Below are 144,179 nucleotides of genomic sequence, written 5' to 3'. Positions count from 1 at the left end.
TTTTCGTCGAGTTGGCCCGTCGTAGGACGCCGCACATGGGCGCGCCCCTGACGTGCGGCTACGCGCCTGTTCCAGTCGCGCCGGCTTGTATACGTACAGTCTATTTTAATTTAAAGCTCTCAGCGTTGCATTTTTGTGCCGTATGCTCTGAGAGAAATAGAATCTTATTTTTAAATTATATCTCGCTCGTGTGATTTTAATGTTGCAGCTTTATTTCTTTAACTTTAGACGACGCGTGGTGTTAGAGCCACTCCACAGACGAGTTGTAGGCCTATAGAAGAGTTCGGCATATAACGAACGTGCAGCTAAGCGCCATTGTGCGAAACCATGGTAACGTTCTTGTGTTAGCTGCCCGGTGTATTTCGGGCGGTCGCACACGCCTAGCCGGTCCATAAAGTCGCCACCAAATTTTGCTTTCTGTGGTAACGACAGAAATTCTTGCATTTTGAAACGTACCGCTATCATTGCGAAATATATTCTTGTTGAGCAGCAAAAAAAAAATTGGAACGTGATGTCACGAGAAAATCAGTTCTGTTCTAGCGAGAGCAATTCTTAGGTATGATGTCTTGTCGCGACAGATCTATTTTTTTCTCGGCAAGATATCGCGCTTACAGCAGCTATTCTCGTCGTATTTTGGGACGTCTCCTGTCGTAATTTTCATTCGGGTGTCGAACACGAAATGGTTTTTACGTTGCTTAGCTGCAGAACGTGACGTCACGAACATGCGGCGACGTTTTTCTAACCAGACGAGAGGGCTGTCCCCAGTTGCAGGACTTTCGTGAGCGATCACGTGACCGTGATCGGTGCACATAGGATGAGTTCGAACGGCATCTGTTTTCTACCAACATAGGGATACTCTTATCTTTTTCACAAGCTTTCCGCCGTAAATTATTGCCTAAAGTGATGAGTAGCGAAAAATAAGCGGCGAGCCCGTGCATGCATTCCTTACGCTTTTTGTTTGTGAAGGATGTTTCGTCATCAGCCAGCGCCTGTCTGAACCGCTTCTGGGAATACGGACCTCGGGCCCGCGCCCTTCAAGGCTACCTTTTTGTTACTCCGCGTTGCGGCGCCCCGTTTGCCTAGAAGTCGTCGTTAGATCTGCGCCATCCGCGGGTCTCCAGTTTGCACACCTTTTGCGGTTATTCCTGCGGTGTCAAGTCGTAGCCTGCAGGCCGTTCGACGTCGTTACGTTTCGGTCGCCGTGTGTACAGGTTCAACACGTATTTTTTTTTTTTTTTTAGTGAGACCTACATACTTGTCCGATGCTTTTGCCGGAAGCAGCTCGCAGGGGCCCATAAGCTGTGTCCAGCAATAACGCAATGCTGCCAGTTGGAGCGGAACTCACTTCACGATCTTCGGTTATCTCGTGCAACCAGTTTTCGGAAGTCGTCAGATGTGGTGCCCCCTGTTAGTTGACATCGGCTAAAAGTTGCACACTGACGGTAACGATCGACGGCCACTAGGTGCATCTGTCCACGAGTACCGTGGCATTTCGGTCTCTTCTAGAGTCTGGGCCAGAGTGCCAGTCTTGGTTACGGGAACTGTGAAGGGGGCCTCGTGACGAAGTCACTTTACGTTCAAATCGCTTGGTCGCGAACGATGAACCCCGTGGTAACTCCAAAGCTTCGCGCTGCTGCAAGGGCACATGTTGGCATGCACCTTTGTCTTGTATCCTCCACGGTTAAGAAGACCCTCCACCCCTCCCCATCGCAAAGTTGGTTTTCATTGCACTGAAGCGCGCGTTTGTTCATGAGTCCCAGACTCGTGAGACGCAGCTGTAGTTCCACGCAGTGTAACTTTACTGGCGGACAACTCTGTGGCGATGAAGGGAAAGCTACGATGGCACAGCGCGCACAAGCAAGAGTGCTCCTGAACAAAGTCCGACAATCTCATCCGCGTTAGCTTAAGCTGTGGGGGAGAAACGTAATCATCTTATTTACAACATGAAAGTGAGGAAAAATATACCACTGACTGTAAAATTTGAGTTATCTCTTGCTTGTATCCTCATTTCTGCTTTCTTCTTTTTTTTTCTTCCGCGTTCGGGCAAATGCGGAACTGTCGCACGAGGTAGCTACGCTGATTCAGTATACGTCCGAAGGGATCAAGAGCGCTGTGAAACGCCGCCGGAATACTTGGCGCAGTAGTAGGTGCAGAAGCTCCGCTCCCGCGGCTTTCCCTTCTTCAGCACAGAAAGTTGTCCGCGAGCGTCGCTGCCGAGTGCGCCGTAAAAGGTTAGCCTCCGGTCCAAGCTTGCTTGCGTAGCAGCCTGACGACGACTATGTGCCGTGTTTTCCGCTGGTGTCTTTGGTGTTACCGAACCGGCTTACGGTGACGTGTGGGCTTCATAGCCCGACGCATATTCTTTTTTTTTTTGTCGTAAAATCTGTGTGATTGTGCGTTTGGCTTATAGGGAGACTGGCGAGTGTCAGAAGTGCACGCAACCTTGCAAAGGTACCGTACGAGAGGATCTTTAGAGATGTGAGAACATGCGTGTCGGTTTTGTACGTCCAGACTTGTCGGTTTAAGACATGGTGGGGCACAAGCTGTGAATTGTGATGTCAGTGATTTGTATGTACAGCGTAGAAGACAACGGGAACGTGTAGATTACTCTGTGTATTGACAAGGGCTGTGCCCGTTTCACAATTGGACAGTGCTTTTTCAGCGGCATTTGGTTTGTTCCGTCAGATCTCCTTGACATATCTTTTCAGCCGTCCTTTCAAATGGGACGGAGGCGAAGTGTGTGAGCGTAATGTGATAGCGTCGTTCTCGCTGTCCTGCTCTTGCAACACGATCACGGCAAAGACTTAGATACAGCCTTTGTCGAAAGAAGCGAAGCCGTGTACGCACAACTAGGGCCGATACTGACACGTCTAGTTGACGCTCGGTTGCATCTGCACTGCTCAAAAGCTCTGGAGAGAAAGGCGAACTCTCTACCCTCCAGAACATCCTATCGCCAGAAGTTCCACAGGCGCAACACGGCACATTAAGGAATCGACAACATCTATGCTCCCGCCGGCTTCGTTTCTTTTGACGAACGCTGTGCACATATCGTTTTCTGGTGATCAAAGAGATGTCGGAATTAGTCGCTACCGCAAACTGTTCGCGTCAGTGGTATCAAATAGAACAACTCGCCTCTGGCGTTCACACAACTCGCCACTGGAAAGCCGTGACAAGACGTTGTCAGATGTTCTAAATATGAAAAAGCACCATGTTTGCCGAACAATCGTCGTAAGCGCATGTTCCAAGAATTTCTACCCAATCGGCTAATCGTTATCTCGCCACTTACGTACCACCAGGTTGGTTAGGCGTTCGTTGTTGAATCCCTTTATTGTAGTGACTGTTGCTTTTAACCGGGACGTACTACGGTAAAGCCTCCTTATAACGGAAACACGATGAAACGGTAACATGGTTAAGAAAATGCGGTGGTTGACTGCAATACCACAGCTGCACCGAAAACACGCTCTAAGCGCATGATTGGTCATTGCTACTAATTTTTCTGCGACTGAGGCCTACCGTGTGACCAAAGTCATGGAGGTCCAGCCTCGCAGGTTATGTATGGTCTCGTGACGTCGCTGCGTGTTTTTTCGTTTGCTCTCTTTTATTTCTCAAACAGGGAAATCGTTTACGTTCCTCGTTGCTCTCCCTCTGCCTTGCGCACACTACGGTGCATGTGCACGAGCAACCGCGAGGCAGTGGAAGTGGCTAGCGAGGCGTAAACGGCGATTTCAAGTGAAACCGTCTGAACAGCGCCGCATGTTCTGTGTGCGCTGTGTGCGACCATGTGGCGCTGCGGTGGTACCACGTGCGCAACAGCACGCTGTGTGTATGCCGACGTGGCAGGGAGAGCGCAATGTTGCGGCTCGACGATGGGCCAGCGATTGTACAAAAACTTGAGACGGGCCCTTATGTAGGCTGGTCTGAATAAAAATGTGCACCTGCAGATGAAAGCGGCTCGTTGTGTTACTTTGTCGAATAGCTGCATATATTTCGGGAGTCCGGCGCCTACTCGTTAAAACATGCCTGCTGGACTTGTAGGGAAAGAATGTTGCACTTTCCCCCACATCCAAGGCAACTGGAGCCGCCTCACGACTGAAATAGCAGCTACGCTTCAACAAAGCACTTTGGCAGTTCCTGCGATAAGGAGTTGGTTCAGAAACGCCCCTCCTCTTCAGGGTCTTCGAGCGAATGGTGAAAGTACCTGATAGGTAACCATTGCTGAGGAATCCACGATTAGCTTTACTGGAGACATTAGCCTTCCGTGCAGACTCAGAGCCGGAATATCCAAAGGGTCAAACGACCGCCAAGACGAAATCTCGAGGGAGATGGAACGCCTACTACTTGACATGGCGTATCGTTGTACATGCAGTAGACAGGTCTGTTTGCGATACCTTGTGGCGCTATGCAAAACAGCAACGCGCCAGGAACGTTCACGCTACTTTTAAAAGAAATGTACGGTAACAAAATTTGTTGCAAAACAGCGCTTGTCCTGTGCTTCTGTGTCTATCTTCGGTCCCGTCTTGGAATTGCGCCTACCAGTATTCAGTTTTTCAATGAAGCTTTGCGAACCTCGCCGAGTTTAGTGACCGTGGGTTGTGCGGCTCACTAGCCGAATGGGCCAACCAACCACAGCGGAGTACGTGCGCCGCTGGGTTCCTTGCACCATAGCCAGATGGCGCTGCCACAGCGGCGGCGCCGGCTGTGCGAGGGAGCGAAAACAAAAAAGACCAGAAAGCTCGCGTTCGCGCTGTTGCACGGTAATATGGAAGTAAACGCAACTTCTCGATAGAATAGATTCGAATTGCGCTACGTACGTATGCGCATGCCGCCTCTGAAACCATAATGCTTTCGAAACGTCCGTCGTACTGTCTAGTAGTCCACAACTCCGCATAACAAAAATTGGAGGACGCTTCAGCTTCGCCTTCAAGATTGGAGCGCGACAGCGTTCCCGTCGACCCGCCAAGGGGTGTAAGACAATGGGCTACGGCGCAGCGACTACGCGCCCCGCATCGGACGCGGTGAGCGTCGAGCAACGCAGCGTTCGGCGCGACAACGAAATGTGCGCCTGAGCAAGCGACGCACGCCTGAGCCTCAGAAACAGCTCGTTTCTAAGGCAACACCGCGTTCACTAGAGGCGCTTTTGTACCGCTTTGAATTGAAGCATCGAACTCGTGGCTTAGTGAAATAAAGAGAAAAAAAACTCGTGGCTAAGTGGTAACGTCTCCGTCTCACACTCCGGAGACCCTGGTTCGATTCCCACCCAGCCCATCTTGTTTTTTATTCATGAAGTGCCTGCTGGGATTTATCGCTCACGGCAACGCCACCGACGCCGACGACACTGACTTTTCTGCGACACGAGCTCCTTAACGCTGTCGCGTTGAAAGGCGCGTTATATGTGTGCGCCCGCGCGCATGTGTGTGCGTGTTCTCGTGTTTGGACTATTTATGCCCTCGCAAAAAGCTTCGCTGTATACAGGTTCCAACTCGCATTTTCTTCCCACCTGGTCGATGTACGAGTACGAGAGGTGAGTGGAATAATACTTTGAGCCTCAGTGAAATCGATTAAGGTACAGGCCTTTTTTTATCCTTTAAATTTTCAACATAATTTTCCTCCAACGCGACGTTTTCGGCAGCGGTGATTCAATTATCCCCGTGGAAATTAACTCGCAAGATTGTGAGCCTCTCCACGGCAGCGATATGAGAAGCCGTGGTCCAGCTTAGAAAAAGCGTGTTGGGGAAAAATGGGGAGAGAGGGCTACAGATCTGATGAATATTGAGAAGTGGGGAACAAGTTACACATAGTTTTCTACAAATATCACTGGCACTATGACGACGGGATCGTTCAGCTGATAGGAATGGTGGAATTGGTACACGGATTCGTCTAGATATTTGTACTTGTATTTGTGCATTGTCGACTATAACCTTCAAAAGGTGGTCTCGGTGACGATCCGCACTGCCAGCGACCTCGTAGCGGAGGAGACCGCCATCGCCTTGGCCATCACCTCTAGTCTGACCAACGAGTACGTCACAATTATTACTGACTCTCAGGCACCTTGCCGTAGCTACGCGAGAGGCAGAATATCTTCAATCGCCCACCGACTCCTCAAAACAAGCCTCCCAATTCCCGGACGTTGAAATAGTGTGGACTCCAGGACACGAGTCCCTCTGTGGAAAGCGGCGTGCGCACGCTGTAGCCCGAGCTCATGCCTTGCGAGCGCCACAAGAGAGGGATACGGCCGCATCTATGGAGCCCGTACCTTTGCAATACAACGCCATACTACAACACCACAGATTGAACAGACGACACACCTCCACACAAGACCCTCTCACGTGAAGACGCCTTAACATGGCGACAACTACAAACCAATACATACCCCCATTTAAGCAGACTATACACGCGATACACCCTACACTATGTTCATAGAAATGTCCCCTTTGTAACGATTACGCCTCCCTATATCACACCACATGGGCGTGCCCCAACGTGAAGGCCACCCCGCAAATAGCCAACCCCACACCCGAGCAGTGGGAGGCCGTGCTAGCTAGTTCGGACGCTCGTAAACAGCAGCAACTGGTGCGGCGGGCCCGGGAGACAGCAAGAGCCGCAGGAGCCCTGGACTAGGGGCGCCTCCCGCACAAGCAGAAAGACACCTGCTTGTCCTTTCCTTTTTTTAAAAAAATAAATACTTCTCCTCCTCCTCCTCCTCCTCCTCCTTCGAACTTGTTGCTTCAGAAGACCTTACAGCGTTATTACTCATTGTCGTTCTAAATTTTCAGACAGTCTTCTAAACATAGTAACGCAACTTAGGTCTCAGCGCACATACATAATTACTGCGAACTGTTGAGTTTATAACGCAGTATAACGCAGTATAACGCAGTTCGAAAATAATCCCATTTGCAATGTCACAAAGCCGTTTGTGACAGAAGGGTGAAGTTTAGGCAAATCCGTGTATTGCCCAACATTCTCATGTTCGCTGAGTTGCCATACTTCAAGCTTCCGTAGACACTAGTTCCTCGTAATTCTTGTGGGAAATAAACTATATGGCGCAAGCGGCCCCAATTCGCAAATATTAAAATAAAATACGGGCTTTTGAAGGGATACTAAACAGAAAAACGATCTGATCTACATTAGTCAATTACCCTTCCACCACACCAGAACGGCCACTGTCACCGCGAGAAGGCGCTTGATCAGCCAGAAAAGACACGAAAGACTACGGGTGGCGACGCCGCTCCGAAATTCCCGCACCAGCGCGCCGTGACGTTACGCACTTTGATGTCGTCTGCTAGAGTTTGCGTTTATCAGTAAAAGTTTATCACACCGTATTATAAAACACCCGAACAAGGTAAGTTTCGAGAACCTTTACTGAACCACAATGGCCGAACTAAGAAAAAAAAAAATCACCGCCCAAGCACTCCGTACAGATAGATGGTTAACCAGCGAAGCTGTAACATGCGGCCCCGGTGTTTATCACTGTACTAATCCCGACGGTTCATTAAATGACGGCTTGGTAGGCTGCCGGATCCTCGGTACGCAGTTGCTGCTTGCGCTCGAGCCTGCACGAGCCTGCTCTTGTTCCCGGGCTGCAGCATCGGCACGGCGAGAAGAGCTCGTTCCCGGTTCTGCTCGCGGCGTTGCTGATCGAAAGTTGCCTGCTCCTCGAGAGTATGTATGACGCGTGGCCTACCCATTTCGGAGCCGGAGAAACTGCTGCATGCGTGCTTGGCTGCGGCGGAGAGCAACGACGTTACTTCTGGCGCAGCCAATCGCGCGCCTATTTTTTTTTTCGTACATGCGCATGGGGTTGCGCAGGAGTTTTCGGCGTACAGGTGACAGACGGACGGACGAATCGGCTAGTCATATACAGCTTCGCTGTAATAACAGTCCTCGATGTTACATTGGCGCACCGACCCTAAAGTTTCACTGCGAAATTCCAAAAACGAAACTTTGGCCTTCATTTTATATTCTAACAAGCAGCATATTACCGTGAAATCAACGAAGGTAGTGTTCTTCAGGAATACTTTATCAATCTACACTGATTTAGTGTCTCACTTGAGTGTTTAAACTCTCTACTGGAGAGTACCACAGCTACACGCCTCGGGACGGCGCTTTCTTCCATGCATTATGAAGTCCAGGCCCGTTAAATTTGTGAATACGATCGTGAAAAATGCTGCCTTGAAAATTTGTCACGTATGTGGTTGTTTGAATCCGAATTATCACGCTACACCTGTGCTTGCAGAGGTGCTTCTGCTTTTCTCTCTAGCTCTCTCTCTCTCTCTTTTTCAATGGGCTCAAGTAAATGTCGGACATCGCTCACATCAAAGCAGAATACATCTAAACTGAAAGACTACTGCTGCACTTGTATGTTCATTTCGGGGTCTCAATGCCTCGATTACCTGCAAAAAAAAAAAAGAAAAGAAAGCTGCGCTCGTACTGGAAAGAATGAAATAAAAGAAATACATGCAGGGACAACGAAAAGGAGGCGACGTCGGCTCTTCGTGAGCGTGCGCGCTTCATAAGTAGGACGAGTAACGGGCACTTGAGACCATTTTCTCCCACTCGATTACCTGCCTTCGCTCCAATAACAATTCCCACTGCAGAGGGCATGCTGTGTTCGTTTTTTTTTTCTTTCTCATTTATATTATTCTCAGCTGTAGCTCTGGGCCTTTGTTTTTACTCTATTACCTGCTCTGCCATCTGCGACTAAACGCCCGTGCGACGAAAAGGGAACACTCGCGTAAAAGATGCCTTCGAAGACGTGCTTTCACGGAGAGAAAATTTTCCAAATTGAACCCAATTTTCCTCGGGGGCCCGCCGCCGTTCAGCCTGTGCTCCATATATCCTCGCCTCAATGGGTTTAGTGTCTTCTGTAACGTTAGGCACGACCGAACGGGCATCGACGCCATTTTCACGAATCGTTGAGAATCCCGGCCGTCCGTCGACGTTAACCCACTCAGTGCGACGCATGCCCAGCGCGAGGTCGAAGCGACGTACAGCTTAGGACACTGGCAAACATCTCGTCGTCGATCGTGACACTGAACTGGTGTACACAGAGGCGAGAGCCACCTCTGGAAAGACTGGCGCTGCAGTCGGCGCGACATGGCATGGAGGAAGAAAAAAAAAAATTAGGAAAGAGCATTGTGTAACACAATTGAAGCCGAACGTATATCGTCCCAGCACGTGATCGTCACATCAGAGCGCGCGGTAGGAATGAGCGCCCGCCCCCTGTGCAGGCATATAGCTACGGCAGCGCAGGCGTACAAGTGCGCTTCGATTAAAAACTACATGGAACGAAGCGCTCCCGGCTAATGCGCCGAGTCCCAGAGCGCAGACTTTCCAGGATGCATCAACCACCAGTTATCGATACTCTTTCCACGTTAACATCAAAGTGGCGCTCAGTCGTGGGCGAGGCGCGCCAGTTCTGCCACGAACTGCTATGGGGCTTATTTGAAGGCGCTTCTTTTTGATGCGGGCGGACGGTTAGTCACATGATATTTTCCAATTTTCAAATAAGTATCAGCCGCGAAAAATAAACGGGCAAAAAGTTATTGGCTGAAAGCATGGCAGCTTTAAGTTTCTTTCAATTTCCTACAAATACTTCATTGACAGCTAGGCATTCAGAGCAATTATTAAAAAATAGCTAGTTCCAATTAATTTTTAAATTGAATGGCATCAACAAAAATATTACTGGCGGCTACTCTACTCAACTGTGAATTGGTTATCTTCGCGTAGAATGACCTGTCTCTTTAAAAAAAAAAAAAGTGTTGCGTGATAGCCGGGACATAATGTATAGCTTTGTAGGACCTTTCATTCGCAGTTTGGCCAAATGCTTATGATACACCTTTCTTTTGCTTGAGGTGGTTCAACATTTGGTATTTTAATATACTCGATTCAGCTAATTTTAGCCCCTTCATGTTTTTTTCTTTTGCATGTTAGCAAAGTAACGTGGCATTGTGGTCAGTTTACCATGTTTCAAGAACTTATGGGAAAGAGTCACAACTTTCTGTTTTCATCGTTCAGTATAGACAACGTCAAAGCACCCACCTGCCCGACGTGTCGGCAGCGTGGCATTTGAATTGAACGTCAAACCTCAAGTCTACTTACACAATTGTCAAGTTCGGTTTTTGTGTATATCCACCATTAGACCGCAGGTAAGGAGGCAGTTGCTGTGGCAAGCTTCTTGCTTTCCAGGATCGGTGACTCGTTTTGCACGTCCCTCCTGGGGAGTAGTCAACTCTGAGGCCAAAACTACTTCTATAACTTATGTAACCAGCGAAATGACGCAACGCCACCTTAGAAATTTGAGCGATTTCATTTTCCGCGTGCATTTACCGTGCTCCTGTGTGAGGCAGTTGACGGCCGTAAGCCTGCGTAAACGACGTGGCGTAGTCGCTGCGACGTAGCCGTTGGCATCGACGTTGTCGGTGCTTTCCACCAACTGCCTTACTTTATTTATTTATGACATACTGCGGGGGTCACAAATCGGTCCTTGCAGAAATGACACTCAAGCGTACAAAGCAAATAAGAAACAAGGTAAGCAATACAAAAGTACGCAAATATAAAAATATAAGTACTATGCAATAAATGTAAATAAATATGCATAACAGAGAACATATGAGCAACGTACTTCATTAGGAGGGTTTTAATACATAACGGGTCTGGAGTTCCATTCAGACACTGGTCTAGGGAAAAGAGGAAAATTGGTATATATTTGTCCTGGCGAGAGCTTAATGCATATGTGTGATCGTGACATGTACGCCTTGTGGACAAAGTAGTCACGTATACCGAGGGGTTTAAGGATAATTCACGATTGATTTGTTGCTATAGGAAATTCAGGCGAAGCACCTGCCCCCTTGTTTCGAGGAGGGGAATGTCGTTTGCCATCATTAGATGTGGGGGGGGGGGGGGAGGAATCGGTGCGCTTGGACTTGGAACAAATAAAACGAACAGCCTTTCTTTGAATTCTCTCCGTGATTTTAATGTTACGTTTAGTGTGTGGATCCAATGTAATACAAGCGTACTCTAGTTTAGGTCTGATGAGAGTCAAATAACTTAATAATTATGCTGGCAGGTGAATTTCCCAGTCTGTGTTTTAAGAAGTAATGTTTACGGAAGGCAGAGCAACAAATATTGCCGATATGTAAATTCCAGGAAAGGTTATTAGAAGATGTTACGCCTAGGTATTTATAATTTTCAACTTCCTTTAATGGTGAAACGGCCAAACTGTATTCGTAGTTTAATGTGCTTTTCTTGCGAGTAAAATGAAGGTAGTAGTAATGAATAATATCTCATCGTCACCACAACTTATGCATGCAAGTGTGCCCCAGAGGTCGGTTTTGGAACCCTTGCTTATTTATTTATATGTTTCCGACCTTCCGCGTGCCCTACACTTTAGAGACAGGCTGATGTATTCATGTGACACCGCTTTAATAATTACAGGAGATAATATCAAGCAAATAGAGTCTAAAGTAAACTTAGATGTGGAAAGCATCTCCGAATGGTTCTCAGCAAACAAACTTTCCGTAAATGTTTTGAAAACAAGATATACTATATTTCACTCCCGTAGTAAACATGCACACCTTAAACCTGTGCGCATTAGCACTGACAATTCTGTACTATAATATACACCTTTTAAGTATCTTGGCACAGTTTTTGATAGGCAGCTGCACTGGCAAGAGAGAAGTGGTTTAACGATTGGAAAATGTAGAGGTCGTCCGGAAAATGGAGCATCTGGCCTGCTACTATGCGTAAGGGAAGGGGAAGAGGGGAAGGAAAAGGGTCACAATGGGGGATGATAATGGGAGGGACGAGGTGAAGGACACATTGCATAAATGTTATCACAACCGTGAGTCCAGGCCCGTGTCGCCTAAGGCCCGTGTCGCACTCCTCATGATGTCCGGTCTGGAAAATGGCGCTACAGTTCGCAGGCCATTGCTGTGGGCGCGCCTTGCTGCAGCATCGGCCATCTCATTACCATTGAGCCTACAGTGTACCGGGATCCATTGGAACACTATGCGATGGTGTTTTTCTTGAGCGCGTGAAAGTAGCTCAGTGATCTGCAGTGCCAGAACCTGATATGCGGTGTGGCGCAGGAAGCATCCCAAAATTTGCAGCGCGGGTTTTGAGTTCGTAAAAATGCACCGCTCTTGAGGTCTTTCCCCGCAGATGTGGCGAATCGCTTCCCTAATAGCCTGCACTGGCAAAATCATTCATTAGCGGTGGGGGCGAAGATGGCTTCAGGGTGCTGTAAACTGATACATGCTCATGACTTCTTTGACAAAAATACATTACGCATATTATATTTCTCCTTTATTCATAGCCACCTCTCATACTTTCTCGAGTCCTGGGGATGCACTTATAGTAGTTACCTCGAACCAATCTGAGAAATACAGAAACGGTCATTAAGAATCATAACACATTCTAAGCGGGCCCAGCAAACCACTATTCGACAACCTGCAGATACTAACCTTCGATTCACTGCGCCTGCAAAAAACAGCGACTGTTGTAAACATAATACTGAGATATAACCACCCCTTCCATATATCCTTCTTTTATACATCATGTCGAACTACTAGAAATGTGACACTTGGCAACTTCAACATCCCGCCCACACACAACGTATATGGAGAAAGGCGGCTCTCTTTTATCGGGACCAAAATATGGAACACCCTTCCACACCACATAAAATATGCTCGAACGTTTGCTCCTGCAGCAAGGCAGTTCTTCGTGCGCCTGCATTCTTTATCTTAAATATATTGTGCCTGTTGTGTGCATCCGATTTTACCATATAATGTGAACATGTAAGATGTTATCTTGAATTGATACAATTGCTCCTTGTTATGCATTCTTTTTCTTTTACATTTGTACTCATGTAAATTTCCCCCTCCCCGCTGTTTTATGTTGGTATTTAATATTGACGCGTGTATTCTATGCAGACGACGACGACGACGACGATGGGAGCACTAACGGACTCCGCCTAGTGGGTCAGAGCGAGATTGGGTGATGATGAAGAAGACGTGTCTCTGCTCTATTTGTTTTTGAACAGATTGTCCGGTTGTTCGTGAAGAACGTCTTCCTGTGTTCTGTCCGCGTTGTACCGCGACACTGGGGGAGCTGCAGGCCAGCGATGTTGACTTGGGAGCTGTTCTTGTGCAGCGGCAAGACGACACAGAAAGAGTGCTTGCCTATGCAAGTAGAACACGCTCACGTACAGAGGCTAATTACTCCACAACTGAGAAAGACTGCCTCGCCGTGGTATGGCCGCTTATGACATTTCGCCCATATTTGTATGGCCGCCACTTCACAGTTATCAGCGACCACCATTCACTATGTTGGTTGACAAACCTTAAAGATCCTTCCGGACGACTGGCGCGTTGGAGCCTAAGGCTGCAAGAGTTTGGCATGACTGTCACGTACAAGTCGGGGAAACGACATACGGGTGCTGACTGCTTGTCTCGATCGCCGATAGAGTCATCTGCTCCGCCCGAAGAAGAAGACTCAGCATTTCTTTGTGTTATGGACACATCCGCCATCGCGCAACAACAACGGAACGACCCTGACTTGCTTGAACTAATCAATTACTTGGAGGGAAGATCTGCGAAACCACCTAGAGTTTTCGCAAGAGGACTATTGTCGTTTTGTTTACGGGCCAAGGTACTTTACAAAAAAAACTTTCCTTCGACCGGGTCCCCCTATCTGCTTGTCATTCCTGCAGCTCTTCGTACGGAAGTACTTCAAGCTTGCCACAACGAGGTGACTTCTGGTCACTTAGGCTACACGCGAACATTGGCCAGAGTGCAGAAAAGGTACTACTGGCCGAGACTTACCACCGCCGTGAAACATCACGTTCGCACTTGTCTCGACTGCCAGAGGCGCAAGCCGCCCCCGACGAAACCAGCGGGCCTTCTACAACCCATCCAGGTCCCTCGAAGACCGTTTGATCAAATCGGAATGGATATTTTGGGCCCACTTCCTACTTCTACTGCAGGGAATCGCTGGGTTATAGTAGCGACCGACTACCTCACACGTTACGCTGAAACAAAGGCAATCCAGTGCAGCACAGCAGTCGAGGTAGCGCGCTTTTTCATTGAGCACATTGTGTTGCGACACGGCGCACCAACCGTCGTAATAACAGACCGAGGAACCGCATTCACGGCTGCGCTTTTAGATCACGTCTTGCTGCTAAGTGGAACGGCGCATCGGAAATCAACCGCCTACCATCCACAAACCAACGGATTAACAGAACGCCTAAACAAAACAATTGAAGACATGCTCTCCATGTACGTGGATGTTGATCATAAAAATTGGGACGACATCCTACCGTATATCACCTTTGCATATAACACGGCGAAACAAGAGACGACGCGCATGACTCCGTTCTCACTTGTTCACGGACGGGATGTACGAACGATGCTGGATGCGATGCTTTCACACGACTTTGACGACGCTGATACGGACGCCGATGTGTTTACGCAACGCGCAGATGAAGCTCGTAGCTCGCGCGCTTGCAGATCTGCCAGCAGCAAGACTACGACGCAGGCCGCTACGATCTTCACCGTAGAATAGTTACCTATGAAGTCGGCGACAGAGTATGGGTTTGGACACCTGTACGGAAACGAGGCCTCTGCGAGAAACTGTTAAGGCGATACTCCGGACCATATCGGGTATTGCGGCGCCTCAGTGATGTAACCTAAGAGGTCGTTCCCGATAATCCGAACTGTACGCGGCGCCGCGCACACCGTCCTGAACTTGTGCACGTTGTCCGCATGAAGCCGTATGTGAGCGAATAACTATGCTAGCGGCCTTTACTTCCGCAACTGACATTTCTTGTCTAGCATTGGGACGACGCCCTCGTAGGGAGGGACAAATGACGCGTGTATTCTATGCAGACGACGACGACAATGGGAGCACTAACGGACTCCGCCTAGTGGGTCAGAGCGAGATTGGGTGATGACGAAGAAGACGTGTCCCTGCTCTGTTTGTTTTTAAACAGATTGTCCGGTTGTTCGTGAAGAACGTCTTCCTGTGTTCTGTCCGCGTTGTACCGCGACAATATATAATGAAGTGGCTGCATTATTGTGATTTATTTTCTGGACCCATGACACCTATTACTAGCCTATGGCTACGGGTCCGAACAGTGTTGGACATGTTCCTATAGTGTTTTTCAAGGATTAATAAACAATTTGAATATTATTTATCTTTATTTATTTAATAAATACTATGGACACGTGGTCCAAGCAGGGAGGGCGAAATATGGTGCATACAATGAGAATAAGATTGACAAAACCAATAAAAATAATAAAATTACAAGATTATGATGTTGATTCAATTATACAATTCCATTTGGTTACAGTTCGAGAATAAAAAATAAAACTTATATGTGGTCGTTCTTGCAAAGTAAGGGGTTAACGCATTATGTCTGCGGTGGCGTGTAGTTCTAGTTGATAACTGCAATAAATATTTAGATGGTTCAAGGGATAAATTGTTAGTGTGAAGTAGTTTAAGGAATTCGTCTCTGTTTTTTTTCTTCTAGACTCAAGTGGTTGAATGTTGTTAATTTTCATAAGTTCGGTGGGGGAATCAGATCTTGAAAGTTTGCTGAATATAAATGTGACCGCTTTTCTCTGAATTCTCTCAAGACTATTGATATTAGTTTTTGTGTACAGATCCCAAACTATGCATGCATATTCCAGCTTAGGTCTAATTAGGGAGAGGTAGCATAACATTCTGACGTTAGAAGGGGCTTTCTTAAGTTTTTGTCTCAAAAGGCATAGTTTTCTCAAGGCTGAAGCGCAAGTGTTAGTTATGCGATCGTTTCATGATAGTGTATTGTTAAGGGTCCCTTCTAAGTATTTATAACTGGTGACTTGACGAATAGGTGATGAATCTAACTTATAGGTATAAAGAAGGGGTGATTTATTATGTGTCATTCGCAGTGACATGCCTTTATCTTCATTTAGTGTCACTCCCCAGCAGCTGCACCACGCAAGAATATTATTTAAACTACAACATAAACTAACTTGGCCACGGATAGAAACAATACCTTTGAAGAATACACAATTTTGGCAAATAATAAAATTTGTACACCACTTTCAACGATGTTAACAATATCATTAATATATAGAACAAAAAGAAGACGACCGATGACACTGCCTTGGGGAACACCCGACGTGACCGGAAGGCTGCCTGATTTTCCGCCATTTATCTCAACTAACTGTTTCCGGTTAGATAAATAAGCAGAAACCCAAGAGATAAACATCTGAGTGATTCCGGCATTCTCAAATTTTAGAATTAATTTATCATGCGGGACCGTACCGAATTCCTTACGGAAGTCAAGGAAAATTACGTCTGTCTGTCCGTTCTTGTCAAGGGTTGATGCAAAGGAATGAAGTACAGTGACCAGCTGTGTGACAGTCGAATACCCTCTTCTGAATCCGTGCTGAAAGTTAGTTAAAATGGAATGCTTTTCTAGATATTTGGCTGTGCTTCTTGCTATGATATGTTCGATGAGTTTGCAGCATGATGACGTTAAAAAAGTAGGACGGTAATTTTCAACAAGTAGACGCTCTCCTTTTTTATGAATTGGTGCAATTAGGGCTGTCCTCCAATCACTCGGTAATTCAGGTGACATTAATGAAGCTCGGAATATTATAACAAGGAACTTTGATAAGGCTACAGTATATCTACGGAGAAACAAGTTAGGAATGTTTTTCAGGCCCACTTGAACATTTTGATTTTAGGTTCAACACCATTAAGAGTATGCCCGCATATGATATAAAATTTACATCAAACGGTTGGTACACTGTGTAGTTACGTGAAGAATCACTGGAATTCGAGAAGACACTGTGAAAAAATATATTAAAGTGATCAGCAATTTGAATTGAAGGCAGACTGTTTTGTCTTTGTTCAAGGCCATGCTCGACCTGTTACACCATGATTGCATATTGTGTAAGCTTAGATCAAGTCCAGTCTGGTCATGCCCTGAAGATATTTTCCAAAATAAGACGCAGCCGTCCGCAAACAATATAATTTGTATACCTGGTGTAACTACGATGGCAATGTCATTTATGTAGAGTAGAAACGGCAAAGGCCCCAGGAAGCTACTCTGGGGTACACCGAATGTTACAGGAAGACAGCTGGAGTTGTTACCTTCAATCGAGACAAATTGCACGTGATCCGAAAGGTAAGCTGCTATCCAAGAAACTATAATGTTAGAAAGATTATTATCTCTAAGTTCTTGAATCTGTTTATAATGAACTACTCTGTCGAACGCCTTACTAAATTCTAAAAAATAGCGTCAACTTGATCTATGGTTTTTGCGAATGTATTACGTACAGTTAACAGTTGTGTCGTTGTATAAAAGCCTTTTCTAAAGCTATGCTGACAATATGTTAACATAGTATTTCTTTCTAAAATTCTGGGGATATGTTTGGCGATGATATGCTCAATTAGTTTGTAGCATGACCAAGTTGATGACATTGGGAGATAATTTTCTACCGACAAGGGATTGCCCGTTTTAAATATTAGTGCAACTCGAGCTATCCTCCAATAGTTGGGTTTTGAGCGGAATACAAAGAAGCTCTAAACGCAATAAAAAAGAAATCTACCAATAACCTCGGCATAACGCTTAAGAAACACACCTGGACGTTCATCTGGGCCACACGATTTCTTTGTATTCAAGTTTAAGAACATTGACGCAATGCCATTGTATGAAATGAAGTTCACTTCACGGCGCATCCTCGATTGCGGGCATGTGCCATGTGTAATGCTTAGCATCATCATTGTCATGTACTCCTCCTTGTGCTGCCAACGTCGTTTTCACGAGCACAACGGAGAATTGCAAGAAAACACACCGTCATATTGTCAAGAGCAATTTCTATGCGATGCACATAATGTAATTCTTGTTCACCACAGTATTTATTTCTGTGCATGTTTACATTTTCACGTTAAATGAATACATTGTTATGAGAAGCGCGATCGTGAACACAAACGTTAAAATACCAATGCGCACCCTTAATACAATCCATAAACGAGTAGAATGTTTTATCTGGTAATATTGTCACCTACACTGAAGCGGCTATTGTTCAAGGAAAACGTTGGAACATCATCTACAAAAATAACGGCTCCCCCCAACCGCCCAAAGTGGACGAATAGCGAAAGAAAGCTGTCTCTTTATAAACGAGTACCGAATGATGCACGCCCAGTTGCGCATACCGAGAGGTGAAACAATTGTATGCTCGGCAAGACATCAAGCAGCCAGCGGGAGAATGACGTGAAAGATGTAAAGAACTTTAGTAAAAAAATTGGGGAGGACTCTTTTAAGAGTAGAACGCGATAGCATGACCCGCCGTGGTTGCTCAGCGGATATATGGTGTTGGGCTGCTGAGCACGAGGTCGCGGGATCGAATCCCGGCCACGGCGGCCGCATTTCGATGGGGGCGAAATGCGAAAACACCCGTGTGCTTAGATTTAGGTGCACGTTAAAGAACCCCAGGTGGTCAAAATTTCCGGAGTCCTCCACTACGGCGTGCCTCATAATCAGAAAGTGGTTTTGGCACGTAAAACCCCAAATATTATTATTATTTAACGCGATAGCATTCAAAGATTTCTGACTGCTCACGCTTCCCGGCAACTGCAGCTTATGTAACCGTAATATTTACCGGGAAACGCTGGCGGCGAACGCTATGCACGAAGGCGAGCTTTATGGTAGAAACGCGGCCTTTTGCGTGGGCCAATCCCGGAGATAGTGCACAGGCGCGCGAAAAAAATTCATTATTTTCAGGTTTCTGTTATTGTTTCGCACTTTTAATATTTCAATCTGAGAAGATTTAACGTAAAATGCATGCGCTACTGTTATTTTGTTTTTGACATTTGTTTGTGGGCTGTCATTCTCAAAATTCCCAGGAATAACTGTAAAGAATGTAAGACAAGGTATGAGCAACTTTAGGGATAGAGTGGCGTAGCAATATAACCCGCATATACTGCATGCCACAGAGCAAGGCGTGACATATACCTAAATATACACGGCAATTTTCGCTCACAGGACGTCGACGCTGGCTACGACGCCGACATCGGATTTTCTGCGACACGAGACCCTTAAAACTATCGCGTTAATAGCACTTCCACAACTAGTGGAATCGAATGCTAGTACGTCGAGTGATTAGAACGACAGAAAGCTGAGCTAGTTGGTAAGGATTCATTATGCAAAAAAGAAGTGAGGCGTGCAGACAGGACACAAGAGTAGAGAAGTGGACAACACGAACACGGCGTTCGTGTTGTCCACTTCTCTACTCTTGTGTCCTGTCTGCACGCCTCACTTCTTTTTTGCATAACGTCGAGTGGTGGTCATCTCAAGGCACAGCAGGCACTAAGCAACACCTTGTATTCTCTAGAGTCTAGAGGCCGTAGGGCTCTTCGCATTCAGAGTGCTGACGTCACTAACTGTAGGCGGCGGCGCGCTTGTGAGGGTTGCGTCTGGACGCCACTCAAGCGCGGGTGGATGCAACTTGAGTCACGTCACTGGTCGTCATTTAGGAACGCGATTTAGGTCGTCATTTAGAAATACGCTGCCTTTCTCCGAATAAAGAAAAACACGTGTCCGAAGAAAGCTGCATTAATGATATTGTCACGTAGTACTGACGGTGCATAATACAGCGGCAAATCTGTGAATGACGATACTTTTATTGGGCGAACTTGTGCCCACAAAAGCAAATGAGCACAGCGATAACGGCGAGCACGGTCGGCGATCGTCGAAAATCATCATGCCGGTCAAGCGCGTCGGCTTTTATACGTGAGTCATCGAAGGTCCCAGAGTAATCGCTGATGCCCGCGTGTCTTCTAGAAAGTTCTACACAATTCGCGTCGCACATGCAATCAGATTGCACAAGCTTCGGTGACAACAGGCAGTAGATAGGACCGTCGGTAACATTTGAGAAACTTCCGATACATGCGGGCGCATCCCGCGCTGAGCGATAACATTTGTTAAACGGTGAAAAGCGGTCATCCGAAAAAGATAAATAAGTACACGTGTCAGTATGACAGTAGTATATGAATAAAATATAAGCACCTAGCGGGAAGACGTTGTAGTCAAAGCGCGCTATATCTTACGACGGAGGAAAAGTAGTGCGGCAGTACTCGGGCTCGTCAATTATAGTGTCTTGCCGCCACACGTGCATGGTACGTCGGTCCCCTCAGTGTGCTGTGTTTGACAAATTGTGGAGTCACGGTGCATGCTGTAGTGATGGGTCATTGAATTCGTCATGCCGAACAAGTGCTGCGTCCCTCAGTGCCGTGGAAATTACGATTTGAAGTGGAAGGCGCGTGTCTTCAGATTTCCTCAAGACGAGAAGATGCGCAGAAAATGGACGGGCACAATTCCACGGGACAGCTTCGCTCCTTCACAGTATCCCAGGGTGAGTTAACCTGTAGAATTTTCTTAATGCTTATCAGAACGATTAAACTTCGGCAGAGACAGTTAAGACTGAGCACTTACGTGTGAGAATGCGAAAACATTATAGTCCCTTTGGTGAAATGTTTCCTTCCGTGGGTTCCTTGTCCGCGCAAGCTCTCGCCTGTCTTCTAACTGCGCCTTCGTAATCGCAAATCAAAACACGACAAGCGTTTCAAAGCGTTAATTTGCCCGCGAGGAGTTAGTTCATGAATCGAAGGACCGGCTCAGCCGCGTTCAATTGGACATTAGACCGAGCATTTTCTCACGTGTTCTTACTCTTTCAGCAGTTGGCCATTTTCGGTACCATTGCTTGATCGCGCCAAATCGCCTGCCTCAGGAGACATATAATGCATTCGCATTAGCAGTACGCATTGTTCCAGCTTCAAATCTGCTGGGGTTCTTTTTTAGTTTTGCGGGCTGCACTTCACACCTGAAGGTATAATTCAAAAGGCTTCGCACGTTGACGAAGGAACAGGACACGCGGTGCCCGCACCATTGCCCAGTCCGCGCATTCGTCCTGGAGTTGTTCCGTCGAAATTTTCGGACTGCCCAGCTTATTAATGCGAAATGCGAAAGCATTCATAAGCTAGACAGCTGGGCCCCATTACGTGAAAATTCGGCACTGTCGTCGGCGGCGTGACCGAAAAATGGTACCAGAGTCCTTCCAAGCCCTTCAGTGTTTTTTTCTGGTCACGAAACTGCCGCCTCAGTTTCACATAGAGCCAGCGCCCGTCGCTAGAGGCGTAACAGTGCATGAGAGGGCATGCCAACGTTACGTTGGGGCATGCGAACGCCGCTACCACCCTGGTTGTGTGTGGGGCAGCCTCGGTGGACTAGCTTTCTAGAGCTCCGCAACTGCCGCTGTACTTTCACGTAACTGCTTTTAACATTCCACACCCATCAATAACTGCCTGCGTGCGTCTTCTGCCATGAAATGAGCGCCCGAGAAAAAATATTTATAGTCGCTCAAAGCATGCAGCTTGCCGAGGTCTGGCACCAAAAGAAGAAATTATGGGATATTGCGCGCCAATTCTCACCACTTCATTGCCTTTTCGATCTTCCCATACAACTTGTACTCAGTTGTATATATATGCATCTCCCTCAGCAGCTCCACGAAATAGTCCTCTATCCCTTCGCGCTTAAGAATATCCCATAATAATTCCCTGTCTACATTGTCATAGGCTCCTTTAATATCTAGAACTGCTATCGATAAAGATCTATTCTGAACTACCGAAATCTCTATGCACTGGGTTAGTGCAGACATATTACCAACAATCGCCATCGCGCATGACCACCCCATCAATACGTATCTTGAAGTCGACACTTTAAGGATGCATATCAGGCACTTCGCCCGACTTCCATCGCATCATCTCGCCTCCCTTCCTGCCGCTCGACCTCGTTCAGCGTTTAGCAAGATTATTGCCGCCAACCATGGAACTTTACCGTCAAACTTCACGCCTGCAGCACGACCATCTCAACCGCTGTGGTGCCTCCATCCACTCCAGGCTCTTCTTGCTATTCCCGGTATCAAAAGGAAAACGGAGATGTCAACTTTCGCCCTCAAACAAACCGTGCTTTCAGTGCTACATGAACAGCACAGAGGACGCATCCACGTTTACACAGATAGTTCTGTATCCTCTAATAGTTCAGCTGGAGCAGTGGTGATTCCCGCAGAGTGCGTCACCCTCAAGTTCAAGACATCTCACATTACGTCATCGACGGCTGCAGAACTCGCAGCTATCCGTGCTGCTCTGGAGTTTATAGTTCACAAATCATCACATTCATGGTCCATCTTATGTGACTCAAAGGCAGCTCTTCAGTGTCTGATGGCCCCTTTCAACCATGGACCAAATGAGCAACTAGTCGCAGACATCCGACTGCTCCACCATCACGCAATCAACAAGGGACACAACATCATCTACCAGTGGATACCGGGTCACTGTGGAATTTCAGGAAATGACAGTGCGGATGACGCTGCCCGGTCGGCTCATGATGGTGCCCAGATTATACCCATACCGCTGTCAAGAACATATGCAGCCACAAGTCTTCGCTCCCTCGCCCGCGAGCTTACGCAGAATCTGTGGAACACCAGTGATTTCACGAACGCACGTCTCCACAAATTGTATCCACGTCTGCAACTCCGCCTACCACCAGGGTTGCCACGAGCGGAAGCAACACTTCTGTGCCGCCTGTGGCTCGGCGTGGCATTCACAAACTCCTATTCATTCCGCATTGGAATGGCCGACAGCCCTACTTGTGACACCTGCGGCTGCGAGGAGACGATTCAACACCTCCTATGTGACTGTCCCCGTTACGCAGTGCGAAGAAAAGTGCTCGTGACCGCTCTCGCAAAACTGGACAATCGCCCCTTTACAGAGGAAAAAGCTTTAGGACATTGGTCCAGACGGGCTTCGGCACTCAAGGCCTTAAGGGCTTTGTTGAAGTTTTTAAGGACATGCGAACTGTGCGACCGCCTTTGAACGTTGTAGCGCGTAGTTTCGCGTTACTGTGTGAATTTTCTCTTATTTTTTCCATTTTTTCCCTCTTCTTCTTTCTCCTTTTATTCCATTTACCCCTTCCCCCAGCACAGGGTAGCCAGCCGGTACTTTCACTGGCTAACCTCCCTGTCTTTCCTCTCCTTTGTCTCCTCCTCTCCTTACCCTGTAAACATCTGTCTGGCCTGAACCCATTCTGCAGTTCTCCCAGTACATTATTTTTCTCCACCCACTTCGACAGTTCCAATTTTATGGCTTGCAGTCCCGGTTAACTTGGACCAAGATAAAAAAAAAACACCAATAGCTCTACAGAAATCGTACCAACGGCATAGTAGCGGCAGTTGTGTGTACAGCCGCCCTGATTTTTAATAATATAGCGCGAGCGTCGACTGAACTGCTGGTGAGCGCCTTATAACGGCGATAAGCGTGCAACAAGAGCGTGCAACAAGGCGAGTGCAACAAGGCAACAAGGCTCGTGCGCGAACTCTCGCCTTGTTGCACGCTTATCGCCGTTATAAGGCGCTCACCAGCAGTTCAGTCGACGCTCGCGCTATATTATTAAAAATCAGGGCGGCTGTACTTACAGCTGGAATTTTTTATCACGAAGTATTAATTATTTGCTTTTACTTATCAATGTTTAAAATTATTCCTTGAATCGCAAACATGTAAATTACAAAATTGCAGAGCTCCTTAAATAGCCTCCGAATCAAGCATTTATATCGCGCTGAAGTGTGCCTGGTTGCTTTTTCCAAGAAAAAAACAAAAGCCCAGGAAATACGCGAAATATGAAATAGAAGCGCGCCGCTACTCAAGCGCCTCCAAGCAACCTTTGAAAGAAGTACGGCTGCTTTCGTTCATCGCCGCATCGTACAAGGCTTCGTCATGTAGGATGGCTCGAGAGGTTTCGCGACCTGACTAGCGTGGTGCGATAATCGTCAGCATCTACGGACGCGAGAATGTTGTTCTGGATCATGAGGCACGCGGGACAGCTTTAACCTTCGTGTATCACGAAACAAATTTAGCTACAGAAGAAATCCAACCAATGCTAAAAAAAAAAAAAACTGCGCAATAGAGCACGAAAAAAAATAAAAGAAAAGGCAGCTCTCTGAAGAACAGAAAAGACCTACTCAAAAGTTTACTTCAGTAAAAAATAAACCAAAAGCACGTAAGGCGTCTCATCAGCCTCCTACAAAGGAACATCCAAAGGTGTAACTGGTTTAGCCTTTACCCTTTCTGTTTTTTGAACTCCGGAAAAGAGGCAAAACAAAGCAGTTTTTTGCCTATTTCTATCTTTGTCGCAAACTTTTTTTATGTAAGGTTAGGGTGACATCATGAAGGTGCGTTAAACAGTCACGTTTTACACCAGTTCTGAGCGGTTATACTCCACTGCCACTTATAGCACGTGCTCAAACAGACCACCGTCGGAATAAATACAGTACTTGCTTCTTTCCAACACTTGTACTGTTGCAGCTTTGACCAACGACGTTGGAATCTCGCGGCAGACTGCTTATTTTTGCCTTAAAGGCACGGTAGTTTCGCTACTATGCAGGCAATCTTTCACGTAGCCCCACAAGACGACCAGCGCTGTCATGTCCGACGACCTTGCAGGCCAGGGTACAGGTCCGTGCTGGCCAATCCACTGTCCAGGAAAAAGCTCGTCGAGCCACGCTCGAGACTGACTACTGCTATGCGCAGAAGCACCATCGTGTTGAAACCAGATGTTCCGAAGGTGCGCAAGGGGAACGTTGCAACAGACGTCATTCACGGGGCCCTCGAGGATGCCGTTGACGTACTGTTGCGTCGTCAGTGCGTTGTCAAAAAAGATGGGTCCGAAGATGTTGCCATCAAAAGTACCGCACCACAGATTAAACGACCACTGGTATTGATGTCGTGGTTGTGTCAGCAAGTGGGGATTGCTAACACTCCAGTAGTGCGCGTTGCGAAGATTCACTTGTGCGTTTCTGGAGAAATTAGCCTCATCCAAAATAAGAAAGGCGCGAGTGAGAAAGCCCGGTTCTTCTTCACATTTCGTAAAAATTCAATTGGCAAAGTTAAGTCTGTTTTCAAAATCTCGGTCTTCAAGTTTTTGATGATGTCCATGGTACGAGTGCATATGATTTTATTTTTTGAAATGATCATGACCTTTTCAAACACTGATGACCTTGAGGTACCGGCCTCCGCACTGGCGTCGCGCACATTACCGCGAGGGTTAGCAGCAAAGAATGCGAAAACATCCCTTTCCGCTTCTTGAACTTACGTCGCAGTCCTGTGTTGCTTTCTTGTGAAAGTACCCGTTTCGCAAAGGAATTCGTACGTTCTAAGTATTGTTGACGGACTAGGGCGTCCTCCACAATGCCACATCTGGAATAGCTTGGCTGCCTTCCTCTTGTCGGCGTGTGCCGCCCCCAGACCCAGGATCATTTTAGCATTCCGATCATTCGTAAAGGGCATGACTGTAAAGGGCATGATTTGAAGATTAGGTCACTTGCGTGGTACCGTTCAGATTTCCCGTTATTATCTACGCATTGACAACAACATATGCTGGCCGTACAGATCCGCCAAAACGCATTAGATGGACATAGCCTGCGCAAGGTTTGTTTCTATTGCTAAAGGGAGCACAAGGACGTACGTTCTGGGCGCGCCTATCTACAGAACAAGACGAGTGCGCAAAATTACTGTCCCACGGTTACCCGGCTTCGAAATCCAGTTTCCGCATTGCCATGTTACCATGACCACGACACTTATTCTCCCTGTCAACTGCTATAAGGTCCTTTTCGTCACACAGATCGAACACTATAGAACCGTTGTAATCGGTGTATCCGTCTAAATCATCCATGCGCGCGTTCATACCTTCTACTAAGCCAGTTTCTTCTGCCAGAGCGGTACCTAACGGTACCGGGCTCCGCAATCGCCTCGACCTTATCTCTCTCCTCTTTTTTTTCTTTCTTTATGTCTCCCTCCTCTTCCCCAAGGCGCTCAGTCGTGCTCTCTAAAGGGCTGCAGAAAATAGCGCCGCTTCCTCTTCACAGTCACTCTCTCTGGCACGTCAGTGGCAGCCCTTTCGTGACCATCACTTACGTACCCGCCACCTTTCCAGTGTGGTGGTTTCGGCTCAGATGTTCTCGCTTCGGAGCCAGCGCCGTTCGCGGTGCTCGCATCGAAGCGTTCACCATTGCTTTGCGCAAACAGCACCGGAAATGCTATATTGGCCAAACCGGGCGCTGTCTGAATGAACGCTTGCTAGAGCATCGCAGGAATGCTACTTCACTAAGTGCCGCTGGTCATTTAGCCGACCACATTCGCCGTTGCTCGCACAAGCCAGCATGCAAGGCGTTTTGCGAACGAACACGTGTGTTGCGCAAATATAGCAATCAGAAAAACCGAGAAATTTTTGAAGCGTTTTGTATCTCCAATGAAAACGATTACTGTGTCAGTGCTCCTTCTGTTGTACTCGGGAAAAAATAACTTTATTTTCTCAGGGCAAACGGGTGTGTAGAATCAGCTAGGTAGGGCGGGAGATGAGCAAGATTGTACTGAGTGATGTAGAAAAGAGAGGGAATTTTTTTTTCTTTTTTTCTTATTTTGGTTTGACACCTCTGATGACTGTTGCCTAGACCAAGGAAATATTTTTGAGTGGTCCTGCGCACTAGCAGCCCCCCATTCCCTCCCCCTGTGTACATAAAGCCCTGTTCTCCATGAATAAAATTCAGCCCGGCGTTCGTGTTGTCTTTCTCTTCTCATCCGTGTTCAATTGTGCGCTGGAACGATGTTTCATAATGCTCCCCAGATATCTTGCTCCCCCGGAACAGCGTAGCCAACTGGAGATAATCTCTGGTTAACCTTCATGTCTTTCCTTGGTCTCTCTCTAAGTAACGACAGGCTTTGAAGCACCGCCGACGAATATCATTAGGCGGCGCTCATTCTGGCAGCCATTTTCTTCCTAACGCTTTTCCTGCCGCAGTAACTTGCACGTTGCTGCGAGCAAACTTGAGGGCGGGCTGAAGACTCACTATAGTGAGCATGTAATGTTTTTGTGCGCGTTTCTTTTTGTCTTTTCATTGTGCGAAAGATTTCCTGCGGTCGGCGCCACCGCAACACAACGCGGCAGGCGTCGCCGTAGAGATGAGAACGGACACAATCGGCAAGTACGGTTCACAATTTCGGCAACGAATTTCGCGTTCGGCCTCAACAGTACAGTACTAAGCCGCTTTTGGGTTCACATCTGATTGTCTCGCCCCATGCCTGAAACTTATATTTGACCCATGCGGTGCAGCAGCAGCCGTTGACGGTCGGATGCTGTATACGCGGACGCGCCGCTTCTGGAGGTTAGGAGGAACATGGCGACCAACGGAGGCAATTGTCGCTGTTTAAGAAAAGAGAAGAAAATCTAGGGACTTTAACCGAGCCGACTGAGCTAAGGTGACGGCGTGTCCACTTACCTTCGTCGTTTTATTGCGACGGACGCTCGATGCGCATAAACGCCGTCAGCTCCGCCGTGGCCGCCGTTGTCGTGCTGTTCCGCTAGACGGCGCATGCGCGGCTCACGTAAGAGGCGATTGGAGGATTGGTGGAAGAAAAGTAGGGAAACGACATAAAACGGAGACATACAAAAGCACAGTTCGCAATAGGAGATCAGAAAATTTGGTTGTAGGAGCTCACAGTCTTTTTTTTTTATTGTTTAACCTACGTAGGACATTAGGCAGTATAATAGCAAGAGCTTCGTGGCGCAACCCACCGCCCCGTTCCAAAGGGAACGCTCATAGCATCCATCCATCCATCCGTGAGGGCCGCCAGAGACGCGGAGTGCATTTGGCTGCAAGGATGTCGAAACAAAGTCGACGTCGTGTCGAGGCCGCCACACTCGGTAACCTCGTTGGCAGAGCCAGGCCGGCGTTCTGCCAAAGCAAAACAAGCGGGTGCATGCGCCGCGCCTACCCTGGCGATCGGCTGTGACAAATCGACCACAATGGCATTTTGCGTATAATGCCGACTTAAACGGTGTGATGGAGACGCTTTACAACCGCGCTGCCCCGGGCACCTCCACATTCAATCGCGTGGTGACGCGCCCAGTTCTCGCCGGACTCCGTTGCAACTGTTGTTAATATTGGTAACGCATGACGCTGGTGCGGCACAGGAAGCTGCTCTTTCAGCGGTTGTTGCCGATTGGTGAGAGCTTCAGAGCACATGTAAATGTCGCCAATGAATCCTTCGGAGTTCCTTACGCATTTCCCAATTGCACTGTAAAATAATTTAAACACTATAAAGTGAAAAAGGGTGTAAATGTGTCTATAACTCACACCCTTAAGGTGTTATCTATATAACGGACACCCTAAGGGTGTGAGTTATAGACGCATTTACACCCTTTTTCACTTTTTAGGGTGTAAATTATTTTACAGTGTGGTGCAAGTACCGCCAATCGTGCGCATACTTGAAGGCAGGGTGAGAAGGCAGAGTAGTGTATCTTGAAGCGCAGCTTTCTTTTACACACTGATACAGGGACGAAATAACGTACTTTTATAAGCGAACCTCTGTCTTTAACGCGGAAGGTCGCCTTATCAAGGAAATTTTCGCTGCTTACACGCGGTACGGCTCAGTACCGTTTTACACGTTTTCAGTAAGCACAATGCATCAAAGCGCACGGCAGTGCTTTTTTAAATTGAAACCGACAAAACGTTAAAGAAATACTCCATCTGGTAAAGTTCCGTCTCTGCAAACTATAAAATCGTTTCTTTAACAACTAAAATTATTAATAAGGCATCATTGTGTTTACTTAAGTTGTGTGCTCTTGAAGAGCTGCGCATGAAGTTACTATCCCTTTAGGTCCATAAAGGATATCTATCTATAAGCACGTCCCCTTCCGCAATAGACGGACCTTCAACGAAAAGGAGATACCACTATGTCATGTGCCAACCCGCGTGAATGCCTTTCCGGTGGATTCCAAAGGCCTCTAGAGCGGCCGTGTTTCAGGGTGTCCGTTTCTAACCGCTGTCAACAGAGCGCACCGACGACAAAACGCCGCGCTCCCCCATCTCGTGAAAATTGTGCCACAAGATATATAGTCTTGTGTCGACCTGACATCCTGTGCTGTTTCAGCATGCTCGACTGTCGTGAACATTTAGTCAGCCCAGGTCGACTGTCGGATATATCTAACGATTGTGAGCTTTATTTAATCTTAGTTTACTCGCGCGATTTATGACGCATGAGCATATATAGCAGCAAGCAGTCTAAACGTGACGAAATTATCAACACGGTGCTGTAGCAAGTGCAGTTGCGTCTCGATGACAAGTTGAACAAGGCACGCTGAACTTGAAACCAATCAGAAAGAGGCATCAGACTTATATAAAGGAGACTGCAAGAGGCCCTTGCTGCGAATGGCGTCCCCTCGGAAGATCCAGACAGCTGCGGAACAAGAAATAAATGAATGATGCCATGCCAAAGCAGCTCGTCGTCAGGGATTGACGGCTACAACAGGTGCGTGTGACGTTGGAATGTCGGCGCTGTTGTAACGCGGGTATTAGGCGACACGATATCTACGTCGATAATTCGGTGGACACGTCGATCACACGTACACCAGAGAAATTGTCAACATGGAAGGCGTTAAGTCTTAATTTATCATTCGCGCACAAATGTGTGGAATCTGCAAGGATACGAAAATATGGGCATGTCGCAATCTGCAATTAAGGAGACCTGCACGTTGTACATGCAATGTGTTTCGTTTCAACGAACCGTTGTTCAAAACTAAAGGAAGCTGCGCTTACATGGACAGACATCGGGGGCATGCTTGTGGCACTGTACGTCTTCCCCAACCCTCAGAGGGACCGGCGATCCTTTCGCTCTATGCGCCTGCTGATCACCCAGCAGAACGGAGGAAGTGAGCGATGCCGGCCCGGTCTGTTCTTGGGCATCTGGCGCGCCCAGACACCGAGAAGATCTCGCGCAATGCAGGCGGTCGACACCCTCGTTTGTCTTTGTGTGTGCTGTCTGCTTCGCAACGCTGTCCTCGGGAGCTCGCGCGCTGCGCCGCATGTACGATGCGCTTCATGCCGCGTGTAGCTCCCCCTCTCCCGCGCGGGGTTCTATATACCGAGTTGGAAAAGCTCTTTTCTGTAGCCAGGAGCAGGCAACGGCTGCTCCTTGTGAGTGTGCAGCTAAGCGAGCGCTGGGCGAAAATTAGGAGCGGTACGAAGTCGTTTCTGCAACGACCTAAAAGAGGCGTATACATTGATAGACTCGGCGATACGAATTGTGGAAGAAACTGAGCCTTCATAGGCTTTCATGACTGCGTCACTTCCTTAATTATAACTTAATGTGGAGTTTTCATAGCGTACTTAAAGGGATGTCTAGATTTCTCAGGAAATTAGATTTTGCAGCTATTCAGCTATATATTATTTGTATACACCTCACCAAAAAGTGCGTTCACCTTCTGATTCATTGCTACCAGCGGGCAGAATTGGTGGCGAGATTTATATTTAGGTCATGAGCCAGTCTTTTTTTCTTTAATTATGGGGTTGTACGTGCCAAAACCACTTTCTGGTTATGAGGCACGCCGTAGTGGGGACTCCGGAAATTTGGACCACCTGGGGTTCTTTAACGTGCACCTAAATCTAAGCACACGGGTGTTTTCGCATTTCGCCCCCATCGAAATGCGGCCGCCGTGGCCGAGATTCGATCCCGCGACCTCGTACTCAGCAGCCCAACACCATAGCCACTGAGCAACCACGGCGGGTCATGAGCCAGTTGGTAAGGCGTAATGTACGGGGTGCTTCAGCGAACGTTTTCAAAATTTCTTAGAGGTTGCCTGTGGCAGATAGCTCAATTCTAGTCTATGAGCCGGTCTACTCGAAGCGGCGGGCACTGCTTGCACAAGAAATTGAAATGCAAAATCGACTAATTAACAATAGTTCACCAATTAACCTTTTAGCTAATTGTCTTATGGCCCATATTGCAATTCACAAATTCTAGCAGTGGACTTCGCAAGGCGGATCCACTTGAAACGAATTCTCAGGATGACACCAGTTTCGAGATATAAATTCCCGATCTTTGAGGAAAAATGTATTGACGTTCCAGTTACTTATGTGCTTCAGGGCATGAAACGACGTTTTGTTAGCAAATTAACTGGAACATCAATGCATTTCTCTGCAAAGTTCGGAAATTTATATCTCGAAACTGGTGCCATATTTAAAATTCGTTCTAAGTGGATCCGCCTTGCGAACACCACGGCTTTAATTTGTAAATTGCAACATGGGTCATAATGTAATTAGCTAAAACTTAATTAGTGTTTTATTAATTATTAGATTTTGCATCTCATTTTATTTGTGCAGGTATTGTCCGTCGCCTCGAGTAGACCAGCTCATGAACTAGAATTGTGATATCCGTCACAGGCAACTTTTAAAGATTTTTGAAAGCGTTCGTTGAAACACCCTATAGTATATGCAGCATACAAGGACCAGGATGAAATGAGCAGACACGACACCAACGCTGGCGTCGTGTCTGCTTTTTTTGTCGAGTTTCTTGCGCACCTTGCAGTTAACATTATCATTATGCGTGAGATTGTCCCGGTGAAATTTGTCGTAATTTCAGCGGGAAAAATTTATTCACAAGCGAGCTAAACACCTGAAAGCGAGCCTTTCACAAGCCACAAGTCAAGGAACCATAAAGTTACGCGTGCGAAAAATATTAAGTGCGTTGCAGTTATTCCCCTTCCACACACGCACGCGCACACACACGCGCACGCACACACAGACACACACACACACACACACACGCGCACGCACACACACAGAATCACTTTTTGCCACAGCATGGCCTCCGGTGGCGTCTACGGGTTGTGTGACCCATGCCCACGAAATACCCCTGTCCCATATGCACTCTGTCCAAACCATGGTATGTCGTATGGATGGTGCCAGTGTGCAGACAATCGCAAACATCTCCACTTTCCGACGGACACGGTCATCCGGCCACATCGGCTGCCTCGTCCGCAACGACTGCCGCTTCCCACGGCGACCCCATGCGACCCGCTCAATAGAGCGTTTCGACACCGCGTTTCCTATCAATACTCGCAACTGTATACCAGCCTGTCAGGAGTTTCGAAAGATACACGGCGACGTCGCAGCTACCGCGCGCCTGGCTGCATGTGACCGCAAGTCACGCGTTCAATCTCGAGAAAATCGGTCGCGCCGCGTCGTTTTACAGCTCGACGACCAAACCCAAGGAAGGCTCGCAACGCACACGCTTTATAGCTCCCAGTTTGTGTCTTGCAACGTTGGCTTTACGACCTTGTATATCGCGGCGACCCGTCCTCGACACGGATGCCGCCCTCCTGAACTCTTCTTCCGCTTAGCCTCACGTTATACAACCCGAAATAAACCTCAGCGAAAGGCAAGACATGCAGATGCGCGTACCTGTACGTATGAAGAAATGTGCGCGCAACGTGTTTTGTTCATCTTCTTGCATCAGCGTCGTTTGCATTGCGATACATATTTATCTGTGCAAACAGGCCCCAAAGCAATATTCTCGTACCTTCCGCGTCGCTGCAAATGAACTCTGTATACCGCGCCTTGTCCCGATCATGTGCCGCTTATAACAGCTTCTGCTAAAAGAGAACCGCCCGTTAGGATTATCATCGTCGTCCGGCACCATCCCCGATTCGCGTGCGTGGTTCCATTTTCAGGAGCAGTCACGAATAGATTGCTTTTGTTGAGTTTTATCGGGTCTATGCTGGTGGCAAGTTGCTTGTGCCACTCAAGCACAATTACCAGTTAACTCGGAGCGTTGCGTTGGCACAAGACCTTGTAAAACAAACCTGCGCGCTCTGAGTTGTGACGTCACGAAACACCCCAACTACTGCATCGTATCCCACCCCAGTCCCTCGTCCATTTCTTCTTTTCTTGGTGATGAATTTCAATGGGATCGGCAGCACTACTTGATGACTTCACTGGAATAGCGGGTAGCGTTGTGCTATGGATAGGAAAGTTGTTCAGGTGCACGCACGAGCCCCTTCCGTTGTTTCAACGTTGTGTGCTGTTTCGATAACAAAAGAAAGCAAAAAAAAAAGCCTAAGCAGTATTAGGCGAGGAGGTCAGCAATAGAAATTGAATAGAGTGTAGGTTCGGGCGAGTTTCAACTACGTAATGGCTCGTAAAATAAACTACCCCTCGAATGTTTCACAACCTTTTTATTATGTAGCTGTAGTGGCGCCCTCTCGCGAGTGACGTCACGGCCAGGGCGCCGCTCACTTCGGCTCGCTCGGCTACCACGCGCGCTCGTTCCCTTCTTGCATGCGTGGGGTATTGGTGGCTCGAGCCGCGCTTATTGAAGGATATTATTGGCTTCTCTCTGCCGTTATGGCTGAACCGCAGTTTCTTCTTCAAAACCGCGTCAGTCGAGAAAATTCGCGGCTTGGATATCGCACGCTATGTAGCATCGAAGGGGCCTATACTGATTTTTTCAATGCATATATGCGCCTTGTCCTTCCATAAATTTTGCTTAAAAAGAACGTGTGCAAATTCAACACGCGAAGTTGTGTATGGCGCTCCGTTAAACATTTAAAATTTCCTTTGTACTTAGCTATGAGAAACATTGCATTTTACATGAAAAAAAAATCTTGCTGTATGGTGCCAACGTTATAAATCCGTGTTAGGACACTGCCAAGCGAAGCTTTCATCATGATTCTTACTCTGGTGAGCTGTTAAAGTCAAATATAGCCACTTTATTAATGCGTAAAAGGAAGAGTTAGGCGCGTTTTGTATGAAAAAGTGTGCAACTATACTTTCACTGTTCTCTGAAACAGGCACACAGGAAACACGTTGCTCATGGCTGTTAACACGATGGCGCGTCATGTATACTATGTATATACTTAACGAGTGCCATAACAGCAATCACCTGAAAGAAAAGTTTCGAAATTAAGATCGAGAACCAATCAATTGGCGTTGCATATATCCTATCAATGTAACCTTCATAGTGGCCCTCAGTAGCCTTTATCGACAATATGGCATACTCCCAACTCCAAGGTCCCGTTCCACCCTGCTTCTGCAATCACGAAATGTATTTCTCATTCAGTTTGTGGTCCACCCTTCACTAAGTAACGTGTTTCAACTTTCAGCTGCTTTGTTTCCTTGGTATGAAGTTGCTTTTTCATGACGAACGTCCTTAAGGACTACAGTGTAATTGTATCAGGGCCAGTTTCTTTGTAGTTACGATAACTCTCGCCTACTCTAACGTCCAGGCAGGAAAGCGTTGATTGCTATCGGTGGCCAGTCAATGCCTTTTAAACGTTCTGTGTGCGATTATTTGAAGTATGCACTTATTACGAGGCGGCTGATCGGAAAACTCTGCTGATCGGGAAGTGCGCTTATACTATTTATGTTCTGCCATGGTTCAACGACCGCTATTTCTGCGTTTTCTTTCCCCTGCACACTATATACCGAAATCACAAACCTCTCCCGTTTCTGCAGGCTTCGCGGGCTATCGGCTTTAGCCTTTCAAGCCACTATACTGTCAGGACGATAAGCCGTTCCAGCTGCTGCAACAAAAATAGGTACTTCCAGGCAGTCAGAAACGGAAAATACCTGCAGTGAGGCGACATCCGAATAAGCTACTATCATGAAAAAAGTCAGAACAAGCAGTGATTACCAGTTTGTACAGTCGCCATCATGCTTGTCAGGGCTGACAGTGTGCTCAGTGACAGTGTGTTCAAGCATCTTTTGCTTCGAATCCCAACCTATAGCACATGTCGGCTAGGCATGGGCTATAGGTTGCCTATAGGTTATTAGAGTTGTACTCGGGGTTGTAGGGAGGACATGGCTCTTCGTCAGGAACTAGAAGTACAGGATTTATTTACAGTATTTACATTAAAACATGAGACACATTTCAACAGTCTAGCATCACTCCCAAATGGAGCACGAAGCTCACACCACGAAGCGCACAGCACACGAGGATCAAGCTCCAAACACCAAGCACACAACTCTAAAAAACACTCTGTCCTCCCTAGATCCCTAGGGGAGGGAAAACTGCTGTTCAACCTTCTTCCAATCGGACCGTCCACAGTCATTGGGGCGTAGTTGACCCGCCTTTGAGGGTGAGGGCTCACATACGCACTTTGGACTCCTAGAACCCACCGAGTTGAGCGGGCCCTCCTAGCCAGGTTGTCAAGCTTGACCCCAGCCGGCGCCTCTTAATTCCAGAGCTGATTTCTCCGGTAGTCGCCACGAGTGTCAGCAGACTGACAAATCCTGGGGCACGAGGAAAAGCACCGCAAAACACCCTTTGTTAGAAAAGCTCTCTTGCTGCAAATAGACCATGAGGGCCGCGGCAAATCAGCCAAACGTGGCCAGCCCTGCTGCCGTCGCCGACTCTCCGAAGGAGGCGCATGGTGGATTAACGCTGCCGTGGTCTCCAGTTCTCCGAAGGAAGTGCATGGTCGGTTAGCGCTGCCGTCGTCGCCGGTTCCCTGAAGGACGCCACCCGGCCCGCGGGTCGATCGAAACAACTGCAGCGGGCAGAGCAGCGCCCTTGCAGGCCGATCGTAACAAGTTGTGCCTTTTCGGCACACCTAGTGTCGTCGGACGGGGACAGCCAGAGTTGAACGGAGGTCAGTGAAATAAAAGGAATTATGTAATGGAGTACACAAGAACGAAAGAGGCCGAAATTTCAAATATAAAGATCATCATCATAATTTATTTTCCCTCAAAGACCCCGATGGGGCATTACATAATGGGGGGGGGGGGGGTGGCAGCAGGAAACGTTACAGTGCATGACATAAATGACAACAGTGAACAAGAAAAAAAGTCCGAATTAAAAGACGTACTATAACAAGAACCGCATACAGAAAAGCTATTGTTAAAGGGCGACGGGGGCGAGATTTCTCTCCCGACGCTCATTGACTGGTGTTTCAATAAAGCGGTCCCTTCCTTCCCGAGGGACAGACAAAAAGCCCAGCTGAACATTTAGGTGATAAAAAGGGCTCTAAGAATATCTTTGAATTTTGAGGAATTTCTTTCACTGACAATATACTCAGGAAGTTTGTTCCAGTCTTCAATAGTGCATGGTATAAAAGATTGATTAAAGGATTTGTTAGATCCGTGGAGTCGTAACCTACAAGAATTAAAAAGGCGGCGGGAAGTACGATTAGTAGGCTGCAGGATAACACCATGAATATACGAAAAATTATAGTATATTTTGTTGAAAAGAGAGACTAGTGATCCTGCGGCGTACTGCTAAAGATGGAAGACTAAGGGATGATATTATATTGGTAATATTAATATTCCTGTCATATATAGAAGTGATAAACCGTGAGGCTCGGCTCTGAATTACTTATAACGCGTTGATTAACTAAGCTTGATGGGGGCTCCAGATAGAGGATGCATACTCAAGTCTTGGACTGGAAGACGTGGAATCGGCGATGGGTAGAGTGAAAACAAAATACATTATACTGATGGGCGACTTCAATGCCCAGGTAGGCAAGAAGCAGGCTGGAGACTAGGCAGTAGGGGAATATGGCATAGGCACTAGGAATAGCAGGGGAGAGTTATTAGTAGAGTTTGCGGAACAGAATAATATGCGGATAATGAATACCTTCTTCCGCAAGCGGGATAGCCGAAAGTGGACGTGGAGGAGCCCGAACGGCGAGACTAGAAATGAAATAGACTTCATACTCTGCGCTAACCCTGGCATCATACAAGATGTGGACGTGCTCAGCAAGGTGCGCTGCAGTGACCATATGATGGTAAGAACTCGAATTAGTCTAGACCTGAGGAGGGAACGGAAGAAACTGGTACATAAGAAGCCGATCAATGAGTTAGCGGTAAGAGGGAAAATAGAGGAATTCCAGATCAAGCTACAGAACAGGTATTCGGCTTTAACTCAGGAAGAGGACCTTAGTGTTGAAGCAATGAACAACAATCTTGTGGGCATCATTAGGGAGTGTGCTATAGAAGTTGGTGGTAACTCCGTTAGACAGGATACCAGTAAGCTATCGCAGGAGGCGAAAAATCTGATCAAGAAACGCCAATGTATGAAAGCCTCTAACCCTACAGCTAGAACAGAACTGGCAGAACTTTCCAAGTTAATCAACAAGCGTAAGACAGCTGACATAAGGAAGTATAATATGGATAAAATTGAACATGCTCTCAGGAACGGAGGAAGCCTAAAAGCAGTGAAGAAGAAACTAGCAATAGGCAAGAATCAGATGTATGCGTTAAGAGACAAAGCTGGCAATATCATTACTAATATGGATGAGATAGTTCAAGTGGCTGAGGAGATCTATAGAGATTTATACAGCACCAGTGGCACCCACGACGATAATGGAAGAGAAATTAGTCCAGAGGAATTCGAAATCCCAAAGGTAACGCCGGAAGAAGTAAAGAAAGCCTTGGGAGATATGCAAAGGGGGAAGGCAGCTGGGGAGGATCAGGTAACAACAGATTTGTTGAAGGATGGTGGACAGATTGTTCTAGAGAAACTGGCCACCCTATATACGCAATGCCTCATGACTTCGAGCGTACCGGAATCTTGGAAAAACGCTAACATAATCCTAATCCATAAGAAAGGGGACGATGAAGAGTTGCAAAATTATAGACCGATCAGCTTACTGTCCGTTGCCAACAAAGTATTTACTAAGGTAATTGCAAATAGAATCAGGAACACCTTAGACTTCAGTCAACCAAAGGACCAGGCAGGATTCCGTAAAGGCTACTCAACAACAGACCGTATTCACACTATCAATCAGGTGATAGAGAAATGTGCGGAATATAACCAACCCTTACATATAGCTTTCATTGATTACGAGAAAGCGCTTGATTCAGTCGAAAATTCAGCAGTCATGGAGGCATTGCGGAATCAGGGTATAGACGTACCGTATGTAAAAATACTGAACGATATCTATAGCGGCTCCGTAGTCCACCGATATCTATCGAGGCAGCCACCGTAGTCCTCCATAAAGAAAGCAACAAAATCGCAATAAAGAAAGGCGTCAGGCAGGGAGATACGATCTCTCCAATGCTATTCACAGCGTGTTTACAGGAGGTATTCAGAGACTTGGATTGGGAAGAATTCGGGATAAGAGTTAATGGAGAATACCTTAGTAACTTGAGATTCGCTGATATTGCCTTGCTTAGCAACTCAGGGGACCAACTGCAATGCATGCTCACTGACCAGGAGTGGCAAAGCCGAAGGGTTGGTCTAAAAATTAATCTGCAGAAAACTAAAGTAATGTTTAATAGTCTCGGAAGAGAACAGCACTTTACGATAGGTAGTGAGGCACTGGAAGTTGTAAGGGAATACATCTGCTTAGGAGAGGTAGTGACTGCGGATCCGGATCATGAGACTTAAATAATCAGAAGAATAAGAATGGGCTGGGGTGCGTTTGGCAGGCATTCTCAGATCATCAACAGCAGGTTGCCATTATCCCTCAAGAGAAAAGTACATAACAGCTGTGTCTTACCAGTACTCAGGTACGGAGCAGAAACCTGGAGGCTTACGAAATGGGTTCTACTTAAATTGAGGACGACGCAACGAGCTATGGAAAGAAGAATGATAGGTGTAACGTTAAGAAATAAGAAAAGAGGAGATTGGGTGAGGGAAAAAACGCGAGTTTCTGATATCTTAGTTGAAATCAAGAAAAAGAAACGGGGGGGGGGGGGGCATGGGCTGGACAAGTAATGAGGAGGGAAGATAACCGATGGCCATTAAGGGTTACGGACTGGATTCCAAGGGAAGGGAAGCGTAGCAGAGGGCGGCAGAAAGTTAGGTGGGCGGATGAGATTAAGAAGTTTGCAGGGACAACATGGCCACAATTAGTACATGACCGGGGTAGTTGGAGAAGTATGGGAAAGGCCTTTGCCCTGCAGTGGGCGTATTCAGGCTGATGATGATGATGATGATGATGACTCAAGTCTTGTGCAGATAGAAGTTTCGTAGGCTAGCTGTCGAATGAAAGGGACAGGAAGAGTGAGGGATCGTCTGATGAAGCCGAGGGTCTTGTAGGTACCAGGAGCGAGCTTGAGTATGTGCTCTGACCAGGATAAGTTGTTAGGATCATCCAGGATCAAGATAATCTGTTAACCACTGCGCCTGTACGACTCTGTAGTCACGTCAGCCCCGGTCACGACGACCCGGGTGAGCGAGACTCTCGGAAGCTTTCACCACTGAGCTTTCGAGTGCAGGCCAGCGCAAGCTTGCGAAGGTTCAGCGTGTGCTAGACGCTGCATCCGACGCCGAGCGCATTCCAGAGGCGGTCAGTTTCGTCTCGAGCATCCAAATACACCTGACAAAGACTCGTGCCAGGAAATAAAAGCTCCCGATGAAGAAGAAGTGGAAGAATCCCGCCAAATGCCGGATCATAAAGAAATTAAGATTTTCTTTTTCATGTGAGAAAGGCAGAGGGGTAGGACCGAGAAGCTTGGTCTTCAGCCGCCAGGTTACCTTGAACACCAAGTAACTGTCTGGCTGCCCTTAAGGGTGAAAGCAGTGGTAATGGTCACAATAAAAATTAACACACGGCATAAGTATACACAGTCGATCAATTAAAAGTGATGCGTGGCAAAAGTGCCGGGAGATCTCTCGCAGCGTACACGTTGATGCCTCATCAGATCATGGAAGTTATGTAAGGGTCAGTGCTTGAGAAGGAGACCACATGTGAATGCCATGTGCTCATAGCTATTCTTTTGTCGTGGTCTAGACTCCAGCGGAAGTACTCGCACTATCAAAATCCTCCGCCCGCTCTCCATCCAAGGCTTTGTTGCTTGGCCCAGAGTTAGAGGACATATTTACTGCTAGAAAGGTGAAAACAGAAGCAAGAGACAGGAACGTCAGTGCTATTGATCAGATCAGCTTGTGAGGCAGATTGAACAACGCCATATGAGCGGTCTTCTGCGGTTTAGACCGCATTTCCTGCTAGGCCGATCGTGCACTGGACGGTGACTGCATGCGTACGGGACAACGTAATTAGTTTTGAATGTTTACTGTCATCGACCTCCAAGGCCTCTGCCGACCATGTGTTGTGCTCAGTACGATACGCACGAGCGACACAAGCAGCATGTAGCGTGTGGTGGCGGGTGACTGCTACTCGCGTGTGCACACCCTGTTAATGCACAGCGCAGCGTGAAGGAAAAGGGTCGACGCATGCGCAGTTGCTTGGTCGGGGGCAAGGTTACGTTTTAGTTACGTGCCCTGCCTGGCCTGCTTTCGACGCGTGTGACCAAGGCCCCTCGTAGGTCGTGCGTTTTGATTGCATAGGCATGGCCTTACCATCCCGGATCTCGGTAGGTTAAGGAGTGAGCCATAAAACTACACATCCATGACACTGGCGAGACGACGGCAGTGAATTTTCACATCAATACCCGTTGTGAACTCTTGAATGGCTGAATATAACGTACGACGTTGAGTGTGACCGATACCAGCCGCATGGTGAAAAAAGAACCACCACCACGCCCAAGGATTCGATCCTGGAATAGGGATATTCACAAGGACGTCAATACTGGCGGCTCTCCGTGAAACGCACACACGCTGCTTCCATATTGGGGGCGAGCTCCACTACTGGAAAAGCTGGCGCCACCGTCGGTGTGACGTGGCATCAGTGATCACGTGGACACAGAGGCCGCGTCGGCTACTTCGGAAGCGCCGAAGCGAGCTAAAAACGAAAGTTTAAAGTCTCACCTGCGCCGCGGTTCTGATTAAGTGGTGAGGCTTTACCGCCTTGGGTAAACATTTGACATGTTTGACAACATGTCAAATGACATTTGACATGTTGACATGTTTGACAACATTTGAAAGTACTATAATAGGTAATGGCTGCCTTTGGAGGCGTGCAGCATGGTAGGCTACTGCTCGGTGCCGCAGTGCCGGACGCACGCAACGGAGCCCTGTGTCAGCCTTATTCACACGTAGCCGCAGGGCAAAGGGCTGCGTGAAGCTTGGCTGGCGAAACCGGCAGACAGCCATCGGCTACAACTAGGGTATGCAACCAGCATAGACGTGAGGAAGATTTATGCTACGGCGTCGGGACTGCGCGATGTTCGGTGATTAGCAGAAAACGCGCACTGAGACGCTCGCCCGCGCCCGCTGCCCGGCTAATGTCATCACGCTTTATTAGGTCTATGAACTTCTTGATACTAGATTCTGGCAAGTTCACTGGGATGGAAAGGAAGCGGTAAGAAGCGCATTAAAAAAAGGCATGGCATATGGTCATGTTTTGGATTACGAAAAAGAAGCAGAGGGAAATCGCGCGCGGAGGAAACCGATAAACATACAGTGGGACGCAGCTTGAGAAATAGTATTGAAATGTCCACGAATTCAGAAGACAAAAGAAAAAAAAGAGTGAGTCGTCGCGACGGCACACCACAGTCCGCGTCGAAGTCTCTATAATGAAATTATTTTTGAACAGTTCTGATAGGATTCACGCAACTATAGTTGATAGTGTGCTGTCAAATGCGGATATGCTGCCGCCTAAAGCTCACGGCACGGTGCGAAAACGTGCTCACAGCGAAAGCAAAACATTGTGCGTGGACATGCATGCAGACGCGCAGTCGGTGGCTGCGAACCCATGCGATCGCTGCATTGAGGCTTCACTCTGTTATGCCCCATTTGGTTATACAGACACCCCACTATAACAACATATTTCACATAGCTTACTCTCAGCGTTTGCCTACCTTTCACGTAAGAAGCCGGTTCGGGAGACTCCGTCGCGGCGACCGCACGCAGTGGCGTTCACTGTAGGTATTCGGTAAAGAGATAGCGTCTGTAAACGATTCCGTGCTTTCAGTTTGCCAAAGATTATTATATCGACAGTCAAAAACTTCCTTCGTTTTGAGATTACCTACATAAATGTCCAGCAGGGTTGCCGCTTGGCGTTTTTATTGAGCGCCGTAAGCGAAACCCATGAGCAGCGCGCCGCGTGATCCCTCATACTACGCAAGGGAGGCGTTTCCGACAGATGGCGACTCCGTAACTCCTCGCCCCCCAATAGGCGGCAGATTATCGAGACATCGACCAACTGTTTCGAGGTCTTTAGGCATGTGTGTCGCATATTCTGCTCGGCCAGAGGATTTGCAGAAGTAACGTGAACAAGTCGATCGGAGGGTCGCAGAGGTCGCTGAAGGATAAAGATCAAATTTAATTGTGCACAGCCAGCAGCCGTTCCTGTTAAGGCACATGGTTGATGGATAAGGATCAGTGTTTCCTGTGTTGGTGAATTGTTGCTTATGTTAGCGTGCCGTGAGATAGATCATTGTAACGCATACAGCAGAGACTTCGGGTTATTTTGGTAGTCCCTCCAAAGAACGCATGATAAAGACCTAGAGAACGCTGCCGAGAAGGCCACTGTGCGATATATATGTGATTTTTTTTGTACTTCACATAACGAACGTGCAGGCAGTGCCTTCATGTTCTCCAAATCATGAAATCTAGCAAATGCTACAGTAAGGCAGTCGTGTACGATAAATAAATAAATCAATCATCATCATTATCATCATAATCCTGGTTACGCCCACTGCAGGGCAAAGGCCTCTCCCATACTTCTCCAACTACCCCGGTCATGTACTAAATAAATAACTAAATAAATCAATAGTGAGCGTGAGAGTTATTTCTCTTCTCATCGAGCTATGTCGACAATCGCTTCTAAATCGCACCCACCAGGTGTGACATTTAGTTATAGCGTTATACTGACGAGCATGAGGACGGGAGTTCGTTTCCAGACGGTCGGCGACCACATTCCGATGCGCGCGCACGCGTGGGCGTATCTTCAGTAAAACATCAGGTCGACATTGTCCCTATGTACCGGAGAGATCGAGTGAAGAGCGCTTCTCCTCATGAGGTCTCCTCTTCCAGAGAAGCCAGCTTTGACGGGAACGTGTTAAAGGGCTGCGCACACGCGCAGGCCCGACAAATCTACCACACAGGCTACTTACTGCCTTTACATCTACAGGCTCACCCCAGGCTGCTCAACATGCCTTAAACGGCTACTAAAGAAAAATATTAAGTCGCGCCAGATTTTAAAGTAAGGCTTCTGTAGTAACGGATTCGCCATTCGGAGCAGGGCTTTCGCAAGCGCGAGAAGACGACGAAAATGGAAAATTGGTGTGGCGCCACCTATTTCGTGGAATGGTATGTCTCGTGTGATGTCAGACATCACACGAGATGACAGACAGATGATGACAGACAGCAGCATAGACGGAGTTCACGTGGGAATTACGTTAACTCGTCCGTTTTGGCGCGGGCGATCCCCATCGAGTAGCAACAATGGGACCTTCGGTAGCCTTTTTCGAATATTGCTGTAGTAACAGCAGCAGCCAGCACTGCAACACAGTAATCCCCACTACTCGCTCACTGTCTTCTACTATCGCGTTGATGACCGGAGGCCTCTGTCAGCACGGCTCGTAATTTTATCAAGGAAGCGGTATAGATGGGAACCGCCTTCTCCATTCTGTGTGTATCTGCGGGGAAAAAACAAGAAAGGAAAATACGGCAGATCTGACGCGCTTTTTGGTATCAACATTAAGCGATGCTTGCTCGAAACGTTCCATATACGAGGGATGTTCTCAAAGTAAGTTTCGTCATTTATTTTCATACGCAAGCAAGCTTGATTAACAACATAAAAAAAGATGACATTATGATCTATACACCTTGCACTATTTTCACACGTAGTCGCCACCGACATTGAGACATTTGTCGTAGCGTGCAATCAGTTTGAAGAAACCACTCTGGTAAAACTCAGTGCCCTGGGATGCAAGGAATCGTCGCTCAGCCTTCTACACATAAGCACACTTTTGGAAGTGGCGTCCCTGCAGTGCGGTTTTCCATCCAGGGAACAGGTGCCCATTCATGCCGGATAACAGCACGTACTTCCATTGGCGACCATGTTCTCGGCCCACGTCTGTCTGCCATTGCGATTTGTACTCGGAATAACCTCGAGCACGCCGGTCCGCTGCTGCTCTCTCTTCTTCGGCGCTGTGCGCATGCGTCATTCCTCCTGCGCTGATGCTCCTTCCGTCGTTGAACCAGCAATGTGGAACCAGCAACGTGGCGCAGACTCTAACGGCAATTATTTGTTTCGCTTGTCGCGCGCAAGATCGCTTGCATGGGGTTTGTACATTATAATGCACTTCTGCGCGAACGTCTAGTTACAACGAACTTCTGATGTAGCGAACATATTTTGTTCAACGAAGGTGTTTGTTATAACCGGGGTGGACTGTGTAGCATACGTAAGAGCCGAGTTACGTGGTAAACTCTACATGCGCAAAGCTTAGCGTTGGATTTCTGCGCCGATATTCAACAATGACACATAACAAAGAGCAATTACCTTGTGAACTAAAAAAAAAAAAAGATTACTGCGAATGCGGAATGTCGCGAGCGAGACAACTAAGCGCTCCTTCGGCAGAATCCGCAGATCGAGACTTGGCGGCGAGTTTCGCCCCACATCGACGGTCGATGCGGTTTGGCTTCGTTCGAACAACAAAATCTGTCCACTCGTCAGTTCCTATGAACCCATAAACAGCGAACAGATGGCCAAGAAGGGCCACATCAAGTTTATTAAAGCGAAACTCGTAAGCGCACAACCATTAACCGTACCTTGATGCTGGAGTGACTAAGTAGCGACATGTTTGTACAGCGCAAAAGACGAGGACTGAAGGAAGAACACAAGATAGGCGCTGTGTTACGTTCTTCCTTCAGTCCTCGTCTTTTGCGCTGTGCAAACATGTCGGTATTGAATCACCAACTCCATCTTATCTCATTAAGTAGGTTGTACGAGGTGTACTACTACATTTATAGACTCTTTGTGATTATTTACATGCGTAGAGAGTCAAGTGCACCGTCTAAAAGGGCACATGTGGCAAGCGATACTGAAACATGCGATCCAACTTACTCTGGGATGATGACAAGTTAATCACGCCTTCTCAGTGTGCAGTATACACTCGACGTTTCTGCGAAGGCTGCAGGTAGCACTACTCTGGTACTTTAGCTGGGTTACTCGGAGGCGAACATTATTTGCACGAGAAATCGAAATGCATAGTCGACTAGTTTCTAAAATTCATTAAGTTTTAACTAATTACCTTACGGCACACATAGGTCGAAAATTGTCGCCGGTGAGACTGACTGGCATGACTGCCTTCGATGTCCTGTCTTTGTGCGCGTATAAGTCTCTAAAGAATCATGTACAACCAACTCTCCCAAAACGTAACGCTTCCGAGCACTTCGAAATTATTCCGTGGATGACACCATTTTGTAGATATGCGCCACAATACTTGCGGTAAGAATGTGCTGTCATTCCACTTTTTTTTTTTTTTTAATCCGAGCGCCGGTTTATGCAGTGAAGCACAAGAGTAACGACTGCCAATGTATTTTTTCACCAAATTCGGGAATGAATATATCGAAACTCATGTAATCTTCAGGATTCTTTCCAAGCAGATCACCTTGCGAACTCCCCGGCTAGAATATCTGAATTGCTATATATGCCGTGCAGTAATTAGATAAACAAAGTTAGTGAATTTGAGTTATTGGTTACTTACGCATTTAGAGTTCTACGTGCAAATAATATCAGTCTCTTTGAGTAATCCAGCTGAAGGACACTAGAATTGTGCCATCTGCCAAAGGTGATCGTCAAAACAATGTTCGGTGGTCTTCGCAGAAACACCGATCGCGGTGCAAATGTTCAACGACGCGTCCGTTCCTTGGTGACCCACTCCCGACACTGGCTGCAATCAAGAGACTTATCACCCACAAAAACGCCGACGTGGACGCCGACGATCGAGCGAGCGGCGTACAACTACTACCCGTTGCGAGACACCGTGTGAACGAGCATACGGCCAAACCAAAGGCCGGCCTTCTCTCCTCGTGGCTCACGTTGCGGCGGCCTCACATGCCCGAAGATAGAGCACTATCGCGTTCGGGCGTCCTGCCCGTGGTGTACGCTTTCGTACAACGTAAAGAACGGTTCACGTGTGTGTCAGCCTATTCGGAAATTGGCACGGCAGCCATTAGCTTGGCGAACAACTGCCTAACGTGAACGTTAAAGGTTGCAAAGTTTTCTGCCGGTACAAATTTTGTACTGGCTTCCATCCTGCACTTGTTCAGCCCGCAACACTGTGGCGTGACGCGAGCAAGCAGCAAGGCGAAAATGCAAATCAACTTCACATCTACGTGTTCTCGTCCACAAAGTTCACAATGCAACTTTCTTTCATTGGCATTAGTAGCATTGCGCAATGTTGAGTTCTCCAGTTTTGCCAACTGCCACTTCAACAACAGATCGCCCGCGCCTCCTGTCAGTCGGTCGCTGGATGGCGGGGCTGTCCAAAAAGAACATTATAAAATTCAGTTTAGGGCCTCTAGTTGGTACCGAAACAATTGTCCAACTTCACAACAAATGTCTTGGTAAAAGACGTAAAGGCAGATGGGGCTTAGGTGGTTTAACACTGCAACGCGTCGTGATTACGGCAGCGGCAGTCTCTGTTGACCTTGCGCGCAACAAAGCACAGACGTTTCGTGTGCGGCAGCACTTGCGACGTCCAAACGAAAGCAGGTGGACAGTGGTAACAGAGCCTGTCTCGGCTATCGTCAGCACGCATCGTATACGTATTGGCACAAAGGCCAGCTCGCATATGCACACACACACACACACACACACACACACACACACAACACACAATTCTTGCTGTAAATTATTCACTAATTTTATTCAAGAATAATCGCTACTCAAGAGTACAAACAAGCTGTGATAGACATTCTCTGCCACCCTGGAAAAAAAAAAAAAAAAGACTGGGCAGCGATTCGATGGACACTGGCTTCACCAGCAGCGTGGCTAGGATAAATGTCGTTGCCATATGGTTTCTCTCTCATCTGCAGTTACAAAACACAGAACCACCTCACACAAAGAGAAACAGTTCCATCCACCATCATAAAAGTCAAATGCCATGTCCCCATTTGGAAAGCACTTGAGCAAAGCCTCTCCGACTCTGTGCTGCCACATGCACCAAAAGGGGTGCTCAGGACAGCTGTCTGGACATCTTGGCTTGTGTCTGGGCCCTACACTTAAAAATTTTACACCCTTCCCGGCATGCTGTGCTACGATCGTCATCTTCAGCATCCACTCCCTGACATAACCACAGGCCTTCAGGTGCTAATTAAGGTTTCTTGAAAATATTTAGCACATTTCTTTGCACTTAAGTGCCATAAGCACACATTCATCAATACAAGAAGATGAAATTTTGAATTTCTCAATCATTGCCAAAAAGAGACACTCTGCCTCAATCCTGAGAAATATTTCTGACAAATAAAGAATATATTTTGAATGCTATTTATTTGGAAGACTAGTAATTTAGTCAGCTGGCCTGAGAACACATATTGAAGGCAATGACACTTCAACAGGATCCTACAACTTGAGCCATAAGCTAGCAAGACATCCTCATGCACTCTCTTAACACTCTGCACATATTAAAAAAACTTTTAGAACAGCCATCTTCAAATTTTCCCAATATACCTTAAACTAGACGAATTTCTTTGGTGCTTTTGAATCTGAGGTGTAAGCTTGGCATGCAGAATTGAAGCTGTGCTGCCAAAAGGTCACAGCATCACCATACATGTACAAGTCTTACCAATAGGTGGAAACCATAGAGGGAGCAATACATGCATGAGCAATGACAATGCTGCTTGGAATATGTAAAGCTTCCAATAGTGTAGAGTATTAACTTTGCAATATCCCAAACGTGCTTACAAATGGAGGCAGGGCATAAAGCACTACTTGAGACTTGTCAAGGAGTCACAGCCTTGAATCTGCTCACTAGGCTGACTCTGACAACACTGACAATATATCACTGACCTACAGCTATGATAAAGCTTCATGAAGTCCAATACAAAAATGGCGGTGGGCTATGATCTGCACTGGATGGTTACGGTTTCGCAGGTTATTAATATCTCTGGCTGACTCCCACAAGAAGAAGAAAAAAAAAGATGAAGATAACTGACAGTCAATTTGAGCAGCTTAAGAGATAAGGCATCTATTATGAAACTATGAGCACTGATGCAACAACTATCACTAACAGCTAGCAGGTCATGGAAGGTTTACAACAGGGGCGGTATTCTGGGCGATCATTTTTGGAGCTAGTTTCACTTTGGCGAGACTCGGAACTCTTTTTTTTAATTATGGGGTTTTACGTGCCAAAACCACTTTCCGATTATGAGGCACGCTGTAGTGGAGGACTCCGGAAATTTCGACCACCTGGGGTTCTTTAACGTGCGCCCAAATCTAAGTACACGGGTGTTTTCGCATTTCGCCTCCATCGAAATGCGGCCACCATGGCTGGGATTCCCGCGACCTGAGACTCGGAACTGGATGCATATACAGCCGACAGCGCTCTTGGCACTGTGCGAAGATAGCGAGTTTGTCACAGCGCCAGAAGCACTGTCAACCGTATACGAGGACATGTCTAGTTCTGGGTCTTGCCAAAGTGAAACTATCTCTTAGAGTGATTGCCCGAGAATACTGCTTCAGGATGCTTTGCTTCATGAAGCAACTGGCAAGCATTCTACCACAGAAAGATGAACTGTGGTTTGTGCTGTCTTTGCTTTATATGGTTCTACACAATTGACAGGATTTGCGATTCAGTTATTTCAGGTTTCACAATTCAGCAGCACACATTACATCACGCACAAGGAAACCACAGACAATCCACATGGTGAGCATTTAAGGGCTGCTGAATTGCTTGACACTTGTTCTACAGTTTGAAACAGTGATACCTGAAAGCAGATTTGCACTGCTAACATGGTTCCTCCAATGTAATACAGCCTTTGTCAAAAATTTAAAAGCCACAGCGCAGGTGGCGACATTAGAGCTGTTGCTTGGCTACATGACTGGAATGTAAAGAGCTCCTTGGACTCTTGAAGCTGTGGGGAACGAGGGCAGAATTTGTTTTCAGTCTATGGAAATTTGCTCTCCATTATGGACCCTGTCATAATCCCAGTGTTCTGGTTTATAACTGCTGTGATTATTCATTTTCGCAACTGATCCCATATCTCAAGCTAAGTAAGGATAAAGTATTTCTGTGGACAGTAATGGTGCAAGTGAATCTCTGCAGTGACTGTTTCTCGCCACAAGGAATTCCTACAAAAATGGCTTGCTGACATGGAACACCATCCTGTGCAGATCAGGCATAATGCACAATGGCCAAAGGGAGGTGACGAGCATGTGTCAGCCTACAGAAACACTACTTGGCAAAATAGTTCACCTGGCTGTGAGCATTGGGTCCTTAGGACTAATCTGTGAGCAATAAGAGCAGTGCATGCGTGTGCACAGTTCGAAAGCTTGTTATCCTATGGCTGACCTGGGGTTGAATTTTGATTCCCATCCCTGAGGACACAATTCCGAAGGAGTGCGGCATTGTGGGCTGAAGCAATGGAAGTGGATAAGCCCACTCATTTCAGACTAGAAACGTGGATGCATGGGCTGTCAGAAAGTGACGGCAGCCACACATTCTAGGGCCTCCATGATTGTTAAACCGAGCAGTGCCTTGCCACCCCACTTAGGCAACTTCTGCCTAAACCTGGGCGTTAGAACAAGGCATCAGCGGGTTTGCAACATTTGCACAGCAGCTACAGCCTTAGAAGTTATTGTATGACAGTTCTGTTTCCTTGAAAGCAAGTCCTTTGTAAAACTCAGACATGTCCCTAAGTTAGGAAGCATTTCGTGAGATTAATTCGAGGCAGCCACCTACGCAACTAATATCAACAGGTCGAAGCTAGCACTAACAGATGGTGCCAGTAAGTATGGCAACAAAAGCACTCTGACAGTGTGTTTGTGCTTTCTATAAAACCTGAATGGGTCCTCCTGTTCCTGCTGCCCAAGCCAGTCAGATCACTCTTAACGAATATTTTTTCCATGGGGATTTGAACCAAGACTATGAAGCCGGCTGTGTGCACACACTAGGTGGGGATGGCTGATGGTGAAGAGAATGACATGACAAATGTCCAGCTTCAGTGGGAAAACATTTTGCCGGGGCACGAGAGCACATGCCGTCGTCAAAAGTTGTGGGGTACAGGACCACAAAAAGGACAATGCACTGTAGACAGAGTGCACTGATGCTACCACCAACACCACACTATGGACCCTGCACTATTCGTTTCCCTTCTGCAATGCATCAAGTCGATGCCTCTTCGAAGAAACTTTGGACTTATTTTTTCTCGCATACTTGTTCTGTGCAGCCAAGGTACGACTGTTGTACGTTAGTCCTTGTCCTGCATAGTACAGCATTTGATGATAAAGGGCAAAACACAAATTATTTGTCCCTTGCCACTTTCATCACACACTAAACGCAAACTGCCCACAAAGAACAAAGAGAAAGGGTGCAAAGACACAAACAAAAAGGACTGAATGCATGCATATAAAGTAAGAGTTCATTCTAGACGACCAGATTTCTATACATAGAAAATGATACTATAATAATAATCTGCTCAATATTTTATAAAAGATATAGGCAAGTACAAAAGAAAACAAAGCAAATTAACAAGGTGTATCAGACATGCGCCAGCGCATCCCGTATAGGCTATAACAATTCTCCCAGACTACAGGGCTGAAGTGCCCGGGCATGCCTTACAGAGACGGCGTAAAGCCTAATCAGTCACAGTGCACAGATCAAACTCTTGGACAGGACCCTGAAATTAATTGCTATATAACATTTCCAAATCAATAATACCTTTCATTTTTATCTCTCTTCTGACGCTCTCACTAGCTCCAAAAGTAAAAAAAAGCCATAGCAGAACATCTTGTAAAAGCTCGACATAACTCCTTTCTTTCTTGTCAGCGACCATCTCTCTTCTATCTTGACTAATGTAGTGCAGTCATAAGAACAAGCTAGAGTACCAAGCAATAAAAAAGGCCACTAACAAAGACGTGCATCAAGCACGTGGAACAATCTTTGTGCCATCAAGCCATGTTGCATATACTAGTATTGTGTGGCCCAGAGTTGACACAATCTTTGATAATACAGAAACTGATTCTTTAACAGTGGCTGTGATCTACGAAGTTAAATCCGGTTAACCGGCACTCTCACAAATGTTGGACAGCAAGATGCTGACTTGATGCACAAAAATTCCACACATGCTTGCAGCTTTATACATAAAATGATCAATACGTGCACATAAATAAAGCACACGTGAAAAAAAAAAAAAAAAACCTCTGAGAAAGTGCCCCAAGTGGACACAGCTATGCCATGGCTAAAAGCCATTCTTGGCTATAAAGAAGATTTCAGGGTCCTCATAAAACTACATGTTGAACACCTGAAGAGTGCGTGACATAGACAAGGAAGAATTCGAGAAATACACTGAGACCCCAAAAAAAAGTCTATCTTTGTTTACTAGCACCGGTGTATGTAGTGTAGGAAAAGCTGCCTACATACTTACGGAGGAGACACTGAGAGCAGCCATTGCATGCGGTCCCGGGCGCCTGACTAGACAGCGTTTACAAAATGAACTCTCACAGTGGCCTTTCCTGCAGTGTGGCTATGAAAGATGGTCTGTCCCAAACATTCCTTTGGTGCCCATAGGAAGCATAACAGTGCTGCCACTATCGAAGGTGCACAATCCCGACATGAAAGCAAACATGGTGACCAATTTTTTATGCCATGTCGTGTTGATGCACAGCCTATATTTATAAAAGGCACACCAAAGGCAAATATGAAGTTGTATAGCTAGAGCAATGGATCACACTTCTGAAGACCTCTCAGCATTCATCATTCGTCATGTGCCCAAGAGGTGACATAGTTGCTGAAAAAACAGTATCACATTTGAAGGCAGTATGTCTCTTTCTGAATTTAATTATGGGTTTTCAATGTCCTAAGGCAACATAGTGGCCTAATACAGGAGACACAATGGAGGGTTCTGAATTAATCTGAACCAACTGGGAACATCTATTTGTAAAACCTTAGTACCAAGCTGGAATCAATGCATTACCTTTAGGAAACATATTTCGGAATGCATTTTTTGAAAAGGACCTAATATGAAAAGAGATATTATAATGAGTGCAATGTTTACTTTCCCCATTCCCCTGCTCAACTCATCAGTTTCTTTCAACTGAAATGGTGCTAATAGCAATGCCCTGCATGTTGCTCCTCAACCCCCACTTTATTTTTTGCTCCACAATGTGCTTTATTAACTCTGCAAGTTACGCATCTAACAAAGATGTCAGAGTAATAAAGGGGCGGCAACAGAATGGGTCAGACAGATGCACAGGTGTGCAGTGATGAGCAGTGGTTGAACAAGGAGTGTCACTGAAGCAAGCATTTCGACAAAGGGACTTGTCTTTGTCAGGGCAGCAACAGTTGCTGCCCCAACAAACACAGTCCCTTAGTCGGTTGGCTCCAGCGGCACTCCTTGTTCAACTACTGCTCATCACTTCAAGCCTCCATCTTCCTGTAAGTTTCGTCTTGTCAGGAGAGAGCAGGTGACATTATCAGACTGTAGGTTCTCTGCTGCATGCAGTGGAAGAAATTTGGCTTGCATATCTGCGGTGGCACTGTCTACAGACTGGAAACTTTTTCTTATTGCATTCTAAAAGCATTTCAGTGCATCTTTAACATGCACACAAAGCTTGGTACACGAGTTTCTGCACTACACCCTCACGGGAATATGAACATTGGCGAGAGGAGTTTGCAACCTCGTGGTGGATCCTCCTTCAATTTGAGCTGCTCCAAGAAGCAGGGGAAAGCACTACACCATTAATTTGCCAATGTAGGGCACTGTCCTTGTGCTGCACTGTCAATTTTGGAGGTCATGCTCTGCTGGGTGTTGCTGTCCTTGGCGAATCAACCACAGGGTGCCACACTGATAAACAGGACCTACCGGTTGGTCTGAAAAGGCTCCAATAGAGCTCTGCAGTAACACTAAATTCGGCAAGCTGAATTTTATTTGATGTTCAAATACAATGAAATTAGCTTTTTTGATAGCTCTTAACAAAGTGCTTCCAGGATAGTTAGTGTTGGTTGAAACTTGGCTGCTTAAATGGACATACTAGCTGTCTTTAATGTGGTGACATTCAGCCTCACCTGTATTTACATCACCTTCTGATTTACCGAAGCTCCATTAAAGGCAACAATAATGCTTTTGTCATTTTTGACCACCAATTACCCTTTTATCTTGACAAAACTTCTCCCTTTCATCATTATCAGCCTATTTTAATTCCACTACAGGCCGAACCTCTCTTTTAGTGATCTGCCATTACTCTTGTTCTACTTCAGCCGTCCTTGCCTAAACATTCTGGCTTTTCGTGTCCTTTGAAAGCAATGGCTATAAGTACTGTATAGTGAACTGTTAAAAAACATAAGCATGCAGCTCACAGATTTAGGGTGTGCTTGCTGTGGGTGCCAATGGAAGCAATGTCGATGCACTGAGTTCATGGGAAGAAATCAATGTTGCTAACTGCACACTGTCTGCTGTAAAAGCGGGAACTTCTAGACCTGACAGAGGAAAATTCAGACACATGCTTTGTGTTCATGAGCTCACTGAACAATTGACTGCATTATATACTGTTGCTGCTTCCTTGATAACACCCTGGGGAACTGATAAGCGCTAGCTCTCCAGTTCACTATTCCTGCCCGATTGAACAATGGTCAGTGCTGCAATTCACTGGGGCAAAATTGCGAAGTAGGCAAGCAAACCTGGCTGTTTGATTGCACTACCATATTTCCTCACGTAATGAATTCCCTCTTGCTATAAGTAATAAAAAAACACTCTCTTCCCTCCCTCACATAAAGATCACTATCCACGTGTTTGCCATTTCAAGCAATCATCTGTCCCAGTAGTTGTGTGATATTTCGTAATGTGTTAGCTGTAACAGGCCATGTAAATTATACTGCACTGAGCACTGTGGTAACCTGACAAACAGGACCTAGGTGGTAGCACCATGACATCATTTGCAGGGTATAATATTTTATTTTTTTTTGCTGCTTGTCTCAATGATGCACTTTTACAATTTTGCCATCACTTTGGTAGCATAATGGCTTAGCATGCAAGTAATACCAATGGCTTTATTCTGAAGGAATGGCGACCATTCCACATGGTGTTTGGTCACTGACGCTGTCTATGCGCCTGCTGTAGGATACCTCAAACTGCTGACAGCAGAGGAGCTGCAACAGGTACTCCATGGACCAAAGATGGGCAAACTTCTTTTTGAGTAAGCAAGGAATCTCCTAAAATAAAGCTGTGCTGTGTCACTAAAAATGATCAGAATCATGTGTTGACTACAGCAAGTGGAGTCAAGATGGCTTTAATTACTGAGCCTTAGCACCGTATTTGGAAATGTGTCTTAACTTGAAGCTTGTGTTTCACTTGGTCGAAATAACGCCAGACACAAACACATGAAAAGAAATGCAATGAGCATCTTGGGCACGTTCATGCCAGGCGTCATCTAGATCGAGCCAAGCATGGGTTTCATGGGCGCATTTTTGAATACGCAGCTTACTGGACTTCTTGCATGACGCTGGGTTGCATTCGTAGTTCATCATCATCAGCCTGGTTACGCCCACTGCAGGGCAAAGGCCTCTCCCGTACTTCTCCAACTACCCCGGTCATGTACAAATTGTGGCCATGTCGTGCCTGCAAACTTCTTAATCTCATCCGCCCACCTAACTTTCTGCCACCCCCTGCTACGCTTCCCTTCCCTTGGAATCCACTCCGTAACCCTTAATGACCATCGGTTATCTTCCCTCCTCATTACATGTCCTGCCCATGCCGATTTCTTTTTCTTGACTTCAATTAAGATGTCATTACCTCGCGTTTGTTCCCTCACCCAATCTGCTCTTTTCTTAACCCTTAACGTTACACCTATCATTCTTCTTTCCATAGCTCGTTGCGTCGTCCTCAATTTAAGCAGAACCCTTTTCGTAAGCCTCCAGGTTTCTGCCCCATACGCGAGTACTGGTAAGACACAGCTGGTCATACACTTTTCTCTTCGTAATTATAAGTTCTTTATTCTAGTATTTCTTTTGTATGTAAGGCAGCCCTCCTTGAGAAAAGAAATTCTGGTGGAACCAATGTCACAATGACTGTCAATGTCTAGCTGCAGAAGAGAAGGGCAAATCATAGCTGATGGCTTCTCAAGCCACTCTTTTTAACATATGCTGAGGAGTTGTTTTACCTGACCAAGGGCCAAGAGATGGTAGCACCCTTTCCCCCAGGCATTTGGACATGTCCCTGAAGTTACTGACATGAAATTACAAATGAACTCTGTCAAAAGTTTCTCGCACATAAAAGGGTGACATTTACCAGGTACAAAACGCTTACAAGGCATTTTAATTTGATACTAAAATTGGTGATGAAATGTGGGCTTGGTGTTATCGAAATAATTGAGTCGTCATGACACTTGGCAAAAATCCACTGATGTCGTTTATCAAAAAGGATTAGTATTATGGTGTTGCCTATAAAAAAATAAACAAGAGTGCTGTTCAAGGTTGTTCTAGCTGTGCTGGCATGTAGTGTCTGCAGCAGTCATAAGAACAGACCCAGCCACTGTATTGTGACGTCACGAGGCATCCATCCCTTAGGTGTTAACTGAAACTGACTTGCAGAAACCAGTATTCTGCAGTAAGTTATCTAGGTGGATTTAGACTTGGCAGTATTTGTTCAACGGTGAAGAGTGCTTAAACTCTGGATAATAAAAAAGAAAAGAAGAAAGTAGTAGTATATGTCATGTCAGTACTCTTTTAACCCCACAACACCCAGAGTATAATTTCTGATACACTCATGGGCACTTCCAAATTACGACTTAGCCCTTTTAGCAGTGGCATAGCCAGATATTTAATTTGGTAGGGGGCGGTCCACCGACAACTACCTCTCCTTCCCCTCCTCCCTCCCCCTCTCTCCCTCCCATGTGCGTGTGTGTGTGCGTGCGTGCGCGTGTGTGTGTGTGCGCGCGTGTGTGTGCGCGTGTGTGCGCGCGTATATATATATATATCTACTTTAATTTCCATTAATTTATCGTTTCTTTATTTCATTTATTAAGCACAAGTAATTTCCCCTATATTGTCCTTGGTGTCAGTGTTTGTTGGCTTCTTATGATATATATATATATATATATATATATATATATATATATATATATATATATATATATATATATATATATATATATATATATATATATATATATATATATATATATATGGAAGAATGCAAACATTATACTACGTAATCTACAAAAAGGGCGATGTTAAAGAACTGAAAAATTAGGTCCATTAGCTTACTCCCAGTATTACATAAAATATTTACCGAAATAATCTCCAATATAATAAGGGCAACATTGTTGGACTTTAGTCAACTAAAGGAGCATGCTGGCTTCAGGAAAGGATACTCTACGATGGATCACATCCATGTCATTAATCTAGTTTAGAAGCCTTTGTGAAACTTATTGCATCCATTGTTCGCAGTAAAATGAAGGCCAGTAGCTCTGAGATTTCAAAGTGTTGTGTCTCCTGACATCCATTTATTCTGAAAACTGCAGAGACGTTTAGTTAGGATGGGCTCTCCTCAGCAAGCGACACGTGTTAAGACAGGGCAGGTGAGCCAAAGCTAGGTGTCTGGTCACGGCTGTCTGATGTTGGGCGATCGAAGGCAATGGAACGGTACTATTATAGACATATGAAACCCGATAAACTTAAGTTCTAGGTATGGCGACATGAGAGAGAGAGAGAGAGAAGTGGTTCGCTGTGAAAAGGGAAGATTGGCGCTTACTTCTGCAGCCCTTGAGGAAGCACGGCTCAGTGCCACACGAATCACCTCCTCCCCCTTCGGACTTTCCCTTTCATCCCTGTTGCTCTTTCGGAGCCCACCTCCTGAAACTTTCTGTTCGTCGTGATGTCCAACAACGTTATTGCAAAGAGTGAGTGACAAATGTATGAAGCATAAAATAAACAAAAAAGGTCTGTTTCACCCGAAAGGCGAAGCATCAATTGCAGTAGCAAATTAAGCAACGTAAGCGCAGGAGCAGCAGCGATCAAATTGACCTTTGTACTGTCTCTCATTTCAATGTGAACTAAATGTCGAAAGCACAGCACATACAGAGCTACCAGCACTGGGCGCACACTTTGTTCACATCGCAGATGGCTTGCAAGATACGGTGACCCCGTGGCCACGCCATTAACAGCCGCCACCGGACTAGAACCCCCCCCACTCTTTCCCTCGCACCCCCCTGTGCCTCATGTGAAAAAGACAACACCCTTTTCCCTACCTCAAGCGTGTGCAAGATATTGAGCTGCAATTGTCGACAAACTCTCGCAGGTCAGTTGTCAGCTCGTGTCGACATAGTAAAAGTCAGTTTTATACGCCAGATTTTGACAAAAATAGCTGCTAATTTCGTCCGCTGTAGCCGATAGTTCGTTGTAGCGCGGTCCATTAAAATTGAACTTCATCGCATTAACAAAATAGGCAGACCAAACTAAGGTTGAAATATGGTCCGTTACAGCTGAAAGTCTGTTATATGCGGGTCCATTGTAATGAGCGCAGACTATATTCAATTCTTGCGTACAGCTAATGTGTAATGTATATTCATTCATTCATAAACATGCGAGTATAATTGGTTTGAGTTCTTCAACACCAATTATTTTGTAAACTGGTTCAAGAAACCCTGTCCACAAATCTCTTTTGTCGCATATTAGCGTGCCCATATGTTTGCTAAAAACAGCCTTTTGTAATAAATGCAACCTCCCAATTTCACATAATATTTGTGGTAAAAAAAAAGCATTATGCGAGTAAAAATACAGTGTGAACTAAAGGCATCAGGAGCTCTACAATGTAAAATATGAAGAGTAGGCTGTTGAGAACAAAGCAGAACAGGCAACAAAACGATGAAAGATTGGATGAGTTAGCACACTTGCATATTGAAGGGGAGTTTGGACAAGTGAAAGAGAGAAGCTTAAGACAAGCTCATCTTGTTTGGTTTTTCAGTATTTCTTGTTTCATCTGTTCGCAGTCTCTTCAGAGAGACAATATGCACAACAGAAGAAAATTTGGGAGAACATAGGGGAGTGTGACAAGAGCCCACAGCTACCTATTCTGCAAAACCAAATAAAATTGGGTTCCATTTCAAAGAACAAAGCAGGCAGTCAGAGCCACTGCAAGTAACATTAGGCATCAACCCTAAGAACTCAAGTTAAAAAATTATAATTAAAAAACAAGAACATGGTGTTCGAGAGTGGTGCCGTCCAGCAATAAGGAACCTGTTATATTAAGGACAGTCCTCACAACTTGCCATCAAAAACTTCAACTTCTTTTACTTCATTAAGGGACAGAAAAATGTACAGCATAGAGAATATGACCGGACAGTAGATGGATGGGTGAAGGGCGATCGTGTCGATATGGTTTTAGCCTGGCTTGTGCGCTGATGTTTTTGATAAGAGTGTTCTCCCAAATGAAGCAAACTGAATTGGTGTTACAAAGTACATGTTCGAAACTGTACAATTTCGGTGGGTTGATTTCGGCATGACGTAGCGAGATCAGGATCAGTAGTGCATTGATGACTAATATACAGATGTCTAACTTCACTCTATGTGACTGGAATTTCTATTGATATTATGACTAAAACTATAAACATGCATGGTTATCAGTAAAATATGAAAATACATTGTTTTGTGTTTCATGTAGGCAAAAAAAAAAAAATTCTTGCATATATAGGGAAAGAAAAAGATATATATTCAAGTTCTAGATCCACAAGATTCTTAGGCGGTGAAGGGGGTTCTGTAAGTGTTTACCTAGAGTACTGTCCGTTTTGCCTGCTGCTGAAGCACTCATTGGCTGGGCTAGGATATGAGCAACAACAAGGCAGGCACCCCCTCCTTGCTCATACTGCTCCGCCAATCAGAAGTGGCCAAAATGAACAGCCCTATAGGTGGACAATAACACCATACCCCACCTTGTCTAACAGTGTTACACTAGAAGCACTTTCTATCTATGTGCAAGCCAGTGGAGACTTGCTGCGCAAATCATCTACATTATGCATAACCTCATCTTAATACGTGAAAGCAAAAACTGTTTGTGCAATGCCACAATAAGAACTAGACCAGACAATTGAAAACAGTAGAAAAGCAACCCATAAAATCTGGGGCAACCTCTCCCTTTGCCTGGAGAACATCAGACCCGACATTGGTAACTGCTCATGACCACTTCCTTACAACCACACTGCAGGAAAACTATAAGACACTGCTTGCATGACCCTCGGACAAACGCTAGCTTGAATCTTTGGCGACGGTGGTCAGGAGCCAATGGTCGCCCTACGGCAATTGAAAAGCCACTTTATCACCCTGGCATTCTTCTCCACGATGGACGTCTCGGCTGGACCGTGGTCAATGAGGTCTCGGTTGCGCAGGCCCGCACAGCCTTCGACCCCACCGCAGCCACCGCCCACTGAAGACGAGTCACTGCCGGCCAGACTACAGGACCGGCCCAATGAGTCTGCAGAACTGATGCTGTCAAAGTAGCGCGACGAGCCTGACCCTGATGATGGTGAGAGGACGCTGTGCCACGTGCTTGCATCCAAGCCTAGGGTGTCGAAGAAGCGGTCGGGGAGTGACCGCTGCATGTCCCGGGCTCCTGTCCCCAAATCCGGTTGGCTGCGGTGTGCCACATCGGACTTGGAACGTAGCACGGGTCGCCTGGAAGAGGCAGCTGCCTCTGCTCTGAGACCGCAGTTTCGGCTCGGCAGGTCGAGGGGCCGGAATGAAAGGCTCCGGCCCACAACCGTTTCCGATGAAGGTCGGGGCTTGCGATAGTAGCGGTCTCTGCTGTAAACCGGACACTGCTCACCGTACAGATCACCGGCTGTTCGAAGCTCCGTGCTGGCACGCCGTGTTCGGGATGGTGAGAGATCTGGCAGGCTCTTATGAACCACAGCCAGACCGGATGACTGAGTAAGGGATGGTGGAGTGTCACCAGCAATGAGTCGCCTTAGCTGGTGCTGTACATCTTGGTCGGTCCTGAAACAAATATTCTTCTCTCAATGTTTATGTCTCGTCACCATAGCGATCGCACAACTAGCTCAAAGCTGGGCATACAATTCTTCCACTGCACTCTCCCATAACCTTATCTTGTGCCGACCACAGCAATGCTACACAGCTGTGAATCTAGCACTCACACGATCAATTGTTGTTTCTGAACATGTTTACCTGCTTTTATTGGTTCTGCTACTTGATTAGACCTCCAATGGTTTTATCCACTACGCATGCCACAAATATCACCCAGTTCCTCGTTAGTTTATCTAAAACATCCTCTCACTTATAGAGATGTCTCAAGTAAATGAGACATCTCTGCTGCTTGACCACTCGGACCAATAAGAACCCTCAGAAAGTGACTTGATATTTTAGTCGAATGAATGAGGAAATGGGGAAGACTAGCGATGTGCAGAGCATGTAACACCACTAGAGGTTTAATAAAGTAACTATATACACCATGACACTTTAAGATGGCTGGCCGATTCGAGTGGTCCAGCCGGTACGTCTGCTGGACTTGCTTTACTTGACTATTCAGTGACTGTTCTCGCCTTTCAAGTTGTCAGTTCACCAGGCTGATGTGCATGAAGAAAACAATACTATTTTACATGCATTGAGGTAATGAATCTGCAAGAAGCCTGAGGAAGAAACACCCTAGTCTTGCTGACTCTAAGATACTGTGCAATGATCTACTGGTTCACACAAGGCTAAAAACCAGTCTGTTTCTACACAGCAACAATGCTTCCTGAAGCATAGGTAATTCTCCAGACTAGTGGTTGTGAGAATGAGTATTTCTCATTGAAGTGGATGAACAATGAATATTTTAAGTTGCCCCGCAAAGCTATTTTAGGCTCTAATACTCCTTCCTCATTGAAGGCGCGGAAGTGTGAGCTATGTAAAGGCTGTAGAGAAAGATGTGCTATAATAAAGAATGGGAGCTTGTAGAGAAAAGAGAAGGAGGAGGAGGTTCAGCCTCTCTCATTTTTAAAAACGCGAGAGCAGTAGCAGTAGTTGCCCCTAAGACGACAAGTCAACTTGTTGAAATGTTGGCTTTGGCAGCATCCCTTACTGGTCAATAATGATCATTCCCATCTTGTATGCCTGGCCATGAGAAGAGTATAGGGTTGCTGCATTGTGTCAGTACTAACTTATGGGGGGGCTGATACTTGGGAAGACAAAAAAGGAACATCAGAGGAAGCTCAGCACTGTGCAATAATGGAATGCATATGATAGGAGTAATGTTGAGAGGTTGAGAAGATCAAAGCGGCATAGATAAGGAGTGTGGATAAGCTGATATTCCATAGTAGGCCATATATCGCACAGGACAGGTAGCCTGACACAGGACAAGTATGCCAGAATGAGTTCTGGAGGAAAAATGCAGCTGGGGGCAGCAGTGGATTGGAAGGAGCAATGAGTTATGACAGGCATAAATAGATCCAGCCGATGAAGAAAGAGGCAGAACTAAATATGCATTAGGAGAGTCCTCTTTAATGCAACCAACCTAAATATGCTGATGACATTCGGCCATAAATGTATCAAAAACATCAAATTCTCAAAGTGAATATGAGTCAAATAACATGAGTCATTTGATTCACATTTGGAATTGCGGATATACGCAAACCATCACTACTCAAAAACTGCCACTGAACTCAGTAGCATCTTGATGTGTAATGCAGTGTAGCAGCAGTGCAGGATGCTGCACCAGAGGCAGCAGCTGTCGACTTTGGCTGCTTAATAGTTAATATCTGTGCCACAGAAAAAAACAGTACTGGTGCCATATTGCCACCGTAGAACAGAATGCTAAGTCTCCATCAGATAATAGTGCCTTGCTCTGTACTAGCCAGTGCCGGCACTATCGTTGCCCTAGCTGAAAGGACAGAAGAGTTTCACTGAATCAGTTTACACTGGTAAAGCACTCTGAAAACAACATGCATTTCCTTGTTGGGGGAAAAAAATTGAAGGCCATAGTTGCCATTGTCAACTTCATGTCTAACACTTGTGCATTTCATGGCACTATTTTTGGATATCTTGCCTGCTTGTCCCAAAAGCTCATAGAGAGGGCCTTTGTGTACTTTTAGGTGCAATGCGATCATTCTTCATTCATAAACAATAATTTAGCCTCGAACACATGCTATTGAAATCCATGACATAACCACAGGGAGCAATCCCCAGCCCCTATGAATTGACAAGCTCTACACTGTGCATCCTCTTACAGAATGCTTGCAGCGCTTTAAATAGAGAGAAAGAAAAAAGAATGATAGACAACACTAACTTTCTTCTTTGCTATTTAAAGTGATTTAATAAATTACACAGGACTTCCATCAACACAATTCATGTGTATAGAATTTATCGAATATAAGTTAACACTGTGTGCAAGGGTTCTCTCAAGTTGCAGGGGACAAGGCGAGCAGTATCTTCCGTACGGCCCACTATAGGCTGAACTTAGCCTTGACTTTGTTTCCAACATATTTCGATGATGGCCAGCTTGATAACCTGCCAACATGGAAAGAACCTAAGAGCAAAATTTAGCCAAGCTAATTGGCAGTAGAAGGTTATAAACTTACAAAGGCACCACTGCTGCCAAGAAGCCAGCTTCTGTAAATGCGAACAGCCCTAGAACACATGAGTGGTCTCCTCTTCTTCTGCGGCCGTGGTGGTGCACGAGTGCCAGTGCAGCTGAGAGCATGCATCCCTTGTGTGCCCCATTTTAGAGTAACCTGCCCCATTTGCAAAAAGTTGGCATGTCATCATGTGTGTGGTCTTCCCCCTTCATTTAGTACTGGAGGTTGTGTAATCAGAGTGTTAGAGAGGCGTTGAAGCCAGGGGCAGACTAAGCACTTGCTCCTCACTGCTTGTCACCAGAGCATAGTCCAAGTGTGGGCTACACTGTCAGCCACAGGGGCAGAAGCGGACACGAAAGCGTGACTGGCTTTGCTTTGTAGTGCTGATGCAAAGATATCGTCGACACAGAATGAAACCACATCTTTCGTCGCCGACTTTCAAATTCAACAAAATGAATTTTTTTCTCATTCAAGTTTGCCTTCTTTAGCTGCCTGATAATTCGGAAAATTTTGCAGCCCCTCCTGTGTAAGAAGAATGTATCAGAAACTGTACTCATTTTCATAAAAAGTCTAATTTCAATACAGCAAAATTGTGATATAACAAAGCAAATTGCCGATTTTGTCAACTTCATCACATTGAGGAAGGACTGGGAATTCAGCGTACACATGGTTTAATTGACAACTGGCAACAAAAGCAAACTTGCCATGTCAACAGAAATGCACACTACATACTCTGTATCATACATAACAGGCAATGCAATGACGACTAGATTTCTCTTGCCACAACCCAAACATAGGGCACCACATGTGAGAAGAATGATATACTGATTCATGCAATTTCATGCAACACTGGGTGCTATAATGTAAAAATATTCCACACTTTTCTATTCCAATTCTGCATTCAGCCCTCCGTGATTGTTCAAAACTTTTTTTGACCGCCTCCACTTCCCCTGTTGGTCACGCGACATCACGAAAACCGCGATAGGTCCCCATCTGATATGACGTGTGCACACTGATTATGCATGATTGGACCGAACAAAAGAAAAATAGTTATTTCTGATTCGACGCCTTTTCGCAATTAGCCCTTGGCTATTAGTCAAAAGTTTGCGAGCTGCACCCACTTCACCTGCCTGTCACAGGATGTCAGAAAACTGCAAAAACTCACCACGTCAAAGTGACATGTACGCGTTAAAGATGCATTAATATGCCAAACAAAACTGAATTTTCTTCTGAATAACCACAGGCTGCCCCATTCCAAAAGGAATAAAAGATGGCTGCCGCCGATCGCTTAGGCACTGGCTAGTCGCACCTGCCGGAGAGGATGGGTTGATTTGCGTATAAATTTTTTTGCGTGGCCTTGTAACCTTTTCCAGCACTTTTGGCACATTTATGATCTTGTTCTGCCAACTCTTCTTTACTGAGGATATTTTTTAGCATCATTCTTAAGCTTCCATTGCATGCCGCAGCAATTTTCGACGAGCCACTGCAAGCTAAGTAAGGGAAAGTGGACCAATTGCAAATACTGGCACCGCCTTCTTCACCTGGTTATCAATTTTCAGTGAAGTGGCTCGGCCTCATCGAATCCTTCTCCACTTGAGTGTGCTCCTCACCTCTTGTCAGCCAATTAGATAAGACAAGCCGCTCAGTGTAGGCAACATTGGTAATTTTTCAAGCAAACAAAAGTGATCTCCTATGAACGAGAAGAGCGTTTGATTGGTCTGTTCAGACAACCCGATGCTTGCGTCGTTGGTTACGCGAATTTGACATCAGGAGATTGGAATAAAAACATATTGGAATAGCTTTACGTAATAAGGCCCATTGTCTCATACCTTTCAGTCATAAAATATGATGTAATTGTACATGGAAGGCATTGCAGATCTGAATGTAATTACCACTGAAGGAGCACAGTGGAACGTTTCGGCGAACACAAAAGCCACGGCGTACCACTGTCTCTTGTGATGAAAACAGATGTTGTATGCTGAAAACACAAATGTGCACAAATAATTTGTCATTTGAGGCAAACTTACATAGACAAGTTGTAGTTGTACTAATACATATATGAAATAGTTATATAGAAAGTATTGCATATCACAAACTGGGGACTGTGTAACGCATGGAGCGAGACTTATATGGCCGCATTACTTCTATAGCTTCCGCAAAGCTGCCTGCTAAGTATGAAACAAAGTATAGTTTCACAGAAGCTTCAAACTGCGTTAGTACAGCACGTTGGGAAAGTCTGTTTCCATTTGTGATGAATGTTCAGAGCGTGAAAAAAGACGTTCTTAATATACTTTCAGTTCAGAATCAGTCCTCGTATCGTCTTCTATATCATGTTTGCGTCTTTTTTACATGCTCTGAATATTTGTCATCACAGAGGTTTGTTTGCCAGGTCTTGACTCTCTCACCTAGTTGGACGAAGCAGCCGCCTCGCCTGCGTCTCGGACAAGGCACGCGCACGCATGGGCGGAGACGGGGCTCGCCGGAGCTTCAGGGAGGGTGCTCGTGCAAGCAGAGCTGCTGGCGGAGAGGCCCTGAGCCGCTCAACAAGTTCGTAGGCTGAGGGCGACCGCGCCAGCAAAGGTGGCTCGAATGTGGCGCCCTCGGAACGACGGCTGCGCAGCCCCTGACGACTGTCCAGCACTCGTTCCGACTTGACGTACTGTGCCTTAGTCTCCTCCAGGCGTTCCACTGCACTACGTCGCTGCTCGCCTGCGGCCCCCATGGCAAACATCAAGCTCTTCGCATTGAGTGACATTAAGCTCAAGGCTAGCAGTGGCTGATCAGTGCAAGAAAGGCAACCACAATGAAAAAAGAGAAAGCCATTTAGCCCCTCAGTATATTGAGAAATACTGTGCTGAATCTGTATGTAGTGCAGACAAATGGCAGCAATAATTTTAATATTTGAATTTTAAATTTAATATTTAAGAAGACATTTCTTTTTTCAGTGAAGTTGCTTTTATTTTTCTGTGGTGTGGTATTTTAACCCCCCTCCATGCCATGCTACTATCCCAAGTTCTTATCAAGAATGGCCAGGTTATTTTGAGAGACTTCAGTTGCCAAGATATTTTACCTCCTCAGAAAGAAGAAATTCGCATATGTTTGCACTGTCCCATGGATTGTGTGCTGCCATCTGTCAAAAGCACGACTAAGCACCGAGACAAAACTAGACTCATCCAGAAGAACTTCACTTTGGCCTAGTTGGTATTTACTGCATATCATATTTACTGCATATCATATTGACTGCATATCATATTGACTGCATATCATATTGACCGCAAATAAGACGGGGACAGAGGGAGAGAACACATAAACAGCACGGGCGGTAACTTTCAACTGTTTTATTCACAGCAGCGCGTGGGCATATATAGGCAAATAGAACATGCGCAGATCGCAGCAAACAAGAATACACATCAGCTTAGCGTGGCAACCAATTATCAAAAAAATCTATTTCCGGTTGAAACAACCTAATGGAGGTATCGCTAACACAGTCTTGGCCTTTCTTTTTTATGTGATAAGCCTCCATCAGTTCACATGCAGTCTGGTCATGGCTTCTCCCCAGAATCTTTATCTCCTCAAAAAGAGGTACACAGCGACAGGCATTGCAGTGCGCAGGTAAGTGCGCCAATTCATCTTTCGTTAACTTTTGTTCATGTTCCCTGGCTCGATTATTTAGGCACCGTCCAGTCTGCCCTATGTAGGACTTGCCACACGCCAGGGGGATTTCGTACACAACTCCTACATTGCATTTTGCATACGGCTTGGTGTGGTTCTTGCCACAACCTTGCCTTCCTTTAGGATCAAGGGAGGTGCGGGGGCAGAGCCGCACCAGCTGAAACGGGGCTGAAAAGACAAGGGGGACTCCAAACCTGCCTGCCACCTTCCTTAGGTTGTGAGCGACCCTGTGAATATACGGCACCATTTCAGGTCTTACGGCCATAGTAGTCGTCCTCACCCTTGCTTTGCCCCTAGATCCTTTTACCTTCTGCAGGAGGGTTTCCACCACTGGCATTACCATTGAGTCAGGGAACCCTGCCGTCTTAAGACGGGAAATCTGATTGTCAAAGGCAAGCTGCATCTTGTGCACACACGATTTGCGGAGAGCCGATTCTAAGCAGAGCATCGCTACTCCTCGTTTAACAATCTTTGACTGGGAGGAATTGCATGGCACCAAGCCCTAAAAAACAGTTGAAAGCTACCGCCCGTGCTGTTTATGTGTTCTCTCCCTCTGTCCCCGTCTTATTTGCGGTCAATATGATATGTAGACTTATCCAGTTGCAAGAAAATGCAAAGCACTTCTCACAAGCTGAACTCATCCCTGGCCGTTTTTACAGAAACTGTTGACGAAAACAGCTCTCAGGGGTTTAAATAGCCAAGGCACAGAAGGATCTAAATAGCTCTGCATATAGCACAACAGCCATAGGCTGCATTCTTGAGCCAAGGAATGCAGAGGCAAGTGCACCACTGTCTAGCTCAAAGAGAATTTGTGTAGATGTGCAGACCACTCATTTCTGTGACATCCCAGTGGAGGGGAAGGAGCCTCTCGGACTATGTTCTGGGGAATGCAGGCACAGACAGTAGGAGCAATGCAGTTTCGTGCACAGAACTTGCATTAAACTGTTAGCTTTCCACCGAGTATAGAAATGATGGTGTGCATTTGGCCGCTTAGGTAGATATGTATCTGAGCCTATGAATTGCTCTGAAATCGCAGATAACAGATGTATGCTCTATTAAACAAAATAATAATCACTACATTTCTGATGCTTGTTATGCAAGGCAGTGTGCACAACGTCTCGCACTATTCTATGCCACATCTGCATTTGCTATTATAGTGAACTACTACACTGGACGCGGTGCTGGACAGTGCGCCGAATGCAAGACGAAATGAGGACTACATAATTGTACCACACCAAGTTGGGTAGCATCTGGAGGCCCTATGCACGGAGCTTTCGTGAAAAGCAGAGTGAATGAAGGCTGCCTCGCCTACGGTCACGGTGGTGGGGACTTTCACGGCTACCTCGCGTGCCGCGCCTAGTAACGCCGGAGCTCGGGCAGGGACGCTTCGCGGCGTCCTCCCGACGTTAAGATCTGCGTGCGTTCGCAGCCCCCGGCAGCACCTAATGCTTTTCTGGTCCGTTCTGTGCGGCGCAAAAGCGCGCAGGACGGCCTAAGGCACGCCTCGTTAGCTTCGTTCCTAAAGGACGCCGCGCGGCCTAGTTCGCAATGTACGGCAGACGATCGACATATATGTGCGCCTAGCCGGCGCGCTCGACGCACGCAAAAGGACGCGGTACAATCGCTCCGGAGCTCCGCTGGTGTAAAAGGTTACGCGTGTTCCGTGCTCAGACGCTTTTTTTTCCCGGCCCATTCCGATACTACGAGGGCTTATTTGCCGTGACTGGTGAGTTAGTACGCCTATATAATCGGTATTTCCCTCCCCCCTTGAAAAAAAGGAAAAGAAATGCAAGCCGTTACCGAACTCGTTGATCTCTAGTGCGTGATTGCTCGCAAGACAGATAGCGAAGAACTTTTCTTTTGCAGCGCACAATACACACACTCATCTTTCGCTGTTTTACGACTCCCCCCTTTTGTTTCTTTGTAGCTTCCCCTCTTTCTCCATTATTCTTTTCTCGCCTCAACATGTGCCGTTCTAGCAGAGAGAAGGCGTACGAGATGAAGCGAGCGACGCAGCCGTCGCTTCGCTCCGGTCCAGCGCTCCCGCCAGCCCCGAGGAGAGAGAGGAAACAGCGCGTTGCCGGACGCTCGTCGGCACTCCGGGAAACGTCAAGCGAGGCAGAGATACGGGTTAAAAAAAATAGTCGTAATACTAATAATAATAATAAAGAAAAACCATGGCACCGCCACTACGCCATTTGCACAATGAGGAGCGAGAGCCAGCGTGTCTGCTGCCGGCGCGCCAATCGCGTGCCGTGAAGCGAGCAAACGCGAGCGCAGCGCAGAAGCGCCACAACGCGCGCGCCGGAGCCTCCTCACTCACTTATAACAACAATGGAGCAAAAAGAAGATAGAGGCAGAGAGCTAGAGAGGAAAAATAAAAAATAAAAAAGAGCCCCACCGCGGCGCGCGAATCCAGCTGCCCGCGCCGAATTCGCGACTCTTTTGAGTCCAGCAACTCAAAAGAACGGAGGCCGTGACTAGCCGTGACGATTGTATTTTTTGCTGAACTCGCAGGGACTCCCCTCAGCGGCGACCGGCTAATCGTATTCACGCTGGAACACTGCGGATGACACCTGCTATGCATCTCCGACGCGTGGATTCTACGCATGAGAAACAGTGGGATTGGGATTAAGTACAATTACATATGATGCTCCTTTTTTTTTACCCTGAAACTACCGCGTCACGGATTGGTGCAAAGAAAAACTGCGTAGTGCTTGGGTCGTGGTACTAATCCCTAGCGTATCACCCTTTCGCCTGCTCAAGACTTAAAAGGCAAGGCCAGAAAATTCTCTTCTATGTGTAGACAAGAATAATGATGGCAGAGCTATGCTGCGTTATTTTGTTTAACATTACTAGGCAGTGCAAATGAAAAAAAAATTAATTCTGGGATTTTGCATGTACAAACTACGTTCCAATTATCAGGCATGCTATAGTGGTGGACTCCAGATTGATTTTGACCACGTGGGTTTCTTTAATGTGCACCCAATGCACATTAAAGGTACACGGGTGCTTTTGCATTTTGCCCCGATCAAAATTCAGCCGCGACTTGAGCCTGTGAACTTGTGTTTAACAGCACAAGGCCATAGCCATAATGAAACCATGGCGATTACTAAGCAGCACAAATGCATTGCTGCATTTACGGCTAAAAACCTCACTGTCAACAACAATGCACAAGGCTCATGGGTGCTTCTCAAAGAGGAATTTGCATTCTGACTGCCCACTTGCGATTGAGTAGCAACACCTTTTAAAATGCCATGGCTTGAGCACACTCAGCTCTAGTGACAACTGCGTCGAGATGTAAAATAATGTCACTGCAATCAACCCGACCAATGTCTCATATGCTCTGAAGATTGAAGTGCCGTTCCCTGACATTGCCAGTGTCCTCCACACTTTTTCAATCTCTCAACATTTATTTCGCAAACCAACTGGCAGTCAGTACTTCAATGCACTCACTGGCCCAATTTTGAGCTCTTACCAACAAAGGTGAGCCTCTACACCCATGAAAAAGCATAGCACGAACAGGGCAGAGACATAAGGAAGGACGACGACACATGGTTGTTGCCCTTTCTGTCTCCATATCATTTGTACTTTTCTTTGCTGTGACAGCTCACCAGCTTGCCCTGTTGACAATTCTTTCTGAGGGACACTGGCCTCAATCGGATACTTTAAATAACTTGCATGTTACATGCCGCAGTATGTTTCGTGTATGGTGTCTAAAGTGCTGTATATGTATATCAGTATACTTATTCCCATTTGGAGTGGCAGACTAGGCATGCTGTCAGGAAAACATCTCCAAGCTTCATCCCTTTCTCTTTTTTTTTGTTCTACACCCATCCATTTTGGAACCCTCTTTGTGCTACCAGCTAATGACAGCTACAACAGATGGTGAGACTACTGAAGAAAGAGAGGGTGAATGTTGCTACTTCCAAAAAACAGAGCCTGCAATTAACGTTCACTCTTTCCATATTTTCCTAACTTGAACTGGCATCCCCACAAGTACTAGTATACACTGACCGACAGCACATCACTATTCAACAGCTCCGCAGTATCAAGAATTTTCCTCCAGCATATACGAAGAACTGCACTGGATCACAGTTGTCACAAGAAAGGTGGTCGAAATGATGAATGGAATTAGTATTCGCACTCAATTATGCTGCTCTGGGCTACTCCTTCAGATATCAAATTTCAGCAGCTACTTACAAAGCACTACAATGCAATTGCAACATTTACTTGTTTACTTCCAAAGCTTACAGCTTACTACAGATGTAGCATGTTCATTCACATATGAGTGATGCTGAGGGGTTGGAGGGCCTGGATTAACTTTGACCACCTGAGGTCCTTTAATATGCACCTATATCTAATGCCATAAGTAGTTTTGCTTTCTGCCCTCACTGAATGTGGTCGTCGTGGTAGAAAATTAAGCCTGTAACACTTTGTTCGGCTGCAGGACAAATATGCCACAGAGCCTTTCGTACCAATTTTACTAGCTTATTACTTCTCAAACCCCAGTGCACAGTACTAGTACGCTCCTATGATTAGTAGTATATTGACAAAGCACTCCTATGAAGAATACCACTAGCAAATGTTCACCTGTAAAGCACAATTAGTTTACTGCCACAGCCCTTGCATGCCTATTTTTTGAAAGGCCTAGTATGCAAGCAGTATTCTTATATGTTTACATCTAAAGGAGTATTTTGCAACTAGACATTCAAATGAACTTCCTGAAAGGAAGTGCTAAGCTAGCCTAGGCAGCTGGATTATTCTTTTCAAACTTTCTCAGCATTGACTCGTTTGAGAAATTGAGCTACAAAGTGGCAAAAATAGCAACTGAAGGCCGCACCACACTTTTTCGACCTCTTTACAACAACTATTCATTCGCAAACTAATTGGTACATTTCTATTGAAAACTGAGCAGCGTGGCATTAGTGGTGCATGCTATCAGATAGCAAAAATTTAACTGTTAAGCCTTTTTTTCTCAGGCACATATAGGCTGGTCTGACTTTGCACCAATGCAGAGACTAACAGCTTGAAATAAGTGTTGGCTGTCTAAGTATGCAACATTACAAGGTTTTAGCATGTCTGTAAATGTCTTGCCCTTTGCAACATATCAGGTTACCAAAGATGTGGACAGAAGTAGCAACATTGGTAGAGACATCTTGCAATGCCTCATCCACCTACAACATGTCAGAAATGTTTTTGTCCGCATGAGTGTTCATGCCTAGAGAACAGTTAAAAAACAATGCCTGTTAATGATTATGCCACTGCCAACACTTTACACCAGGAGCTTAGTAGGATATGGTTGGTCGCAACAAAAATAGCTCTGTGTCCCTGATTAAACAGTGCGCCACAAGACGGTGCAACCAGTGTTGCTATTGCTGTTCGTCTCTCCTGTTACTAGGTATTCAGCAAGGTGCACTATCTTTATGGACAAGCTAAAGCTCAATAACTTGCTTTAAAGAGGCCCTGCAGCACTCCTGAGAAAACTTCTTCGGTGGCACCAATAGCATCACCATGATGTAGCAATATCGTGCACTTCGTGCGATGAACGTGACGTCGATGTGTGGCACTATGATCATAGGTAAGAAATGTAATGTGCGATTTATGTTTGCACAATATTGCGAGTACTGCGAAAAAAAAAAAAACCAACATTATGTTTTACAATCATAGTAATAATTGCCTAATAATTACATAACCATGAGCAAGGTGTTGTAACTATGGGAACACTGCATCAACATGCTGAGCACATGATGCGGCAACATACACCTCGCTGAAGCTGGACTGTGCCACCATATCGTGGAGGGGGTAGCAGCGCCATCAACAAGCTGAGCAACCATGGACCGCTGACTTCTGCTGCGCAACATCAACACCCTGCTGCTATTGTATGCTGCAGTTTCACATCATGGGAGAGTGAAATGTGGCATCCAGAGCTACAAATATTCTAGTCAAGGTAACTCTAACTTTGCTTGTATTTTGAATTTCCTGTGACAAATAACTTGAGTTTGTGTGCCTTAGTTATCATGCAGAAATTTCAGTTTTGGCTCCCAGAAGGTGCACGCGTCATGATGTGAAAGGTGGTCATTACATGGGGGCAGAATATTGCACTGTTTTGGCACTCGCTTCAGCTCGCATGCCATCAGGCTGTGCAACCAGTGGCAGCGTAGCAGACGACCAAGATAGTTGGAGCAAGTGCCAAAATCTCAATATTCTGCTGCCACCTTCCTCATCACAACACATACATCTTCTGGGAAATGAAACAAACTGGTTTGTAGAGAAAGTAAAGTGTTTAGGGCACCTGAGGATTACCGGTATTCTTTGCAAGGCTTTGAGTAGAGGAACTACACTTAACACAAATAATGAAAAATCGGAAATTTCATGTCAGTGCTCCTTTAAAAGCACTAGTGTGTGGTCAGTCTCGATTGCTCACCAGGAGTCTGCTGCTCAGCTGCTACATGGCTGCGTGGCCTGGGTGGCCGTGGGTGTGCCCCAGTACCAAGTTCAGCTTGCGCAGAGAGTCGCCGCTCGCGTGGCTGCAGCGGTGTTGGGCAGCAGGCATGCACCGAAGCTGCCATCACTGACCACGACGCACGCGCGCCCGCTGCCGCCCTGCTAGCCAAGGGAGGTTCCTGGGTCCTGTGTTGATAGAGGAACAGAAGGTGCAGAAAGTGCTAAATGAAACTAAGTCTAGTTATTTGAAACCATTTTCAATAAAAAGCATGTCAAAATTGACGAAGCAGTTCCAAGTTTCAAGGTTGCTGCTCATTTCTTGTGCACGGCCTACTGCAGTCTAAAGAATGACGAGGCTTCAAGGCATGACCTAGTAGCCATGTGCGACAGTGGTTCTAAAGGCCATCACAGTGCCCTTGATCCCATGTAAACATTATATAAAGCACCAGTAAACACAGGCGATTTGATGCGGCTGATACTGGCCAGGTTTAATTGTGTCACATTACCCCAGGCTACCTGGTAATGCGATTCCATGACATGTGAAACCAACCTTTTCAGGTCTTCACACCATGCTGAACCCCATCGAGTCTTGCGAAACTTGGTGTTGGTGAACAGCAAATAGGTGTTCGCAGATGCCATGCCAACGATGCTACAACAACGCACATTGCTTTGAAAGGATGCAAACATGGTGAGATTGGAAAGTAATAATTCGCTTTGCTTAAATCAAGACAACACTTTTGTAGCAGCCTAATGTGATGAATTCGTACTGAATGATTGGAATTCATCCAGCGGAAGTTATCTGCCTCATTTGTTGGCTCTGAAACTGGTGCCTCTGAGAAACAACTGCTGCTCTCCTGCAGCATCATTTGAAATATTTGCCACTTGCACTGGTCTTTCTACCCAGAGGATCGAATAAGTTTAATTACTGAACCAGATAGCGGTAACTATTCAATTCATATTTGAAATATCAAATATTCACAGACACTCGTAAAGCTCTTGGGCAATGAAATGTTATGTCATTGAATGCATAAGCAGTCTTCCATAGAACACAATGTTCACAGTCACAAATTGCAGTCACCTGACTTAAAAGCAATTATTTACATTTCATGCAAGAGCAGAAAAAGAAAATCTGGTTTTACATGCCAAAAATATGATCTGATAATGAGACAATCTGACTAACCACCTGGGCTTCTTTTAATGCACACCCAATTCAATGTGAAAGCATAGCCTATGCCAGATTAATAACTAGAACCTCTATGCATCTTTGGCATTGCAACTACATGTACTTTAGCTTTTATCACATGATGCAATTTAATTGTTGAGCTTTCCTTTTAAATGACCATGTAAACAAAGAATGATGCCCATGAACAAGACACACTGCCTATGTCCCCTAAATGTTACTTTGGCTAAATTACACTCATCCAACTTAACTGCAATGAAATAATGAATCAGTGAATTTCCATTAACCAATCTAGTTGACAGTGCAGAGCCAACCTGCAATTATCAATAAAATTACAGCAATGCAAGAAATATTCATGTGTGATTATGGAGAAAATAACCTACAAAGGAAACACACACAAGGTTTGAGAAAATTAACTGTCATGCACCATTTTATCATTAATTCTCAATTTTTGTAATTGTAAATATAAAAAAGGGGAACACAAATTACCTTGGCACGTCAAACATTATTAAACCAAATTTCAATCGCGTTTACTACCACTATATACTAGAGTTAATGACTACACACTATAAGTCTGTAAGGGATATTTCTTTCTTTCAGCCTTCTCTCCTCAATTTTGTCGTGCCATTTGAATTCGGGCTATTTTAGCAGAGCATTTCTGCTGCTGAAAACCTACAGATGCTGGAAATAGAAAACGCCACAATGCAATGCCAGTGTAGTGAAAGGGTCACCTCGATGCATCGTTTGCCTGCAAATAGGTAGTACGCAAATACTCGTGCACGATGCGAGCAGTGCACAACTGGGAGCCGCAAGAATTTATAGCAGCAGCTCAGCAATTAGGAATGCAAAGTAACAATTGTTTCTAACGGCAGCGGGGGCTGAACACAATACCTGAAGCATCGACCTTTCACAGACTTGAAGGCAGACAGGAGCCTAAGAAGCTACCACTACAAGCGATAGGACGCATGCAGAGTAGCGCGCAGCGCACACAACATCCCTTGAAGTCGCTATCTTCGAGAATCTCCGCGCCACTATCTGCGACAGCTTTCATTTGAGAAGAGGCGCAGTCGTGAACTCCGTTGGGCCGTTATCGCGCCTGTTTCCTTTGCAGAAAGTGAATGCCATGATTAGAGAGTCGGGGACTTCTGTTTACGTGCAGGGATTGGGGCAAAAGCCGACGTCGAAACCAGCGTTGAGGCATCGTGCAACCGTGCAACCGCTGTTTGGACAGATGCGGGCGTTGGGGAACCGACGGCGAGTACACATTCTGGCCGTACGCCAAGCTAGCATCGCGCAGTCATCAGCTGAGCCAACAATTCTCTAAAGGAAATACGACGCGCGAATGCTACGGGAGGAGGCGGCAGCTGAGCATGGCGAAGGATGGACGGCTACACGACGAGCTACAGCTGTCCGAAATCGATTTAGCGCACGGCCACCACGGCTCGTTCCTGCACTGGCCGTACGTGGTCGATGAGACTGCAACGTCGGCAAAGCCAAACTACTGCCCCGCAATCAACCTGCACTCAGCGAGCGAGCGCGAGTATCCACAGCTTGCCAGCGAACGGATGTAACGTGGAAGGGCGGCTGTTGCATCTTACCCTGACGTGACCGGTGATGTCCCGAGAACGGAGGCATCAAATCCATCACTCAAGGCGGCTACACCCGGCTTGTTCCACTGTAGAATTTCGCATCTGAAGGGTTCGCTGCTTCCACACAGGTGGAGAAATACACAGCTGAAGCCCTAGCGAGCAACAAGCCCTAGGTACTGCCAAGCTATAAAAGATCACTGCTGTTGCAGTCTGCAACATCTCATCGCGACTGCCTCTGACAGATCGCTCACTCCTCGCCCTCCGCCCGCTCCGCCATGGGACGGAAGTGAGACGTGACCCAGCCGTTTCCGGCGAAGCAATTGACATCTAGCGGATGTTAAAACAACTTCTAGAGCTGTTTTATAGCTGTTGCGTGACCTCCGAGAAGAAAAAGGCGGCCACTGCAATCTTAGAGGCCACAATTGTTTTTCAATATCTGAGATGACCGACGGCACGACTACAATCTCGGAAGACTTAAAGTGTTCCACTGAGTGCACTCATAGACCCTTTTGCTGCACCGTTGCTACACTGTGTGCGACCTCATGTCGGTTTCGAGTTTGCTTTCGATGTATCACCTTAATGACAATAAACTCACGACTTCCTATCCTCCAACCTTTTTAAGAGCGCAGCACGCTACTCGATTGTTTATGTTGTGACCTTTCAACGCCAGCTGTTGCGCGGACCAAAGAAAATTTGCCGGGCTCCGCCGCGCACTCGTCGCGCGGGGTGGTGCTGAGGTACGGGAGAGTTGGCGTATGGCCAAGATATTTGCCAGTCGACAAACAAGTCGACTACGGTGGGTGAACGGCGGACGCGCTGTGAGGAATACAATGGCAATCAGAGCGGTGCTTCTGCTATTCTGCGTCGCATTGGTTCGGCTGGCCTCTACAGTGTACGTCACAAGCCCTCACGACGATATTGGTGCGTACATGTCTCCGAAAGACGTCTCGTTTGGTGTCCGTCATTAACCCGGACCCGGACCGGTACCAACTAAACGATCGCTGCTTTTCATCGCCCAAAGTAGCAGTAAGCAATGCGTTGGAAGGTCAAAGGGTGATTTAGCAGCTTTAGCGCACTTGTAATAATCCTTTGTACCGTTCTAACTGAACGTTGACCAGTATCGCGTAATATATGTAGCCTTCCCCTATGCCAGGTAGAAAGAAATCGGACAGGAGATGCGTAAACGGAAACTTAATACGTGCGCGCCGTGCGCAGTGTCGTTCATCATTGCCACTAGTGTTTCAGGCGCTCACTCGCTCGCTTGGTAAAGTCCGAGGTCAAATAGCGTGACTGTAATAAAAAGTACCCAAGATCGCGCTTGGCATGAGTAATCGCGTGGGGATTGCAACCTCATGTATAAAAATTCCATGCTGTCTAAAGTAGTGTGCGACAGAGTTCTTAAAACGCACAAACCTGAGCTTAGTGAGGCTACTTGCGAAACACGAGACCACGGATAGATACACGTCTGTTTTTCCGCCTTTGTATTCGTTTAATGCCCTTGTGGCGTTTAGTACGCTGAAAGAGGACGTCGAAGTCGTCAGTGCCAATAGGCACTAAAAATCGAGTGCTTGCAAAGGATAAAGCTCGGATGGATGAGAGAACACCTGCTGCACTTCTTTTTTCGCAGCTGAAGTAGAGCTGGTAGTAAAGCCGTAGAATAAAGGTAGAGCTCTGTTATTACACTGCTAGTGACTTCGAGCCAGTGACGTGCAGAGCTAGCCAGATTTTGTGTGAAGCTTTTGGCTCCTTCATTCTTAGAGTGAAATAGCAACCTAAAATTGCGTGCAACCATTTGAATTTCATGTACTCATCTAGGTGCCACACCCTTCCACAGCAGAATGAATATTTTTTATTTAAACAAAATACGTCTAAAGGCCCTCACGGCTGAGGGTATTACATGGAGGGGGGGGGGAGGTACAGGCAATTGATAAAAAATAGAATACACTGCAAATTCGTTGAAAAAAGACTTAAGCACGCATCATGTGACATTAGAATACAAATATCAAATACTGTTAATTCTGACAAGCACAAAGGAAAACAAAAGAAGCAATAACATGAACAGGGCAGTAGTAAAAAATTACACCTTCTTCCAGACAACACCATAAAATGAAATGAAACAAGATCTACATTATTAGAAATACAAAGTAAAAAGAAACAGCTCAAACATGAGATCATAATGTATGCATCATGTTAAGCAGTACTTAAGGCAGACAACAGTTTGCAAAACTTATTTGGATCAGTGGCAGTAGCAACACGTGGAGGCAGAGCATACCAGTCAGTTATGGTGTGTAGTTAAATGTACATGACAAGTGCTGAACTTTAAAATGAATGGTCGCGTTGGTTAAAGATGAAAGAAGGCAAACGAAAAAAAGTCATTATGAAGTGTTGAGTGACGATACAGCTTATGAAAAAGTGATAAATGTGCAGCTTTTCGGTGGTGACATAGTTCTTGCAGGCCTGCACATTTCTTTAATGCTGTGATGCTGGTATGACATGAGTAATCAGAGTAAATAAAATGAACTGCATGGTTCTGCAATGATTCAATGTTATTTATTAAATATGCTTGATAAGGGTCTCAAATAGCTGAAGCATATTCAATGTTGTAGCAATGTTGTACGAATGCAGTGATTTGGTGACCAGTTGGTCTAGCATATATAAACATATTACATGTAGGGTACGTTGCAGGTGGAGTATCGGAGCACTATACATGGCATCCACCACCATGCAGTTGGCGATATTTTTATTTTTGTTTGTTTAAAGTGTATTTGTAGCAGCAAAAGAAAAGCAAGCATACATATTCAACAATACATTAGGAGGTTCCTGTGTAGAAATGTCTGGGGAACTTCCTGTTTCACAATGCATACAAGACACTTGAGGTGAGTGAGTGAGTGAGTGAGTGAAACAACTTTATTTGGTCCACAATAGACGCGAGCAAACTCGACGTCACCTGGCTAGGGCCCACTCGGGGACCATGAGGTGAAACCTGACGGCCCTCTCGCGAGCCCTCTGGGCTGAGTAGGATATGTGTTTCCCCATTTAGACAAACAGGATGTTAAATGACTACTTATATAAGCATTATATAACCAAGAAAGAATATGTGGCGCAAGGTATGCACATGTTCCGATGAGAATGTGAATACCAAATGACACTTTGTGCAGTATTGACATGACAGTGGTTTATTAAGTGTTTGTTACGGGTAACACAAAGAAATTTCATTTTCCAGATATTGGTTGTCTATAATTATTCAGAGAAACTATTATGGGATTTTTTATTTGTTTTGGTGGATTATGGAACATTACAAACATTGCTTTAACAGGATTTATACATAGTTTGTTTAGGGTACACTACATGCGGACGTTGTAGAGGTCAGTTTTCTTTTTTTAGTTCAGTTCGGTTTATGTCTATTTATGATTACAAATGTTGCTGTAAATCACCTGGGCCCTTAGCAATTGAGTGTAGCTTGCAGAGTGGTTAGTGTATTCTGAGGTGAGCATGATGTGGTATCGTCGGCATATAATAGGCATGGTTAGAAAGATAAGTTGTTCATACGAGGGCCCTACTTATCAAGTGCCATTGCAAGCCATCCAAAAGACAAAGGCTTTTTCTATATTCTTGTCTTTCATTAGCCAGTGGTGGTGACAAGGGATTAGACAAGTTTTCTACTTTACATAGTGCTGCTGCAAGCCATCTATGGGATGTTTCTTTATATCCTGGTATTTCAGTATTTTCAGCTGGTGTTAAATGTCGATTAGATTAGGTTAGGGTTCTGCATGCCACAGTACCAAGGCAGGGACAGGAGTTTTCCTCAGCAATCTTGTGGGCAGTGGCATTCCCTGTGATGAAAATTTGCTGCTTATACTGGGCATTTGCTTTAGCAGTATTGTGGTGGGCCATGCTTTAAACTATGACTGGAGTTTCTGTGCTATATATGAAGCGAAAAAAACTTGTGCACTAAAGATAAGAGGGCTAAAGGTAGTTGCAAATCATGTTACACCTTTTAGCTGCGAAGAACATATATAGCTGCGAAGAACAGTATATGTTTAGTTAATTATTTGAAGTGGTACTGTGGTCTTATTAAAATATCATCCAGGTGTGCAGCTATGCAACAGATAAGCAACACTCACAAGGAAATGCCTTGGTTATAGTAAAGCACAGCTAACCATGTAAGAAGAAAGAAAAAAAACAACAAATGTTGAATGATTGGGAGAAGGCAATAACCACGTCTTACCTTCATATGAAATGCATTAGAAAATGTCAAAGGTTTGGGAAACAGAACTCAAGTTACATAGCAAAATTAGAAAAATCTGCAGTTAAGCAAATTGACATAGGTTGTAAATTTGAGCTGAGATTCACACACAGAAAAATACTTTTTATTTATATCCTAAAATCTGAATACAGTTCATGACAGTGTAACAAAAAATAAACAAAAAGGCAACAAAATGTGATAAGTCAGAGGCTGAATTTCTGTAACTGAACTTTGTATCGTTACATCATAGCCAGGCATGTAGGCAGGGAACGGGCGGAGCACCCCGGGCATGGGCCCTGGATAGATGGATGGATGTTATAAGTGTCCCCTTTGGAACTGGATGGTGGATTCCACCACCAAGCTCTTGCTATTACGCTGCCTAATGTCCTACCTAGGCTAAAAAAAAACAAGAAAAAAAAACACGATATACTCCCTCAACCAAATTTTTTGACCCCCTATTGTGAACTTTGCTTTTCTATGTGTCCATTTTTTTTCGTTTCCCTACTTTTCTTCCACCAATCTTCCAATCGCCTCTTACTAATCTCTATTGCGGACTTGTTTACTTTTCCCCTGCTTTTGCTGAACCCAAGGGCTTCAAAGAAGCCAGTGATGCCTAAATCGACCGCTGCGCAGATGTCTTCACATTGTAATAAAACATGCTCCATTGTTTCCCAAGCTTTACTGCAGCAAGCGCATGCTTCTTCTTCCTTCTTATATCTCGCTTTATAGGTGCGTGTTGTAAGGCGTCCTGATCTTGCTTCGAAAAGTAATGAGCTTCCCTTTGAGTTATCATAAATTGTTTCTTTCCTGATTTCGCTTTTTCCTCTTAAAGGGACACTAAAGTGAAAAATGATTTCTTCTGCATCAGTAAATTACCTTTCTACAACACCAAAAACACCACTCTTACAACGATAAGACGTTTGGTAAGCCAGAAAAAGCGCAAGAACAAAATACGGGTGGCGACGCCTACTTAAGTTCCCGCACCTGGTGGCTGCGACGTCATGGATTTTTATGGCATCTTCTAGGGCCTACTAATTATATATAACGGTACATATTCACTACATTGTGTTCTAAAGGACCCAAATATTAAACATGGCAAGTTTTCGGAACCTTTACTTAGCCAACGCTGCCCAAATGCGAAAACATACTTTGGAATCCCTGATGTCACGCTGACGTACCGGCACTGGGGTTTCGGCGTGAAATTCAAATACTGATACTTGGACCTTCATTTTCTCATCTAATAATCAAACTATCTTTTTGAACTGACTGCCTGCAGGGTTCTGAAACAATGCTTCATTAGTCTAAACTGATTTATTGTTTCGCTTTAGTGCCCCTTTGAGTAGTTACTCATGGGAGGTTTCTTTTCCATTGCTGCAACCCATAACATTATTTCAGCCTCTCTGACTTTCCACTTGATGTACATTGTTGCTGTGTTGCTCACCCTACAGGCCATATACTTGCTGGTAAGCCTCATAGTTCTTTTTCTCCACTTTGAGTCAATGTTTTTTCTGTACAGATACCTCAACATTCTCCCAGCCCATTCACTTTCTTCCATATTCCTCAGTCATTCTTCATAATCAATTTTAGTGTGAGCTTCCCTCACTTCAATACTAGTCCAGCCCATATCACCCTGCACCGGGTGATATGGTGGAGAAAATGGCCTCAGGAGAAAATGGCCTCATGTTGCGCATGCATTGCGCTACCTGGCTTGCCTCTTTCAACCCATATAATGCCGGTTGTGTTCAAAGGTGAATTGCACTGCAGAGCTCCTCTCTCAGGGCATCCTTGAGCCAAATGTGAAGGTGCATGTGAACACTGCCTCATAAGCTTCGCTGTTTGTAGATTCTAGGGCCTGTTGGATCTGCTGCATTTCCTTCATATTCCTCTTGTGGGGTGGTCAATGATTGCCACTTCATGATCTCTCCTACAAGCAAACTGCACTAATGGACAAGTTTTGACATCTTTATCTTATTGTAGGCTACTTCTGGCACGTAACCGACTTCCATGTAGATAAGGACTACTCCACACGAGGAAGTCGTGACCTGTCATGCCACCGCGATGTCAACCAGACTACCTTGGATGACATTGGGGCATATGGCGACTTCCTGTGTGATGCTCCAAAATTACTGGCTCAGTCAGCGGTTGAGGCTATGGAACGGATACATCCTACAACAGACTTTGTTCTGTGGACAGGGTAAGTATCCTAATGTGGCTTCTTCTTGACATTCCAACTCTCTAGCCAGGAGTATCACCTGTTGAGAGTAAGTCTAAAGAGAAGGACATCTTGCGTCGTGTGCTGAGTGCAACTCATTCGTTAAAGAGATCAATCTTGTGCATCTTTTACCTCTGCACATCTCTTATTGTGATGAGTCATTTCGTCTTGCTAGCTCACCGACATTTCACTTTCACTGATTGTTGTGTCGACCCATGAGATCTACATGATTGTTTATTTGCTTTGAATCTAAGCATCCTCTAATATTATGGCCATCATGTGCATGAAAAACAATACAGAGGGTAGGGGAGAATGCATTTGTTCTAGTAAATGCATAGTCGTTTCTGCCCCTGATGTCACTTACGTTATTCATTTTTACAGAGACAACCTGCCTCACGTGAGTGGCATCACTTGGGCTGACATGTTCAATGAGACACGCTGGATTGGAGACCTCCTTTGGCGCTGGGCACGGCGGCACCGTTCGTTTGTCGTGCCCACCTTGGGGAACCATGATTGGGTTCCAGCAAATGCTATGGAATCTAAGAATGCTACCCTCTATAGAGGCTTTCTCAACCATGCTGGTTTCAACCAGTTGCTCCCAGAGGATGCCTGGGCCACATTTGAACAGGGTAAGGCTTTTTGCTTCATTACTTATTTCTGCTCTACTTAAGTGGCGCGCTGTTTGTATTGACCAAAGCTGACTGATTTGTCTAGCTTGGTGGTTTGTTTTCATGATAGTACCACATGTATTTGTGTGTAACGATCCTTCTGCTTTTGGTGCATTGTTTTACTCGTCTTGCTGCCACTTCTGTGCAAGGTAGTTTTTTTTCGTTGTGAGGTTAGCTCTGTTTGTGGTTCATGGGTGGTGCAGGTGCCCAGAACATATGTACATATTTGTGCATTGGAGAACTCCTCTAACGGAATGTACTTATGAGTTACTTTTCCAGGTGTTCTGGCATCATTTTCCTGCTAGTCTTTATATCTTTAGCTATGCATGAACAAAAATTTGCTTCCTTTATACAATACCGTGTCTGGCCCTACATCTTTAGTAGTATAGCAGTTTTTATTTTTCATTTAGTAGTTGAACACTGAGTGAACCAATACACAATGAAATTTTAGATTTACTTTATGATAGTACATTTTGGAAGAATACCTCGAGAAAAACGTACTAACCGGGAAGACGTACGATCTGAAGTTACTAAAATAACTGACAGACTAAACTATTGTTGACACCTAGGTAATGCGAAGCGTCGCGCGTATAGTTGCGGCACGAGACGAGACGCCGGCGCGCGTCGAGCTCTGTTGCTCCGGCGGCCCGAGACTCGTTTTGTTGTTAAATCGAGCTGGTGGGCGACGCCGAATGCCGCCGAAGCGAAACGTGATGCCCACATCGCACCGCCTGCATCAGGGAATGGCGGCGCGTTTGAATTAATTATTGTCTACTAAAAGCGTGCAGTACGCTACCAATGGCTCTATGCACCACCATGCGCTGCAAAACAGATAGGTTAATATTCTTATGGCAATATGTTTGGTGGCGACAGCTGTGAATGCGGCGTGCGACGACCCGGGCGGAGATTCGCTTGTACTTACCAGAATAAGAAACTGTGCGCACCATCGTTTTCGCATGAAAGGGGCGGCTATATACTAGCTGTTCACGATCGCGCGCGCCTCGCGCCTTCTCTTGTTTACGTGGGATCTAGCGGCCGGAAAATGTATACGATCGCAGTCTTCAGCAAGGAACGGCGGCGTTATTTCGGTTATCGCATGGTACAAGCGTGCGCTGCGCTTTCAACGGCACTACGCGCTGTGAAAGTGATAGGTGAAGATGCTTATCGCAATAAGATTGGCGGTAATAGCTGTGAATGCCGCGTGCGACGACCCCGGAGAAGCTTTGCTAGTACCGAAATGAGAAACTAAGTGCGCGCCGGCGTTTTCACGTGAGAAGGCCGGGCGAGTATTGTGGTGAAGCTGCCGCGGCGGGCAGCTATTCTCGACACGGGATCTAGCTGCTGGAAAACGTATGATAAGGTCGCAGTTTGGCGACGTGCTGAACGTTGGTGCCGAAAAATCGTTTTTTTCCGGGAACGTATGAACCGGTAAAAGTGAGCGCAGCTCTATTGGGTCATTTTTTGTTTGTTCTCAATTGTGAACGTTGGCGCTGGGAAAACGTACGTAACGGGAATGTGTCAACTAGGTACTGCTTTATGTGATAGTTAAGTCAGTGTTCAACATATTGACTTATAGCTGTATTTGCTTATCAAAGGTGTCTTTTTCTTTTTAACCAGCGGCTGTAACTTAGTGGCTGTGGTGTTGCACTGCTGAGCATTGCATTGTCATAGGCTCAATCCCGGCTGCAATGAATTCGATGGGGCCAAAAGGCAAAAAAGTGAGGAGCCATTCCACTCTGTGAAAGTGGATGACCAGCGAAGCTGTAGCACATCACACAGGGTGTAAGAGTTGAGGATGACATCAGGATGAAGACTTGGAGGTTTATTTACATTATTTGCAGTGAGACGACCAAGAAATTAACAGTCATACAGTCATTACGGGCCGGCAGCAATTCGGACGCTGCGGCCCGTGGCAAGAAGCTCGAAAGAGATGAATCAAGGAATGCTCTCGGTTTGTGTCTTTTTAAGCCCTTCGGTGTCTCGAAGACACGTCACGTTCGGCCAATGGGAGAGCCCGCTCAGGTGACGCCATTTTCGGCCAATCGGCGAGCCTGCTCAGGTGTCGTCATTTTCGGCCAATGGTAGGTGCCTGTGCGATGGTGTCACACCCGGCGAAGAGAGTCGCTGCTTGGTCCCCAATTGTCCGAGGGATTACTTCTCCCTGCAGTCTTGCCTTGCTGACTTGCAATGCGCCGTCACAATAGGCGGGTGGAGGCGACGCTAATAGGTTTTCACGGTGCATTACACCCGTCTTGCCTCTTGGACCCAAGTTACCTGGAACAGTGCCAGGCTCTCGCTTCACTTTCGGGAAGAGTCAAGCAGTGAATAGCTCCACCTGCGGCACACGAGGTGGGGGACGCCAACTCGTTTGCACGTGCCGCGCCTCAGGAATGTGGTATCCGTGCTTCTGCGCTCCTTAATTAGCTGTGGCATGATTCGATGTGGTCTGGTGAACTCGAAGGAGGCTCAGGAAACGGTCTCGTATCTAACAGCTCGTCCTCGCCCCGGAAGTTCAGAATGGCCGGTGAAATCAATTCGCTGGCCATGAGGAACGCTGAAAGAACCTGCAGGGTACTGGTGTCGAGCCTCGTTTGACGAACTTCGGGATCCTGGGCCCTGGAGAACATATGTCAAACAAACAAAACAACACAGCACTGCACCACATGTAAGCGCAGGCTCTTCACCCCTGACTCGCCAGGCTATTACTGAGTCAAAATGAACCCTGACCTTTTATTTCCCCAATTTTGACAAAGCAGTTCCAACCACCTTTCCACACCGCTATCCATTTCTCCCCGAATGCCGACAAGACCAGAGTGTCATTGTTGTAGCAAAACAATGGGTCGTTGCCGTTGCAAACAAACAATGAAAACAGCCGAACATAACTTAAGTGGCCTAGCTACACGAACAGCATGTTTCCAACCTATCGCAGTGGCGTACTTATCGCACGTACTGTTGCCACTGAACCGTGTGGCTATCTTCACAAGTACGTGATCACAAGCGTGCTAGCCTTGTGTTCACTAATCAGAACGCGTACTTGTGTTGTAGGCAAACTTTTCATTACGCCTACTCACGTGTCTTCCTCTAGTCCATACAGGACACGTACCTTAAACTAACAACTACACTTGCGTAACTTACGCACTGCGCAGAGCCCTTAAAAATATGTGTCTGCTAATAACTAGTTCTACGCACGCTCACTAAAGAAGACAGAGTACGGCTGCCCTCAACACACACGAGCAACCCAGTCATAAATCTGCTTCCTTACGTCCACACAGGACACGCACTAATGGAACTAAGAACGCTTCTCAGTGCAAATGGTGCACTTACTGAAAACCTACGTGGTTAACCTTAGAAAATAAAAAAACGCTTATAAAGAAAAGAAGGTTAACTAAAACACACGCACGCTATGATAGGCTTCTCACCGATAACCTTGACACTCAGGTTACTCACACACAAAAAAAGAAAGCCTATCTACTCATTAATGAACACCTCGCGATACTGCATGTTTACAAAAAAATGCGTCTTTCAAATCTCGAGCTTCTAAAACCAAAAACGCAAACAAAGCTCATACTTTTACATATTGAAAGAAAATTAAATCGCGAAAATTATCCGAGTGCTCCAAAATAAAACAAAACAACATGCTTTACTTCCACGGAAGCTCTCTTGGCCTCCTGTTCCAAATGCTTATGTCTGACTCATACTTTGAGCCGTACCCGAGGTGGTCGCGGTCCGAAAGCTACTCTGGCTACCGAGGAACAACAAAAGGGCTGACTCACTATCAGCTCCCCCAAGATGTTACAGTCCCCTGCCAATTTGCGTCCTGGCGCCCCGCCTTCACCACGACCTCGATTGACCGCGTCGCTACTCCCCACCTGGTCTCGTCTTGCCACCTTGCGCTTCTTTGTACTACACGCTGAGCTTCGAAAAGAACGACAGAACGATGAGGAATTTAACTGCCCCGTGCCCTTTGTCCGCGTCCGTGCAGAACATGCTTCTTGGTCTTTTTTTGACTGGTGGCTTGAACATGCTTGATGCGTCAACTTCGTCAGTAACGACCGCACCTTTCTTTTTTCCGCGCCCTGCCTTTTCGTGCCTGTCGCCGTCTTTGGCTTCGCTACATTAGCCACCGCATTCCGATCTTTACGGCGCTTCTTTCTGAGGCGCTTTCTCTTTGAATTCTCTTTCATGTCGTCTTCTGGTGCCTCGTGCTGGCCGTTACACATCTCATTGGCCCGGATCGGTCTCTTACCCACACAGTCTGATTGATTTTCGTTTAAATCAACACTCTCTCTGCCTCGACTGGCGGACAGCTCAACCGACTCTTGAACAATGCAGCAGGCTTTACTCGAGTTATGCAACTCGCACTCTTGCGAACTGCCCTCTACTGCATTGCCCAGCTCACGCTGTGCATCGGCACACAGCCCGTCGGTATCGATCGCTGTCTCACGCGCACAGTCCGAATGATTAATAACTGAATCATCCCTATCTAGGCTACCTAGACTGGCGGAGAGCTGCACCGATCCCTGAACAATGCAGTTGTATTCTCTTGAGCTACGGAGCTCGCAATCCTGAGAATTACCCTCAACTGCATCGTCCAGCTGGCACTTCACTTCGGCACGCAGATCTGACTCGACAGGGGTGCTCGCGTCTGTCGGGTCAGCAGTACTCTGTACTTTGCTAACTACCTCGCTAATGTTACATGCGACGCACACGCGTGGTGACTGTGCCAGTTCATTCACAGCTGGCCTAGCTGTCTCTACAGTCCTCTGTTGGCACAGCACCTTGTCGCTTTCACTACGGCCTTTAACGGCCTCTGTTGCCACTACGGCATCATTAGCAGCTAGCCTTTTCCCTTCAGCTATGAAGGTGCCACTAATCTCACAGGCAATACTTCTTTCGTCGGCTTTTGGCGAAAATCTGCTAGACACTTCCTCATTCTTGTGCTCTGTACTGCCTACAGAATTTTCAGACAGCCGTTGTATCTGTGACTTTAACTGCTCACAATATTGTATCTCTTTTCTCAATGCTGCCTTCTCTCTCTCGTACTTTTGCTCACGCTCACGTTGATACTCACGTTCACGTTCATTCTCGCGTTCTTGACGCTTACGCTCAATCTTACGTTCATGACGTTCACGCTCCCATGGTTCTTGTATCACCTCCCAAGCAATTTGAATGCTTTTATCATCATTGCCACTATCTTTAATCGCCTTTATGATAGCTGGCTTTTCCATCTGTTTGTCCGCCTCAACTCCCAAATCGTTGCACACCAACAACAAGTCTAACTTCGTCAACCTTCTAAGATCCATGGGAGCTGCCCCGACTAGTGGTTAGAACTGTTTTCCTTAATTAATTTGTGCAAACATACAATGCAACAAATTCCCGATTCCTAGAACTATCAAAATGAACACACAACATTTGAGTCTGGCGAATCAAAAGCAAAAAAACCACGCGCTCACTTACGGTTGCAGCACGCTGCCATCTGGTTCATTGGTCCGCTGTTCCTGGTTCCTCAGGACTCCCTGGGTCGAAGGCTCGCTCTTCTTCGCTACTTCCAGTTCCTCAGGACTACTTTGGATGAAGGCTCTCTCTTCTTCGCGGTTCCAAGTTTCTTAGGACCTCTTTTGACGAAGGCTCTCTCTTCTTCGCTCTTCCCGGTTCCTCGCGACTCCTTTGGACGAAGGCTCTTTTTCGCTGTTCCGGGTTCCTCAGGATTTCTCTCGACGAAGGTTGATCCGTAGCGCTGCCACCAGTTGTTGCATTTGGAGGCGATCCCACCGCTGGCAACCAGTTGTAAGAGTTGAGGAGGACATCGGGATGAAAAACTTGGGAGGGTTTATTTACATTATTTACAGTGAGACGACCAAGAAATTAACAGTCATACAGTCATTACGACTGTATGACTGTATGACTGACGAGTTGCCGGCAGCAACTCGGACGCTGCGGCCCGTGGCAAGAAGCTCAAAAGAGATGAATCAAGGAATGCTCTCGGTCTGTGTCTTTTTAAGCCCTTCGGTGTCTTGAAGACACGTCACGTTCGGCCAGTGGGAGAGCCCGCTCAGGTGACGCCATTTTCGGCCAATCGGCGAGCCCGCTCAGGTGTCGTCATTTTCGGCCAGTGGTAGGTGCCTGTGCGATGGTGTCACACCCGGCGAAGAGAGTCGCTGCTTGGTCCCCAATTGTCCGAGGGCATACTTCTCCCTGCGGTCTTGCCTTGCTGACTTGCAATGCGCCGTCACAATAGGCGGGTGGGGGCGACGCTACCAGGTTTTCACGGTGCATTACACCCGACTTGCCTCTTGGACCCAAGTTGCCTGGAACAGTGCCAGGCTCTCGCTTCATTTTCGGGAAGAGTCAAGCAGTGAATAGCTCCACCTGCGGCACACGAGGTGGGGGATGCCAACTCGTTTGCACGTGCCGCGCCTTGGGAATGTGGTATCCGTGCTTCTGCGCTCCTTAATTAGCTGTGGCGCGATTCGATGTGGTCTGGTGAACTCGAAGGAGGCTCAGGAAACGGTCCCGTATCTAACAAGGGTTAGACAAGGGTAAATGTATTTATTTTCATTATTTGGTAATGGCAGTGACAATAGCTTTGTGATTACTGTCATATACACCGATTGGTTTGATTACAACCTTAGACAGAATCTTAGTCAGAGTTAATTTTATATACAGCTGTTCAGTAGTTGAGTGACTTGGATTGGTGTGGCACTCCAAACCAAACTTTTCTAGCACAAACTGAGTGAACCATTTCTTGTCTGGTTTTCAAATGTCCACATTGAAGTCTCAAACACAGGGGTAGTGTCATCGTGGCTAACCCATGAAAAGTGCGTGGATATCACACTTGGGTGTGCCTGGATATATAGGCACAATGGATATCACAATTTCATATTTCATTTGTATGGCACAGATATCCATCCCCACAGCCGCTGAAATTGCCCTCTTGTGTAGTCAAGAAGAAAAATGTGCATACATTTTGTAGCTATGAACCTCACAGGGCTATGAGCCGTTGTGTTTTTTGCTTATGGGGGTATGAGCCGTGGCTTCTGGGGGTAGGAGCCATTGATAAAGACAGTGTTCGACATGCTGTTCTCTGTGTTGTATGCGTGATTAGAAAGAATGTAAGCACTGTTTGCTTCACTTTGCTGAGTGCTTGTAGGCTCTGCCTTACATGAGCCATAGCATTTTTTGCTTCCTTATAGGGGTATGAGTGCTTATGGGGGTATTAGCCATTGATGATGATAGTTTTTGCTGATGCACAGGAAAAATACACTGAACCCTAGCCATATACAGTTTCGCTGTAAAATGCTCATTTATACTTAGATTTAGGTGCACATTAAAGAACTCCAGCTGGTCAAAGTTAGTGTTTTAGTTGAGCATCTTTATGGTACGATCCGCCCCGATCTGCCCCGCTAAGTCACAGCGGAGAAGCGGGCGATTTTCACGTTTTAGTTATACGTTTAGCACAGCGGAGCAGACCTTTCGTAGTTGCAGCTCCCCCTGGCTAAATTCAGGGTAATGAAAGAAAATAGAAACACCTATTGATCACTCTTATGCACTAAAATGTATATATGTGTATATATAACTTATTTCTCCATGAAGTATCTAGACGTGCATTTGTAATGCGTTACCAGTCCATTTTATTCAATGGAAAATAAAGCGTCATCTTGGGGAACGCCATGTTATAGCCAGCGCGCTTGCTTTCAGCATCCAATCCAATCCTTTCTGGCGCCAACGCTAGCCAAACCGCTGCGCAGCACGCTCCACTCAGGCAGCTTCTAAGCGGACCATGTTCCTCGCTCTGCTAGCCCGCTTACAGCTAAGTGGATGGCGCATGCGCATTCACGCTTCCGCTCCCCTTAGCTGCTTAGTGGAGTGTAAACACGCTCAACTAAAACACTCTATTAATCCAGTGTCTCCCACTGTGGCATGCCTCATACTCACATGATGGTTTTGGCATGTAAAACTTCAGAATCTAATTTTAATTAATAAACTTTTTATCAGACATACTAGGAACCTCGCTCATTCAAAATATTCAGAATTACATGAAAGCTTCTCAAATTATTATTATCTTAAGTTAAGGCTGTACAAAAGCAAACGCGATATTGCTTGCTTCATGGGAACATAATTCCGCATGTGGTAACTGTCACAAAAGTGTGCATGTCCTTTGTACAGGTGGCTACTATAGTCGGCAGCTGTCCAAGGGCATTCGGCTGGTGTGCCTAAACTCGGTTCTGTGGTACTCTTCGAACAAGGGCGAGCAACCGGGACCCAGTGACCCTCAAATGGCCTGGCTGCGAGACCAGCTGCATGACGCCCAACACCAGGGAGAGAAGGTGTTATTAAGGGCTTTCACAAATGAGGGGGCTGGTTTCACTGCTCTTGTCACATATGCATGCATTTTTACCTAGTCTCACATTTCCCATAGATCTCATCACATTATTGCTATGCTTACTAGATAGGAGAAACGTATCTGTGAGAATAATTTTTTTTATGGACAGATGAATGAGAGCACAAAAGGCACTATTGCCTGTGAAGGACCACCTCATTTTTCAAGACTAGTTTTTGAGGCCTCTTCATATTAGTGTAAAGTACAGTCGACTCTCGTTACAACTGATCTTGATAATCCGACAAAGAACATCCGTTTCATCCGAAGCCGTAATATCCAAAACGCCCCGTAACTTTCATTGCAATGTCTAACAGCTTTATTGCAGAGTGATTGACCAACATCCAAAGTAGAAAACAAACAAAAAAGTAGCAGTTTCACCCGAAAGGCGAAGCATCGATTGCGATAGCAAATTAAGCAAGATAAGCGTCGCAGCTGCAGCGAGCGAATTGACCTTCATTTTGTCTCTCGCTTCAACTTACACTAAACGTCGAAAGCATGGCGCATACGAAGCTACAGGCACTGGGCTCACTTTGTTCACATCACAGATTGCTTTCAAGGTACAGTGGCCGTAAGCAGCATCTGCCGGAATAGAACACCCTCTCTCTTGCCTTCACCCCGTCCTCGCGCATGAAAGACGGCGTGTTTCCACCCCGCCTTCCTCTCTCATGCCCACTATATCGTGCTGCGATCATCGGCTGGCCCTCACAAGTCAGTTGTCAGCCTGTGTTGACACAGCAATAGTACTTTTTATACGCTCGATATTGAAAAATGTCGCCGCTAATTTCGTCCACTGTAGCCGATAGTCTGTTGTAGGGCGATCCATTAAAAGCGAACTTTGTTGCATTAATAAAATAGGTAGAACAAGCTAAGGCTGAAATATGGTCCGTCATATCCGAAAGTCTGTTGTACATGGGTCCGTCGTAACGAGCGTAGACTGTTTGGCATACGGTGCATCCTCTTTGAAGAGAGCACGAAGTCACCTTGGAAATCTATTCATCTTAGTAGAAGTGCACAGGTATTGTGAACAACTAAAGAATTGTCCTTCAGCTTAACAGAGGATTTTTTTCAGCAGAGTATACAACAGTACATCTTTACTCAAGAAATATTTAGAACCTTGAGTACCAGTTCTTGATTTCAGGACTCAGTGCAGTACTGTCAAATCTCCTGATTTGCACCTCATGGCATCTACTGAGAATGTTCTAGTTATATCAGTGATGAATTTCTAAAAGTTCAATGGAAATGATCGCACTCAGGAAAAATCTATCAGAGTGGCTCATTTTTGTACAAAATTTGTGGCTAAAACAGTTCATTTTCCCTGCTTTTTGCAAATAAAATTGAACGTGCAGACTCTTGGGAGTATTTAGTTCATGGTTCTTCTTCAGCAGAGCAGGCAGCCAGGTGTTAATATTTATATTACTTACAAGAGAAAAAGCACAGACAATAGCAGAGTATTATAGAAAAGAAACACTGACTTGGGTCAATTTACAAAAATTTTGTGCTGTTTTCAGTATGAAGCTCTTTCAGGTAGCGGGAATTCCTTTGACTCAGCAGCAAGCAGATAATGCCTTAGTATTTAAGGAGTAATTGACACAATTTCCTGCTGCCTCTGTCTTGACAGGTGTTCATATCGGGTCACATTGGTCCGGGCTACTTTAGCCGCTCCCTTGTTGGTCAGCCTGCATCCATAGTTTTCTTTGAAGACATCAATGACCGGTACCAGGACCTGATTGCACAGTACAAGGACGTTGTGGCAGGACAGTTCTTTGGCCACCAGCACATGAATGCATTTATCCTCCTTTCAGACAAAAATGGCAAGTGCTTTTGTTACTGTCATATTACCCTTTCTTGATTGCGGTATCCTTTAGTGACCCAATTTTTGACCCTTTAGTGACCTGTGAAGCTGTCAAATGAGACAGTGTCCGGAATCGCCATGCAACCACTGCGCAGGTCTCGGGAGAACATTTTCGGCATCAGTAGGGAGCACAACGGAAGGCGATAAATCCTAGGCCTCCCGGCACCCGCTTGCCGGCATTCCCCAGCGCAGTCTGTGCAGGCACTGTCGGCGCCATTAGACACTTGATGCGATGTTTCCGTATGCCGCGTTAGATCACCGCAACCTCGACGCAACACACAATGCAAACACCACCACGCCGCCACCAGTCGCACAAGCAAAAACGTGGCCTACTCGCGGCATCGTGGATGTAGAAACAACTCAGCTGCTGGATTGTCGTGACATGGCTTACTAAGCTGAGACTGGAACTGCTGTAGCCACTCTTATCGAACCAGGCAGAAACGATGATGCTGAGCGGGGATTTGCAGTAGCGCCACTTCGTGGGGCAGCAAGGAGGCTCCGTTCAAAACAAAAATGGCATTTAGCAAGTCTAACCATGCACTGGTCAGAGTCAGTGAGCGTGCTCTCGATTGAGTTGGCTCAAGGAGTGTCAGAAAAATCAGATGAGGGGTTGCAAGGTGTCCGAACTTTCGGCAGTTGTTATACATTATGGTCTATGGGGAGAATGGCGGTGCCGCGAAGCAGACCGAATAATCGAGCATGTCCAAATTTTCGGAGTCCGGAAAATCATTCGGCAACTGTACAGGTCAACCAAGTACATATTTAATATGCTCAATGAGTAAGAACATTATTTACATGAATAAGTACTTTCTTTTTTTCAAGGAAGAGTGAACGTTTGGCTAGACAAGGAGAATACAAGAAGATGCATGTTGGCTCCGTCATTAAAAGCCATCTGTGAATAGACGTACGCCTCTTACCTTGCTTCTCGTAACAATGTCGTGTGTAACCTTGTAGAATACTTTGTGTTGACACAAGCAGGAATTCATGACTACTGCCTAAGTACAGGTTTTGTAAGGTAGAGACTGTCATGTTGTCAAAAATGTGTGGCCTCATATTTAATTGGTACAACTACTGGGTGGCTAGTAAAAAGGCCTTGTACCTTTTATATTCATTGTCAAAACAACAAGAATTGAGATATAGACGTGAAACTTAACCAACAATTTCTTTAAACTCTGAGGACTACAAAAAATGGTCAAAGTTCAAAAAGCTGAACTTTGCTCTTTTGCCTTGGTGCAGACCTTCAGATGCTTCAAGAATGCATCCACTGTAGAAGGGAGGTATCGGTCGTTGATTTCATCCCACACTTTTGGAAGGACATGCTGCAGGCTATCTGAATTTTTATGGGGAGTAGCACAGGCCCTGCTCTCAAGCCCAGGCAACATAGAAGAGTTGAGTGGATTTACGTTGGGCGAACAACAAGGCCGCCCTTGTGGGCTAATAAGGTTTGGAAACTGTTGGCTGCACTGTTGCTGAAATGCCTTAATGCTGTGGGCAGGCACGGAATCTTGATGGAACATCCACAGATAACCTTCGAAGTGAGACAGATTGTGCCAATCAACAAGACTCCAATGCAGGCCACAACCAATGCTAGGTCTGTCTCCTGATCAGTTTAGACAGATTAAGTATACTTTCAAAACTCTTTTTTCCTTAATAGAAAATAAAGGCCGAACATTACTTTTAAAAATTTTGCTCTGAAACTACAGTGCTGATGTGTCAGTGTGACTTCATGGATTTTTAAAGGGCATTTTTTCATATTTTGGGCTTCGTTGGATCAGTAGAAACTTACTAAACTTGCTAAGGTTTAAACCCCGTTATGCGTTGGTCCACATTTGTGGGTGCTTCTTGTTTTTGCCGGTTCTGTTGTGTAGTGGCCAAGAAAAAGCAGCAGACATTGAGTTTCAGGTGAATTGAGCCCCTGCATGCTCGATGGGGCAAGATTTTATTTACCATGTGCTTTGTACTGCTACAAACGACCAATCTACTGAGGGTATTAACATGTTTGATGGGATGTTCAACGTAGCCCATTCTAGCAGCAATGTAGAAAGAATAATGTTTCTTTGTTCCTAATGTATGCAGTTAATAATAAAATCGCAAATATGCTTCAAACCTGTGATTTATCTTTCTTTTATTCCAGAAATGGAACACAGCTGACTGAGAAATAAATAGATAATTAATTGCTCTCTAGTTATGGTTACTCATGAGAAAATGCACTAAGTATTATCCTACCACTTTGTCTTTCTTGCAGCAGAGTGTGGAGTGCCTTGATATAAATTTGTATATATTTTACACTTTGTAGACAGTCCATTATAATTCATGCCTGAGGGGGTCAAATTTTACATGTTTGCAGGTGCGCTTTCATTTTGGCATATTTTGTGCCTCCCCAGCCACTCTCACTGTCAGATTAGTTTTTTTTTTTTGGCATTACAGAAGTGTGATGTACTTAGTAGTGCAGCTCAGCCTATTTTTCTTTTTAGTGCCCTTTTGAGAGCACATTGAAAAGGATAGGGATAGCCTTAAATCTATAAGACTTCTTAGAAATTATTTGTCTATCGTTAAACCAAAATCTTATAAATAGCAGCTTTGTGCACTTACTAAATGCCTTTAGTCAGTCTGGTCACACTCGCAGCAATGTAAAGGATGTGCAATGGCATCTGCCTCTTTTCACTTTATGTAGCAATGCAGCTCAAGCCAACAAAAACTCTGTGTCGTGCTGGCATGTCTTTTGCTGCTTGAAGCGCACCAGCGATGTTTGTTCCGCATAGCCCAGCTCTTAGGCACATGCAGGAAGTAAGGTCACAAGAACAGTTTAGCACCTCTTGAAGGCCACTGGCATTTCCCGAGGTCGCAGGATCTGGAAACCTTTCTTGCAAACAGTGAAAGGGTCTGCAAGAGGCAATCTGAGACAGTGGCACACTTGCAGGTTCACCGGTCAGCTCAATGCATTTGGCTGGGTCAGTTACACCCTGGGGCAGCAAGGATCCAGTGTACCGTAGCCTCTCGGCGCCCACAAATCCCTGTGTACGACTCTACACGTATCGCCGCTCAACTGGAGAACTCCTCGACTACAGCGTCTACTACCTGAACCTTGACAAGGCCAATGCTGCTGCTGCTTCTCAGGTGAGTTGCCTGCTACATTGTCAGAGTTGATGCATTATTAATGTTTTGTTAGGTGGGCCTTGGGTAGTTGCTGTTTGATGGAATTCTTTCTTCTTATTTGGCGATTGATTCCCAAGTCTTTTGGCTGGGAAATCACCTTTACAGTTGTGGCACCTTTTCGTACGTCATACTTAGGCTGATTAGCAATATCTGCCCAGACTGCTAGGCTAACACTGCCTGTTATAATCATCTTAACCAACCAACCAATCAGCAGTATCAAAATGTATCTTCCACTTGCTGAGCGGACTACAGTATGTAAGCAATGTGTGCGATGATTTGAATTGCAGGTTAGCATCTTCCAAAAATTTTAAGTGCGAGAAAGACAGAGAAAAGCTAAGCACACATCAACAGTGGTGCCTGTGTGGGCTTTTCTGCTGTATCTGTCTGCATTGTGCTGAAAAAAATTTTGAAGAGAAATGTGACCAACTAGTTCAATTTTTTGTCCTTTATCCAAATGTTATGCGCCTGTGTGTACTTTGTCGCCTCGGAGCTATTCTGAAACGTGCTCTAAGTTTATGTGGTAGCTCTCTTGAGCTGCACAATCTACCATATAAACTCTAGTAATGGCCACACTTCTGCTAGAGCTACACCCATAACATAGCAGAAATTTTGAAAAACAAGAAAGATACAATGAAAAAAAGAAAGCAACACCATTGCTTGTCTCCCCTTTTATTCTGAGCATGTGGAGGTGGTGCCTTCGGACATTGTTGTGAAAAACGTTAAAAGTCACGAGCATATCTAATGCCATGGGTGGCACAGGTCACAACTGTATCCGCGAGTGTGCTGCCGAACTGAGCTTGAGCAGCTGTGGCAGGGGTGAAGACTAGACAGGCACCTGGTGCGTGATGCATGTGCGCGAACAAGTAAATGTACTGCAAGAACAATATTGTTTGCTATTTTGATTCAAAGCAGTCATGCGGGTTACACCCAGCCGAAAACATTGGACAGAAATGTGCACCTCTGTTTAAAGGCCCCACCCGATCAGTATTGTGAAAAACAGTTTAGCCCTTAGTAGTGTTTAAGTAGTAGTAGTAGTTCAAGTAGTGTGAACACTACTTAAAGCTTGGAAAAGTGCTGGCAGTCCTTCACGCTCAATGTAGGAGCTCTTAGCCTTCTTCTAGGACATCAACCTCAACCAGGCACTGTGTGTGTGTACTAGTATGTATGAATGGGTCATTTCGTGTTTCACCATTGTCATCTAGAGCAGCATGCGAGGCAAAAAAAAAAAAGTGTGTGTGTGGTCAAGGCTTTGAAACTTTGAATCTACAGTTCTTTCACCAGCATCACAGCCTCCATGAAGCTAAGTTATGTTTATGCAGTCCAAACTGTGACTAAGGGCTACATTTTGTAACAGTTCATTTTATTTTTTGATGCGAAAGCATCAAGTGGCCCATTGTACGGAAAAGCCGGTATCTTTCGACTGGAGCAATGTAACAGCACATGAATTCACATTGGCTGTGATGCCACGTCATGAGCTTGCCTCGACAGAGCGGAGCTGGCAAAAGGGAATGCCTGCTGCCACGTTAGCACACCAAGTGTTGCGTGAGGGCAGAGGGCATCGCTGCAACGTCACGTCACCTTCACTCTCGCTCTTGGAAGCCGGCACGCAGTCCGTATTGTTCTATCTCACCCCCACTGGACATTAATTAAGTGGACATTAATGCTTTCACATTCACAACTCGTAAGAAGTGCTCAGGTGTCCTTGGATTTTTATTCTTCCTCCCTTGTCATCTATTGCGCCAATCGGCAAATCTAGAGCATAACGGCTGCACGGTGGTGCCTGATTCATTGACAGTGAGTAAAAAAAAAATTGAAAAAATGGACATTTCTTCTCTGATCCAACAGTCTTTTGAAGTGTACTTCCCAACCACATTGTTTACTGCACTGACCATGAGAAATTCTATGTGTACCTAACTGCTAATTTTGAATAAGTTCCCTGTTTTCCTTGTGTAAATTTACAAATGGTACCCAATAGTCAACGTATATCAACCCTACCAACTGATGTAATTTTTGTATATGTATGTCGCATTCTCTGTACCTAAGCAAAATTTTGTCTATCTGTTTCACATTTGTACCAAATCAGCATTGTATTTTTTATGTGGTTACGTATCTTTTTTTTTGCATGCAGTTTTTTATATTTGGAACTGTTCTTGTGCATACAGTCGTATGCCTTTACAACGAAATTACAGTGTTTCCTCATTATAACAAAATAGCTTTAATCGACATATCAACTTTATTTCGAATTTCGTTCAGTCCCGACTCAAACGCATGCATTTTAAGCCGCATTACTCGATGCGCACGGAGAGCTTGACTCGCTTAGAGCAAACTGGTGAGTGGAGGAATTGCCACCACTGAGTGTTGGCCCTCTTGCACATGCAGTGTCAAATTAATACCGTTGATGAATTAGTTTCACGCAGGCACAGAACAGGACACAAAAGCACCAAACTCACGACCGATGACTGCCTAGTAACGGGCACCAAGCGAGTGCTGAGTGCTCCGAGCTGTTTATTGCGGAGCGAACGGAAGCTGTCAATTCCATGGTGCAGCGTGCCCGAACCGTTAATCTCCATCACAGTTGCATCGCTGGTGTGCCCCGTGATAACATCCACACGAAAATAAAGTTTTCCTGATGCTTTACGATGCTAGAAAACCACGGTCCCTTTGATGCCGGAAAGTGGCCAAAAGACCACAGGCAGACTTACGCTGTAGCATTCCATGGGGTGCGTGATAAGCAAAGTTTTACTCCTCAAAAAGCACTTCTGGCGCTGAAATGTGCTGAAACGCACAAAAGAAATGTCCCTCCGATTATAACTGCCATGTTTGACACAAGGAGCTATGTTAACAAATCGGGAAGACGACTTTGGGGAAGCCAATCTAGAAATTTGCTCACCGATCACAATAATCGCTTGCATCGCAATAAAACGCCACCCCTAGTTTCGTTTCACTTTTGACGGTGCAAATCGACCAATAACTTGCCAAAAGCACGAGAAATCCGAGTGTCGCCAGCAGTGAGTCAGGCCGTCAACATGGCGGCGGGTCAGGTCAAGCTGATGTTTCCCCGGCGATTTTCTAGAGCCAGTCATGCTCTGTTCGTGCCGTCCAACTTTAGACGAACGGTCTAATTGCATGGTTGAATGTTGTTCTTAGACATTCGTCAATGACATGGACGCGACAGTGCGCGAACACCGACACTCGAACTGTAGAACTAGCGCAGTGCCATCGACAACATCTTACCGAAAAACTCTCGTTTTGCTAACTTCACAGCTGTACACCTCAGGAAAGAATTGCCCAGTGATCATGTAAAGCCCCTATGGCAAAACCATTCAGTTTTCACAATTGCGCTGCGTGCCCACAATAAGCGGCTAACCATTTTTCGAGCACAACAAACACAACCACAGACGTGAGCCATGGCGTTTGCAGTGCTTTCCAGCGCAATATTTTCGTAGTCTTCCATGGCCTCCGCACCCCCCCTTTAAAAGCGGCCACTGCCTTCCCCTCGTCATTTGCTCTCCAGTCTGCAAACCGTTTGGACGTCAATCACTTCTCTCACTCGCCTCCTCGCTGCCAGTTTCGACGTTGCTGCTCCTTAAAGCTGCCCTCTTCCGGCCTGCCCTCCCGAGCACAATCTTCCACCAACAGGTGCCCTTTCGCGGTTCCTACTTCTTGGTCTCCACAACTACGATCGGCTTTCTTCCACTACACGTGAAGCCAACGCCAAGCCTGCCATTGCAACCGTTGCCATCACCAGCGCGCACTGATGAGGAAAGCAAGATGCTCTGACGACATTTTGAAGCTTCTGTCGTCTGTGTCGCCCGCCGTGCTCAGTCACTTTGGCGCTGACGGTGCATGCATTTGGATCCATACTGCAGGCCATGTGATTGTGTTATTCGGAGTGCTTCGTTAGGCATGCCTTGCATGTGCTTTTGTGGTCTACAGTGATAAATGGCTCCGTCAGTCTCCCGGTGAAAGTGTCTGACTTTGGAGCAGAAAGCTGACCTTGCGAGGGAATTCGGCATACCGCCATCTACTTTATCAACTGTATTGAAAAACAAGGAAGCGGTGCTGGATGGCATTGAAAAGAGCTTCTCGGTGAAGGAAAAGAGGAATCGTGATTCGAAATACCCCCGAAGTGGAAGATGCACTTCTACAGTGGCTGAAGGAGTGCAAATCTCTTGTACATGGATCTGTACTTACTGCAAAAGCCGAAGCTCTCGCCCTCCAAATCAAATGGGCCATAAAGATTTCAAGTGCAGCTATGGCTGGCTTAAGCAGTTCAAAAAACGACAGTGTTACCTTTTTATGGAAAGAACTTGCACCTTCGAAGGTCGCCAACTGCTTTGTGCATGCCAGCCTTTCCCGCGCCATCGTCAGCGACGCTGATGATGACCAGCCTGATGATGACCGGACTTGCAGCGATCTGTACAAGGCTGTTCATAAAATTGCTGGCCAAGAGGTAGAAGGCAACTTTGACACATTCGCATTCGCTGACGCTGCTGCTCCCGTGTCGCCCCAGTGACGGATGCAGAGATAATTGACACTGTCGGTGACCCCATGAGGATGAAGAGCCACGTAAAATGACAACTATGGTGCCACACACGGGTGTGCCTACGCCTGCTGTGAAATAAGGTTGAATGCATGGGCTGCGACCATGACCTTGTGCAATGCTTGGTCAAATTGGAGCGCAGGGGTTGCTCGCGCCTGATAAGAACTTGAAACAGCCAAAGCTCACTGCCTTTTTTTGCACCTGAATAATGTTTTACTTCACTGAATACATTGTATTTTCACTTCCTCGCAGTTGTGGCACAATTAAAGCTCGACTCCTTTAGGTTTTCTCGAGTGGTCGCTTATATCGAATTTCCGCTTATAACAAATTTTTTCGCTGTCCCGCTGACTTTGTTATAACGAGGAATTACTGTACCTGCATAAAGAGGATTCTGTATGTCCCTGCCGAATTGCCACGTTTCATATGTATTGTGAACACCTTTACAGCGAAGACAATTGCAATAAATTTGCGTGTACATGGAAAGAATTTAGGTGTCATTGACTGCCGATTTATAGTTTTACAATGAATGCTTGTAGGGATTGGTGTCATCATGTACTCTGCATTCCATCCCTGACGCAAAAAGAAAAGCCCCGTGGACCGAATGGATGAACACTTTGAAGAGGGGCACCAGTGTGTGTAAGGATGTAATAGAAACAATGAAATGGCAATACTGTTAGCCAGCACAAAAAAAAACGCAAGACTGTAGTAGCAACAGCGGTGCTAAATAAACTGAGCTGTATGAGCTCGCCATAGAAACCCAATACCGGTAAACTCCGTGAACTACAAATGGAAGCAAATTGATGGAACCTCTGCTGCAGAGGAGTGTTTGGAACTATTCGATTGGGAGTTAATAAAATGATGTAAACTTCATTGAGCACCTGCCAGCATTTCCTTCTGGGTTAGCTGCAGTCGCACATACTGTCAACAGAAGTGTGCAATAGATTATTAGCTACTTGTTTCACTAACCATCTCTTGAATCTCTAGTAAATAAGGATTTCCTTCTACTGGATGTGCTGTGTCAGTGTTCTTACAAGCAGTATGATGCGCAATCTTTATAAAGAAGTGATTTGTATAACGGATAATTTTGGAGGTTTCAAGCACTTCGTTATAGAGGTGTTTGGCCGTATATATATGTATTGTCTCTTCCCTCATGCTTTTGGGTAGTGCCGTAATAAAGTACATGGATTAATACATGTCAAGGCCCTAGGCAATAGAACTGACAGCCTAGCTACTAGTAGGTAATGATTCATTACAGAGCGATAGCCCCTGTACTGTTTTCATCGTTGTCCTCACCTTGTCTTGCGCTGCTCATTGCCATTATTCCTCCAAGTTGCGAGTGCTTTTCTGCCATACACACTATACTATATCGCCTGAAGTGAAAAGAAGAAAAGTTGGAGGACTCTTGAGTTTTGCCTTTAAGAGTGGAACGCGATAGCATTCAAAGATCCGTGACTGCTTCTCGCGCTACCCTGCAACTGCAGCTTATGCAACCATAATGTTTTCCTGGAAACGCTATGCACGAATGCTATGCACGAAGGCAAGCTTTCTGGTTCTTATGTCTTTTGCCCCCGCCCCCACTGCGGGCGCCGCGGATGCATGGAGGCGAGCGCTGTCTGGATGGTGTTGCAAGGAACCGGAGGTGGCATACTGCTCCTACAAAGACAGACCTCAAACGACAGCTAGGAAATGGGATTGTGTTTGAGTTTCCACATAACAGAATTATGTTTTCTTGGGTATTCAAATTACAATCTGATGCTATCATGTCTGTAGGATGTCTGCAAATCATACTTTATGAATTTTCTGGCGTATTTTACTTTGAGAAATTCAATTACTTTAGTAACATCTGTTACTACGCCACGTGGAGGGCTTGAGTAGATCAGGATGGGTGGTTCAGGGTGATTTTGTCTCATACGAACATTGCTGCCGACACTGACACCAAATTTTCTGTGACATGGGGCCTGTTAAAGAGCACTCATTCTGTTTGTTTCTTTGCCATTGTCTCATTTTGTGCTATCGTTCTCATTATGGTCCTAAGATTAGATCGCGCTCCGGTGAGAGTAGAACCCATTGAGGCACCACTTAGGAGAACATCAGGTAAACCACATTCACATTCTCTTTTCTATCATTGATGCAGCAACAGCCCGAGTGGGAGTTCCTCTACTCGGCAAGCAAGGACTTTGGGCAGCGGGACCTGAGCACCGACTCTATGGTGGAGCTGGCGCATCAACTCACTGTCTCGCCGGAGCTGTTGTCTCGGTACATCAACCTCAGCTCGGCACTCAAGGACACGGGCCCATGCGATGCTACCTGCCGCAAGACGATGCTTTGTGCCATCCTTGGATCTCGCCGTGATTCACACGCTGCCTGCATTGCCCAGGAAGGCAAAGTGCATGCCCTCACTGTGCAGATGGATGGCCATGGTGAGGCCACCACAACCGTCCGGGATGTACTTGTCGGCTTGTCGGTGTCTCTTGTGATCGTGGTGGGCATCGTGCTGGTGGTGCGGGCCAAGAGGGCGCGCATGATGCAAGGACCACGCTACGGACGCTTCAGGTGATTTGTGAGCAACACTAGAGTGTTCAGCCTTGTGTTTTGTTGCTACCAAACCTGTTGGAAGCCGTCAAAGTTACACTTGTGACTGCTGCTGGCACAATGGCACCTGATCAAGTTTGCTTGTGTGCTGAAGCCACAATTTGACCATTTGAAACATTCACGACAGACCCAGTGCCATTCTTGTGCTGGGCCTTGCTGTGTGCTGCACTTTTATTGGTTAACGTCTCATCCTTGGCCCATTTGTAGTAAACTCCTTTTTCTGATGAAATAATATAGTGCATTACAATGTTATAGTGCACTATAGCGTTACAAATACTACATGTATGTACTGACTAGAAGGAAGTGAACCTTCTAATACTGTGATCAAGCAGAGAGTGATATGAGTTTGATTAATCTTTGCCAACTTGCTTGCCAGTTTTGTAGTGTGAAGGAGCGCACATATTCAGTTGTTTGGAGACAATATTTATTGTAATGTAGTTTTGTCTTCATGACTTGCTTTTAAAAGAGATTAGTGGCATGTAGTAGCAGTGCAGCCCTGCTACATAGAAATATTTTGCTTTCGTTTTAGATTGACAAGCTTACTTTTTCACTGCAAAAGACTCTTTTCCTCATTATAGTGTTATAACCAGAAAATGAAGTGTACAGGTATAAAGATTTCGGAGCCAAGGAAGGAACAAGCACCATATGTATGTGCCTCATGCCATTGTCTTTCTTTCTTTCTTTTTTGCTCCATTTTGTAATTGCTGTATATTCTAATTTGAAGGCTACTCTGTTTTTCTTCAATACAGTTGGAAATTTCTAGGATGTAGCCTGTACATGTATCATATTTGCGTGTACAAATAGACTTGGGTACAGCTGCATGCAACAACTTACTTAGCCCTTATTTAGCTTTAATCGCTACCTCAGTCATCATAGCCAGCATTGCCCACTGTCTTGGTACACCTGATAGGCACATTACTTGACGCATGCTTAAACAAAAAAAGTTGTCCTCCTTGAAGTTTACATGTGAACTACAGGCCCACGTTGGCATGACAGTGACAAGAAACAGCCTAGTCAGCGGTATAATCATAGGATGAAAAATTCATGGGCTTTTCATGCGAAATTCCAGCAGAATGCTCAAGGCAATAGCAAGCCATGTAGGTCTTAAAGGGGCCCTGAACCACCTTATGAGAATAGTGAAGCAAACAGTCCGCGGGTAGCATACCCTGCTGTGAACATCTCAGCCAAATTTTGCAGTCGTGCACGGTGCATGGATCTCGCAAGCGGAGCACAAAGTTACCTTTCTCTAAAACGCTCTCTTTTCAACTGAAACCTGCTCCTCACTCTTTTCTGCACGCTTTATTTAGTATTATAGCAGATTCCCATGCATGGCCACTATTGGCCAATAGCTGACATTAATCAAGAAGGGTGTTTGGATCAGTGTGCTTCTTCCTACTGTTACTGTGCCTATTTATTGACGCAGTTTAATAAACAAACTGAAGTAAGTGAAAATATGCTTTCGAATTTCGACATTAATTACTTACTTTCGTTGGAAGCCGATTATTGTCTGCTCACGCATGGCCGCTCATATAGGAATTAAACTTTGACCACCCTGCTTATCGGTGTCACAGCTGTCGGGTCTCACTAATTTCGTCTAGTTTTGAACGCTCAACGCTCAACTAGTCTCGAACCACATAAAACTTAAAGTCACACCAGATGCATGCTTGCCAGTGCTTGCTCACTCCTGGCCGCTCCTGGCCGCCTTGACAGACTTCACTTCGTAATGAGGTTCAATATGCGCAAGTTGGATGTGACTACTATCTGTCGGTCAAGTTGATGCAGGACCAAAGCTGGTCCGCACCACGTAGCACAGTCAGACAGGAGCGTGTGAACGTGCACTTTAGCCCTGTCGTGCACGAAGCAAACGCTGCAGTTGCATGTAGCTGTGGTCTGCTACGTAGCATAGGTACCGCGGCTGCCACGGGGTGCTGCAACAAGTACACTGGCTGAGTGCACTGCGGCTCACCGAGGTCAGCTATGTTTGCCGCGTCATAGGCGCCAAAATCGGAAATAGTGACATCTACGTCAGCATCCAGAATCAAATTTGAACTGCACACCACGGTGACGCTCAGTAGACGGACCGTTGTGGGCACACCTCGTATCGCCATAGCCTTTGCAGTGCAGATCATTCAAGAAGGAGCAGAAGCACTGCGAATGGTATGTTTGATGTCCCATAACTGCACTTCTGCTGAACGCATTGAAGAACTTGTTTGCAGCAAAGTATTTCTGAAATGGTCTAAATTAACTTCAAGTGCATTTCTTGGCTTTGAAATAAAAGCGGTTCAGGACCCCTTTAGACATTGTAGACCATGCACTTGAATTCATCATCATCATCAGCCTGGTTACGCCCACTGCAGGGCAAAGGCCTCTCCCATACCTCTCCAACAACCCCGGTCATGTACTAATTCTTGAATTGTAGGTAATTAAAGCTGCAGGTGGCCTGACTGAAGAGTGTTAGCACCTGCACTGGCAACAAAGCATCATGAATTCAGGGCTCACTTAACAGAGAAACTCGTACACTTTCTGGCACTCTGTATTGTAAAAGAGGCAGCATGGCTTCTTGTATGCTAGCATGTTGCTCGAATGCAAGGTGCATGGGGAGAGTGCAGTGAGACGAAACATAGGGAGATGGGATGCATTACCTGGGAACATCAGTGCTTTCGAATCAATGAACTTCACTCTCTAGAGATTCAGTGTAAGAAAGACGGACACGACATGAGACACACAGGGTTTTTGTCCTGTTAGTCTCGTCTTGTGTGTCCATGTTTCTTGTGCCGAATCTTTCAAGATGAACATGTTCAAACTAGTCCAGCGAAAAGTCTTACACAATGACATCTCTAACAGGCCATCATCTGTAAAGGTAGCAAAGAAACGGAATTTACATTTCGAACATGTTTAGATTGCTTGTAGCACAGCCCTGCATAGCATTGCAGGCTACTGCACAATCACACCAGCACAGCCACAGCTGCAGCTGATGTGGTACACTTTTTGAAGGAGACTTGTGGACCTGGTATGTAAATTATTTTGAAATTACTTCTTAAAACAAAGCTTTCTTTTCATACCTTCCTGAACGTTTCTGGCCATGGCTGCTGCTGCTGTATTGCTGAATAGACACATGCCTCATATTGCATAGAACATGCACCTGAGACCGTGTTTCACAAGACAGCATCGGCGCATGCTGGTTTCCATCAGGCCATACACGTAGGAATGAAATTGAAAAATATAATAGTCAACATTGCCTTTGTCTTTTGCCTTGTGCTTCTCTTGGCAAACATCTGTCTCCATCATTCTTTCCTCGACAAACGTCACCTTCGTCCCTGTGACATTACTGCGTCGACGCCTCACAGTCTCAGTGGCTATGGTGTTAGGCTGCCGAGCACGAGGTCGCGGGATCGAATCCCGGCCACGGCGGCTGCATTTCGGTGGGGGCGAAATGCGAAAACACCCGTGTACTTAGATTTAGGTGCACGTTAAAGAATCCCAGGTCGTCGAAATTTCCGGAGTCCTCCACTACGCCGTGCCTCATAATCAGAAAGTGGTTTTGGCACGTAAAACCCCATCATTTAATTTTTAATTTTACGCCTCACGGTGTGCATTTGTAAGAACTGCTGTTTACGTCTCTATTCAGATTGCGAACAGTGTAGTGCATAAACGTGAACTTTGTAGCATATTATAGTTGCGGCCAATATGGTGCATAAATACAACCATTGCATGAGATATTGCATAGATGGCAATAAAGACTATTGCATGCATCACATTTAGTTTCATAGCATTTCAGCTACTGCTTCATGAAAGCTTCTATAGAAGCACATGAAATTCCAACATGTGCACTGGAACTGCATGATTGTTTATTAAGCAAATCTAGCCCATACCAATATTCCCTTTGCCCGCATAACTTCAGCCCAGAGAACACAAATGTGCGGGAGAATATAAAGACTGCAGCACATAGAGCTGGCGTGCCGACATGCTGCATCAATGTCATCAGCAGCCAGTCTAGTGTTAGGTTGTGTGCTACCGCATGCCACCTGATCTTGGAGGCCATGCATTCACTACTTTCGCAAGTCTGCATTCTCCCATCTGTGCTCATGACTGCTACATCCACAATCGATGGCTCACCACAGTAATAAGAACCAATGTATTGTACTTATTAGGATGCAGCTGCAGTAAGAAACTACACATATTGTGCAAAAGGTAACGAAAAAAGCTTTGCATTTTGATTTGCAGTGCACGCGATAGGCTTTTGCTTGCTGTCGTCTGCTACAGCTAGCATGTGAATCGCCTCCACAGCATGCTGCTAGGGCTGGACCACCTTCTCATTGCACGATCCCTATAGCGCATGCATTCAGCTTGTGCAAGCCAATTTTATTGGGTAGGGTGAACGCTGAAAGCCATTTCTTGTACACACATTGAAGGCAAGCAGCGCATTACTTTTTTATTTGCAGATTACATTGCTGGGGTTGTCTGTGAGCATTACAACAAAGTGATGTAAGGTCTTGAGTGGTGCGATTACGTTTGTTCTGATTGCATGGTTAAATGATCAATAGCAATGACTGTGAGAGTTGAAGGTTATGCACAGTTATGCTGTTAAGATGTTCAGTCATGTGCTCAAAGCTTCAACCCTGTTGTCATCCCAGTGCCTTCTAAACAAGTGTGCTAGTACTGCAATGTGTCTGTTGTCAGTGTGACAAGACTTGCATACATACTTGTAGACTCTGGGAATAGTTAGCACCTGAACATTGTTGGTCAGCTGTTCAAAACTGATTTAAGGTGTCCTGTAGGTGGACTTCCAGCTAGATCTACTGTCCAAGCAGTGAGTGATTTATGCTGCCCCTGTGACTCGGGAATATCTTATGCCATTTGTATAGCGCAATTTTTGCATTTAATGTCATTAGTTGGCTGCACAAGAGTACGAAATTTAGCTAGTTGGTTTGTAAGTGGTACAATGAAAAGTGAAGACAGGACAAAAAGAAAAAAGAGATGGAATTCCGTGCATATGTGAACACAACGCATAAACACTGTGCATGTGTCCCGTCTTGTTTTGTCATGTGCGCTGTTCACCATGCTCACCATGTTTGGCTACATGAGGTAATTTGTGCCATTTGATGAAAACAATGAAAACAGTGTTAGCCTCCATATGAATTTGAGAAACTAATTTCCTCTAATAGTGATCCGGAATACTTCAGAGTTGTATTTTCAACAAATGCAGAAGATGAAATTGTTTTCTATATTGGAGTTTGTGTTTAAAGAGTTGTTCTAACTTGTTTACATTGACATTGATTGTGTTACTGATTTGGAATGCATGAGAATTGAGGCGTTTTGTAGGCTGTAAATGAAAAAAAAGGACTTATTTGTTTTCTCTGTGAGAGTTTGTAACAAAATAGTTGTTCTCATTTCTGTACATTCATACACAAATGAGTTGCTGTGAGGGCCCTCTAGAGTAAAGACTTGTCCTGCCAGTTGTCGAAGCTAGTCGCGGGTGGTTTCTGCATGTGCTGCAAAGTGGTTTTAATTTATCCTTTCTATAATCTTAGCGCAAAATATTTTGTTATTTTAGTTTTTAGATGAGTTATCAAGACTATGCGCATTCAGAAAAAATCTGGTAACTGCTTTTATAGTTATAAATTTATGATGATGGTTTGTGGAAACAATAAAGTGTACTAGTGTTTATATATTATATATAAATATATGTCCTGTGAATGCACTTTGTCATCCTGGTGTTAGATGTTGAATTGTGTTTTCTCATTTTCTTTCAGCTTTTGCACAGTTTAGTCTTGCATAAGCAGAAAATTGATAACCTGCAGATTACAGGTCCGATCATGTTGCTTGACAATGGTCTTTATTTTCTTCCATTTGAACAATTTGCTATGAGGCTTGTTACTAAAACATAAACAGCCCTTCAAAGTCTTGTGATGATAACTGTACAGAAAAGCTTACAACTGCTTGACTGGGTTGAGCTATTCTTACAGCTGCAACAGGAGAACAAAGCAGTAAAAAAACACTTCATTAAGAACACGCACCATGAATAACAAAAACATAATTTCAAACCATTTTATACAGTACTTGATAATATTTCACAAGGAAAAAAATAAAGCACCTCGATGCTTGTAATGACCAGTCACATCTAAACTTCACTGAATAAGAGTTCCTTCGTGGTCCTTTGGAATGGTTGCTTTGACAGGCCAGAAATTGGCATATTTAGAAGGTTATGTTGTACTACTCTATTTTCACAATTGAATCGTGCTGCTTCATAGAAACAGTACATCCAATTTTTTCACAAAGCACTTTACTCTTCTTTGCAGAAAACATGTGAGCCCTGAAAACGTGATTTTGTGACAGCATCTGCATTGAGGCAAACACAGCTGCCCAAGCTCTTGGTGCACTTGTGGGATGCTTGCACTGAAGTGAGCATTGTCAGCATTGAATCATGCTGTCATATAGCAATGGAAGGAAGTGCGAGTAGACGCACGGAAGATTGCTTTATAAATACATTAGCTAAGTGCTTGAAACTGCAATTTTGTGTGATGCAAAAGGCAGACAATAAGGAATGATATGGTACTCACACTCAGTTTGATTTTAATGCAGGAGCTAAGTAATAATTTATCAAACTTGGTCCAGATTGATTTGCATTAATGTACCTATAAGAAAAGGAGCTAGAAGTTGCATCCCCAAGTTGTCCATACACACTCAGCACCTTTTAGACCTTGAAGCAAGGGGGGGGGGGGGGGGTAACAGAAGACTTGCGCAATTTTTTTGGCTCCAAACTCGTTTACTGCAGCAGCAGCATTCTCCCACAGTGAAGACCGCTGCCTTGTTTCTGATTACCTGCTCGTTTGTCATATACCATATCTACTCGAGTAAGGCCTGCACTTTTTTTATGCATGTTCTTTTTGGTTGCAGACCTTATACGCAGCAAGCTTATAGCTCCAGCAGAACTTTTTGTTGGGCTATTTGGTGCATGTTACTGAAGTACTAAAGCACCAAACAGACGACACAAGAAGAGACACGGACGAGCGCTTACTAACAACTGATGCTTTTTTGTCAGAAATACACAATATATACGCAAATCTGGCAGCGCAACTCACACGTCGAAAATCGCATGGTAACCAGGCAAAAGGCAATAAAACGATTGTAAAAGATGACGTTCGTGACAATGACACATGGTGTATAGGGCCAAAGTACCATAAATGATAATGGTTACGGGATACACAAAACACTACCCATTACAAACTAAAAGAATAAGATTTTTCACCAAGCGCAGGCGGTTTCATACTAAGTGCTTCTAAAAAGGACATTTCACTTTTATACAGAATTTTCGATGGTCCACTGACTCATTCCAGGCCCTTCATTTTAATTTGGAAGGCTTCCTTCAGCTCACGGGCAATGCTGTCTCGACTTCTGTCCAGAACAATGGTACCTCTTAGGCGAGGCTTGCACCCGCACTCTTTGCAGTGGATGGCCATATTGGAACCAGTTCCTTTTTCCTGTGAGCGTTCATGTTCTTTTAGCCCGTCGTTTAAACATCTCCCCGTTTGTCCAATGTAAACCTTTTTGCATGAGAGCGGAATTTGATAAACCACCCCTTCCTTGCAAATGACAAGTGCTGGGTTCCGTAGGTCGCTCGTTCTGTTTATTGGTTGTTAACGCGAGTGCACAATGAAGCAAGTTTTGAAGGGACTGAGGAAACAACCGGGACCTTACTCGCGACCTTTTTCAGATTGTGAGCTACCCGGTGAGAATATGGTATGACTACGGGTCTTTCAATGAAGCTTCGAACTGCGCTCAGACTGCTATGCAAAACAACGCAACCACTTGTGCCCAACTATACACGTATATGAACACATTTACAGTCGCCGACTGATTTTTCGGACATGAATAGTGCCATGAAAAGGTCTCAATAGCCTGGGCAGTCTGAAAAAAACAAGAGGAGACTTAACAAATTACATTTAATTAATTAGTTATAATCAGTAATATTTTACAAATTCTTAAAATTCAGCAATTACTTTGTTTACTCAGTAACATTCACTGTAATTAAATCATTTTTTCAGCAATCATGTAACCAGTTACATTTTTCAGCTTTGAACACTTAAACTTAGTGGGAACTATGCAGTGTTCAAAAGGATGAGAACAGGTGTGTGGCTTACCTCCTTCCTGCTATTGGTGTCTTGCAGTTATGCCATGATCACTGGAGCATCTCAGGCTTTTAGATTTGTGCACCTCTCTTGGAAGTCCGACCCATGATTTTCTCCTACAGTAAATTCCTCTCTCCCTCTGTTAAAAAAGAAGTGCTTCAATGAGAAAGAGTGAGAGAGGGGGACCTCTCCCTTCCCTCTCACTCATTTCTGGGAGCCTTCATAGAAGGACAAAGCTGCTGCTACAGCCTTTTTGGCTTTGTGCATCCTACGACTTCTTCGACACAAGTTTTTGGCCATCACATGCTTATATTTCTATCTGTTTGATAAATATGTGACGCTCCTCTCGCACACAACGAAACCACGAAATTCTTTTACTTAGAGAGAAGGGTTTTCCCCCCGCTTCACTCCAAGCTAAGCAGGCCGCAGGCGGTCACACTAAGACTTCTGCAAACGAACTCGTACCGAAATCTGGCGTCCCTTAATAGCATATATCCAGAGATTTATCCAAATTGTTCTTGCGTGGCCTGTGGTGAGGTATCTACGTTGCCTCATATGCTCTGGGAGTGCGGGTCGCTGGGCCCGAAGTTCACCAAGGAAGAGTGGGACGCGCTCCTGCGAAGTCCTGTCTTTGAGGATCAAATCCTGGCCGTCCAGCGCGCCCGCGATCGGGCCGGCAGACTAGATTTGTCAGTCCCGTCGTGGGATTAGCCGGGTGCGCGTTTTATCGCGCTTTGCTGGACCAAATAAAAGTTTATTCACTCACTCACTCACTCACTCACTCACTCACTCACTCATATACACCTATCTTTGCAATTGTAGCATGTGAACAGTCTTTTGGGTTGACTAATACGCAGCTTTATATTAAATTACATTACAGATTTGGCCACCTTTTCAAGGAATTCTAATGTTTGCTGGTGTCCTTTACAGTTAGCTATTTTAGTATGAATGCCTAACGACTGGAGAGTGCCGGGACGTCACCAGATTTGGTCGACAGATTGAAGTAGTGCTTAAATGGCTATCGGGAGCACCTTCCCCTAGCCTCGGCAACAATGAAGCACTACACTTCATAGAGGAGCTAGAACGTGAGAATCGCAGCATTGAGTAACCACAACCTTGTGAAGAAGGTGGTAGCCGTGGGCTGTAGAAAATAGCAAGCCTGGCTATTTAGGCCGGCAGTCGCTCCGCCTAATTGTCTCTTGCAACATTGCAGTGGTGTGTCACATGTCCATCAAACCAGTCTCTCTATGGAATGCAACAAGACTTGAATATTTTTGCGGGCTATAACTAACCCTTCTGGGAATCCAATCTGTTGCAGGCACGCATGCAGGTCTTCTTTTTATTTTGCTGTTTATTGAGCAGAATGACCTTTCACCTTGTTATTTTGGGCAAGGTCACAGAAAGTGTTTAAGAGGAAGCTTTAGCTCGGCTCCAACTCCGACATGGCCTATTGAAGTACATGTAAAACGCAAAAACGCTTTTCTGAGATAACCCCTTGACCGAATTTAATGAAGTTTGTTGCATTTGAGAGAGAAAGTTAAATTCTAGTGACTGTTGGAAGCGAAATTTAGATTTAGAGCCTGAATTTTGTTTCAAGAATTTTAAAGTTTTCGCAAGTTAAAAAAATATAGACGTACGAAGTTTATAAATTAATAGCTCCGCATCAAGAACAGATATCGCGGTTCTATAAATGGCATCCGTTAGATCATTCAAAGCGGACAAATTCGATGTGTCAATTTATATCTTACGTGAATTTGTTACGTTGGGTACAAGGTTTCTGCAAACGCAGTATTTCCATATTACTAAATTTTTTCAGATTCATGTGTAATGTACTAATTTGGTCCGCTTGAGATATACTATCAGATGCGATTCACACAATTGTGATATCATTTTTGCTTGCTGAGTTAGCGAGTTCTAAACTTCATAGTTTCGTTTTCTGAAAATTTTTTATTTTTGCCACTGTTCAATAAAAAAATTACGCTCTAATTAAAGAATTCGGAACCACAGCCACTAGATTTCAGTTTTTCTTTTAAATGCAACAAACCTGGTCAAATTTGGTGCAGTGGTTGTTGAGAAAAACGAATTCTCCTTTTACATGTATTTAGATAGGAGCACCCGACCTAAAGCTTCCTCTTAATGTCTCCTCTCTGTTCATGCAGTATAGTTGTGAGAATTGGCACACCCCGTCTTATATAACAATGCTGGTTAATATATATATTAGCAGATCCTATCGTGAGCAAGGTGTTCGTGCGTTAAAACACAGCCCTTCGCTCCAGCACACATCAAGCAAGTTTCCAGTATAGCTGCAGATGCCTTCGCAAGAAGACGAGGGAAGATTACCAAAGAAAATTTTTAAAAGCAATTCTTGTTAGTGAAAATAAACATTTGAATGGCTGCAGAGTGCACATTGAAAGAGCCAGTTCAGCTCATTATATTTAGCGTACTTATGCAACGTCAACAAAAGTAGGTAGGCAACGTTAAAGTAATGGATTACTTTTTTGTAATTGCTTGGTTACATTTTTGGTGCTGTAATTAGTAACCGTAATCAATTGAATTTCTGAAAGAAACAAATAATTGTAATTGGTTACTTGTATTGTGTAATGTGTACAAGTCTGAAAAAGATGAATTTCGACGGTAAAATTGATTTTGTAGTTTCTGTCACTGTCAACACAACAGAAAATTCGTTTACAGACTATTTCTCTGTGTTGTGTGTCATTAAAATAAAGTTTACTTGAAATTTCTCGATGGCAGAGTCCCGCATGGTGTACATTTCGAGTTGACTCATTGCGCAACCCGATGTGTGCTGCGGGTCATCGTGAAGGGCAGATAAGACGCGCGAGGCCTTTAGTCTGCGACACTGTCATGCAGTTGAGGCTGTGGCTGCACAATATCAGTTTTATTTGCTTTTTGCGACCACACAAGGCGATCTTGCGCCCTTCCATCTAGTAAACGCACACGCAAACTTGGCAGGGGCTTGCCGGCAGTTGCCGTCTGATCACCCGCATACCCAAACTCTGCTTCATAGAGCGTAGGTTAGGGCGTGTTGGCATTCCATAACTGAGGTTTTTTAGCGCCCGAAAAGGGACGTGACCGTCAATCTAGATTGACGTCATGCACGTGACCGTCAATCTAGCCCGTGAAAGTCCGATTGCCGATGTAGTCTACTGGTACAAACATTTTAAGGTCAAACTTTCTGCACCGTGCCACTTTGATGGAGTCGGCGACAACATTCTGTTTTGATACGTTTGATGCCGAAAACACGTGTGCAATTAAGTTGCTAAAGAAAACTGATTAAGTTACTGTGTATCTGGCAATAAGGTGACTCAGCACTAATTGCTTCATTTTACTACCTGTGTAGAAGACTTACTGAAAAAAATAACTATGTAGTTACGCTCAAGTTGACTGACAAGTCACATATATAGAAAACAATAATTAAGCACATAATTAGCTAAGTGGCACACTTGCCTTCAAAAAAGTGTTGTTAATCGAAGTTAGAATAGAATAACTTACTCCTATTTTTCGCAGGCGACCTGTACGCTGTCAATGAAAGACTGGAAAAAAAAAAGAAAAGAAAGCTATGTGTGCGGCTGGTGGGGCGCAGATGATTCTGGGCGCAGATAATCAAGGGTTAATTTATTACTGAGATAGCGATTGTAGGGATACTCCAGGCGAATTTTTGCCGACGCCGTGATGTTCCGTATAAAGTTCGAGGGCGAAGAGGCCCTACCGCGCTTCGCTCCGTTGCCGTATGCTGTAGGTGCGAAAGAAAGCACGAATGGGTGAGCGGAGAAGGGGGCGAGGCGGCTTGATCAACACCTCTAGAGGGTGTTGGCTTGATGCGTACCGTCTTTCCGCTCGCCCAGTATCGTACGCCCAAGACGGCGGGAGAGCGTGGGGCGGCAGGGTTAGCGCGCCATAGGGGAAAGGAGGAGGAGGTAGGCAGGGGAGTGCGAGCGCGACCGTCGCTGCTCGTGGCGCGGCTGAGCACGGGGCCGCGCTCGCTAGGTAATCTGCGGCTGGGTACGAAGATTACGCGAGCCCATATTGCTTGTGACTTTGTGTGCGCTGTGTTATCGGGCGTCTAGCGTTGAAGGTCGGTTGATCTCAAGTTTCGATGACGCGCTCAAGCTATACTCGCGGTCAACTTGGCAATGTTTCTAGAACGCTAGAACCATGCCTAGAACCATAGCAATGAAGCGAAGGCTACAGAACCAAACTGCGCGAGTGCTACCGCTAAAGAATATAGTCCCACAGGTGCGTTCGTGTTTCCTGCATGAGAAAAAAAAAAAAGAAAACGTTGCTTCATTTTCTACATGAAGCTATCGGAAGGAGGACGCAGCACACACCAGATATATACTTTTTTTTAACTTTATACTTTGTCATATCGCGTTTTTCCACGTCTGAGAACGACGCAGCTTTTACGTGCACCTTAAAGTCAAAATGGCGTCTCCGCCTTCAGGTGAGCGCTCGTCACGTTCTTACTCTTCCGTCGACTCGCCACAGAAGCTTGTGACGAACTTCACCAACAAATTGTTGTCTAAGCAGACGAAGCAAATGGTGCGCAGCGTTTGTGCTGCAACCCCGCGTGCCCATCCGGAGCACACCACCGTCGCCGGGCGTAAAATGGTGAGCCAGCTGACCGGCGTGAGTGTGCGTTCCGTGAGTAGGATAAAAGCAGAGGCCCTTCGAGGTCCGCTGCTATCTCCATTGCTGAGGAGACCTGACTTCAAGCGGGGAAGAATCACTGAGAAAACTGGAAGGACAGGAATGCAGCTTTACGACAGCTTCACGCTTGGTGCCTTGAGACGCAAGGTGCATCAATATTTAATGCGTAACGAGCTGCCTACGTCGGCGAAAATCGCTAAGGATGTGTCAACTGACCCCGACATGCAGATGCCTGGTGTGAGTGAAAGGACTGTGCGCCAGACTGCTGAACCACATTGGCTTCGCTTTCCGGAAGTGGAAACAACTCTGCGCTCTTGGAAATGCAGGACGTATGTCGTGTGACGCACGAAGTACCTGTGGACCATGACCTGTGGACATGAAGAAAGCAAAAAAAGAAAAAGAAGGTATGTTCACCAAGCGCACGTTCATTACACGTCACTTTGTGGAATATGGCGGGCCTGAAGTAGCGTCTTAGAACGCAACGCTAAAAGGCTTATTATTAACATAATTCAGTTTTACACTGACCAGCTAAAGGCAGAGCTGCTGGAGCTTGTGAATGAGTATGAGCACAAGTATATTGGGTACAAAATTGACACCCTCGTTAAAGCAGCTGGTCACGATTTAAGGTTGCCGCCGTATCACTCCAAATTCAATACAATAGAGCTAGTTTGGAGCCAAGTGAAAGTACGTGGCTGCAAATGACGCAACATTTAAGCTTGACGACGTGGAAAAAATTTTTCATGCAGGAATTAGTAAGCGAGGAAAACGAGGCGGAACTGCGTGCATGTGAAAAGAATCGAGAACGAATAATGGGACAGGGCTGGCGAAAGTGATGACAATATTCAAAGCCTGGTAATAGAGCTTGGCTCAGTCACGAGCACAAGCTTCGAAGGTAGTGAAGGTGAGACAAGTGCCCAGAAAGAAATACCCTGAGTGTTTTGCTTCTCTTTGTGTTCTATTTGGCGAAGGGCGCTTACAAAATATTCAAAGCCTGGTAATAGAGCTTGGCTCAGTCACGAGCACAAGCTCCGAAGGTAGTGAAGGTGAATCAAGTGCCAGGGAAGAAATACCCTGAGTGTTTCGCTTCTCTTTGTGTTATAATTGGCGAAGGGCGCTTACAAACTATAAGCTCTTTTTCTGATTTGTCGCTCTTTTCGCCCTCTCACTTTTGTCGGTATTTGTTATCTCGTTGAACTTTGTGTTATAGTTAATATTCGTGTCCTCATTTATGTCTCGTAAAAATATTGTCTACTGCTGACTGCAGGCGTCAAAGAAAAAAAAAGGCATGTACATTGAAGCTTCTCAAACATTACTCCACTGATAGACTCTTCATTTTGTCATCAGCTCATTGTACCTTTAGGTCACTATTGCAAATAGCGTGAGTATGTAAGCTGAATCTCTGATAAAACTGACATAGTCTTACTGAAACAAAGCGAAATATAAAGCTGTGACACGTGCCACATAATCATGAACATCACTATGACATGCCTACTCGTATTTCTTGCCCTGAAATTTTCCTCACAAGTTAACTTATTTACCTGAGGTCGACACAACTGAAAAGTCTAACACTGTCGATTCGCTGTTAGAAAGCCTTGCTAAATTATCTTTTGTCTGCCTTCAAACATGCACAGGAGCTGTGGAAGGTTGACAAACCAAAACTAAAATCGAAACGTGCTCCAAACCGGACTACTTCGCTCAGGACTACACGCGCAGGAACTCTGCCCCCGTAGCCTTCCCTTCATTGCCAATAAAGGTTATGCGTTCGGCAAAGCAACATTGTCGTTAAGCGAAGCGGGGAAGGAGAAAGGAGGCGAAGCGTCGCGGAGGAGGAGGCTAGCGGAGGCGCGCTGGGTTGACCTCCTCTGGCAGTTGCTACGCGTTCTCTATGCGCAATAGACGTACCGCGTTCGTCTCGTGATCGAGAGGCCGAGCGAAAAGGACGGAGCAGCGATGCAAGCGGCGGGCAGGCCGAGCGCGAGTCGATGGCCCCCGAAGTCGTCGCCAAGCGCCGGGCACGAGCTGAACAAGTCCGGCAAAAGGCGCGGGCTAGGCGTGTCCAGGAGACTCTCGAGGAACGTGCTAAGCGACTTGCCACAATGCAAACATTCTATGCGCAATTCACAAAAAGGAATAGCACCCATACGCTGGCGCGTAACACACGTTCACGAAGTGAAACGTCACTGTAACTTTTTTTCTTCTCCACGTCAATGGTTTCGTTCGGCGAGAGTGGAGAAGTATTTCAATAGACACATTTCACCGCCACTACCACTAAGACGGCGTGCGTTCTTCGGCCGTCTCGTTTTCTACGTGCTTTCGCTTCGCCACTCTCGGCCAATCTGAACGCGCAGCGCGGCGTCTTTGTGCCTCTGGGAACCAGAGCTTGAATGCGCAACTAAAACTGCCTTGCACCGTCCGCCAGGCAAACGACAGAACATTTTCAACGACAGGATCTTTAAACGATCTCGCCACTTCGTGGCTATGGCGCTGTGCTGCTGAGCTCCAGGTCGAACCTTCGATCCCGCACGCGGCTGCCGCGCTTCGATGGAAGCCAAGTGCAAAAAAAAAAAAAAAAAAAAGATGCTCGCCAATTTAGATTTAGGTGCATACCCATTATGGGGGATTGACCAAATTGGGGATGGGATTAGGCGGCCATTAGTAATTCTGAGAAAATAACCTAAATAATTGGGAAATAAGCAAAAGAATAGAAAAAAATTCTACGAGGAATCTCCTCTGGGAGTTATCTGTATGATGCGTAAGCTTTTCGTAGTAATGATGTGGTGTTTCGGCATCGTATGCTGGTGTGTTTCATAAATTGCGAGAACGACCGCGAAAGAATCGTGAGACGGATAAGCGCGGTTGCAACACGAAACTGTCGATACCTGCGTGAGATGACGCAGAAGAGGCGAGTATAGAAGCAATGTTCACTCGTGTTGCTGTAGTTTCCCGCTCTGCGCAGACATCGTTGAATTATTTCTGGCGTAATGTGTATTGACACCGATACTCTGCATTTCTGCGTTTCTGTTCTTCTTCAGTAAGCGGCTGCGGTCGTCTTGGTGCTATTACGGTAAATGCTACAGCGCCTCGACGACACGAACTGCTGCGGAATGCGGGGCAACGTGAATTGGTGAGGCAATGCAAACTACCGCAGGTGGCGGCGCCAGGTGCGCTGATGACGTTCCGATCATTATAAGCCATTATTGCTCTATAGCCTCTTATCCATCTGCGTCGAACAATTATCAATCGTGACCAACCGCAAGGCGGCGGCTGTGCATGGCCTGGCCGCGCGGTGCCCTATATATTGAGAGCGATCTGTGATTGGGGGGACACAGTGCGGCGAGTGCTGATAGCCTCTTGTGCGCTGTGTGTGGATGTGTTCTCGCCGCTTAGTTCGCGTTGAAGCGAGCGGCAGTACAGAGGTCAATTAGCTCGCTGCTGCGGGCCCTGTATTGAAAGCGATCGTCTTGCGTGGCGGACAGACGAAGGAACGGGCGGACGGATGTTTTTTCACACGTTGGTTAGGCATAGAAGTGCTTACGCATTTAAATAACAAATAACGTTAAACTGAACTAAAATTCTTTTTGAGCCAACTATAAACTGTTCAATGGCTGCGGAGGAGGCTCCGGGAGAAAGAATTTCAGGAGTTGCAAAATGCACTTGAATTTTTCTAAATGTATCTAAAATGCTTTTACTTGCATCTGTAAGTCGTCTACGCAATAACAAAAAAATGGTCAATTGTCTCATCTTCACCACATAAAGGACAGTGCGGAGAGGGAGCCAGATGCGGATGGAATTAGAAGGCGGTTGGTAATTCCAAGAAAATTGGTAATTGCCCACGAAGGACGTAGTTCTTGATGAAATTCCATTCGCGGTGTACTGTTAGACTGGCATTGTGTTGTACTCTTCGGTTTTACGTGCCAAAACCACGATTTGATTATGAGGCCCGCCGTAGTGGGGGATTCAGGATTAATTCTGATTACCAGGAGATCTTTAACGTGCCCCCAATGCAAGGGACACGGGTGTTTTTACATTTCGCTTTCTTCCAAATGCAGTCGCCGCGAGGGGTATTTGATGGATGGATGGGAGGAATGAGCGTCCCCTTCAGAAGGGTGGGTGGGTAGCGCCACCAAGCTTTTGCCATATGCTTTTGCTATTTTGCCGACTAATGTCCTACCTAGGTTAAACCAAAGAAAACAACCACGATGAATTCCCATAACCAAATTTTGTGACCCCTATTGTGAACTTTGTTTTTTGTACGTCTCCGTTTTTTGCCGTTTCCCTGCTTTTCTTCCACCAATCTTCCAATCGCCTCTTACAAATCTATATTGCGGACATGTTTACTTTTCCCATGCTCTCGCTGAATCCAAGGGCTTCAAGGAGGCCAGTGGTGTCTAAATCGACCGCTGGGCAGATATCTTCACATTCTAATAAAACATGCTCCATCGTTTCCCTAGTTTTAACGCAGCAAGCACATGCTTCTTCTTCCTTCTTATATCTCTCTTTATAAGTGCATGTTATAAGGCATCCCGATCTCGCTTCGAAAAGTAAGGAGCTTCCCTTTGAGTTATCATAAATTGTTTCTTTCCTGATTTCGTTTGTTCCTCTTAAGTAGTTACTCATGGCAGGTTTCTTTTCCATTGCCGCCACCCATGCGATTATTTCAGCCTCTGACTTTCCACTTGACGTTCTTTGTTGCTGCGTTGCTCATCCTACAGGCCGCATACTTGCTGGTAAGCTTCCTAGTTATTTTCCTCCACTGTGAATCAATGTTTTTCCTGTACAGATACAGCGTGGCGTGTGACTGTAGTGCCGCTCCTCCTCCTGTACGACGACGACGACGACGACGACGACGACGACAACAACAACGACGACAACAACAACAACAACAACAACAACAACAACAACAACAACAACAACAACAACAACAACAACAACAACAACAACAACAACAACAACAACAACGACGACGACAACAACAACAACAACACTTTTACTCATTTGCACATACTGAAATCCAGGAACGACTATTGCAGGAGTAGGTACAAGTCTAAAGTACAAAAAGAGTAAACATGGTTATAGCAACGCAATGATAAATATTTGCAAAAAAAATAGAGGAAGGGTTATTAGGCTGCATTATCAGCTAGTGCGGCGAAAAGTTTATATTATGGGAGGGAAGAAATACTGCCAGCTATAGAGAATTCCATAAGTACGTGGACCAAAGTATGGGGCCAAAGCAAACAAAGTTGAAACCTATCTTTTTGTTTTTCGATTGATTTCTTATTAATTTTAATCCAATCCGAGGACCAAGCAGGCGAACAAGAGAAGACGAGCACACAGAGCGACAACAAAATTTACAAGCATTTAAAAAAATATGGAAAACAAATTCAAAATGTGAAGCAAAACAGATCAAATTTGATGCGGAACCGACCAACACATGTTCTTGTTCCACGATATGACAGTTGCTTTATTGTGTTGCGACCAAAAAAAGGTAGTCGAAGCTGTTTACGCGTTGCGGATTTTGTCCGCGCCAGCACTACCTACAAAGCCTCCTACCGCGCCTCCCACAGCCGCAGGAACGGCTGCAGAAACGGCTGCGCGACCAGCTTGAACACCGGCGCGGACTGCATGGACAATTGCACGGACTCCTATGGCGATTAGGTGAAGGAAGTAGCCCTCTTCAGTTTCTTCGCCGTTAGCCGAGCTCTTGAGGGCCTTGAGGGCTTCGACGAGGTCTCCTCGCTCATTCGCGGCGATAGATTGGGTGAGCTCTTCTTCCAGTAGCTTCTCGAATGCGTGCGCTGTTTTTTCGGGCTTGCTCAATGTAGCGGCTTGAATTTCTGCAGTGTACAGAGGAAAGAGCGCTGAAAGTTGACACACACGCAGTCATGGTAGATTACTGTCCAAGGACATTCACTGGCTAAATAAAGCTTGAAGGGATTTTCAGCTTGAAGATCACACCTAAAGAAACCCGTAAAATGTACAAATGCGCTCATGTCATTGAACTTATTGCCTAATGTCGAATTTAAAAGATAAATTGCTGGAATTTTAGAAGTAGATTTCTTATGTGCTGTTCTGTGCACCGGCTATCCCAACTAAATTTTGCCATGATTGAAAATTCGATTTTATTAGCCTCGCAATTCCTAATACTCTCATTTAAACGTAATTACGCTTAATTAATAATAACGAGGACCTTTACGGGAACGGCGCTCACTTTTTGTTGATGTGCGTTGTTCATGCTACAATAATGTTTCTTTTTATCGTTGTACACCAATAGATTTCAGAATAAGTTTGATAACATTTAATTAACATAGCTATGATCGACAATGTGTCAGTGCAAAAGTTGGGGGTGGTGGGATGTCGCTGTATGATCGAGAACGGTGTTTCGAGCAACCTAGGTATCTTGTGGTCCTTTTTTTTTCTCGACAAGAAATTAAAGCGAGCGAAACTTTAAAAACATCGCGTGGCGACGCACACACGCGTTAGGGATTGCATTGCTCCGCTGCTTCATTGTCGCATTAACAGTGAGATTATTTCAGTTTTTTTTATCCGGTGTGATATAACTGTTTCGTGTCGCCGGCACCCAGTCGTAAAGGCTGAATAAGTGCTCCAAGCGTCTAGCTTTTTATTTCTATCCAATTCAATTATCTATTATCTTTCATCTTTCCCTTCCGACAACCTGCAGATGACTGTTTCTACCCGCCTTCTAGCACCGCGTGTCAGTCATTGCTTCGTCTGGTGACGACTCGAACGAAGAAGCGCCTAACAAACATGCAGCATGCGTCATGTCTTGTCACTTACGGCATATATGTCCGCAGATGACCAAGGCCAAGACCACGTAGGCTTTCATGGTGGTTAGGAAGAACCTAGAACAGTTTTGAGCAATGTTCATTAATATACGCCATGTGCGAGGTTCAAGATAGTATAACGTGAGCGTTACTCTTGTGTTGCGTATATTGGTTGCTACGCTGCTGAATATTTCAGCGGTGTCTAATTGTTTCGTTAAAAATAGTGCTGCATGTAGTTCAGTGATCTCTTTCTTCCATTAACGTTCGTGAATTCTATTGATCTTGTTGCTTGTGCATTGATTTTGTACATTTTCGCAATCTAAGTACACTCACGGACATACGCTTGTGGAACACGGGCAGAGCGAGAAGGCTTAATTTACTGGTGGGAAGCATTCGCATTAGGGTGGTGGAGGGACTATAATCGTTGCATTGCTGCGCGCTATTGCCGGAGGAGTGCCTCAACCTGGCACAAATTCATTTTTTTTTGCGGCAGTCGTGGTATAGAAATTTCTGTCCCTGACTGCGAATTGGCAAGCAATATTGCAAGGAACATGGAATTCGTCTTCGAGCAGCGATTACTTAGGTAAGATGCTTTCGATTTGTAATGAGGCGGCGCCGGATGTCGACTTGCCGTGAACGGATGAAACGTATATCTTTCCTCGCCCTCCGCCAAACAGATCTACTTTATTGTCATTCTCCATTATTTCACTCCTATTGCCTTGTATATTCTTTTAGCCGCTCGTCATGGATGCCATGAAGTCAACCGAATTTTTTGAACCTCCGCGCTTCGGATTGGTGGCATTAAATGGCATTAAATGGCATTGATGGCATTAAATTACATTCAGTTGTGTCAATGGCTTGCTGAAGCAGCCAGCCGTGGATAGAATCTCAGATGTCAAACTTCAGCTCGTATCACTCAGTCCTCGAGCATCCAGCCTTAGCCTCGAAAGGTAAAGCGCTTCCCTTGCAGTACTCAGAAAAGATTTCCTTCTGGCTAGTTGGTTCTGCATGATTAAAAATGAGACACTTCTTAATTTCTCCTTATTCGTATATATCTGTAGGACGGGCTATCCTGCGCCGTACGGGAGTCAGCCGAATCTGCTAATCTCATAACTCCGTCTATCCTGCCCTCGACTGAGTTCTTATCACCTTCAGCAGCGAGAGGCGCAAGTGGGGGCGGGGCCTCCGTCTCCCTGAAGTCAAGAGTTACAGTGCCACCCGCCACCTCCCAAGAACGGACGATCGATGTTAACTGAGCGGAAGGTAGCCACGGAAGTTTAAAATGAAATAATAAGTCGGTCATGTTTAGGCGGTATTTAAAATATTAGAGAGCGGGAGCGCGACCTAAAGTTTGTTGGGATCCTGGGTCTCAAATGAGGAGCGACGAAAAATATAACCGATCTGCAGATTTTAGAGAATTGCTATATATGATGAAATATTGAAGAAAATTTTCATTAGGCACTCAGAACGGTGAGAGGGCCCGTCATAATAGTCTGTACATTATTATGACGGGCCCCCTCACAGTTGAGCTGGTAAAGTGAGGAGGGTCCCTTTTTATTCCATCGCATGCACAAGGTTTCGCTAGTCAGTGATTGGCCCGTCTCACTGCAGTGGGGCGCACAGTAACAACGTACCATTATTCATTGGTCTGCGGCCGCTGAAGCGGTGTCTATTTAAGTCCCGCCCCTTCCCCCCCAATCCCTCTAGGCTACGCGACGGGTCGCTTCGTTCCCCTTGGCAGGATCCTCACTGTCAGGTGTGGCGGTGAAGCATAGACAAAATAACAAGCACTGCAAAAGTCATACGAGGAAGTTAATAATGCAGCAATGTTTAAAAGAAATTGCCCAAGACACGATTCAAACCCAGGGCCCCACAATCATGAGGCCATGCAACGCTTTTGCGCAGCGCCATTAAACCAGACTGATACTACAAAGGTTCATTAAACCAGATTGATACAACAAAGGTTCTGGATCGGCTGCTGTTACACCGTCGCTATATACTGTTATGGCTGTCGTGAGGGGCCCCTATACTATATATATAGACAGTTCTTTTTCACTAATATATCTTGGTGGTGGTTCACTAAAGTTTCGGCTGTTGACCACTAGGAATGTACACTGGAGTAGTCACGTAGCCGTGCAGGTCATATAAAATTTCCGATTCCATGCTAAAGTACTGTACATCTTTAATTGGCAACTACAATTGATATAGGTATATTTTAGTACATGCTCGACGTAGCGGAAATCAAAACGCAATATCTTTTTACAAAGATTCTCCTTACCTGGCAATATGCAGCAGTCCAGTTATGAAAAAAAAAAGACAGAGGACTTGCTAGTGCTTCTTACACCTGTCGCAGAAATCGATGACGTACGAGAAAGATCTAAAGCGAGCTGCCATTTTATACAGAAGGCAAAAGCGATAGGGGCTTCAACTTTTGTTTACGAAGGAGGTTATCGAAAACGATGACGCAAGCCACGAAGTGGGCTTGAATGCGCTATTATCTGTAGATTGCCCGCAGGGGCGTTTTCTTTACACCTAGCTTTACGGACGCCTCTACTGAGAGCGCTTGTGTTGAGCGCTTCATGTGCAATCGTTGTCTATTTGCGACGGTCGCCTCTTTGTTCCCTTTTCAGGTTGTATCAGTTCCGCGTTGTTCCATATCATTGCTTAAGCAAGTTTCCAACTGCCGTCATTCTAGTACGGCTCTGACAACCTGGTCCTAAATTTTGGCATACCTCTCGTCTTAAAAAAGTTGGTAGCTTTTGGCTCAAATATATTGTCTTTATTTACCCAGTGTGAAGAGCATTAATGAAATGCACTCCGCAGGCCTTGTTGTGTCATGTTTTGACAATAGTCTTCACTTAAGTTTTCTAATACAGTTCCAGTAGCTTCTTTTTGTTTATTGCGCGTTAAATAAGATTGCCAGTCAAAAAAGCTGAGAGTCATAATTACTCTAAATTTACACCCCAGAAGATAGCCACAATGAACAGATTCGGTTAATTTACTGCTGCTATTGCTGCTATAGTAAATTATTTAAGGCGCTATGAGGCTTGCCAATATTTTTTTCTAGGGTACCGAGGTCGAGGACTTTCATTTAAAAGAAAAAAATGAAAAATCAGAACTATCGTGGCGGTCTCTTATCGATACGCTGGCCCCAAAGAACTACGTAAATAAATTGGCACAAGAGCTATACAGAAGACAATGTGCCACTTTAAAGCCACTTTAAGAAACTACACTGTAAAATATATTTCCTTAAAGCAACAGAAATTTTCTGTCAGCTGCCTTGCCAGATAATTTCTGTAAAGCTCTGTTTTCTATTCTTTTTCTGTTATTTAACAAGTTCTTCCTGTTTCACATTCACAGCAATTTTGTGTTTAAAGACAGTTATCTGTTTTGTATCACAGAAAAAGTTCTGTTTTCTGTCTGCATTTTTCTGTTACTTAACATTTTTTTCTGTTCCACTGTGCAGAAGTGTGACGTGTAAAGGCAATTTTCTGTCGTGATTAATAATGGACAAACCCGGACTGTCGCCGACACCAACGCTTTGAAAGGGCATTTCTCTGCGTGGGGACAGTTGCCGAGCTCACCAAGAGAAATGTTTTTGTCGAAACGTTGACTCCAGTCAATATTCCTTCTACGACCACTGTTTAGCACTCCTAGCCTCCAGTTTCATGTGAACTTCTGTCATGTTTGAGTTTTCTATCGCGCGTCACATAATCGTTATAAAATGAAAAATAAAATCTACATGCAGCTGGTCTCAAAACGAAAATTAGGCTTTGTGGTCAAAGCTTGAAATATTCAACTGTAGCACAAAAAACAAATGTCACACGTAGCGCTCGTGTGTGCCTCCGTTCTTACTTTACTCAGTTTTCTTGCGCTGCTGTTTAATATCGTCCACACTTTTTCTCTCAGTGACTGTAAGAAATGATTTGTAATTTAGGACATTGTAGAAGAAAACAAATTTTTGTTTTATTTTACATCAAGCGATCACTGGACAGATAAATATGAAAACAGTAATATTAATAGAACTGCTTATGCGCACTAGGTTCAGAAAACAAGCAGCATCGGTTTTCGTGCAGGCGTTATAACCGCTTAAAAGTAAATTTCCCAGGCTATAGATAAGCTTCCGCTTGCCGTGGATCGGACGCGTACGTAAAAAAGGAAGAACAGCAAGAAGTACATGCTCTTTCAAAGTAAGGCAAGCGAAGTAAATCAATACGCACGTTTTTGTGTATAAGAGGCACCGATGGACAATGTACAGAAGTCCCCGACCCTGTCAGTAAATTTGTTTCGAATTAGTCACCGAATGTGTTCATGCGCAAATCTGCGACACACAATAGCATCAAGATGAGTGCGCAGTGTGTATGAGGCATCATGGCAGGTGTACATTTTGCCACAGTGTCCAGATATCGTGAAGTGCACATAGGAGAGATTTGCGTATTTTCAAAATGCAGATGCAATCGAATGCTTTCTTGATGTAAAAAGGAATTGTTGTGTAATGTCGAATATTGGTTTAACCATCGTAGCTGACTGGCAATATAGCAAAACTCTTCTCACCTGAAAGCTCTCGCCTGAAATCTAATTTCACTCTAAGGCATTTTTTTTCTATGAATGAATTCTGGGCTGTTACATGCCAAAGCTACGATCTTATTATGAGGCACGCCGTAGGGGGGGACTCCGGATTAATTTTGGTTACCAGGGGATCATTAAACATGCCCCTAATGCATGGGACAGAGGCGTTTTTGCATTTTTCCCCCATCGAAACGCGGTCGCCGCAGTCGGGATTCGATACCGCGACCTCAAGCTTAGCAGCGCAACACCATAGCCACTTAGCCAACACGGCGGGTGTGTGTGTGTGTGTTTTTCCTTTTTTTCTATAAGCGAAGGAACCAGATATTTCACGTAGCCATGTGTGGCAAAGAGCAGGTGGCAGGGCTAGCACTATGATAAATGATGCTACAAAGAGCCAGGCTACAGTTTGTTTCGTACAAAAAGAGAAAAGTGTTTTATTTTAAAGCAAGAAAAACTGATGGCTAAGTAAGTCACATGAAAACAAAACAGCAATAGTGAACTTCTTACTACAGTGCAGGAGAACCAGCTCATATGTCAAACCATAATGGTACTGAAAAAAGAAAAAAATCTCAAAGTCGCCTCGGCATTACGTTGTTGAAGACTTTTGTTTAAAACTCTCTCATGAAGACACCGGATTATGGAGACAAGTTTTGGTGCGAGGCCGTGCTGCTTGCTTGGGCGCTGGACCTTGGTTCCTCTCTCAGGCCATCATGCTGCGAGTGACCCGAAAAACAACAGTAGTGCTTTAATATATATATATATATATGGCAGTAGCATAATTTTAAAGAGCTGAGTGATGCGTTTTAGCACAATACTTTTATGGGGAAGAGTGCATGGTCAACAAGGCCCTGCAATGTGTGCATATGTGAATACCACTTGAGAGGCCACTTCCAAATAATGTTAATACCAGCCAGACGATTTCGTTTCAGGTAAATGCAGACTATTAGTCTATGGCCACTCAGTGGCACTTATACACTTTGAAAAAAAAAAACAGCACTCACCTTGGAACAACATGTACACGCCCACCCCTCCCCGCGCCCACACACACACAAAACACGCACACACACACAACACACAGACATACAACCCTCACACGCACACAGTACGTACGCAATTCAAACATGCACACGTACACAATGCACAGACACAACATACACACACAAACACACAACACAGACAGCTCCATGTTGGTGGTCGCTATTTGTTTAAAAAGTCGAGAAACATATACAGAACATTGCACTGAGAAGCTTCATTTTGTTATTGCCAATATGCACTAAGGTAGAGGATGTGTGAACCTTCGGTTAATTGGGGCCTCTGTGGTTTTCTTTTTAAGTGCAGTTAACCCTTACAACATTTTTATGGAAAGTCTATAGACAGTCCATTGATGTCTATATACTGTCTATAGACCTTCTATAAAAATTTTGTAAGGGAAAGAGACAAAAGAAGACACATTCAGAATGACTATTGCTTCATTTACCAGGAAAAACAGTTACTGAAGACAAACAACCAAAAAGATCTCAGGTTGGGCTCCCCCGGTTCAGCTACAAGTGTCCCTCCCACTATATTGGTTGTTTCGTTGGTATTATTCTATGCGTATGCGTGTCACCTATTCATGACAATATTAACATGCCGTGTGTGCAACTATAGTAGAAACATTTTTTAAGCATGCAGCCATCTGTACATAAGATTCAAATAGAATACTTATGAAGTTATTCGGTGAATCGTTTTAATTAGCAACCTGAACATTGCAATCTGTAGCTCAAGTAAAGCCCACTGCTTCATATATTCCATATTGTCGCGGTACAACGCGGACAGAACACAGGAAGACGTTCTTCACGAACAACCGGACAATCTGTTCAAGAACAAAGAGAGCAGAGACACGTCTTCTTCGTCATCACCCAATCTCGCTCTGACCCACTATAGGCGGAGTCCATTAGTGCTCCCATTGTCGTCGTCGTCTGCATAGAATACACGCGTCATTTGTCCCTCCCTACGAGGGCGTCGTCCCGATGCTAGACAAGAAATGTCAGTTGCGGAAGTAAAGGCCGCTAGCATAGTTATTCGCTCACATACGGCTTCATGCGGACAACGTGCACAAGTTCAGGACGGTGTGCGCGGCGCCGCGTACAGTTCGGATTATCGGGAACGACCTCGTAGGTGACATCACTGAGGCGCTACAATACCCGATATGCTCCGAAGTATCGCCTTAACAGTTTCTCGCAGAGGCCTCGTTTCCGTACGGGTGTCCAAACCCATACTCTGTCGCCGACTTCATAGGTAACTATTCTACGGTGAAGATCGTAGCGGCCTGCGTCGTAGTCTTGCTGCTGGCAGATCTGCAAGCGCGCGAGCTGCGAGCTTCATCTGCGCGTTGCGTAAACACATCGGCGTCCGTATCAGCGTCGTCAAAGTCGTGTGAAAGCATCGCATCCAGCATCGTTCGTACATCCCGTCCGTGAACAAGTGAGAACGGAGTCATGCGCGTCGTCTCTTGTTTCGCCGTGTTATATGCAAAGGTGATATACGGTAGGATGTCGTCCCAATTTTTATGATCAACATCCACGTACATGGAGAGCATGTCTTCAATTGTTTTGTTTAGGCGTTCTGTTAATCCGTTGGTTTGTGGATGGTAGGCGGTTGATTTCCGATGCGCCGTTCCACTTAGCAGCAAGACGTGATCTAAAAGCGCAGCCGTGAATGCGGTTCCTCGGTCTGTTATTACGACGGTTGGTGCGCCGTGTCGCAACACAATGTGCTCAATGAAAAAGCGCGCTACCTCGACTGCTGTGCTGCACTGGATTGCCTTTGTTTCAGCGTAACGTGTGAGGTAGTCGGTCGCTACTATAACCCAGCGATTCCCTGCAGTAGAAGTAGGAAGTGGGCCCAAAATATCCATTCCGATTTGATCAAACGGTCTTCGAGGGACCTGGATGGGTTGTAGAAGGCCCGCTGGTTTCGTCGGGGGCGACTTGCGCCTCTGGCAGTCGAGACAAGTGCGAACGTGATGTTTCACGGTGGTGGTAAGTCTCGGCCAGTAGTACCTTTTCTGCACTCTGGCCAATGTTCGCGTGTAGTCACCTCGTTGTGGCAAGCTTGAAGTACTTCCGTACGAAGAGCTGCAGGAATGACAAGCAGATAGGGGGACCCGGTCGAAGAAAAGTTTTTTTTTGTAAAGTACCTTGGCCCGTAAACAAAACGACAATAGTCCTCTTGCGAAAACTCTAGGTGGTTTCGCAGATCTTCCCTCCAAGTAATTGATTAGTTCAAGCAAGTCAGGGTCGTTCCGTTGTTGTTGCGCGATGGCGGATGTATCCATAACACAAAGAAAAGCTGAGTCTCCTTCTTCGGGCGGAGGAGGTGACTCTATCGGCGATCGCGACAAGCAGTCAGCATCCGTATGTCGTTTCCCCGACTTGTACGTGACAGTCATGTCAAACTCTTGCAACCTCAGGCTCCAACGCGCCAGTCGTACAGAAGGATCTTTAAGGTTTTTCAACCAACATAGTGAATGGTGGTCGCTGATAACGGTGAAATGGCGGCCATACAAATATGGGCGAAATATCATAACCGCCCATACCACGGCGAGGCATTCTTTCTCAGTTGTGGAGTAATTAGCCTCTGTACGTGAGAGTGTTCTACTTGCATAGGCAAGCACTCTTTCTGTGTCCTCTTGCCACTGCACAAGAACAGCTCCCAAGCCAACATTGCTAGCATCAGTGTGGAGAAATGTAGGAGCGGTCTCATCAAAGTGAGCAAGCACTGGAGGTGTCTGGAGACGTTGCCGCAAGTCGTTGAATGCACCTTGCTCTTCGTCGTCCCATACCAAAGCAACGTCGTCTCTCGTCAGGCGAGTTAACGGCGATGCAATGCGCGCAAAGTGTGCAATAAACCGCCGGTAATAGGCACAGAGGCCGAGGAAGTGCCTGACAGCCTTTTTATCGGATGGTACGGGAAACTGTGCTACGGCTGCAATTTTTTCAGGATCCGGCCGGACACCTGCGTCGCTGACGACGTGACCGAGAAACTGCAGTTCCTCGAAGCCAAAGTGGCACTTCTGCGGCTTCAGGGTGAGGCTGGCGGACCGTATGGACTGCAGAACCGCTTCAAGCCGTTCGAGGTGTTCTTCAAACCTTGCGGAGAACACGATGACGTCTTCGAGATATACTAAGCAGGTTTTCCACTTCATACCCGAAAGTACAGTGTCCATGAGGCGTTGGAACGTAGCAGGGGCAGAACACAAACCGAAAGGCACGACTTCAAATTCGTATAGGCCGTCTGGCGTCACGAATGCAGTTTTTTCACGGTCTCTCGAGTCTACTTCGATTTGACAATATCCGCTTTTTAAGTCCATTGAAGAGAAGTAACGTGCCTGTCGAGGCCTGTCGAGTGAATCATCTATACGGGGAAGCGGGTATACGTCTTTCTTTGTCACCTTATTTAGCTTTCGGTAGTCCACACAGAAACGCAAGCTGCCGTCTTTTTTCTTGACTATAACTACAGGAGATGCCCAGGGACTTGTTGATGGTTGGATCACGTCATCTTCAAGCATTTGTGTCACTTGTTGTTGTATGACTTCACGTTCTCTAGGTGCCACACGATATGGATTTTGGTGAATTGGTGTTACCGTATCCTCTGTAATTATTCGGTGCTTTCTCAGAGGCGTCCGACCGACGCTGGACTAGGGTGGCTAGAATGGGGAGGTGTGAAGACCAGCCTCCGGAAGCTGGCCCCAAAACGCGTTCCTGCCGCGTGACGGCGCTGCCGGCTGGGGCGCCGTTTAGGGCGCCGTAGTTTCTCGCGGCGTCGGCATACCTCCGGGCGGGAAAATGATTTGGTAGCGCTTAGTTTTAGCGTTTGAATGTGTTAGAATCTGACCAGACTTCTTTCTATACATCGTAGATGCTGAGAGAATTTAATGTTTCGCTGCTCTCATTCCACATGGAAACAGCGAGCACCGACTATGCAGCCGACACAGCAACGGTTTTTGCAACCACCTCTTGCCGAGATTAGCGCGCTTATTCCTTGCCGAAAGTATAGTTCATAGGAATCGCCGCGCAAGGGCAGCGCATTGGAATAACCTTGAATGTGTCGCCCGCACATAAGTCACATATCTGGGATTGTAACATTACTTTAAATGGAGGAAGTTCATGCAATATATCAGCATTGTGGTGAAGAAATTCTAGAAAGTACAAAGCGCTTGCGATTTAATACATGTTTATTGGAGATAACACAGTTATTGCATAAAATCACATTTTTACAAAACACAGGTCTTAACCTTCTTGGCTTTGTTGTGTATGGCACACTGATTTAAACCTTTGAGGAAAAAGTGAATACGTGTTATACAATAAAACATAGACACCGATCCTGTTAGATCAGCGTAATGCTCCCTGCAGCCAATCTGTGGCACATTGGCTGCTAGAAGAAAGAAATTTTGGCAACTTTTGCGTGCAGTCGCGTAGGGCTAAATGCACGGGTGAACCTGTCCTCGAGTGTCTGAATGAGGTTGTATAGACAGACTGAGGGATACAGAAGCCCCCATGTCCCCATGCACCCCCAGACTGAAATGCATAAGCTTGCATACTTCATTATAATGATGAACTGCGCAGGAGTGGGGTGATCATTGGCTCCGTTGGACTGTCTCACAATACCAAATGAACGCTCCAAGCAGTCCTGACTGAGGCGGGAAGTCATCAAGAACCTGAACCCAACCTTCTCAGTTAGATACGTCAAGAGGTCTTTAGTGGAATGTATGGTCACACGCAGACCTTCTGATGTGCCCTTGCTTAAGAAGCCGAGCCCTTTTGCATGGGCCTCCCACTGATCCAGAAATGCTAGCATGCTGTTAAGTGCAGTTTCTTGAACACTGCCACGTCTGAAACACGAAAAGCATTTACCACCGGCATACGAAAATGAGCACAGTTGCTGTGGGCATATCTCAGAGCTTCAGTTGGAAACCGTGATGTCATGGCTTCAATTGCTTGAGCCATCACGTCAATGAACACCCTTGTTGGCTCCAGATTTGAGTACTGTTGCTCAATATTTTCTTTGTGCAAGTCCACGGCGTGCACAACTGCACTGTTGAAAATATTGAAGGCCAGATTTACCCGCATCTTTTCGAATCCACTAGAATATGTGTGTGAATATGTCAACTTGGGTGCAACTTTCAATGTCAAGGCACTGCTGTCAACCTTCCATGTCGTTGTAACATGTTCACAGGGTGTCAAGGGATAGCGACAGCAGTTCACACCGCCTACTTTGAAGAAAAACTGAGGAAACGTTAGAAAAACACAGCTGCACTACACCGACCACGAGAGTCACTTTGCACTGCACCGTGGCCTACGAGACTGACAAGCTCACGGCGCCCCCGCGCTAGCCATCCTACCCGCGCCCCCGACGGAAGCGCCAAATTTTCCCCCAGTGGGAGGAACGCGCAGCGGGGCCTCCCTAGGCAATGGCGGCGGCGGCGCGGTCTTCCCACCTCCCAATTCTAGCCACCCTAGCTGGACGTCGACGCAAAACAGTCGTTGAACTTGGCCAATAGCGTAAGAAGCCGCTCTCGTTCGTGCTGCGACAAAGCAGTGCTAACGTCAAGTACAGGAGCTGAGTCTCGCGTAGGCGCTTCTTCGAGTAGTGAACAGCAGCCACGAACATCCGCAACGCCGTCAAAATAAGCCACAGCTGTGCCCTTGGGAAGGTGCCGTCACTCTGTGCTAAAATTTGTTAGCAACAGGTTTGTGCACCCGTCGGTGACATTCACGATTCCTCGTGCGACCGAGATACCGTGAGTAAACAACAACGAGGTCATTTGGTCGGTAACTCCTTCGCAACGACACGGTATGTCGCATGCTACTGAAACAAGGGCACACGATCGAGGGGGGATGACGACGTCGTCTTCTGTTAGACGGAAGCAGTTGTGTTGAGGCGATAAACAATGGACTAAACCGGAGCTCTTATAAAACGTCACCATGCGGTCCGGGATGTTAATTACGGCGCCATATTCTTTTAGGAAGTCCATTCCAATAATCAAATATTTGCAGCATACAGGAAGGACGATGAATGTGGCCACGAAAGAAGAATCCCGGATGCTCATTCTAGCAGTACATCTTCCATAGGCATCAGCAATTGCCCGCCTGCCGTCCTTATGTGAGGTCCCGTCCACGGCGTCTTTACTTTCTTCAGGCGGAGGACGAGTTCCTGACTCATTATAGAGAAGTCGGCACCAGTGTCGACTAACGCTGTCACCGGTTGCCCATCCACGAAAACATCAATGTGGGCGCTCACAATTTCTTCAGTGTTTATCGCCTTCACGTCGTTCTGCAGCGAGAATGTTGGGGGCTCTTTAGTGTCTTGCGGCGGGCCTGCAACCTTGCCCCCTGAGGCTGCCGCCTTCAGTTTCCCCTACGGGGGCTGGGCGACCTTCGTCCTCGGAGCTCCGCAAAAGTACGTCCAGTAGATGAAGCCATTTGACTTGGAGGAGTTGGAGAGCGCGATCGACGGCCGAAATCGGACCGATCATTGGGCATGGATTCGTCACTCGGGTGCGCTATTGGGGGTCCCTGAAAAGCAGCGTCGTCGCGGCGTAGCATGGCGTCGTCATTTGCCCGTCGACCATAGTACCACGGACGAAGAGGTAGAAATGATGTGTCATGATGCCAGCAATGACGCGAAATATGGCCGGTGTCTCCGCAGTGAAAACAGAGTGGGCGCCTATCGACAGTGCGCCATACGTCGGTTCTGTTGCGGCCGTCCCGTAGCGTGGTTTTGCGGCGGTGACCAAGACGCGGCGAACGACGGTTGGCGGTATGACTGAAGCGGCATAACGGCTGCGCGCCTCGAAGCCTCCTCTTGCGGCGACGACCAAGGAGCGGCTGTCGGAGGCTGTTGGTACGGTGATGTGGTTGCAACCGGTGGTGGACATCGGAGAGCAGCGGCGTAACTCAGGGGTCGCTGGTGGTCTTGAAGATCGGTTACCGGGAACGCCTGCCGGATTTCAGCACGCACCACTTCGGCGATTGACGCGACGGGTCTATCTAGTGTCGGTGTCAGGATCTTTTGAATTTACTCTTTGATGAGCTCTCTGACCAACTCACGCAAAGAGGTCTGATACTCGGTAGTCACTGCGGCGGCATTGATTGTAGTGCTGGTGGACAGTCAATCGTATTGCCTGCATCTTTGATGAAGGGCCCGCTCAATAGCCGTAGCCTCTTTGATAAACTCAGTAACAGTGACTGGCGGATTGCGCACAAGCCCCGCGAACAACTGTTCTTTTACACCTCGCATGAGGTAGCGCAACTTCCTATCTTCGGTCATGTTCGGGTCGGCTCTACGAAAGAGGTGGGCCATGTCTTCGGTGAACATTGTGACCGACTCATTAGGTTGTTGCACGCGTAGCTCCATCATTTGCTGGGCGCCGCCGCGTCGGTCGGCACTCGCAAACGTATCGGTGATCTTCTGCCGAAAGTCATGCCAGCTCGTGAGGCTGCCTTCGCGGTTCTCGAACCAAGTACGGCCACTGTCGTCAAGGGCGAAATGGACGTGGGAGAGCTTTTGCTGCTCGGTCCACTGATTAATCTGTGCGACGCGTTCATACTTGTCCAGCCAGTCTTCAATGTCTTCGAAGACTCCTCCGCGATAGCGATCGGGAACCAGCGGATGCAGAACGGTCACCTGTTGTGGACTGGGAAACCGACTGCTTTGGGGTGCTTGTGTTGGACTGGTTTCGGTCATTGCGAAATGTGTGCAGCTCCTGGAGAGAGGTGGTTGAAGAGCGGAGAACTCCGGGGCAAGGCCTAGCAGTCGACGACTAAAGCGATGCACCGGTGTCGTAACTGGCGATAGTGCGTCCGGGCTAGATGAACGACTCCCAGAAGGACTCCGACGCATCAGACGCGGTCAGTACCCAGCACCTCCACCAGTGTCGCAGTACAACGCGGACAGAAGACAGGGAGACGTTCTTCACGAACAACAGGACAATCTGTTCAAAAGCAAACAGAGCAGAGACACGTCTTCTTCGTCATCAACCAATCTCCCTCTGACCCACTATAGGCGGAGTCCGTTAGTGTTCCCATCGTCGTCGTTGTCTGCATAGAATACTCGCGTCAATATCATTAGGCGGAATTCTGCTATATGCTCCATGCGCTTTTTTATGTCTCGAACTAAAAAATAAAAGCAAAAAGAAAGACTCGCTGTTTCACCCGAAAGCTGAAGCATCGATTGCGATAGCAAATTAGTAGACGTACATACGAAGTAAAGGTAATAGTTTTATTGGCAGTGTAAACTTGGAAACATTCGCTTACTAACTGAATGAACAAGCATGGTGTCAGCGCGCACAAGCTTACACGAACACATCGCACTCGATGAGCGCGGACAGTGGCTGTCAGAATGCTCTTGTCAGCAAGCGCAGCAGCAGCAGCAGCGAGTTTAGTCTTGATATTTAAAAGCGGTGGACACATTACGTTAACTGTATAGTATCACAGTTGAAACTCAATTTCACGAAGTAGTCTCGCTCGCATTAAGCAAGAAACATTTCATTACATCGGGAAGTTCGTAAAACTAAGAAAGGGATGTTTCGGTTCTTCAAAACCTAAAATTGTAACGCAGCGACGCACTATTAAAGCTACCGCGGCGTTGTATTTGCCGCTAACCGTCGCACTTCTTGCGTCCACTTGTGACAACGCTTCCGCCTTATGTCCGCCTTCGAGGATGAGTACTTTTATCCTTGGGAGGCTCCATGTGCGGGTGATTCAGGCCGGGTAGACGGTCACATGAAGTTGTGACATGCTGCCGATATGCAACAACGCGGAGTACGAATGCAGTGATCTTGCGAGCAGGCCGAGCAAGGAGGAGGAGGAAACAGCTTTATTAAGGCAGAAAGTTGCGAGGAGGTGATCAGTGCACTCTGTCCCCCATAAACCATGAAATAACGAAAGCAACCACCGCTGCCCCTAGCGCAATTTGGTACGTAGGAACTGCCGAGTCCGTTGTTCCGTGCATTGGCATGCAAAAAGAAGAAGAAGAAAGCTATAGGGCCGTGATTATAGGGCGCCGCGACGTTTTAATGTGATTGTGTTAGAGCGCACGCTCGATGAAAAACCCGTATGTGTCAAAATTCGAAAGAAATCATGGCCTTTTCTACTCATTTATTCCAAGAAAAACTTCGTTAAATTGGGTTTTCGTTAATCGAGTTTCGTTGATTCGGGGTGATGACAGCATCGAACTCTACGGTTACCTGCGGGGGAATGGAAATTTCTTCGTTAGATTGGGAACTTCGTAAAATCGGGTTTAGTTATGCCGAGTTTTAACTGTAGTTTCGTGAAACAATGACACATGCTGACTTGTTACTTTTCTTACTAAATATTTTGTTGGAGTTCAATTTATTCAAATTTTGACGATTGTTTCTTATTTTTGTCGTCCACCATTCATACATTTAGTTATTCTTTGACATAGCCAGGAAGTGAGGCTAGCAGACTACGTGCGAGCAATTCTTTGTCGCCACGAGCATGACGACAACATATCTTCGCTGCTCAGATACTAGCACCTTCTGCGCTGTGCTTTTAAAATGCGCAGGTGGTACACCAAACCACGTAGTCCAGTATTCCCTTTAACTATTTTCAAGATGAAACGACTTAGTCAGCGGCAAGGCAAAACCATTTCCCAACGGTAATGCACTAAAACACTCGAACCGCGGTTAACGAAGCAACAGAATCAATGCTGAATGCCATGTGCACTCTTATGCAGCGGGTTCATATGCCAGCGTCAAAACAAATAAAATAGTACCCAAAAGAAAAAGATAGGTCTCACTTTCCGGTCACTTCAATAATCTAATCACTGTTAGCTCTTATAGCTAAGAGCTAACATCGCTGAGTGAGTTTTGTTGAGAACTCACGCATGCTTTATTTTCTTTGTCGCAGCCACAGTAAAAATAAGTATATTCCGAAAACGCAAGAATGGACAATAATACATTTGTCAAGCCCACTAGCTAGCTCTTAGGTGTGCTAACGCAAAACACTAAAGCTATATTTAATGCCCAAATTCCACTTTGCCTCACAAAGCGCAACATACGCTGAAATGTCGGAACACGTAGTTTATAAATTTTGTCACGGTCCGCCTGCATTTTTTTTTTTTGCGGGCTGCATTGTAGGCGTGTTCTCTGTGATGAACACGCGGAAAATATTGGGTAGAAGAATACGTTGTGCACTGTTCGTAATGTACTTGTAGAGGAAACTACTCACCTCTTACCGTTTTCGAAAGTAGAAACGGAGCAGTGTTGACATGCGTCGACTGTAAGAGCATCCATCTTGATTATGGCATGGGGCCTTAAAGCATGGATGGATGGATGGATGTTACGAGCGTCCCCTTTGGAACGGGGCGGTGGGTTGCGCCACCAAGCTCTTGCTATTATACTGCCTAATGTCCTACCTAGGTTAAACAATGAGAAAAAAAAAGACTATGAACTACCACGCCCAAATTTTCTGATCCCCTATTGCGAACTGTGCTTTTGTACGTCTCCGTCTTTTGTCGTTTCCCTACTTTTCTTCCACCAATCTTCCAATCGCCTCTTACTAATGCCTATTGCGGACATGTTTGCTTTACCACTGCTCCCACTGAACCCAAGGGCTTCAAGGAGGCCAATGGTGCCTAAATAGACCGCTGGGTAGACGTCTTCACATTCTTATAAAACATGCTTCGTCGTTTCCCTAGTTTTACCGCAGCAAGCAGATGCTTCTTCTTCCTTCTTATATCTCGCTTTATAGGTGCGTGTTCTAAGGCATCCCGATCTCGCTTCGAAAAGTAATGAGCTTCCCTTTTAGTTATCATAAGTTGTTTCTTTCCTGATTTCGTTTTTTCCCCTTGAGTAGTTACTCATGGCAGGTTTCTTTTCAATTGCCGCCACACATGAGATTATTTCAGCCTCTCTGACTTTCCGCTTCACGTTCTTGGTTGCTGTGTTGCTCACCCTACAGGCCGCATACTTGCTGCTAAGCTTCCTAGTTCTTTTCCTCCACTATGAATCGATGTTATTCCTGTACATATACCGCGTGGCGGGTGACTGTAGTGCCTCTCCGTCTGCATTTTTCTGTTACTTAACATTTCTTTCTGTTCCACTGTGCAGAAGTGTGACGTGTAACGGCAATTTTCTGTCGTGATTAATAATGGACAAACCCGGACTGTCGCGGACACCAACGCTTTGAAAGGGCATTTCTCTTCGTGGGGACAGTTGCCGAGCTCACCAAGAGAAATGTTTTTGTCGAAACGTTGACTCCAGTCAATATTCCTTCTACGACCACTGTTTAGCATTCCTAGCCTCCAGTTTCATGTGAACTTCTGTCATGTTTGAGTTTCCTATCGCGTGTCACATAATCGTTATAAAATGAAAAATATAATCTACATGCAGCTGGTCTCAAAACGAAAATTAGGCTTTGTGGTTAAAGCTTGAAATATTCAACTGTAGCACAAAAAACAAATGTCACACGTAGCGCTCGTGTGTGCCTCCGTTCTTACTTTACTCAGTTTTCTTGCGCTGCTGTTAAATATCGTCCACATTATTTCTCTCAGTGACTGTAAGAAATGGTTTGTAATTTAGGACATTGTAGAAGAAAACAAATTTTTGTTTTATTTTACATCAAGAGATCACTGGACAGATAAATATGAAAACAGTAATATTAATAGAACTGCTTATGCGCACTAGGTTCAGAAAACAAGCAGCATCGGTTTTCGTGCAGGCGTTATAACCGCTTAAAAGTAAATTTCCCAGGCTATAGATAAGCTTCCGCTTGCCGTGGATCGGACGCGTACGTAAAAAAGGAAGAACAGCAAGAAGTACATGCTCTTTCAAAGTAAGGCAAGCGAAGTAAATCAATACGCACGTTTTTGTGTATAAGAGGCACCGATGGACAATGTACAGAAGTCCCCGACCCTGTCAGTAAATTTGTTTCGAATTAGTCACCGAATGTGTTCATGCGCAAATCTGCGACACACAATAGCATCAAGATGAGTGCGCAGTGTGTATGAGGCATCATGGCAGGTGTGCATTTTGCCACAGTGTCCAGATATCGTGAAGTGCACATAGGAGAGATTTGCGTATTTTCAAAATGCAGATGCAATCGAATGCTTTCTTGATGTAAAAAGGAATTGTTGTGTAATGTCGAATATTGGTTTAACCATCGTAGCTGACTGGCAATATAGCAAAACTCTTCTCACCTGAAAGCTCTCGCCTGAAATCTAATTTCACTCTAAGGCATTTTTTTTTCTATGAATGAATTCTGGGCTGTTACATGCCAAAGCTACGATCTTATTATGAGACATGCCGTAGGGGGGGACTCCGGAGTAATTTTGATTACCAGGGGATCATTAAACATGCCCCTAATGCATGGGACATAGGCGCTTTTGCATTTCTCCCCCATCGAAATGCGGTCGCCGCAGCCGGGATTCGATACCGATACCTCGATCATGCTTAGCAGCGCAACACTATAGCCACTTATCCACCACGGCGGGTGTGTGTGTTTTTTTTTCCTTTTTTTTCTATAAGCCAAGGAACCAGATATTTCATGGAGCCATGTGTGGCAAAGAGCAGGTGGCAGGGCTAGCACTATGATAAATGATGCTACAAAGAGCCAGGCTAGAGTTTGTTTCGTACAAAAAGAGAAAAGTGTTTTATTTTAAAGCAAGAAAAACTGATGGCTAAGTAAGTCACATGAAAACAAAACAGCAACAGTGAACTACAGTGAACTTACTACAGTGCAGGAGAACCAGCTCATATGTCAAACCATAATGGTACTGAAAAAAGAAAAAGATCTCAAAGTCGCCTCGGCATTACGTTGTTGAAGACTTTTGTTTAAAGCTCTCTCATGAAGACACCGGATTATGGAGAAAAGTTTTGGTGCGAGGCCGTGCTGCTTGCTTGGGCGCTGGACCTTGGTTCCTCTCTCAGGCCATCATGCTGCGAGTGACCCGAAAAACAACAGTAGTGCTTTAATATATATATATATATATATATATATATATATATATATATATATATATATATATATATATATATATATATATATATATATATATATATATATTATAATACCGAGACAGATCAAGTTGTCGAGCGCTGTTTATTCCACAAAAGGCAACGCCCCAGCTCACGCGCGAAGAAGACGAAGAACAGGGAAGATGATGATGGCTATGTACAAATGAAAACGACGAAGTACGTTAATAGTGCTTACACTAACTTCCCCCCGTCATGGAAGCGGCCAGCCTGGCCGCAGATTAGAGATTATCTAAACGGCGAGTGCGGTCTCTTTCGTGCTCAGCATAGCCTCGCCTTTCATCCTGCTGGCGCCGGCGGCAGAAGCGAGATATATGGCCGCGTATGCCACAGTAAAAACAAACCGGACGAGGTGGACGCCACTGAGGGTACGATGGCACAGCAAGTGCTCTGGTTCCCATCGAAGCCAAATGGTCATAGGAAACGCCAGTAGGCACGGAAGTCACGGTAGGGTTGCGTTGCGAAACAACATCCGCGTAGGTAGGTGTGGAGCGCGCTACCGGAGCAAGATGCGTCGTGGGTGTAGTCATCGCCGTCAACTCCTGCTTTACGACCTCGCGCAAGTCGAAGGTGGGGGTTGGTGCGCAGGCAGCAGGGGGACGCTTTAGGTCTTGTAGTTGAAGCTCCTCGCGGATGATGGTGCGGATAAGAGCACGTAGATCTGGAGAATGAGGAACTTGAGGATCGCTGCTGTCATGTGGAAGACGAATAGATGGCAGCTCGTCGAGGCGTTGACACGTTGAAGTGATGTCTTGGACAGAAGCCGGATTTTGCACGATTAAGGCGTTGAACGCGACAGGCCCAATGCCTTTTAAGATGTGGCGAACGCGTTCGGCTTCCGTCATGCTAGGATTCGCACGGCGGCACAGAGCCAAGACGTCCTCTATGTGTGAGGTGTAAGACTCTTGGGGAAGTTGGCGGCGCGTTCCCAGCTTCTGTTTGGCGACTTCAGCACGGCCAGACGAGGAAGCGAAGATTTGCCGCAGCTTCGAGGTAAACGTGGACCAATCCGCGATGTCGGATTCGTGGTTGAAATACCACGTCTTTGCAACACCGGTCAAGTAGAAGGCGACGTGCCTCAATTTCTGGGTGTCGTTCCACATGTTGCAAGAACTCACGCGGTCGTAGTGGTCGATCCAATCGTCTACGTCATCACCGCGGAGTCCCGCAAAGACAGGGGGATCGCGCTGAGGGCTCGTCACAGTCCAAGAGGGCGCCGCAGGTGGGGTCGTCTGTGTGGTAGGGTTTGAGGCGCCGGAAGGGCCGGGGTTGGAAGTGTCCATTGTTGTAGGGGTAGCTGGGGGCAGGCGGCGACCGGAACGGAGCTCCAGGGAGAACGGGAACGCAAGAGGACGTCGGGATCTTGACGTACCTCCACCACTTTATAATACCGAGACCGATCGAGTTGTCGAGCGCTGTTTATTCCACAAAAGGCAACGCCCCAGCTCACGCGCGAAGAAGACGAAGAATAGGGAAGATGATGATGGCTATGTACAAATGAAAACGACGAAGTACGTTAATAGTGCTTACAATATATATATATATATATATATATATATATATATGGCAGTAGCATAATTTTACAGAGCTGAGTGAAGCGTTTTAGCACAATACTTTTATGGGGAAGAGTGCATGGTCAACAAGGCCCTGCAATGTGTTTGTATGTGAATACCACGTGAGAGGCCACTTCCAAATAATGTTGATACCAGCTAGACGATTTCGTTTCAGGTAACTGCAGACTATTAGTCCATGGCCAGTCAGTGGCACTTATACACTTTGAAACAAACAGCACCCACCTTGGTACAACATGTACACGCCCCCCCCTCCCCCCCGCCCACACGCACACACAAAACAAACGCACACACACAACACACAGACATACAACCCTCACACGCACACAATACGTACGCAATTCAAACATGCACACGTACAAAGTGCACACACACACAATACGCAGACACAACATACACACACAAACACACAACACAGACAGCTCCATGTTGGTGGTCGGCATTTGTTTAAAAAATTCAGAAACCTATACAGAACATTGCACTGAGAAGCTTCATTTTATTATTGCCAATATGCACTAAGGTAGAGGATGTGCGAACCTTCGGTTAATTGGGGCCTCTGTGGTTTTCTTTTTAAGTGCAGTAAGCCCTTACAACATTTTTATTGACAACATTTTAGTCTATTGACGTCTATATACTGTCTATAGACCTTCTATAAAAAATTTTGTAAGGGAAACAGACAAAAGAAGACACATTCAGAATGACTATTGCTTCATTTACCAGGAAAAACACTTACTGAAGACAAACAACCAAAATGATCCCAGGTTGGGCTCCCCGTTTCAGCTACAAGTGTCCCTCCCACTATCTTGGTTGTCTCGTTGGTATTATTCTATGCGTATGCGTGCCACCTATTCATGACAATATTAACATACCGTATGTGCAACCATAGTTGAAACATTTTTTAGCCATGCAGCCATTTAGAATGTGATATTAAAAACGAATATGCACATTCTCTCATGACTTCCTATTTCATAACTCTTCTGAACTAACTTACTATGCACTTGAGGGCACATGTTGAAATAGCAGAATTGAAGCTGATCAGTGGAGAAGTGATGCAATGACTTGATTACTTATTGGCCTCAATTCCGGAATCTGTACGTAAGATTCAAATGGAATACTTATGAAGGTATTCAGTGAATCGTTTTAATTAGCAACCTGAACATTGCAACCTGTCGCTCAAGTAAAGCCCACTGCTTCATATATTCCATATCATTAGGCAGAATTGTGCTATATGCTCCATGCGCTTTTTTATGTTTCGAACTAAAAAAATAAAAGCAAAAAGAAAGAGTCGCACTTTCGCCCGAAAGCTGAAGCATCGATTGCGATAGCAAATTAGTCGACGTACATACGAAGTAAGGGTAATAGTCCTATTGGCAGTGTAAACTTGGAAACATTTGCTTACTAACTGAATGAACAAGCATGGTGTCAGCGCGCACAAGCACACA

The 144,179-nt window shown here is 45.7% G+C and overlaps 4 protein-coding genes and 1 long non-coding RNA gene across 5 annotated transcripts in view; 2 read left to right on the top strand and 3 right to left on the bottom strand.

Moving 5' to 3' along the window:
• LOC142557727 (uncharacterized) overlaps positions 1-3,947 on the top strand; it is a 184,009-nt gene extending 180,062 nt beyond the window's left edge. Inside the window, exon 5 of the mRNA XM_075669772.1 lies at positions 1-3,947. This exon is cut by the window's left edge and continues 3,219 nt beyond it. The gene's annotated coding sequence lies outside the window, so the exon portion shown is untranslated.
• A 52,100-nt stretch (positions 3,948-56,047) lies between these two features.
• On the bottom strand, positions 56,048-72,693 carry LOC142557724 (uncharacterized). Its single transcript, XM_075669770.1, has 3 exons — positions 72,549-72,693; positions 64,855-65,158; positions 56,048-59,876 (listed from the first exon to the last, which is right to left on the bottom strand). The coding sequence occupies exons 1-3, from the start codon at positions 72,691-72,693 to the stop codon at positions 59,156-59,158; spliced, it is 1,170 nt and encodes a 389-aa protein (XP_075525885.1). The 3' UTR covers positions 56,048-59,155.
• Positions 72,694-75,943: 3,250 nt separating this feature from the next.
• On the top strand, positions 75,944-108,660 carry LOC142557723 (acid sphingomyelinase-like phosphodiesterase 3b). Its single transcript, XM_075669769.1, has 7 exons — positions 75,944-76,258; positions 81,561-81,777; positions 82,177-82,424; positions 90,630-90,790; positions 92,462-92,654; positions 95,616-95,812; positions 102,529-108,660. Exons 1-7 carry the CDS (start codon positions 76,093-76,095, stop codon positions 102,949-102,951), a joined length of 1,605 nt encoding a protein of 534 aa, XP_075525884.1. The 5' UTR covers positions 75,944-76,092; the 3' UTR covers positions 102,952-108,660.
• LOC142557726 (uncharacterized) lies at positions 105,986-111,642 on the bottom strand. The gene is made up of 2 exons (XR_012822818.1): positions 111,128-111,642; positions 105,986-108,952 (listed from the first exon to the last, which is right to left on the bottom strand). It is a non-coding gene; the product is annotated as an uncharacterized LOC142557726 (long non-coding RNA).
• A 9,525-nt stretch (positions 111,643-121,167) lies between these two features.
• Positions 121,168-124,943, bottom strand: LOC142557722 (uncharacterized). The gene is made up of 3 exons (XM_075669768.1): positions 124,841-124,943; positions 122,576-122,640; positions 121,168-121,614 (listed from the first exon to the last, which is right to left on the bottom strand). The coding sequence occupies exons 2-3, from the start codon at positions 122,622-122,624 to the stop codon at positions 121,280-121,282; spliced, it is 384 nt and encodes a 127-aa protein (XP_075525883.1). The 5' UTR covers positions 122,625-122,640; positions 124,841-124,943; the 3' UTR covers positions 121,168-121,279.
• Between the last annotated feature and the right edge of the window lie 19,236 nt (positions 124,944-144,179).

The sequence above is a fragment of the Dermacentor variabilis genome, chromosome 9 (assembly GCF_050947875.1).
Source record: "Dermacentor variabilis isolate Ectoservices chromosome 9, ASM5094787v1, whole genome shotgun sequence".
NCBI classification, from domain to species: domain Eukaryota; kingdom Metazoa; phylum Arthropoda; class Arachnida; order Ixodida; family Ixodidae; genus Dermacentor; species Dermacentor variabilis.
Note: the sequence above shows the minus strand (reverse complement) of the source record. Positions and strands in the feature narration are given on the sequence as shown.

Bases quoted from the DNA above. Each gene is read 5' to 3' on its own strand.
- LOC142557724 (XM_075669770.1), bottom strand. From the start codon at position 72,693: ATGGCAGCTTCGGTGCATGCCTGCTGCCCAACACCGCTGCAGCCACGC. The intron at 65,159-72,548 runs GTGAGCAATCGA...TGGGGGCCGCAG, and splicing joins AGCTGAGCAGCAGACTCCTG to GCGAGCAGCGACGTAGTGCA. The intron at 59,877-64,854 runs GTGAGAGAGTCA...TATTTGTTTCAG, and splicing joins CGGCTGCTTCGTCCAACTAG to GACCGACCAAGATGTACAGC.
- LOC142557722 (XM_075669768.1), bottom strand. From the start codon at position 122,624: ATGAAAGCCTACGTGGTCTTGGCCTTGGTCATCTGCGGACATATATGC. The intron at 121,615-122,575 runs GTAAGTGACAAG...TGTACACTGCAG, and splicing joins CATCTGCGGACATATATGCC to AAATTCAAGCCGCTACATTG.
- LOC142557723 (XM_075669769.1), top strand. From the start codon at position 76,093: ATGGCCAAGATATTTGCCAGTCGACAAACAAGTCGACTACGGTGGGTG. The intron at 76,259-81,560 runs GTGCGTACATGT...ATCTTATTGTAG, and splicing joins AAGCCCTCACGACGATATTG to GCTACTTCTGGCACGTAACC. The intron at 90,791-92,461 runs GTGTTATTAAGG...CTGTCTTGACAG, and splicing joins CCCAACACCAGGGAGAGAAG to GTGTTCATATCGGGTCACAT.